The sequence below is a fragment of the Phaethon aethereus genome (genome assembly GCF_964289735.1).
Source record: "Phaethon aethereus genome assembly, chromosome: 2".
In the NCBI taxonomy this organism is placed as follows: domain Eukaryota; kingdom Metazoa; phylum Chordata; class Aves; order Phaethontiformes; family Phaethontidae; genus Phaethon; species Phaethon aethereus.
Window position 1 is genome coordinate 9884649 of NC_138582.1, and position 144179 is coordinate 10028827.

At 39.8% G+C, this 144179-nt stretch overlaps 2 protein-coding genes across 3 annotated transcripts in view; one reads left to right on the forward strand and one right to left on the reverse strand.

The window, feature by feature from the left end:
- The window catches only part of OC90 (otoconin 90), a gene marked incomplete at its 3' end in the record, with an annotated part of 18385 nt that extends 18311 nt beyond the window's left edge, over positions 1-74 (forward strand). The window contains exon 10 of the mRNA XM_082015062.1: positions 1-74. This exon is cut by the window's left edge and continues 237 nt beyond it. Within this exon, the coding sequence (XP_081871188.1) occupies positions 1-74 (74 nt within the window).
- An 11658-nt stretch (positions 75-11732) lies between these two features.
- On the reverse strand, positions 11733-76201 carry EFR3A (EFR3 homolog A; the record flags this gene model as incomplete). 2 transcript variants are annotated; one of them, XM_082015188.1, is made up of 23 exons in its annotated part: positions 11733-11838; positions 12999-13048; positions 13665-13768; positions 14839-14887; positions 18543-18631; positions 23805-23932; positions 25111-25178; positions 25699-25830; positions 27020-27181; positions 29887-29962; positions 30401-30573; positions 32471-32522; positions 34972-35086; positions 40633-40797; positions 42392-42527; positions 43427-43505; positions 49279-49416; positions 55857-56006; positions 59691-59812; positions 68417-68567; positions 70293-70420; positions 72191-72267; positions 76111-76201. In XM_082015188.1, 23 exons carry the CDS (start codon positions 76199-76201, stop codon positions 11733-11735), a joined length of 2541 nt encoding a protein of 846 aa, XP_081871314.1. The 2 variants fall into 2 exon arrangements, with proteins under 2 accessions (XP_081871314.1, XP_081871315.1); XM_082015189.1 differs by lacking the exon at positions 76111-76201 and adding an exon at positions 21689-21739 and having other exon boundaries at positions 72191-72262.
- Positions 76202-144179: the final 67978 nt, after the last annotated feature.

The window sequence follows — 144179 nt, forward strand, 5'->3', positions numbered from 1 at the left end:
TATTAAGAAGAGCAAAGAGGGAGACACGCCGTCCCATTGGTAACTCCAGAACTGTGCAACATGAAGGCAGATAACCAACCACCACCATGCACTTGAGAAATGGCATGGAGACTTTCACAGTCAGCCATTGCGTACCTTACTCTTTCTTGTCACTCTACATGCTGCCTTACACTTTTTAGCACACAATGACATAATCGTAGACTAGTTATTAAATGTTAGGCTGTAAAACGCCTTACTGTAGTGAAGTCGGCATGATGGACCATCTATTTAGGTCAGATATTACCTTAAATAGTTACTTGACAGTATTCTGTATAATTTCATTTGATTTCTACGTAAAAACTGTTCTGATCAATGACTGATTTTTGTTAACTGTGTAGTTGGTTCAGGCCAGATCTTGCTGATGGTGGCTAAGCATTTCAGGTTTTTAATTAAAACAATCTGCAACTACTCCAACTCCTTTTGCAAACATTCTTCTTTTACTGAGCTTAGTATGAAACGTCCAAAAGAAAAGGTAGGGTAATTACATGAAAATTAGTTCCTTCTTCCCTTCTTATCTAATTGCAATTTTCAACCAACAGAGTTTCTGGTGGTCAATCAGATCATGACAGTAATAGACACTTGATGATCTTAAAGGTCTTTTCCAACCTTAATGATCCTGTGATTCTATGATTCTATATTCCTTGCCCCAAAGCTGTGTGCTATGTATGGTTATATCCAGTTTTGAGAGATTTCAGGATGCTGAAGGGAATAAATTAAAGGTTCTGTTTTTTCCTGGAATCAACTAAAACTGATGTATTCTAAAGTACATAATGTAAAGCTGGAATAATGCTTTTTGCTTTTTACTGGACGCAAGTTTGTTTGCTTTTTATTTCTAAAGTCACCACTCATAATGTTCACCAGTTATCAGACAATAGCAGTATAAAAGGATATGTACTTCCTTTTACTTGATAAGGTGCTAATTTAGACTATGCTTTGATCATAAAATATTGCCACAAGAAATAAAATTACTAGAACACGACTACTTAATTACAAAGCTAAACAGCAAAAAACCCCCAACTAGGGTCAGAATCACTAGCAACCTTGTTTACTTTGATACAAAAGATGCACACAAAGATATAATCTTTAAGTGACTTTCTTGTTAGATTTCAGTTGTATAGCACACAACAGTGCAAATACACAGTTTAATCCCAGGAGATGACCTGCATAAAATGGCATATAACATTTTATTCAGTGGGATTACTGGTATTTCCATACTTTCACTGAGCATGTATTTGCAAAATCAAACCCAGGTACTTACTCTGTGAAGGTTTGACTTCTTGATCAAAAGCAACCATATAATTTTCACAGAATCACAGAATCACAGAATCACTAGGTTGGAAAGGACCTTTAAGATCATCAAGTCCAATCACCAACCCAATACCACCATGTCCACTAAACCATGTCCTGAAGCGCCACATCCACACGTTTTTTGAACACTTCCAGGGATGGCGACTCCACCACCTCCCTGGGCAGCCTGTTCCAATGCCTGACCACCCTCTCAGTGAAGAAATTTTTCCTAATATCCAATCTAAACCTCCCCTGGCGCAACTTGAGGCCATTTCCTCTTGTCCTATCACTAGTTACTTGGGAGAAGAGACCAACACCCTCATCGCCACAACCCCCTTTCAGGTAGTTGTAGAGAGCGATAAGGTCTTCCCTCAGCCTCCTCTTCTCCAGACTAAACAACCCCAGTTCCCTCAGCCGTTCCTCATAAGACATGTGCTCCAGACCCATCAGCAGCTTCGTTGCCCTTCTCTGGACACGCTCCAGCACCTCAACATCCTTCTTGTAGTGAGGGGCCCAAAACTGAACACAAGATTCAAGGTGCGGCCTCACCAGTGCCGAGTACAGGGGCACAATCACTTCCCTACTCCTGCTGGCCACACTATTCCTGATACAGGCCAGGACGCTGTTGGCCTTCTTGGCCACCTGGGCACACTGCCGGCTCATATTCAGCCGGCTGTCAACCAGCACCCCCAGGTCCCTTTCCGCCGGGCTGCTCTCCAGCCACTCCTCCCCAAGCCTGTAGCATTGCATGGGGTTGTTGTGGCCAAAGTGCAGGACCCTGCACTTGGCCTTATTAAACCTCATACAGTTGGCCTCTGCCCATCGATCCAGCCTGTCCAGATCCCTCTGCAGAGCCCTCCTACCCTCCAGCAGATCAACACTCCCACTCAGCTTGGTGTCATCTGCAAACTTACTGAGGGAGCACTCAATTCCCTCATCCAGATCATCTATAAAGATATTGAACAAGACTGGTCCCAGAACCGAGCCCTGGGGAACACCACTCGTGACCGGCCGCCAGCCGGATTTAACGCCATTCACCACAACTCTCTGGGCTCGGCCATCCAGCCAGTTCCTCACCCAGCGAAGAGTAAACCCGTCTAAGCCTCAAGCCGCCAGTTTCTCCAGGAGAATGCTGTGGGAGACGCTGTCAAAGGCTTTACTAAAGTCCAGGTAGACAACGTCCACAGCCTTTCCCTCATCCACTAGGCGGGTCACCTGGTCATAGAAGGAGATCAGGTTGGTCAAGCAGGACCTGCCTTTCATGACCCCATGCTGGCTGGGCCTGATCCTTTGGCTGTTCTGCAGATGCCCTGTGAGCACTCTCAAAACCAACCGCTCCATAATCTTCCCTGGAACAGAGGTCAGGCTGACAGGCCTGTAGTTCCCAGGATCCTCCTTCCGGCCTTTCTTGTAGACGGGTGTCACATTGGCAAGCCTCCAGTCTTCTGGGACCTCCCCTGTTAACCAGGACTGCTGATAAATGATGGAGAGTGGCTTGGCAAGCTCCTCCACCAGCTCTCTCAGTACTCTCAGGTGAATCCCATCAGGCCTCATAGACTTGTGGGTGTCCAGGTGATTTAGCATGTCCTTGACTGCTTCCTCCTGGATTATGAGGAGTACATTGTGCTCTCCATCCCCGTCTTCCAGCTCAGGGGGCTGAATATCCTGTGGATACCTGGAGTGGCTATTAAAGACTGAGGCGAAGAAGGCATTAAGTACCTCAGCCTTGTCCTCGTCCTTGGAGACAATGTTCCCCGCCATATCCAGTAGGGGATGGAGATTCTCCTTGCCTCTCTTTTTGTTGTTAATATATTTGTAAAAACATTTTTTATTATCCTTTACGACTGTGGCCAGACTGAGCTCTAGCTGGGCTTTTGCCTTTCTAATTTTGTCCCTGCTTGACCTAACGAGATCTTTGTACTCTTCGTGAGTTGCCTGGCCCTTCTTCCAGAGGTGATAAACTCTCCTCTTTTCCCTGAGTCCCAGCAAAATCTCCCTGTTCAATTTTGATTGACCATTCATCTGTTGATCTGCCATAACTGACTTTCTGCTGTGTTTGCATCACTCATGAGATCTTTTCAAGATTAAATTAGTGATTGCCACTCTTTTATTCATATTGGTGTTCCTTTGTCTTACTATCTTCAACTGCATCCTTGATCCCAGTGCCATATTTCACTCCCTAGGAAGCAGTACCAGCACCTCACTGTCAATTAGCCCCGCTAGCTTGTAAGCAAAGACCCTCTTCTCCCTTTGAGAAAGGTTAAACCCATCTGAAGCCAGCAAGCCTGATGCCATGTAGGCCATCCCGTTATCAAAAATCCCGAAATTGTCGTGGTGGCACCAACTACAGAGCCATGCATAGACTGGGCACGTCTGTTTCTTCCTATGTCGCTGCCCACAACTGGGAGAAGGCAGGAAAAAGCAACCTGTGCTCCAGATTCCCTCACCAACCATCCCAAGGCCGTGACGGCTCTTTTGATCACCCTTGGACTATGTTGCAACTTCATCGCCACCCCCATGGAAGAGCAGTAGTGGGTAATAAAGGGCTCCACCAGGCTTGGAAGCATCCTAGTGATGTCCTTAGCCCGGACCTCAGGGAGGCAGCAGACTTCCCTAAGAGGACGGTCTGTCCGGCATATTGGACCTTCTGTTCCCCTCAGAAGGGAGTTGCCTACAACTACAACCTGCTTTTTCTTCCTCATGGGAGTGGTTGTTATGTGGGGGGTAGGCCTTTTTGACCTTGGCAACACCTCTGGTGTATCTGGACTGTCATCCACGTCATCCATGGACTGGCCTTCCACATCCAGAGCCTCGTACCTGTTGTACAGAGACACCTGGGGAGGGGAGGTGGGCAAGGAGGGGGTTCGTCTGCCACCCCGAGCATGGACCTGCCTCCATTCACTCCTTCCCTTTAAGTTACTGCCTTCAGCCTGTTAGGGGGAGGAGGCAGGACCCCCTTCATCTTGTTTTTTTCTGGTGCCTGTGCCTGTTGCTTTCTCAGGGAGGGCAGAGCATGGCTTCACAAGTCCATCTTTCTCCAACTCCTGATGCTCCTTAACATTTCTACCTCTCTGCCCCTAGGCTGAGCAGATGGTCCACCTGGTCACTCCTCACCAGCTGCTCTTGCTGCTGCCATCCGTTACCAGTGGGAGGCTCTGGCACTCCCTGCAGCCTGAGGGCTGGGTGGCTGCGTGTTTCGTGGGAGTTTTGCCTGGGCTGCCACATCAGTTCTGGTGAGTGCAGAGGACATGGCTTTCTGCAGGGTGTACACCATAGCCAAGCTCCTCCTGAAAGGGTGAAGACCACCAATTGAACCATCCTTTCGAGCTGGTAGGGTGATGACATCCTTCCTGCGTGCCCTTCTGCGCTGGCTGATGCGCCACACCCTGTTTCCCACTCCTTTGGCAGCACTCTTGGTCGCTCAGACTCCCCGGGCTGCTTTTCACAGGTGTGCAGATGGCCACGGGTGCTCTGGTGATGCCCAGGCCTTGTCAGAGTCTGCTACAAGAGCCGCTGGCTCCTGGTGGTGTTTCCCAGCCTCAGTAAACCCCCTGTGCACCAAAATCTGCCGCTCCGCTGTGGGTCAGTGCGGCTCTCCAAATTGGAGAGATGGATTTGATGGGTGGACTGTTCAGTGGAGGAGGAATTGGTTGGATGGTCGCATCCAGAGGGTAGTGGTCAATGGCTCAATGTCCAGGTGGAGGCCTGTGATGACTGCTGTCCCTCAGGGGTGCATATTGGGACCAATCCCTTCATCAACGACACACAGGGGGATCAAGTGCACCCTCAGCAAGTTTGCAGATGACACCAAGCTGAGTGGTGCGGTTGACACACCTGAGGGACGGGATGCCATCCAGAGGGACCTGGACAAGCTCGCGGACTAGGGCTGTGTGAACCTCATGGGCAACCCCCAGTATCAGTACCGGCTGGGTGATGAAGGGATGGAGAGCAGCCCTGACGAGAAGGACTTTGGGATACTGATGGGTAAAAAGCTGGACATGAGTGAGCAATGGGTGCTCACAGCCCAGAAGGCCAAGCATATCCTGGGCTGCATCCAAAGCAGCGTGGCCAGCAGGGCAAGGGAGGAGATTCTGCCCCTCTACTCTGCTCTGGTGAGACCCCACCTGGAGTCCTGCGTCCAGCTCTGAAGCCCTCAGCATAGGAAAGACACAGACCTTTTGGAGCCGATCCAGAGGAGGCCACGAAAATGACCAGAGGGGTGGAACAGCTCTGCTGTGAGGAAAGGCTGAAAGAGTTGGGGGTGTTCAGCCTGGAGAAGAGAAGGCTCTGGGGACACCTTATTGCAGCCTTCCTGTACTTAAAGGGGGCTTCTCAGAAAGATGGGGAGAGACTTTTTAGCAGGGCCTGTTCTGATAGGACAAGGGGTCATGGTTTTAAACTAAAGGAGGGTAGATTCAGACTAGATATAAGGAAGACATTTTTGACAATGAGGGTGGTGAAACACTGGCACTGGTTGCCCAGAGAGGTGGTAGATGCCCCATCCCTGGAAGCATTCAGGGTCAGGTTGGACGGGGCTCTGAGCAATCTGATCCAGTTGAAGATGACCCTGCTCACTGCAGGGGGATGGACTAGATGACCTTTAAAAGTCCCTTCCAACTCAAAACATTCCATGACTCACTAATGCGCCTTAGAACAAAAAACATTGCTATAAACTTTCTTGCGATTTAGTTGCTCTGAAAGGTCTGGATTTCTTCTCTATAATCTTGTTCTACAGCATTGAATGTTGTGACAAAAGTATTCCTTAGAGATCAATGACTGTATCCCAATGCTGGACACAGGAACATTACACGTCTCTTCCAGGTCATGAAGCAGTTAACTAAATCCTATCACTTGATCTTGTGCAAACTGAACGTTGTGAGAACAGCAGGTGAAAATGCCAGTGAATGCCTGTGGATGAACAGTTAATATTCTATAAACCACTGGCTGGTGGTATTCCCCCTTCAGCATTTTTCCTACATTAAAAGTGCAAAGGATTAAAGCAGTGCAGAAAAAAACCAGAAAACCACCAGAAAAACCAAAATCAAAAACTGACCCAAAAAGTATTTAGCCAGATGAATCCCACTGCCTAGAGTGGCTACGCTATTAGCACTAGTGAAAAAAACAGAACATAAAGACTTTCTTTAAGGGAAGGCAGAGACGATAGCTGAGTGATGTGAGACATTTTACCTGCCAACAAGATTTTAATTAACCTTGATATCCCCCTGCCTTATGCCAGATAGCAAGAGGGCATTTCAGTACTTAAGCAAAATGCTACAAATCTGCAAAATGCCCAGTTTTGTCCAGTGCTGAGGATGAGATCTGCATTACACTGATACGTTTACTTGTTTCAGAATTGGAACTTTTATCAGCCTTTTATCACAGTGATGAAAAACTGTTTTATATTTCACAGCAGTTATAAATAAAAATGATAATGAAAAGGTCAGATAGCTAATTAGCTGAAATGGGGAAAATTGGCCTTTAAACAAGCGAATTAAGTGCATTGCTGCGTAATAACAACACAAGCTCATTTCCCTGATTGATGATAGCAGTGCCGCTGCTCTGAAGGCTGCATTTAAAATACAGGCTTAAGATAAAAAAAAATCCCTTTCTGCTAATTATTAGAAATAGTATTACACTCATGGTTACGCAAATAACATGCATATATTCACTCAGAGATACGCTGAATTTTCTGGCTGCAGAGATAGAGATCGATCATTTGTATCGATGAAGTAACAGAGAAATTACAAGATAAATAAGCTGTTATTCAGGCAATGTTGTCATTACTTCCTTCGGGCTTTGTACCAGTATATCACATTTCAGGAAGAATCTAACACCAAAGCTGTTCCGTAGAGTAATTACTAATATATGAATTGTGTTGATAAAGAGAAGTCTTAAATATCTAGCTATGATTAGCTGTATTTATTCATTCTCAGAGACAGTGCTAAAATAATAAAACAATAAGCAGAATAAGATAGACATTTAGCACAGCTTTCTTATTTCTTCTCCCATTCTCACAGTAGCTTTACACTGTATTTTTCAAAGATTTGGGGTGTAGCTGGCCAAAACCTAGTTGTTTCCTGAAAGTGAACAACTAATCTCTTAATTACTAATCTAAAAAGATTTCCTACTTCATTAGACACTGATTTACTTTAACTTTTTAAGCACTTATCCTTTGCCTGTGAGCTGATAAAGTATTAAAGATTTGGGAATATGATTTCGTAAACAACTTGACATAATTTAGGAAGACATGAACTCTGAACACCAGATTCAGATGAACTGGTCATCTTGAGCACAGTATCGTTAAAACTGAGCAATGAATGAGTTGTCTTTCAAATAAAGGCAACACTGTGAAGAAGCAAAAAACTTCCAGACAGAAACTCCCCTGGCAGCCAGAAAGCAGCTCTTAACAGGTCACTTTTGTTTTGTCTTACAACTGCAGTGGCTGCCACTTACAACCCTCCTTGTCTGGTCTCATGCGGTAGGGTGACAGAATCTCTTATTCACCTCTCCACCTTCTCTTTAGATACAATTTAAAATAACGTCCCAAGTGTGGCTATTTTCTCCCCAGATTTTTTTGAGGTATCCCTTGTCAAAATCCTGCTCAGACCAACCTGAGCAACAAAAAAAGCTGATGACCACACATCTTAATAGCAGGTTCTGAGACCCATGAGAAGTCAGAGATTATAGAAAGACGACATCTACCCTCTAAAATTTCCTAAATATACACGAAGTTTTAAGATCTGCAAAAATTAGGACCTGAGGAGCAAGGGAAAAAAAGGCAACATAATCCTCTAGGTATCAGGATACATTTCTTGTGGGCTAGAGAAGGTCACAACTTCCTCAAAATAGAAGAAAAGAATTCTTCTTCCTACTTCTCTCAGGGTGTACTATGAAAACCATTTAAATAAATGAATGCTACCAAAAACAAGAGGCATTTTGTATTGTTGCATTCTGAATTTTGGTGGTCATGGTAATAGTAATGGTTTAATCATAAATAAAAGTAGTAGTTTAATAATGCTGCAATGCTATAACATTTGCAATAAAAAAAAAAGGTCTGTAAAATTAGGTCTATTTTAAATGCCAAAAAAGTTATCATAGAATCATAGAATCTTTGGGTTGGAAGGGACCTCCAAAGGTCATCTAGTCCAACCCCCCTGCAATGAGCAGGGACATCTTCAACTAGATCAGGTTGCTCAGAGCCCCGTCCAACCTGACCCTGAATGTTTCCAGGGATGGGGCATCTACCACCTCTCTGGGCAACCTGTGCCAGTGTTTCACCACCGTCATCATGAAAATTTTTTCCTTATCTAGTCTAACTCCACCCTCTTTTCCTTTAAAACCATGACCCCTTGTCCTGTTGCAACAGGCCCTGCTAAAAAGTCTGTCCTCATCTTTCTTATAAGCCCCCTTTAAGTACTGAAAGGCTATCATTGACATTTTAATTGTGAGCAATAAAAATTAACAGACATCTTAGAAAAGATTAATTTTCAATTTTGGTTTATTTTATTGCTTAAATATAGATTGCACAGTGTGTTCTTACATTTACTGAAACTGGTTCATTAAGTACAGTACAGAATATGTGACCATCAGAACAATGCACAAATCAGCCCTACTCTGATTTTGGACAACAGGCTATTTCTATCTTTTCAAATTACCAAGGATTCAGTTTATTTTAAAGTGACCCACTACCAAAAGGTCTCATTTTTTTAAATGACACAATGAGAAAGAGAACCCAAAGCAAAAGCTGGAATACATTTAAACAGCTGGATAGCAGTTTATAAACATGGTGACAGTACTCAGTGTGTTGCAGATAACACAGGGCCAGTATGCATATGGAGCTTTCAAGTTCTGCAACTCATGTCAAGAACATAAAGAGGTAAGTGAAACAAAGCAGCTTTATACTGTACAACAGCATCCTTAATTCATTTGGTTTCATTCATTAGCTACATATCACAATAGCTACCAAAACAACACATTTTACAGTCATTCCCATCTCAGAGCTGCCCAGAAAGGCCAGAGTGAACCAATTATCAACTTACTGTCTCCCTGAATTTCAAGAAAGGAAGAAATTAAATACCATGTGAACACACAGAGTGTTACAAACTCTTCATTCCCTGCACAATACCTGCATAACACCTGCATTTCCCAAACAAAGCTCACTTGAACATTGAAAACATGGAAACTTATCATTAGCATAAACGAAAAATACTTCATCAACAGAACAGAAAATGAAATGCTGAATCTGGTTATTTTCACATGCAGCATTCATGCAACAGAATTCAACCACGGAAACAATCCTGTATTTACAGCACAGTCTCCATACTGCAAGAGTGCAAACAAATACATTCTTTATTTCTTAGACTCTTTATGTTCTTTTTGTATAAAAGTGCACAGTGTTATTCTTAAAAAAATGACAGAATGGATAAGTGTTTTACATTGTATGCCTACGTTAGATTTACTATTTAAAAAATAACACTCTTTATACAGGCCAAAACACTGTTATGTCTTACCTTAAAAAAAAAAAAAAGTGAAAACTAAATCTAGAGTCCTATTTATGTGTAGACTGTGGTCTGATCAGGCTGATACGCTGCAGCAGTAAAAATCACAACGGAATGCTGTAGATAAGGGGCTGTTTCGTCATCCACTAACAGCTGTGATTGCACTGTTAAACTGAAAAGAAGGTCTCAATTACCTTTTGAGTTTTGTAAACGCTTTCCGAAAGTCTCAGCATGTTATCTCATAGGTTTAAGTAGCTGATATTTCTCTGATGTTACCTCACACATCAGGCTTTTAAAAGTAGTCCAGGGGAATCCTGGTCTACAGTTCAAAAAACTTCAAAATCTGTTTTACCGTGGGTTTGCAAATGCTCAAAACAGTCAGCAAATTAGCTGGCCTGATAACCATTCAAATCTCACAATTACGCAATCATAGATTAATTTAGGTTGGGACTTCTGAAGGTCATCTAAACCAAGCTCCTGCTCAAAGCAGGGCTAACTGAAGTTAGATCACTTTGTTCATGGCCTGATCACTGTTTATCTAAACTGCTGGCTAACTTAATGTCTTACATGTATTATAGAGATATTATTATTTGAGAACGTTCATTCATGTTTATGCTGCTTCAGTCAGATTGAGATAGATTAAGGGAGTTCAAAGTTGCTATTCATAGAATCAGTGAAAGCTGTTTTTTCCTTTTGCCTGCAGAATTTAGTGAGTCATAAAGACAGCATTGACAATTATTCATCAAAAGCTAAGTGATTTACTGTATCAGTTTTACTTTATTTACATTTGAATAGTATAGTCAGATACATAAACCTATGAAAGTTACCACATTTTCCTTATTTCTAGAAAGGTTTGAGAAATGAAACAAAAACGAACAGAGAGATGCATCTCTAAAAATGCTTTTGCTTGAAAACATACATAATAAATTCTTGGTCTTTAAACGGTTTCATCCAGTTTTCTTTCAATTTCTAAAATGTCATTAAAAAGCTGTAATAAACTACTGAGAAATACCTCATAGAATATATTTGTAATTTCTATGCTTATCATTTAAAATGCCCTCAGTTTATTTTCTGCTATACTAAATATATCTCTCATGTATTTATACTAAAGCAGACAGTAAAATACTACTGCATTTTCAGAAGTACAGTCTGTAAACCATACACCTTAAGACATGAAAAATATTGCACAGCTCAGTGCTTCAAGAGGAGATTTCTCCTCTCTTATGCAAAGCAGTTAACTTTTAGCAAGAAACACAGGACATATACTGGGTGTATATATCTAAAAAGCATGTTATGTGACGAATCAAAAATACTTGACAAGTGTCCATTAATTCATTTACTGTACTTGAACAGGTGTAAAGTATTGTTTTTTTCCATATATTCCAAATTAAACTATGACTAGCTATGACAGCATGAACAAAAGGGAGCTAAGGTAGTGCTCCACTGGTCACATTTATTAAGATGAAGCAAGCCAAAAGCATTCTATTTAGATATATAATTGAGGTGGAGAGGAAGAAAAAAACCAAACAACAACAACAAAGAAAAAAAGAAACAGTTTTAACAGGTTCTTCAGTTACAATGCCTCAAATTAAAGGAATTTACAGAAATTCCTAGAGTAACTGAAATATTCATCTATAGGGAAAGACAAGTTTTAAATCTGACTTTTACATGTACTCAGATATGAAAATGAAGAATCATGTTATATGAAAAACCTAACTTCAAATACATTACAGAAGAAAACAACTCAGGACAGTCTCATGAGTTTGGCTAGGGTAATCTGTATTTGGCTCATGTCCATCACTAAATTAAAGTTAGTTTAGATGAAATAAACAATAAAATTTGAAAACTCATCTTGTTCTTTCTATTGTACTCTACTCTAAATAATGTCCAGCAGACTTCAGAAGACACTTAATACACACAAAGATCTGGAAACTTCATCTCATAGACTGGAACAGATTGGTAATGAGCATGTCCAGCAGTAATGGTCATCGTTCCTGAGGGGCTAGGTGGAGGACTGTGTGAGAAGAACAATCAAAATATATAATTTATAATTATATGGTTTACTTGCTTTTTTATAGCTTTATACATTAACAGCTGAGAAACAAGAGTAAACTACCCCCGTGCCCCAAACCCATCAGTGTTTTATCCTATTCCTGAAATTCTAATGAAATTGTCATGCCTTTAGCTTTTTTTGCACTCTGGCTTAAAACTATTTTCTTACCCATGAGTACTATTTATACTGCACAACACATGTACACAAGTCCCTATAGTAGTGCCACGTACTATTTTGACTGTTCAATATCTCAATACTTTCTCAGACAGATACAGAAATGGGAAAACAGTATTCTTCAATACTACTGATATACATAGAAATAATACAAGAATAGAAGTATACTATGAGATGGTTTCTGGATATTATCCACTATCTAATAAAAAAATCCAAAATAATAACAAGAAAATCAAAATGACTGTTTTAGATGAAGACTCCTCTTTTTCATTGTACTGGTTTTGGCTGAGATAGAGTTAATTTTCTTTAGGGTAGCTTGTATGGTGCTGTGTTTTGGATTTGTGACCAAAACAATGTTGATAAACAGGGATGTTTTCATTATTGCTGAGCAGTGCTTACACAAAGTCAAGACCTTTTCTGTTTCTCACTGGGGGTGGGCAAGAAATTGGGAGGGGACACAGCCGGGACAGATGACCCCAACTGACCAAAAGGATATTCCATACCATATGATGTCACGCTCAGCAAAAACAGCTTTAGGGAAGAAGGAGGAAGGAGGGGATATTTGTGACGGCATTTGTCTTCCCAAGTAAGCATTATCCGTAACGGAGCCCTGCTTTCCTGGAGATGGCTGAATACCTGCATGCCCATGGGAAGTGGTGAACGAATTCCTTGTTTTGCTTTGCTTGTGCACACAGCTTTTGCTTTCCCTACAAAATGGTCTTTATCTTAGCCCATGAGTTTTCTCACTTTTACCCTCCCAATTCTCTTCCCCATTCCACTGCGGGGGAGTGAGCGAGTGGCTGTGTGGGGCTTAAATGCCTATCAGGGCCAAACCACAACGTTCAGTTGTCAATTATTTTCTACCTATGACACGATCACCTGAAAGTAGACACAATTGTTTTATAACTCAGGTTTCATTCTCATATTCTTCTTGCATAAAGCCTTACCGAATGGTGAGTTCCAGTATCTGTGCAAGTCTATCATGAAGCAAGTTTGCCTAGGAAAAAAAATTATACTTTCATTATTAACTATTATATATTGAACCAAGCTAAAATGAATGTGCCAGGCCATAGTCAGTGAGCATGCTCTATGCCACCACATGGTGAATCTATTCCTGTGTCAATGTCTTTTCTTACTGCTGCAAGGACTCAGAGGCCTGAAGGGGTATGTGAGAGTGAGTGAGCCTGGCTTGGAGTGCAAGGAATTATATAGCAAACTTTGCTGTTGCAGATAGGACTTTAACAAACCTGAAATATATTTAGGTATTCAAAATATATAATGGGGTAAATGCTGCTCCAGTTATCCCAGGATGAAATAGGAATGGATTGTGAATCTAGACTTCAAAGACAGTGAGGAAAACATTAAGATGAAAGAGCGTATGAGATTTCCATTCTTTTTCAAATGGTCTGGGAACAATCAAAGGCACACTTTAAATAACTGGAATTTCCCAACATTGATAATAGTGGAGATAATAGCTGAAGACAAAGAACTGAACTTCTTTAGATGTAACAGCAGCAGTGACAAGATAACATAAATCACCTTTAGCCAGCACATCCCCGTTAATGCTTATAACTACTATCTTCAATGCTGTAAAACATTTTTCAGAAACTCACTTTGGTTTCACATTGTGCTGCTATTTCTTCAAATGGCGCTTTTTGGAACTTTTCAATCACGAGACGCCTTTTTTCTTTTTCCTGTTCTTCAAGTCCATTGTTATCTTAAAAAAAAAAAAAAAACACAAATGTAATCTTTGTATTTCAAGTATAAGTGATATAAACCTTCAAACGTGCACTGCAGAAGCAAACAAGCACTGTATTTGAAATGTTGCAAGCATACTCAAAAAAAGCTGCCATCTGTCATCGCTTCTAAAGCAAAATGCAGATACAAGTTCAGGGAGGGTTTGAGGACCCCAGTTTTGCCCCTTTCTTACTATGTGCTTTTAATTATGAGTACATCCAGGCTTCCTTTTGCTTTATTATCTGGACTCAAGATTGCACTGGTCACTCACTGCACACAAGTTCAGCTTCAAGAAAAAAGAAGGGAGTATCCTCCCTCCCAGTATCATGCAGACAGGTAGGCAGAATTTTCTATTAGAATTTGTGAAAAGCGAGTTCAACTTTCCAGCACCTAAAGAATCTAAGTATCTCAGTGATTAGGAAGGTTTGGGAAACTGTCAGACTGAATTATTGTTTAAAATGTCAGTGTTGAGTGTTTAAAACATCAATGCCTACTCCCTATTTTTGACAGGATTTTGGTGGACTTGACAGCATTAATTAGTAATTACTTATAGTGATATGAAATAAGCAAAGTGGATAATTCTGCGTTCTGGTAGCTGGATCACTTGACAGAAAAAATATTCTTTTAAAAAACTGAGTGTTTTTGAAGTCCACAATGTGTACTTTACAATCTATTTTCTGAATGCATTGAAGCCCTGAAAATCTTAATATGTAAAAAACATTTAAGCTGCTTTATAAACGATCACTCAATGGAACCTGAAAATCTCATGTAATTTATAGCTTGGACTATAAGGGCAAATTTAATAGACAACAGGCATTTCCAGATGCTTTTCATTCAGTCACATTAGCTTCAGAAAATTAATTCACTAAAATTATCAAGATATCATTTCAGAAATTTAGAAATTACTAACTGAAATTTTAAATAAATTTACTAGCTGAAGAGAAGCAAAAGTAATATTTTAATTATGGTATTCTGGCAACACCTTTTTCTCTAGCAATTCCACAGTAATCTAAAACTGTGCTGTACAAACACAATTGTAGTAAGTCTTACCAATTGCTTTCTTCAAAGCTTCAAAGGTAATTTCTTCAGTATTATCAACCTAAACACAAAGAAACAAACCCCCTTAAACCTCCCATAAAACAAGCTTCTAAAAAATAAGGAATGTGATAAAACAGAAGGCCAAAATGTCTACAGAACTTTTCTGCCTTAATAGCTTTATGGAGTTTCTGTGACAGCTGACAGATCACTAATTCACGTTTTTAAGCCACTGCAATTAGTGAGGAAATTTTTATCAAATGAGATCAAAGAAAACTTTCCGAAGACGCACTATGGCAACAATACTTTGGAAAGGGGCTTGAATTTTGGCAGAACACTCCTTTGGGTCAGGAATATGTTGTGGCGTTTCTATACTGTTAAGCCTCGGTTCCGGTTCTTAGTCAGCTGTTGCGAATAACAGCAACTGCTTCCCGAGACTAGTTGAGCTACCAGCAATGTGATACTAAAACAAGAGATGGTAGTGGCGGGTAGAGTGGAAAACGGTTATTGCTTTAGACTAACTTCGTACCAGTATGGGCTCCAAATAATTTGGTGCTTACGTCATAAACACTGGAGCTCAAGGGCCCTTCGTAACAAGCTATGTCTGATGCACTGAGAAAATGTGCTCATTTAGCAATATGAATACCCATTTGCTGCTGCAGATGTACTTCACTAGGAATTGCTTGGGGCTGCAAAATTACTGAATTACTGAAGACACATGAACATTAATTACTCTGAAGAGTTCCAGCTCAGGGATCTTTGTGTTTCAATTCTTTATAGACCTACAGTTTCTGTATCAGTAGGTATATTTACAGTGAAACTACTGTGATAACATTAGGGGAGAACGCTTAGGTGGCAGAACAGTGTTTCTTGGCTTGGATTGCCTTACTTTAATCCTTCTAAACGAATTACATGTAAACAGGCACCGCTTTTGTTTTTCCTTATGAATATTAATTGTTTAGAATGGTCTCATACGATTTAAAATAGAAGATCTGTAAGGTAGCAAAAAGTTATTTCACCCATTTCATAAGATCCCGAATTCTTTCAGTTTTTTAATTCATTGACTTGATGTCCTGTAAATGGAAAAGCCAGAAGAAGTAGCTGTTTCCTTTTTACATCAGTGTTATTTCAGGAGATGGAGCTGTAAATGACACTTTTCTAACAGATTTTACTACATTAGCATTGTATTCTCTACCTCTGAATATATAAAAAGTTAATAAATAAACAGCAAAAAAATCTTTATGTCAAATATTTGTGGATATGGCTAGAGATAAGAAATATTCAGGTTTTTAAATAATCACCTTTTATAGGATTCATATTTGGTAAATATTACTTGTTTATGGCAGCCTTTCAGATTTCTAATTAACATCCATAGTAGCTGCTGCTATTAGCAGCATTATATTTGGTTATTCACAGAATCACAGAAACACTAGCTACTTTTACAAGTGCTTTCACCTTATAAATTGAGGTAACTATGGAATAAACCATCTTCCTGAACAGGATTCTCTAACAGACTTGAGACAACAAAAAACTTTGATTGTGCCGACAAAAGAATAGCATTTGTATTGTATACAACAATAGATATTTTATGGATAAACAGTCTTCCACCTCAGACAGTGTAGAAATGATAACCATACATCATTAATCCTAAAACTTAATTAAGCAGTTTATTCTCTCAATCATAAAGACTTATGCTCACTTATTTTTTTTTCAGTTTAATTCTGCTGATGGTTATGGATTATGTTATAGTACTTGCTAATCTACATAGCAAGAGAACCTTAATAAGAGACTTAATATCCTTGTGGAGCTTTTTCTTTTTTTCCTCCTCTTGAGTTATATCCAGTGTATCATATTATGTTGCAGGTGGCCAAAACCACACATTATAAGGGAACAAGAATTAGCAAAAATTACAGAGCACCATGACTGAAGGGAGAGGCTGCCCAGGGAAGTGGTTGAGTCACCAACCCTGGAGGTATTTAAAAGACATGTAGACGTGGCACTTGGGGACATAGTTTAATGGTGGACTTGACAGTCCTAGGTTAATGGTTGGGCTCGATGATCTTAAGGGTCTTTTCCAACCTAAATGATTCTATGATTATCTTATTGAAGGAGCATAATACTGGAGCCTCACCGTGACAGAGAAGTTCATTCTGGTCTATCTACCAGTTTTTCAGTTGTTCACAATTTAGGTATCAAGGTGTAGTCAGCAAAATGGAAAATACTGTTTTCCCCTTTGCATTGTAAACAAACATTGTAAAGCAACTAAAGGAGGAATAATTTTTCACGTGTTTCTGATTAATAAAATTCTTGTTTTTAAGAGAGACAAACAGTAATTCATTATCCAAGACACTGTACCACATTAAACTGAGATTAAATACAAAGGCTTTTATCTACAACTGCTATATCCTCTTCAAAAAATGTCTATATATCAATGCTTAACATAACAATGCTTACCATAGTCATTTGAAATCTGAAATGGAAACTTCTCTCGTTTAATTTTACTTTCAAAAGAGATGCTCAATCATGTATAATGACATATAATACATGATTTTAAAACAGGATACGAATGGCAAACACCCTAATTCCTATTAAGAGCATTTACTTCCTTCAGAAAGCTAAAGATTGTGACAATCTGGCTTACTTTTCAAACACTTGTTTCTTCTTTCTCCTAAACTTTTATCTATCTTATCTGTATCCTTGCCAAAGCACAACAGCAAGAAGTGAACACAAAATATCATGAGGTATCATTAGCACAAAGCAGAAAGGAATAATAACAATGATGCAAAGCATAAATCACTTATGTCACTAAGATCTAAAATGAGGCTTGCTCCTTTGCAATAGCTTAATATTGCATTTTTGACTAACATTCAGCTTGACAGTGTCCACATATTCTGTTTCATGTCCCTAGCCGGTTGCCACTTGAAAAAGCTAAAGGTAGGATTCATTTACGGGTACAAATCCCTCAATTTCAACAGCTAATCTCAATCACAGTGAGCAGAGATCCGGTTAATAAAAATTAGCTGAACCTTGAAAAAGATTCAGTAGAAACAGAAATTTATTTTAAGAAATACTTCAAATGAAGTGTCAAAAGATGTGGGATAATTTTAATTAGAATGTCTTCCTAAGGGTTAATTAGCATCAGCTGCTGTACCCTACATATGAACTTTTTGTTGCTACCTTATCTTTCCCATGTCTTTAAAGCACAGTGTGTTAAACTCTTCTGGAAGCGAAAAGTGACACTCTAACACTATGGTGTAAGTAGCCTGCCCAGCCTTTACTTGCCCCTCTGAAAGACAGCAGGTTTCTCACTAGTCTTATATCTGTCAGACCCATGTTGATGAACAAGACTCTCAGATACTTCAAATGACGCAGGGATACAGATGCAGGAACTTATCTGATCCCTCAAAATGGAAAGAAAATATTTTAGAATATTTACTCATAAAATATTAGTTGTTCAGCATATTTATCTATTGCTATCCCATATTCTGCAGTACTGTCTCTAAAAACTATAGTGACAAAAGACTTTACATTTTTATACAGCACGACCAGTGTCAGTGTCTTTTGACAACACATTTCTACAAATATAGGAGTTAAAGAAAAATCAAAACCCCAAAGCATTTATCACTGCTAGAACAATTAGATATAAGACTTTCTGGGAAAACTTCATTTGCATTCCTCCCCCGAAGATGCTGCTTTAAAATATCCTGTGATTTTCATACCTTATCCTCTGTGTTGTTGCCAGGCAGAATATCCACCTGAATAGATACAGTGTCCACAATGCTCTTCCTCCTGGAGAGTCTGTCCTCATCTAGAAGAAAAACAACTTACCTCACTTTTTGTACAACAGTTAAAACATGATCAATCAAATTTCTACACATCAGATGCAGATTTGTTTCTACATGCCTATTTACCCCAAGATCATCTAGTTTATCATCTAGTTATTTGAATTGTTGTGAAAAATGATGAGTTACTGCTCTAAATTATTAAATGTGAAGGAAAATAACCATTTTACTGTCTCTTCCACCTCTCATCCCAGATCTTGCTATCCTTCCCTTAAAAGGCCAGAATTTTAAAAAATTAGATGAGATCTTATTCAAATGCATAATAAATAACATATATATAAAATATATAACATATATATATAATAAATAACATAGTAACATGATGATATATTGCTGCACAGTAATTTACAAAAGCCTGAACTTATTTTTTTGGTTGTGAAATGGAAATGTTAAGGTCTTAATCTGAAGGTATTCTGAAACAGAAAAGGGCTTCTTGGAAGATGACTCATTGACAGAATAACGATTTCTCACTGGAAATTAGCAATCCTTCCTTATTCTTGTTGATACAAGTACCATACTCAGAGAGTCTAAAAATCTACCAGGTGAAAAAAATTCTCTCCATTTCTGACTTCCTACAAATATTTCAGTAAGTCTAGCTGGCCTAAAAATTTGTCATACGTTGACCCACTGTACTAATACTAAAAGGAGCACCACAATTTCGTTAATGCATAAGCAGATTATGATCAAATGATCCTTCGAGTTGATGGATTTTCCTTTTGTGACTGCATTCCTCAGACAATACACCAATAATCTTTTCTCATTTTTGACATTTACAATTAAGAAAAAACAGTAAAAATGCATTTACAGAGGTGTCATGAAGATCCTCTGACAAATGGAGACTTGACTGGCCTGATTTCTGTGTATCTTATTTAGAAAATCATCAATTGCCATATCACATTTTAGATTTTAGCTGAGATGAAGCCATTTGGACCTGGCCATTATTATGATGACTTGCACTGCACGTAGTTAGAAGCACCTACAGGCACTTGATACTAAGATAAGGAGAACGACTGTAAAACTCTCCTATCACAAGGTAATTTATGCTGGTTCTTCTGCAACCTTTGTTTAAATCATTTCTAGCAAAGCACTTCTGCAGTGCAAATATTGAGCATGAACAAACAGAATTCATTCCAGCACAGCTGAACATACTCAGCTTTTAAAAAACCAAGAAGAATCAGAAGTCATATAAATAAAATGGCATTTGAAGATCAAGAGGCAGTGAAAGAACAAGATTAGTGAAAAACACCTGAATTCTAGCTATCTTTGCCAGGTTCTTGGAGGCCCTGAGCATTTGAAGTGGCATTTTGAAGGATTTACTGAATTTTTAAATCCCTGACGGCTCACTGGTACATGACCCAGTACACAGAGTCTGAGGAAAGCACCTTAGCCCTCAAGAGTAAACACAAGACAAAACTACATCTTTGCTGCCATCTTGCTGCTCTCTCTATAATTGACAGGCAAACACCAAAAGATAAATTTTTGGGACTACTTTTGATAGAATTAATTTTTATAATGGATGCCTCACTATACTTCTCTAATAAAAATGCTCATTCTTCTCTAATTTCAACATTATGTGAGTAAAAAATTGTGAAAATGGCAATTTTTTCTGTTATATGATATAAAGCTTGTTCTCCACGCACACGAAGGAGCCCAGAGGCACAAGGGCAATGGTGGAGCCTCAATACCCACAGCCCCAGCCCCTGCCAGGGTTGTCCTGGGAGTCTTGGCCCCATGGTCCAAGGGTGGCACCCACCCCATGGAGCAGTGGGAGCAGCTCTCTGGGTCATCTCACTGTGCAAGGCAGGGTCAAGTGCCTGGGGCATGGGACACTTTGTGGGATGGAGGGGAGCAGCCTCTTGGGATTGCACAAGGCTTAGTATGGGATGTTTAGGGGAGGAAGCAAGGGTGGGGAAAGGGAGGATTGACATGGTTTGGGGAGGAGCAAGCAAGAAAAAGAGAGGGATACGGGGTTAAAAGCATCAGTCCCACGTAAACCAGTGGCTGATCAGTACCCGCATCTGGCCATGCCCTGAGCCTCATCAGTGCAGCCTGTCCCGGCTTCTCATTAAATCCCATTTCTCTTTTCCTGGGTGAGGGACTCTTTATTATTTATGCAGGCTTGTGTACGGGGGTCTGAGCGCAGCAACTGGAGTCAGACCATGGGTCAGAGGACCTGTGTGTCTGGCGCGAGCAAAGGTGCACAGCATCAGTGCGTGATCAAGAGGGAATATCGGACTGGATCAGTAGGTGAGTAGGTCAAGTGGTCTAGGAGCTGGAGGTGTCCGTGTGTGTCTGGCTTGCTTTGTGTCTCTGAGGAGGAGGCACCTGGAGGGACCGGGAGGCCCAGGCCAACCATCAGAAAGTCCATGGAACCTTGGGGGTTGACCAAGAGCCATGTGTACACACGCGTGTGCATTACTGTGCACAAGGGGGATCTGTACCAGCAGCTAGACTGGGACTGTGGGCCTTGAGGACTCACATGCCAGCAACTGGGGAGACTGGGAACCAGGAGGCAGCTGGTGGGTAGGCAGTGTCTAAGCCTAGCTACTGGCAGGATGCACACAGAACATATGCACGTATACATGTCCCACTAATGGACCTTTATCCTGAACAGCCAGCAAGTAAGAGGAATCATCTTACTGTTCTGTGAACAGCTGTGAGCTTCTTCCAACTTTCTACCAAGTTCTTGTAATTCCACTCAAAGAGGTAATTAGTACTGTCACAAGAATGATACCTATAGCCCTACTACCTGCTCAGGAAAAGAAAATAGGAAGCAAATATACCACAGATTTCCAAATCAAGAGTAAACACAAAGGCAAACATTGCAGCAGCTAACATTGCTACAGGTATATCAAGGAGATAAACAAAAAAAAGCTGAAGGAAACACTAAGTACAACACAAACACGATTTCTGGCCTAAAGGTCTAAAGGCCTTCTAAAAGCGTACTGGTTTTTTGAGTGTGCACATCCTACACACACATCACAGCTAGCAGGAGAGCAGGCTGACCTACAACTCATTTTTACCTTTTGTATTGTGTCTGCATTTATGAGGTTTTTTGCCTGATGGAAATAGAGCTAAATTAAAAAAAAAATTATGTACGTATAGACAAAAAATTACTAAATGTACATTTAAATTATCATCTTCCCTCCTACCCAAATAAGTAAGGCAACAAAGTACAAAAAGTTGCAAATATGAATGTCTTGCAAACTGATGAGAAGTACCAAAAACTGAAACAGAGACAGTATGAAGGTTTTGTGTCTATAAATCGTTGTTAAGCACTACATCATTAATATTCAGAAATACTAGAAATAATTAGGATAAAGTCTTGACTGGCATTTTGGGTTCAACCATAGCTTTCACAGGAATATACAAAAAATTGATCCATCTTTTACTAAAATTATTGATATAATTTGAAACATTATATTCTAGCATTATAATTTAGTAGTAGCAATCAAACATTTCAGTCAATAAAAAAATTTTAGAATTCCAAAATATTCACTTTGGTCCTGATTTAGTTAAACGAAAACCTTGGAAGCTCAACATCTCACAGGATCAGAGATTAATGATCCTAATCAGATATGACAGCAGACATGAAACCAGTGGTGGTTACTGCTCTTTGCAAAAGATTACAACACAAAAAAACCCCACCCATCTAATTCACATAGTCTAAGATCTAGCATTAAATATGGCTGTTTCTCATCATCTGAAGAAGCAGTTAATTACATACTTGCAGCTAAACTCACTTAACCTTATCAGAACTTACATTTCTTCCTGTGTAGGAATGCATTTTTATGAAAGTACCCAAGAAAACCCTAGCAAGGTTATTTGGGTATAAATACATCTCTTTTTCTAGAAGACGCTTAATATAGATTTCCAACCGGGCTATCTTTCTCATTCCATTCTCATTCACTCACTGAAAGACAGTAAGAATTGAAAACGTAACATTTCCTTACTTGCTACCTACTTCTTCTGCCAATACTAAAATATGATGTTAACTAGTTTTTTGGATGCCAGAAGAAATAATCTGTCAAGTATAGCAACATTTTCCTTTTTAGAAGATGACAACCAGCATCAGAAAACAGAGATTACAGCTGTGTCTCAGAGCATGTCATTAGTTTGCCTGCTAGCATAGGGGACAAAACCACATCTGCTGTTCTGAAGAACTCATTCCCTCCCATAGCAGCTATCCAAAAAACACTTACGCAAGGGCAGGCAGCAATGTCTCTGAATCGTACTGCAAGTGTGACAGATCTGGCATTCACTGTCCGTATGTACTACGTTTCTTTCTATGCATGAGCTACAAAACATGGGAATCATATTTTCCTGCTAGGAACTTTTATTTCTCAAAAAAGTCATGCTTCAGACTGGGATGTCCCATAGCCTATTCAAATAATAACCCGTTATGTACAGCCACAAAACATGCACAGTCGGTAAAACAAATACTTAAAATTTTTTTTTGCAGTAAGTTGCTCAATTGGCTGTTGGAAATATATTAAAAGTGGAAAATGCACAAATGTCATATATTCATGCATGCTGGGTGGCACAAACTCTCACAAATCTTCCTCGGGCATATTTTATTTTCATTGTATTATCTGACACTAAACTATCATAGGTATCTAATGGAGGAAAACATAACATTCTTGATTAAATTAGCATCTGCTCGTTGAAAATTTGACTAAGGCAAATAAGTCAGCATGAGGCCAGATGGCAAAAGGATGGGATATATTCCATCCAGTGTTTACATAAAAGGGATAAAGTATGCTAACTTGTGTAATCCTTCCTCACCTGGTAATTCAAATTAATACAGAAAAACATTAATAATCACCACTATCTTCTAGGTATTCTTTCAAAAATGAAGACTTCATTACAAAGAGTTGAAGTGGGTTCAAGAACTTTCTGTGTCACCTCCTTAATTTAAGGGGGAAAAAAAATCTTAAAGGACACCAAGTTGAAATTTCTTAGCAATAATACAGTAGCTAGTGAGAAAAAAACAAAACAAAACTTCTTGAGAAAACAAAATTATACTATGATTAAATTCCGTTGCCAAGTAGTCACATTACATTTCATTGGCACAAAACATATCAAGAAAGCATTCTTAATAACTGGTACTTAGTAGTTTTGCCACTAATCACCACTTACCTGTTACCTGGGGTACATATGGAACTGACAATCTTTCCACACTGTATCCACTGCCTCCTAATGATTCTGCAATCTTGTTTGTCAGGAAAAATAAATTTTTTTCATGCTTCTCTAAGGATTTTGGAAGACTGTCAAAATATATATTTGAAGTTATTATCTATCAACAGAGATTTTTTCATTAAATAAAATATTTTGCCAATGTCTGCAAGCAACCAAAATTGGTCAATGGTGATTTGATAGAAACAAAACTTGCTCAGTTTTTTGGAATGAATATGCACCCCAAAATGAGTCCACTGAATACCTCTGCAATATTGTAAATTACCTTAACACTTCTTGGATATCTGAAATATGTTCCTCACCTATTCTGCCACATCTTGAGAGAATGTGGTTTCTGTTAAATAGAAAAAACTGCAGATAAACAGTATTTGCCATTTGCCAGCAATGTGCCCTCATGGCAAAAGAGGCTAAGGGTATCCTGGGCTGCATCAGTTCTGCCCACAGGCGAGGCGGGTGCTCCTTCCCCTCTACTCAGCACTGGTAAGGCCACACCTGGAGTACTGTGTCAAGTGCTGGGCTGCCCAGGACAGGAGAGACGTAAGAGTCCAACAAAGGGCTACTAACATGGATTAAGGGACTGGAACATCTCTCCAATGAAGAAAGATTGAGAGAGCTGGGACAGTTCAATACAGAGAAAAGAAGGTGGATCTTATCAATGTGCACAACTACCTTAAGGGAGGGAGGGTGGAAAGACAATAGGGCCAGGCTCTTTTCAGTGGTGCCCAGTAACAGGACCAGAAGCAATGGGCACTAACTGAAACACAGAAGGTTCTGTTTGAACATCACAAAACACTTTTTTACTGTGAGGGTGACCAAGCACTGGCACAGGTTGCCCAGAGAGGTTGTGGAGTCTCCATCCTTGGAGATATTCCAAAGCCATCTGGATGTGGGTCTGGACAGTGTGCTCTAGGTGACCCAGCTTGAGCAGGGGGGTTGGAACAGATGATCTCCAGAGGTCCCATTCAACCTCACCCATTCTGTGATTCAGTGAAAACTCATTTTTCTGTTTTAGCACTTATACCAAGCATCATACTGTGCAGATCTAAGTGCCTCTGACTACAATACAAAAAGTCTGAAAACCACATTTTTTTCAGATATGCATATATGCTTGGTTTTCTTCTGCCTATCCTGTACACTATTAAACTTCTAAATTATTTTTCCCATATGCAACTTATTTCAATTATGTGTGATTTTTAATAGTAAAATAGGTACTTCACTGTTCATTAATTCACATTCTATATCTACTTACTTGCATTTGTCTTTGAAAATTGTTTCTGGTAGAAAGTAAGACGCTTCCAGACTTCTAGTTTCGATGACCTGAAAAAAAACAAGACAAGTAGTACAAATGGAATAGTTCCATAGCTATTTTCTCCAACGGCTAAATTGATTAAAGAGGTTCTACTGTAGCAGATTACCAATCCTCCACTAACATCCACTCCAGCACAAATGAGACCTTTAGAATTTTTTTTAACCAGAGAAAGAGATTGTGGCATTCACCCTTTAGACTAAAAATCTGTTTCCCATGGTCTTGTGCATGTCAGTACTGTTTTACCAAAGCCAGTGAGGCTGTAAAGTCTTATACCAGATGGAGATTTAGCCCATTATATAAGGTACCATAAACAAAATAAAAATGCTATACCTTGAGAGAAGAATATTCTGTGCATGATTTATGAGTCATCAAGTAATGCAATGACAGACCAAAGACAACGAGCAAGGTTGGTGGACACAAATACAGGAGATCAACACCACAAGCAATTACTTGACAGAAGTTATTTACCCACTTTACAGTAGACTGTGTATTGTTCTAAATGACTTAAATTGCTTAATTGTGTGTTACCTTGCTGACATGCTGGCAAAAGGCAGGAACTGCAATCATCTGGCTCAGAAAGTTTAGATATGCTGCAACCAATGCCATGACACCACAACGATTAAACATTGGCAGATTATCCTCATTGATGATGGCAATGTCCTGAAACATAAAGGATAGCATTATACAGTTAACAGGCTATTCCAAATATATGGAAGTCAAAATTATTATCAGTAACACTAGCTGGTTATGATGATGACTATCTGGCATTACTTAGCATTTAATAGCTCGCATCTTAAAATTCAAGTCTTTTAGCTCACTCCTGAATTAGGTATATATTGATCTGAAATTAGCCTGAAGGATTCAACCTCTATGAAGAGAAATAAGTCTACTCAACTCAGACTTCTGTTTCCCAGAAAGAGAGTACAGGTTAGTGACTGGTAGTCTCTTGTCCTTACCACTTGCTGATCCTAACTATTTTTCAGGAAAACTAGAAACAGTAGTTTAATAATAAAAATCACTCTTGTGACCACAGCTACAGCACCATAAATGGAATTATTTAATGCTTATTAGCATTTCTATGTTTATTTACATGTATTATTTTAGTTTTAATAAAACACTAATGACATTTTCATCACGTAAGGATCTGGTTCAGTGACATTTTAAAATTAAGGATGCACTCTGCATTTCAGAGGTTTCATGATGCACGTGCACATTAGGGAATAAGGCTAATGATGGAGAGTGAACTGGGAATACAAGACACAATTTCACTAAATTTCCAGGGCACATGCTAGCACTATTTTTTTTGAATGCTTACATTTCAACACAGGTAAACCTACTGAGGACTGTATGCAACTAGGAAATAATGTTTGATCCTGTAGAGAAAATCTTAAGGAATAAAGCCTATCAACACACTGAAAGAATTTTACTCTTAAGGTAAGATTAAATAGCCTAGTTTGACAAATATTTCCAAACAACCAATTAACCACAAGCTTTCTTCCAAAGTGAGGAGAGTCCATATATTTTATACAGAACATTGATGCAAGATCACAGGTTGTAAGAATACTTTGTCAATCTGCTAAAGAATGTATCAGTGATTCTAGGGAATGTTTCAACAAATTTCCACATCTGCAGTATTTCCTGAAAAGAACATGCTGTAGAAGTTCGCAACAAATCTGATTAGTTGAAGCTTCCCTATTAATGTGTTAGGTATAAAGTGCGCTTCCTTAATGGATCTATGGATGTGATTTCCAATTTGAAGATCAAAATGCAAACATGAGAAGTTATCCACATCTCCAATTACAAATATAAATTGTCAATCAATGAACTCAACACTGATTCAGATTCATACCTGCAAAGCAATAGCTAATCGAATGAGGTCAATTACCACTTCTTCATTGGCTAGTTCAATTGTGGTAAGAGCTAGAGATGTAAACAGCAGTTCAAAATTTTTTTGTACGTTGTCTTCTTCTTTACAGCCCAAGTAGATGTGTCTGTACAACTGCTGGCCATGCTATAAAAGACAAAAAAAGGGAAAATTAAAATCACAGAATAATTTAGGTTATAAAGGATATTTTAAGGTACTCTAGTCCAACTCCCTACTCCAAGCAGGGTCAACTTTGATGTTAGATGATTTTAGATGGAGAATTAAAAAAAAAAAAGATAAAATACATGTATACGCATACATACACAAACAAGTACATGATTAATCAGGGAGCCCACTGGTTTACTACCATAACAGCAGCTTCTTTATAAACACAGTACTGTTCTGTTTTCTGTAGAAGAGTACAGATAGGGAAGATAAGAGAATTGCACATGAATGCTGCACTGTCTGTCAGACATTGGCATTTATTTCCTATTGAAATACATTTTAAAAAATTGCCCATTACAAAAGGAGAAAATAAAAAGTTCTTAAAACATTCTCAAGAACGTTCAAGTAGCTGAGGAACTTCAAGGGTTATCCTTGTGAAGACATCAAATTTGTTCATTAAGCAAGTCTCCCTGAATAGCAAATGAGAAAAAATTCTTCTAGAGGGTGTTTCAGAAGATGACTAGGGCTCATTTCCCAGTGTGCATAGGGAGGCTCTAGTGAAGAACGTAGGTTATCTAATGGAAGACCCCCAACTTCAAAAGTGACTTTCCTTTCCTCGTAACAGTGCTTAACCAAATCTTTGTAAAGAAACTATTATTTCAACACAAAAATAGGAAGACACAGAAAGGGAGGCTAAGAAGCAGGTTTTGCATGCAACACATGACTCAGTACCACCCCAGCATTCTTAGTCTGTAGAGGATACAGGTCTGTATGAGCTGACACAATTAAATTTCAAGATCTAAGGACTGATGCTTTACCTCTGGAAGTACTAGTTCAGCTTTAGAAGGAGAAAGAAAACTCATTTTTAACATCTGTTTTTCAAGCAGGACATATTTACTTAAGAAATAATAAAGATGTTGTTGGTCTTTTTAATATTCCTAAAATCAAATATATAGTTGTTCAAATATATGCTTTATTTAGAAAAGAGGGAAACAGAACTATTAGCAGAGCACAGAAGCTACTATGAAATAAGCACAGTAAAGGTTAGCTGTTTAAAGACACAGTATGTTTGGAAAATAAAAGTAACGGAATTATCCCACTGATAAAGAATTGCACTTAGATATGAAAATAGAATATTATGTGTATTTTCTTGACACCTTTCTAGAAGATTGCAAAATGCAAGAAGTTCAACATTTCCCTTTAAAGAAAGGATAGAAACAAACCTCCTGGCTTTGAGAGGGTGGACTGACAGGAAAAGAGCTTTGTGCCTATGTCTGATTTAATTCCACCTAATTTTAGGTACTGAAATTCCTAAGTATGATACACAATTGCCTTTAGATCCCCATCTAACATCAAACAAGCCTCGTTGGTCACTCAGATCTTAATGGATTTCTGGAGGTGCTTCACCCCTCTCCTTTGATAATGCAGGGAATCTAGGAAGAGAAAGCTGCCAACATACACATCCAATCTAGGTGAGTAACATTAAGTTTATGATAAGCACCTAAAACAATATCACATAGATAATTATTGAATGACTTCATTCCTCAGGGTTAAGACATTTTTTTAGAAGACTGCATAATCTTTTCTTGACCTGATAAGAGTCTGTTTTCCTGCTCTCTTTTTCAGATGAGAGTTAACAATTCAAATATTTAGTTTGACAATTAAGATTTTAATCTAGCAAAATCAGTAAATACAATTTATCCAAACTGTTTTAAATCCTAGAGATTAAATTGATGAATTAAAATTTAATTCACTTTTTACAAAGATACATTACTAATAATTGTCAATGTTGGAGTACTCTTTATTTATTATTTCAGTATTAATCCAAACAGGTGTAAATATACCGCAAGGAATATCAGCTGTATTAACTTAGCAAGCACATTTATCTTACAGTGTTACTTGAAAGCCACACAACTCTATTTTGCATATTGTTATATATGTACTGTTTTTGTCACCATACAAGGTAAACTGCAATTCTTCTCATTTTTATAATTAGAATATGAAATTAAGTCTCCACTCTGAAGACACCAATATTTTTATTTCACAGCTAATAGGAAACAAATAAAAAAAAAGTATGGAATAGCTGTGAGAAATGAATATATTTTCTCAGGCAGATAACAGTGATAAACATTCTAAAGCCTTCTTGAGCTGACTTCAGTAATTTTTATTTTTTGTTTCCAAACATATATATTTTGTGTATATACATATACAGATATACACAGATAAGTTATAATCAGGAATGACAGAGCACACTAATAACTATATGCAGTTTCCCCACATAGAAAATAAGCTGTTTATTGTGAAGAAGGAATTTCACTCCACATAAGCATCATCTAAAAAAAAAAATATTTTTTTTTGTTAGAACCAAACATACTCCAAAATCAACCGGTGCAATGTCCTATTAAAATCAATCTTGTAAGGAAGTGCATTTTTCAGAATCATGGTTTAGATATACAGTGTTCTAATTTCATGCATGCAAGGATTTTCACTGAAGACATAAATGAAAATTTTATGCCATGGAACCACCTCTCAAGTATCGAGAGCACCTCAACATTGAAATCACTGTAATTTAAATTAAAATCACTCAATACTGATCTCTGCAGCTTGTTGCAAAAACACATTTGTAAAACAAAAGCAAAGCAACTGGTTCAGTTACCTTAGAAAAGTTATTTTTTTTCATCTATTACCTTTTTCATGAAGCTCACATCTTGCCTTGAAATTTTGTCTCGTTTTATCTTTAGGTCAGAAACATCTGGTATTATTCTACAAAGGAAACAAAAATGTCATTTTAGCACAAAGAAGTTGAAAGAGAAGAGGATGTGAAATATATGAACTATTCAAACAAATCTTGAAGCAATTTCCATTTTAACTATATCCATGTTTAATAACAACATTCAAATTTCAGTTGAAGAGAGAGAACTATGAACAGAATTACAACAACCACATATATTTTTTCTCTACATAAAATACTGTATTCTGTCTTCCACAGTTAAACTAGCAGATATTTGGAATGGTCATTTAGGGTATCATGCACTTACCTGTAAAACTCTTGCCATCAATAAATGATACAAAGCACTGTGCATTTATCAAAATAGTACATTAACATTCCATATTAAGAAAATTTTTTTTAAATCAACAGTACTTATCATTCAAATATTGAACTAGAATTTCAAGTAGGTCAAAACAAACAAAGAGAATTACCGAATCCCTCTGAGCTTTGCTCTGTTGTCATGTCGATCAATAAGATTATGCAGTATTTCCAAGACCAGCTGCCTTAGCTCAGAGTCTTCCATAAGTGAAGGAGACAATAATGGGTCCAGAAATGGGGGAGGAAGTGCATTAGTTATCGTTGTTGCTTTGTATCCTGAAGTCACCTGTTCATTGTTGGAAATAAAATTAATGTGTATCATTATTGCCTTATAAGAATTACTTGCAGCTGTCACTCACTTTCTGGTGGGCTTGCTTTGGCATCTGAAAGGTGGACTCAAATGGAATTATTGCACTAGTTTTGAAAATTCCTACATTCACTATGAATTTGGAAGGGCTTTAGTACTCATGTTCAAATCAACTCCCTCACCTGTTTTAAAGTGGTATTTCTTAGCACCCTTCCTCTGCCAACATACCCAAAAGAAAAAACAAAGGTATAATTTATGACATTTTTTTGAAACATGGCCTTTGGGTGCTTTGCTGCCTGCCAGGGTTAAACCACAACATGGAGCAAGCACTATTCCTACAACATAACTGAACAGGTTGAAAAGAAACTGGTTGTCAGAGGAGTGTGAGGGCATATGAAGGTATCTAATAAATCATTTTGAAAATGGAAAATTACTAACACTACAAGAAGTAAGGCTGTGAATAGAAGTTCATACTACTTTTAATGATGTGCCAGATTTTAACTGCCTATACAACATTAAGTTGTCTGCCTGTGTTATCTGCAACAGATTGTGTCATGAAGTATTACTTTTTTGCAAAGAACATATGATGTACAATGCTCAGTTCAGTACACAGAACAAGGAGGGTTCACCAGTTCGTAGTTTGTTATTATGTGTGCAGACTACACCATATATACCACAACAAAAGCTTTGCTCTGAATACAAATTTCTTCCCACATTTTTTCCACAATACTTATTAATGTCTGAGTAATTCATTAAGCATGAAAGCATTCACTTTCACATCTTTGTGCCATAATGGGATTTTACCTCCATAGTCCAAAAGAGGACCAAAACCAAAATTTAGTGTCAAAAATTTTAATTCATTCCACATGCACAATTTGAATCCCTTAAAACATACTTATAGGCTATGCAGCACCCCAAATAATTAGAACAATTCTCACTGACTTCAATGGAAATTTTTAAAACTGGTGAGATGAATATTATCAGGAACAATTTAGGCATAGCTGAGTTTATCTTTAATGAAAATAATGTGCAAAATGACCCCGAGGTCCTTTCTAACAACACTTAAACTGCAACTGTGAATGCTCAGCTCTTCTGCAAGTCAGAATCTATAATTTCATATTCTGACAAAGAACAGTTTAACTGATTTGTCTAACAGCACACACAAATTTCTTATCAAAGCAGGGATAGAAACTCATTTTCCAGGAAGGCATCTACTCCTTCAGTAATGAAATAATTCTTTATGTTATTCCCCTACTTCAGGCACTAAATAGTTTTCAGCTTCTGCAACAAAATAGGCCAGGATTCTACAGTCAAAAGCCTCCTTTACTACCCACTTCTGATTCTGAAATAAATCAGGATATATTGCCAGAAATACTCTTTGAAAGTTTACAGTTAAAAATGTATTTGTGATAAAACGGTTAATTATACCTTACGAGAAACTTCAGGAATACTAGGGAGGAATTAACAACGGTGCCTGACGGTCTAAGGGCTTGGAGATAGACATCCATTCCTAGCGTTAAAAATATTAGCCATTCTCCTAACTACAGCTTTTCTGGTGTCAGAGACAAAAGTGATTTCACTTTCATGTTGCTAGCACTGCTGGCAGAACTAGTCAACTCAACCTACTCTACAGTATTCTTTTGTATCTGCAGATAGTCACTGATATTCACTAAAGTGTGCTAAGAGAGGGAGGAATAGTTCTTGAGCTGCTGTTGATGTAAGTTGGGAAAATGCTGTCACAATTTTACCCAGCAGAACTGCAGATCTATGCAATATGAAGGTTTGTTTCATTTCATAATACTTATATGTAAAAATGTATACATAAAGTGAAACATTGTATGCTTATAACATAATATACTGAACATAAAGGGCTTACCATCAGTAAAGATCTCAATAACATGATTTGAATCCTCCTAGTTCCCAAATCTCTACAATTCAAAAAGGTGAAAATTAGTTTCTTTGCATATATTCAAAATATTATTCTACTTGAGACATCATTCTAACAACTGCATTTTTGACAAGTGAATACAGAGGTCTTTGAAGGGGTGCTGGATGGCCACAAATAAGGGGCTAATATCTCCAAAAGAGATGCAATAACTAAATGTTTTTGAAAGGGACATTTATAGGAATGCTTAAAAAACAAAGCACGTACAATTGAAAAAACGGTAAATGATACATGTGAAGCAGATTACGTATAGATACTGTATTAGAAATGTCCAACTGCTACATGCCTGACAATTTTCACAAGCATCAGCACTCAGAATTTCTTCTGAATTAAAATGTAATTGACTCTTAAGAAACCAGCACACTTGTTGTTTAAGTCAGACCCCAAAACTTTGAGACTGAAAAAAGTTATCTGCAAAATCAGCAAGAAAAACTGAAAGAACCCTCAGTTTCCAGGTCACAGGAAGGTATACCACTTAACCTGTTCTTCATCTGTTCTCATTTTCCATCTGCTGGTACTAAAAGAAGTTAAAAAAAACCTGTTCGTATATAGTCACATGTGCAATGTTCTTTGCAAGACCTTACAACATAAAAGTGCACTTGGAATGAATTGCTCCATTCAAAGAGATTCCTTCAAGAAAGTAAAAAAAGGTACAAAATGTTTGTGCTGGTTTTGGCTGGGACAGAGTTAATTTTCTTCATAGTAGCTAGTATGGGGCTGTGTTTTGGATTTGTGCTGACAACACTGTTGATAACACAGGGATGTTTTCATTATTGCTGAGCAGTGCTTACACAGAGTCAAGGCCTTTTCTGTTCCTCACACCACCCCATCAGCAAGCTGGGGGTGCACAAGAATTTGGGAGGGGACACAGCTGGGACAGCTGACCCCAAGTGACCAAAGGGGTATTCCATATCATATGACATCATGCCCAGCACGTAAAGCTGGGGGAAGAAGGAGGAGGGGGGCAGGATGTGATGGCTTTTGTCTTCCCAAGCAGCCGTTACATGTGATGGAGCTCTGCTCTCCTGGAGATGGACGAACTGCCGATGGGGAGTGGTGAATGAATTCCTCATTTTGCTTTGCTTGTGTGTGCGGCTTTTGCTTTACCTGTTAAATTGTCTTTATCTCAGCTCATGAGTTTTCTCACTTTTACTCTTCCAATTCTCTCCCCCATCCTGCCACGGGGGGAGTGAGCGAGTGCTGTTTAGATCTTAGTTGCCAGCTGGGGTTAAACCACGACACTCTTTTGTGTCCACCAAATAGCGTAAGGAAAGAGTAAGCCTCTTCACAAAGGTTGGCCCCTACATAACATTGGAAACTTTCACATTCACGGGCTACAATCCTGGCTATATCCAGCTGGCAGTATCATTCAAATGTCTTGTGTAGCAGAGACCAAATTTTCAGGTAAGTAATAGAAGACTCTATCAGCAGTCAGAAAGCTTGCTTTATTCAGAATGACATATGCACATCATATTGACATACTACTCAGTCCCATGTTTACAAAGAATACCATAAAGGAAAACTGTAATTTAAAGAAACAAACAAAAACACGGCAACACCAACTGGTAATCCAAGCACAGAATTCTAAATGGATCCGTATTTCAAATACCTTCTTAATGAGTGCTGAGTGACACAGACACATTTCTGTCTTCCATGGAATAGTGTCCCATACTGCAGGGACACAATACTATATGAAAACTACCAAGAAGCCAGGAGAATGACGACGACTTCCTACTGATGCTAGCTGGTGATCAGACCTATGTGGTACAAAGTATCCATGTATACCTGGAAAGAATAGCTGCAACCTTTTTGTGACCTTCTCCATACTAAGGAAGAGCAGTCTTTAAACATAATTATTCACATTAGAGGGGAAAATCAGGGTATGGCAGCTTTTTAATTATGGGTTTATTACAGGAGTCTGCCCACCTATAGCTTTTTCCTATTTGTAAATAAATAGGGAAAATCTAAACCAAAACAAATTCACTGGAATTTCTGCAGTTTGTATTTTAATCTGAAGTCAGTTTGTACGTAATGAACAAAAACCAAAATCACACTTGTAAATTATGCAGTTATCTGAAAAAATGTATTCATAGTTCAATTTCCCTCATTCACAAAACACACATAAAAGAAGTTATGGAATTAACCACCATTAAATAGATTATTTCAGAAACGTTTGTACAGATGTGGAGAGAAGACATGTTTTAGTACAAAATAAGTTGCATTCCAGTCAGATATTTTCTATCAGTAATGTGTTTGGAGATCTATTTCATACTGCTGACACTGTGCTTGATTCTGCATGGCCTATAATATAGCTCCTAATGAGTGAGAATTTGCATTTCATGTTTCTTAATTTTTTTTTTTAGTTTTTAATTTACCAGAATTCTTAAAACTAAGTTTTTAATTGGAAATTTAAAAATGTAGGATATACAAACCCAAGGTGACTGGTATCCAGTGATTGTGAAGTTGTCCCCAAAACAGGAACTTTTCCCATAATGAACATCATAATCTCTGATCTCTGGTAATCTGGGAGATTGCTTCCAAAAAATCCTAAATAAAAATGGAATGAAATCACAGGAGGAAAGTGATATAGGGCCCTTCTCTTTATAAGAAAATCCTTATAAAGACAAGAAATACATTTACAAAGTCAAAATAGATGAAGACTAAAACTATGATTTGTTTTAGGGCATAACACTCTCATGATCATTTCTGCTAAACAGTTTGAGTCTTTTCATGACACTCATTTTCTTCTTTGAATCGTAAAACTTTCTAATTTAATTTTCCTTTAAATTTATCATTTAAAATTAAAATATGTGACATCTGTTAATTTTTAACTAATGAGGGAGGAATTTGAAGTGTTTCTCATGGAAATGGAAAGTGTTGTTACTTTCATCTGTTCTTAAATCACCACTAAATCTTACAGGTATGCGAACAGAAATCTCACAGATACACAAGTATTATATGACTATTACTTTACTTAGAGGCTGTGGAGGCAAGCAGCACCGGTGCCAGCATGATCTGCAGTGGAGCGCTCCAGCACAGTGTACAGGGGGGTTTCCTGAGCCAGGAGAACATCAGGGGAGTGAAGAGACCTGCCAGGACCCTTCAGCAACCTGGGCAGAGCCACGAGCAACACTGGCCAAGCCCACATATCTATAAAAGCAGCCCCTAGGGAGCGCAGAGACCAGGGTGTGGTATGGCCGTTGGTATGCAGGAAGGGCACTGAAACTCTGCTGGCTCGACCAGGGAGCAATGGTACCCACCTGGCACAAGACCCCATCATTCTCTAAGCTCTGCACCTGCCGTGATTGCTGCAGCTTCACAGAGAACGCTCTGGCAGGACCACGCTGCCAGCCCGGTGCCGGGCTGCCGGCTGCGCCCTGCTCTCATGCCACGGCCGGACGCAGCAGCGAGCGCAGCTGCGGGAGGTGCGCCCACGAAGAGGAGCTCCTCTGCTCAGGGGCAGAGCTCCGGGAGGAGGAGAGCAGGCTGGGGAGCACCAGGGAGTGCGAGGGAGAGACAGACTACAGGGACTGCACCCGCCTTCCCTGGGACAGGCCTGTCAGGCAGACAGGACACAGGGTACGGAGGAGTCCCTGTCCTCTCTCTGCCTGACTGAACATAGTGACCTAAGGGATGGGGGCAATGGCGACAAGTTCCTGCCCGGCACAGCAGGTGCATCTCCTCCATGACCACCCCACCTTCCCAGCTGCCCTGGCGTAATGGGTACAAGGGTCTGCAAGTGGAACAAAACAACAATGAGGACGATAGTTGATCTAGCCTGGAGGTGTCACCGAGGTTAAGTCAGCATACACTCTGCATCAAAACTGCTTCCATAGAGAAAAACAGACAAGTCACTGTCATAGGAGACTCCCTTCTGAAGGTAACAGAAGGCCCAATCTGCAGACTGGACCCTCCTCTTAGGGAAGTCTGCTGCCTCCCTATGGCCCAGGTTAATCATATGAAGAGAAAGCTTCCTACCCTGGTACAGCCCTCAGATTATTATCCATTACTGATTTTTCAGGCAGACAGAGATAAAGTTGCAACAAGACAACCAAGGACAATCAAGAGAGACTTCAGGGCTTTGGAATGTGGTTAAGGGATCAGGAGCACAAGTAGTGTTTTCCTCTATCCTTCCAGTTGCAGGGAATGATAAGGAACGAAACACAAAGATCCAGCAGATCAATATCTGGCTCCAAGCCTGGTGTCCCCGGCAGAACTTTGGGTGTTTTGATCATGGGTCAGTTTACATGACACCAAGCCTGCTGGCAATACATGGGGTTCACTTTTCTCAAAGAGGGTAAAGGGTCTTTGCACAGAGTTCACAGGGATCATTGAAAGAGCTTTAAAGTAGATCTGAAGGGGGAAAGGGATAAAACTGGGCTTGCTAGAGATAAGCCTGAGGGCAGCACGCCAGTGTTTGAGGAACAGTGTGCTAGCGAGGTCCTTCAGTCTGCTTCACAATGTGCTGAGTACACTGGAGCGCATTTGAACTGTCTCTACATTAACGTGCGCAGCATGAGGAATAAGCACGAGGAGCTAGAAGCTTTGGTCAAGTCCCAGAGCTACATCATCATTGGCATAAGTGAAACCTAGTGGGGTGAGTCTTGCAAGTGGTGTGCCATGATGGATGGTTATAGGCTCTTCAGGAGGGATAGGCAGGGCAGGCGAGGCACGGGGGTGGTGTTGTATGTAAGGGAGGGGTTGGACTGTATGGCACTTAGAGCTGGTGGTGACATGGCTGAGAGCCTTTGGGTAAGGATGAAGCAGAAAGCAAATAAAGCAGATGTTCTTGGGGGAGTCTATTATCAACCACCTAGCCAGGATGACAATACCGATGAATTATTCTACCAGAAAGTCAGGGAATCTCTAGATCACTGATGCCCTTTGTCCTTATGGGTGATTTTAACATCCCAGACATCAACGGGGAGTATCATACAGCAGACACAAACAGGTCCAGGAAATTTCTGAAGCACACTGAAGGTAACTTTTGATGCAGGTACTAAGGGAGTGGACTAGAAAAGGTGCCTTTCTAGATTTGTTGTTTGTAAGCAGAGCGGGACTGTGGGCTGTCTTGGTCACAGTGACTATGAGGTAGTCGAGTTTCAAATCGCTGGTGATAGGAGAAAAATTGCCAGCAAAACTTCAAGCCTGGATATGGGGAGAGATTTTGGGCTGCTGAAGGAGGTATTCAAACTGCTTTTGAAGGTATTGGGGTCCATAAATGCTGATCACTTTTTAACAGCCATCTCTTAAAAGTGCAGGAGCAGGGAATTACAAAGTGTTGGAAGTCAAGCAAGTGGGGCAGAAGGCCGGCTTCGCTGAGCAGGTATCTTCTAGAACTTAGGTGGAAAAGGAAAGTGTACGGACATTGGAAGCAAGGACAGGTGACACAGGAGAACTACAGATAATTCATGCAGCCAAAACTTGATTACAGTTCAAGCTGGCCAGTTCTGTGAAGGATAACAAAAAGGGCTTTTTTAAAGATGTTAATACCAAAAGGAGGATCAGAGATAACATTGGTCCATTACTTGATGAGGCCGGTCACCTCACAAATAGGGACACAGACAAAGCAGAGACATTTAATGCCTTCTCCGCCTCTGTCTTCAACACTTATGATGGGCCCTGGGACCCCTGGAGCCCTATGTCAGACAACCGTGACTCGGGGGATGATAAACTCCCAGCTGACTCTGAACTTGTACGAGACCTACTGCTCCATCTGCATGTGCGTAAATCTATGGGGCCTGATGGGATTCATCCCAGAGTACGGTACTGAAAGAGCTGGCCACTGTGGGACCTCTCTCCATTATTTTTCAACAGTCTTGGGAGTTTGGAGAAGTACCAGTCAACAGGAAGCTGGCAAATGTTGTCCCAATTTTCAAGAAAGGTAAGAAGGAAGACACTGGTAATTACAGGCCTGTCAGTCTCAGCTCAGTGCCTGGTAAAATCATGAAGAAGGTTATTCTGGGAGTTACTGAAAAACACTTGAGAGAACACAATCATTGGTCATAGCCAGCATGGGTTCATGAGAGGAAATTCCTGCTTAATTTCCTTTTATGACATGGTCACCCATCTAGCTGACCAAGGGAAGCCAGTTGATATGGCAGTTTTTTGATTTTAGCAAAGCTTTTGATACTGTCTCTCACAGTATCCTTCTGGACAAGATGTCCAGCACACAGCTAGACAAGTCCATAACTGGGCCAGCAATGGACTGACTGGTTGGGCTCAAAGAGTTATAGTAAATGGGGTGACATCAGGCTGGCAGCCAGTCACCAGTGCAGTTCCCCAGGGCTCAATTTTAGGGCCAGTGCTCTTTAATATTTTTATAAATGATCTGGATGCAAGAGTCGAACACACATTAAGTAAGTCTGCCAAAGATTCTAAACTAGAAGGAGCTGTGGTCTCCCTGAAGGGTAGAGAGGCCTTCCAGAGAGATCTGGATAGACTACAGCACTGGGCAATCACGAACTCTATGAAATTTAACAAGAGCAAGTGCCAACTCCCAACCTGGGACAGGTTAATCCTGGTTATACATACAAACTGGGGGACAAGAGGCTGGAGAGCAGCCCTGTGGAAAGAGATCTGGGGCTTTGGGTTGATGAAAGTTGAATATGAGTCCACAGTGTGGCCTGGCAGCCAAAAGCCCAACTATGTCCTGGAGTGACATCAAGCACTGCACAGCTAGGTCAAGAGAGGTGATTATACGACTCTACACTGCACTGGTGCAGCCCCACCTCGAGTACTGTGTGCGGTTTTGGGTGCCTCAATATAAGAATGACATCAAACTATTAGAGTGTGTCCAGAGGAGGGCGACCAAGATGGTGAAAGGCCTCAAGGGCTAGGCTTACGAGGAGCAGATGAGGTCACTTGTTCAGCTTGGAGAAGAGAAGGCTGAGGGATGACCTCATCACAGTCTACAAGTTCCTTGATCAGTGGGGCAGCGCAAGGGGCGGTGCTTGATCTCTCTCTGGTGACCAGCGATAGGACACGAGGAAATGGAAAGAAGCTGCGTCAGGGCAAGTTCAGGTTGGACATTAGGAAAAGGTTCTTCACTGAGATGGTGGTCAGTCACTGGGACAGGTTCCCAAGGGAAGTGGTCATAGCACCAAGCCTGTCAAAAGTTCACGGAGCATCTGGACGACACTCTTAGTCATACTGTTGTTTTCGGTAGTCTTGTGAGGAACAAGGAGTTGGACTCGATGATCTTTATGGGTCTGTCCCAACTTGAGATATTCTATTCTGTTGCTGTGCAATAGTATAAATGTAACTTTGCTAGAAAGAAGCTTTACTTTAAAGAGTTCCATTGAGGGTTTTGGGGGATTTTTGGGGCGGGGAGGGTGGGAGTGTTTTTAACATTTTAACTTGGAGCTTTACTCTAAAGGTAAGAAATAATCTACTACATATTTGCTACTGCTCCAGAAAGCTTAAAGGCATAAGCAAAGGTATAGATTAGTGAGCAACATTTAATTTACGTTCCCCCTTGTTAAGTAAAGAAATACACATCATAAATGCACTGCAACATATATCTCTACCATAAAGATAAAATCTGAAAAAAGAGGAGAAGCTATTTTAATAAACCAATTACAGAAATAGTTACGCTCATTTTCAGCATTGTGCTTAAAAGTACATCAGTTAAGCCGTGATAGCACAACCGGCCATTAGGTGTCACTCTTGCCACTATGTTTAACATTGGTTTCTACAAATTTTCAAGTAGTACCTACTAAAATTTATTACCGTATATGATTGCTTGCAATATGATTTTCATAAAAGCACTAATATTAGTTCTGTACCAAAGGTACAGAATGATGTCTATATTTGAAGGGCCATATAATAATATAACCAACAAATTTATTGTAAGTCCACCAGCATTTTTAATTTTTATTGAGCTTCTTGGCTACCTTCTCAGTTAACAATTAAAAGAACAGTCTTGCAAAAGTCAAATACGTAACGTAAGCCTGAGATTTAGAAGCAAGTACAATCAGAGATACCACACGACATTCTTCCTTTTTGATTCGAGCTGGTTTAATACCGTCTCGTTGAGGAAAGGGGAGAAGGGAAGGAATTTTAAGTGAGCCTATGCTACTGTCATTACTCACCAATTGTTTGAATAATAGCATTCTGGACAATCCTCTCATCACTCTCCTTGGAGCTTATGCTGAAAGTTGCACTTCCGGCTGAACTGCGCCTATCACCCAGCTCAAAGTCAACACTGATGCGCAAGTGCTTCAACAAGGTATTAAAAACCTCCAGAACTGTTGGGCCTGGAAACAACACATAACAATGATTGTACCTGTCAAGGGAAAGATGCCTTAAGAAAACGAAAGCTAACCTTTCCAATCCCTTTTCAGGAGAAAACAGATTAAGCTGAAAAGAATAAGCGAAATACACTGTTTGAAGGATATGGCCTAAGGATAAACTTTTGAAATGTGCCTACACCCTGATATTTTAGAAATTATTTTGGAATCAGAAAATGCAGTCAGGTATATATGTGTAATCCATCACTATCAAGTTGTATGGGGTCTGGCTGGGATGGAGTTAACTTTCTTCTTAGCAGCCCAGGCGGTGCTGTGCTTTGGATCTGTGACTAAAATAATGTTGACAACCCAGCAGTGTTTCAGCTGTTGCTGAACAGTGCTAGCAAGTGCCAAGGCTTCTCCTTTTCCCCCACTCTGTCCCTACAGAGAATAGGCTGGGGTGTGCAAGAAGCTGGGAGGAGACACAGCTGACCCAAACTCACCAAAGGGATATTCTATGCCATGTAATGTCATGTTCAGTAATAAAAGCTCAAGGAAAGGAGGAGGAAGGGCAGGACATTTGTTCATATGACATTTGTCTTCCCAAGTAACCATTAATATATGCTGAGGCCCTGCTTTCTGAGAAGCAGCTGAACATCTGCCTGTCAGCGGGAAGTACTGAATAAAACCCTTTGCTTTCCTTGTGCATGCAGCTTTTGCTTCACCTATTAAAGTGTCTTTATTTTGACCCATGAGACTTCTCACCTTCTTTCTACCTTCTCCCTGTCCTGTGGGGAAAGGGGAGTGAGCAAATGACTGTTGGCTAGAGTCAACCCATCACACAAGTTTTACATAGAAAATATGAGCAGTTGCTGGAATTAACCATCTATACAGTGGGTTAAACCACAGGTACTTGCGCCTGAATTTCAGTTATTTCAAAACCTGCTACTAAAATCCAGTTCTATATATACTGGATCAAACAATGAGCTCCTTTCATAATATGGTAAAAGACTTCATAAGTCAGTGCATGCAAGTGAGTCTTATATAAAGAGAAAGGACAGTCTCAGGCTCAAGGTAATGAAGCAAAGTAATAATGTTTCAGCAGCAGACCAAAGCAAAAGAACAGCAGAAGACACTTGTGTACACATCTTCATAACTACTCTTATTTCAAGGAACTACACTAGCTTAAATGGCATAATTCACCTTATTTCATATGCTTCATTGTTACCAAGGTAGAATTTCTTAAAGATCGTTCTACTCGACTCCCATATTAATGCTCATCTCACAGTAGCTGTATCACACAGTCCTCTTGACTTTTTGTAGTCACACACAGTTCTATCAGACTTTGTGACTTCTTACCAAGCAGAAATTCCTGCCTTTCACAAGGCTGTAAAAATACATCTACTCATTTTTCAATGCAAAGAACTATAAAACAAACAACCACGTATGTATACGTAATTGTAAACTAAGATTTCATGCATTTTATCAGCACAAAGAAGAAAAAAGGAATACAAAACTTCCTCAAAATATATGCTTTCATTCAGTCTGAGAACAAAGCAAAAATGAGCACCACCCTTCAAATCTATCCTTGACCCAGTGCCATTAATTTAAGAAGACTTGCCTATTGATCCTTTAGCTGCTATTGCAACTGCTTCCAAAAGAACCTGAATAATGCCGGCACGGACTCGTGGTGAGTCCCTTTTGCGAACATCAAGGTGTCCAAGAATTTCTTGTATTACATGATGGGAATATTGTGCCTATTAAAAAACAAGCAAACAGAAATAAGCTTCATCTGTGACTTTAATAAACTCCTACACCATTCAATTATAGATGTTCCCATTCTGCAACATTCTTACTCACAAATGTATCTAAATTTCAATCAATTCACAATTAAATATGCATTATAAAAACTACCATGGCAGACGAAGCCACACAGGTCCATCCAGCACAGTATACAAAAGCTTACGGTATTAAAATATCCAGGAACATCTAGAAGAACAGAGTAAGCGTGAAGTGGTACTTCATTCAGCTAACTGGAGTCCAACGACTTCAGCTGGTCTTACAAAGAAGTGATACAAACACTGAGAAAAATCTGTTTCTTCCACAATCTTGGAATTTTATGACTTTATCTTTTGGGTGTTTGTGCTTGACGTATCCAAGAATCAGATTTTGATCACGTTTCCAACAGACAATAGAGGTTGCCCACTAGTAAAAATCAATTAGCACAACACAGTGCCATGTGAAGTTGGTTTCTTGGGTTGTAAAAGCAGTACAGCTGTATTGGCACAGAGACATGACCATCTTCGAGAGATTTATTTATCAAGCACAGTGTCAGATCAGTATGGCTATCCTGGTGCTTGTTCTGGAGCTTGCTCAGGGACCTCTGCACTACCTTCCATCAAGAATCATTTAGTATCTTTTATCTTCTGCAAGTGTACATTAATAAAAAGTAAATCAGATAACCTCTGATCATAAATTACGATTAGGTTATTATTTGAAAAGTTTAAAGAATACGGCTAAGGTGTTATGGAAAGGGATCTTCTGGATTCTTTGACTTCACCTATTGTCTGTCATTATCATGGTGAGGTGAGCATTTAACCCTGTCTCGTGCTCAAAATGTGTATGCAAGGAAAACAAACCCTAGAGAAAATCCCACCTGTATAGAGTACATGATGATTTTGAAGCAGGAAACAGCAAATTCATTGGGATCCCATAGTCTATGATGGTCTAAATGCCTGTAACCAAAAAAATAAGGGACCTGAAACAATGATATTCCAAAAATATAATAAATGGCACTTTACAGTTTTCTCAAAATTGACCACAAAGGGATTATTTCCTTATATAAAGCTTCTAAACAATGACTTATTAACTAGGTGAGAAAACTAGAACTTTAGAAAAGCATTGCTTGCCAATGTGATGCCCGTCTACAAGAAAGGCCGGAAGGAGGATCCTGGGAACTACAGGCCTGTCAGCCTGACCTCTGTTCCAGGGAAGATTATGGAGCGGTTGGTTTTGAGAGTGCTCACAGGGCATCTGCAGAACAGCCAAAGGATCAGGCCCAGCCAGCATGGGGTCATGAAAGGCAGGTCCTGCTTGACCAACCTGATCTCCTTCTATGACCAGGTGACCCGCCTAGTGGATGAGGGAAAGGCAGTGGACGTTGTCTACCTGGACTTTAGTAAAGCCTTTGACAGCGTCTCCCACAGCATTCTCCTGGAGAAACTGGCGGCTCGTGGCTTAGACGGGTTTACTCTTCGCTGGGTGAGGAACTGGCTGGATGGCCGAGCCCAGAGAGTTGTGGTGAATGGCGTTAAATCCGGCTGGCGGCCGGTCACGAGTGGTGTTCCCCAGGGCTCGGTTCTGGGACCAGTCTTGTTCAATATCTTTATAGATGATCTGGATGAGGGAATTGAGTGCTCCCTCAGTAAGTTTGCAGATGACACCAAGCTGAGTGGGAGTGTTGATCTGCTGGAGGGTAGGAGGGCTCTGCAGAGGGATCTGGACAGGCTGGATCGATGGGCAGAGGTCAACTGTATGAGGTTTAATAAGGCCAAGTGCTGGGTCCTGCACTTTGGTCACAACAACCCCATGCAATGCTACAGGCTTGGGGAGGAGTGGCTGGAGAGCAGCCCGGCGGAAAGGGACCTGGGGGTGCTGGTTGACAGCCGGCTGAATATGAGCCGGCAGTGTGCCCAGGTGGCCAAGAAGGCCAACAGCGTCCTGGCCTGTATCAGGAATAGTGTGGCCAGCAGGAGTAGGGAAGTGATTGTGCCCCTGTACTCGGCACTGGTGAGGCCGCGCCTTGAATCCTGTGTTCAGTTTTGGGCCCCTCACTACAAGAAGGATGTTGAGGTGCTGGAGCGTGTCCAGAGAAGGGCAACGAAGCTGGTGAGGGGTCTGGAGCACAAGTCTTATGAGGAGCGGCTGAGGGAACTGGGGTTGTTTAGTCTGGAGAAGAGGAGGCTGAGGGGAGACCTTATCGCTCTCTACAACTACCTGAAAGGGGGTTGTGGCGATGAGGGTGTTGGTCTCTTCTCCCAAGTAACTAGTGATAGGACAAGAGGAAATGGCCTCAAGTTGCGCCAGGGGAGGTTTAGATTGGATATTAGGAAAAATTTCTTCACTGAGAGGGTGGTCAGGCATTGGAACAGGCTGCCCAGGGAGGTGGTGGAGTCACCATCCCTGGAAGTGTTCAAAAAACGTGTGGATGTGGCGCTTCAGGACATGGTTTAGGGGACATGGTGGTTCTGGATTAATGGTTGGACTTGATGATCTTAAAGGTCCTTTCCAACCTAGTGATTCTGTGATTCTGTGATTCATTTGTTTTCATGGTTAAGATGTGATCACGGAACATTTGGCCATAACAGAAATTCCTGATCATCTAGTTTCAGGAATTTAAGGAACCTACTCATACCAAAGAAAAGACAGTTAAGAACTTACTGTTTCCATACAAACTGCATGCTTAAAAATGGCTGTGACATTATATGCTTATTTACGTGAAAGAGACAAGCTGAACAGGATGGTTATAATACCTTGACAAACTTCTACTCTAAATAAGATAAAGAATTTGTTTTGAATCAAGAGTTGCAAGGTAATTATGGGTGAACGTTACATCTAGAATAGAGATTCTAAGAACTATTTTAATTTTCACAGTGGTTTCATTAATAATATAAACAGAAAACAAAAAAGAGCCACTCTTTGTGTATATACTCCTTTATCACTCTGAAGCATTTCAACACTTCATAGAATCATAGCATAGTTTGGGCTTCACTTTCTGCAAGAAATATCAAAACAGAATCAGAACAATAAATGCATCAGTTTCTCTTTAAATAGGATAGGAACCACTGATGAAAAACTTTGTCAGCTTCAAGCAAAGACAAGAAATTCTGCTTAAGACTATTTTAGATCCTTGTTTCACTACGCTGAAAGCTATGAATAGAGGACACATCAAATTTCCCAAAAAAGGCAATATGAGTACCTGGAAAAGCATGACAAAAATAAATGCATTTTTAAGTCTAGAAGATTGAAACAACTAATTTGGGATGCCTTTTAATTGGAAAGATTCAGGTAAAAGAAAAACGAAAACAACACAAAAAACCAAAACAAACCCCGAAACACACAAAAAAAACCTTACAGAAACCGAATTCAGGTAGGGTTTCTAAATAGGTATCTTAGCTACAGAATCACTACTGCTCTGCCCTTTTTCAAGAAGATAGTAAACATATAAAGATGCTTCAAATAACAAACTTGAAAGCATACAGGTGAAGGAAGTCAGTACTCTGAACACAGAAGGACCAACTGGATGCTTCAGCTTACTTTGCCTAGAATCTAGAGTTCTGAATTAACTCACTGGCCAGCTGCTACCAGCCTAGTGACATTGTTGGGTCCACACGTCTCCTTCAAGGTTGATTAAACCAGCTGGCATAAAGTTACCCTCTCCTGTCCCCTGAATTATCTTGCAGTCCATTGCAGAGTTTTAAAAAAAAAAAAAAAAAAAAAAAAAAAAAAAAAAGTACTGTCATTTTGACACATTAGACACATTACATACTTTTAATAGAAATCCCTACAGGAAAGAATTTCAGGAATCTTAACGGTGTCTGTCAAGATAACAGTGTATTTGCATTACTAAATATTAGAGGACTACCTGTTGGGGATAGCTGCCTTTTGTGTGCACATTCCAAACACATAGGTACATTTAGTCCTGCCTTGGGGTAGAAAGACAAACAAAATTACCTCTTTAAATCCTTCAAGCCTTAGTGGCTCAAAATATCTTTATTCATGTCGCCTTTCCCCCTAATATCATTCCAATACAGTCCATCATTGCTTGTACATGACAGCTTATTTTAGCGAACCTATTGTCGTCTTTGTTTCATCAAATACAGAATCATACTCTCCACTATCTTCTCCTGACTAGAACTGATTCTTTAATCTTTCAGGGTAGCATGCATTCTCTGTTACCCTTGACAGTTCCTCTTTATCTGCCCCAAAGATCCATTCAGGCAGATTATGGTCAACTACATCTTCTATCAAGTTTTTTTTTAAAAAAAACCTTTCCTCTCCAAACAAGACATACAGTTTTCTTTTTCCAGAAAGGCAAAGTATTAGCTGCTTCAGGTAGCTGAACTGATGGGAAGACAGCAGGGGGAAGTTGATAGCCTAGGTTAATGTTTTGTTTAATAGCTCAATAGGCAGCATACTTTTTATACTGGAATTTTCCTCCTAAGAAAAGGAGTATGAGAGTATTAGATTACTGTAGGTGATATATTTTACTTGTCATAATACAGGCAGTGTATTCAATGTAGTTTTGTTTTTGTAAAAGACGGTAAATGGTATTTTCAGCATGGTGCATTTAGTTTAGTTAAAATCAAGTCACATCTTGCCTATATTTTCTGAATTACATTTCTTTTAATAAAGAGTATCTAAGTAAGATTGCAAAACACTTTGTTGCTGGATTAGCAAATGCCAAACTCGGACTTCCATTAAGATTTGCTGCATGTAAGTAGCAAATGTGCACATTTAGGTTTCTCAAATTTAAAGCAACAGCAGAACCAATGGTGCAAATTACTACTTTATGGAGTGAAACCACTAACGGTCCCTGAATTCACTTGCATTGTCACACATGTACATTCCTTACAGTACAAAATGATAAACTGACACTGAAGATTAGGAAGCAGAACTGAGGAATGTATAGGAATATATAAAATAATGTTCTTATGCATCACGTTTACTGAAAGAATATCAAACACTAGCCTTTTCATATTCAAAACACTTGCACAGATGATGTAATAACTCAAAAGAATGGAAAGACAGATGAATAGGGTGTAACTTGTTATACTTGTGAAGTTGTTTATATTCACTAGATTTCTGTATCCCTGTGGATCAGCCTAATCTATTCACCATTGCAAATTCATGCTAAGTAAGTCTAAATAGCTTGTGACAGTTGACAGAAAATACAAAATTCTTCCTATCATATTAATACAAAATTTTTGACTTTCATTAAGCAGTTTGCCAGATTGATCTGTCAGATTTCATTAAAAATGAGAATTTGAGAGTTTCTAGCTACTCCATGCAGACACTTTTAACCATGGAGATTTTCTGCCAAAGGCAAGGAGAATTAAGGTCAATCCAAACTCAAGCACTAACGCCAGTCTAGGGAATCAGGAATTATTTGTGGGAAACTTCCCTGATACTGAAATGATTCAGAAGACTGAAGTAACTGTACATGCTGATGAAGTTTTGAGATAAGCCCTTAAAAGAAACTCAAAAGTGGTAAGAAACCAGCTGCAATATAGTTCCAAATAGTCCATCCAGACTGTTTAGTACCCAAACATTCATTCTAGTGGCAGGTATTTTGGAGGAATGCAATTTTTAAATGTAGGAAAGGACGAAAATTTTTTAATAAAACACTCAACCTTGCAACAGTTAAATTCTTACCAGACTGGTATAATAGGTACACATGGAAAGTAAGACAATAGAACGGTTCTTAGCATTTAATGCTTTTGGGTGAAAAACAAGAGGCTATAGAAGTTTTCTGCCCTCAATACCTACCCTATCTTCTTTTTGCATTTCTGTTCTTACTTAACAATAGTAACTTGAAAATGGCTTTCGGTAGGCTTGAAGGTCTTTCAGTGTATGAATGGAATACTTAGTCTTTGTGGGAAGAACCAGGCCATCTAAGAGAAGATACCCCCATAACAGGTGGGTATCTTGAAATTCTACAACAAGGAGCAAGCAGCTCTCCTCATCACCAGGAAAAGCCAGGGTTTGAACGCAGTCACCTAGTCTAGAACTTCCTGCAAAGATTTCTCCTAAGAACATGCCTACTTTGTAGACACTAGCAGAGGTGAAAGAAGGAGATTTAAGTTATTTCAATGCTTGCAGCTTTTTTCCCATCATATTTTTTATGGAAACAACTGGGGCAATGCAGAGAACTGTAAAACACTGGACTGAACAGTTAATACATCAGCTATAATTTGTACTGTCTGCATTTGTGCACAATGTGCATACTGTGTGCACATCTGCCATCCACTACTAAATGAGCTGTTAAAGATACTCTTTACAGAGTATCAAAACACCTCTTGGAGGAAAACTGCAAGAAAGCAGAAATCTTAACTCTATGTATTAATCTGGGCACAGTATTCCTTTGTGCTACTTGTATTTTACTTGGCTTGTCCCTTTACTGACTGCAACAGTCATCTATGGGACATTAATGTTTTGAATAAACAGTTTCACATTCAAAAGAAAGGCCAGCTGAGGCAACAACCCATCCAAATCATTATATTGCACGTCTAAAATCAGTAAAATGGGACCCACATTTCTCCATAACCATCTTGAAGTTAACAGATAGGCAACAAAGAGGTGAGATTAAAAGAAGAATTTTTTGAAGAAACACAAATAACTGTTAGTAGAATCCTTTGGGTTTAAAGGAGGAATGAATTTAATGCAACATAATCAGAGGATGAAACAAAAAAAAAATCTCTTAAGACCTTCCATGAATTTTCAACTTACGCGAAAACTGGTCTGACAGCATTATTCATATTTCCATAGGTTGCTCGTCCTAGTAGTTCCCTGAAACAATTCTCAGCCAGCAAAGCAGGATTTTCCTCTTTCTCTCTTCCTGTAGGAGAGGATGGAGGGCCTATTCTGCTGAAATAAGACAAAAATACACTGATTTTACTACTGATTAATACTCATCTTCCTTACTGTGGCTCTACCATGCTCATGAGCCACACTCCTAATCTACGCAAGAATTGTATCTCAAATATGCATCAAACCAGAATTCTTAATAAAGTATTTTATTCCTTTATAGCAGGACTATAGATCTTCATCCAGTCACTATGTAATGACTACTGTATTAGTGAATATGCATGTGGCAAAAACAATGGCCACTAATACTGATTTGACTTGTTAACCACTGCATTTTGACAGACTATTACCCATTACTAACAATGAATGAAGGCCACGAAACCATACGAAAAGTTTGGCAGAATCTTAGTCATGTTGTTCAGACTAATGATCTCATTCACCTGCCCACTACTGAATCCACATTGTGTGGGTGACTGTTAAACAGAACTCCAATACTTCTGCAGAAGCAGATGGCTTATAAGTTGAAAAAAGTCTGACTGAATTAATTGGAACATTATCACCCACACAGTTACCTCTAACTAGACAGTGTACAAGTTAGTCACCTTCCAACTGTCCCCGAACATTACTATGGAGAGGTCGGTACAGGGTGTCCCTGCCCAGGCACGGGGCAGCTGGGGCTGCCGGGCGGCCGCTGGGAGGAGCGGCCGGGGCTGCCCGGTGCCGGACACAGCCGGTCCCAGCCGGCTCCAAGGGCCCCAGCGCAGGACACAGCTGAGCCCCGCAGCCAAGCCGGGGGCGCCGGGGGGAAAACAGGGCTCAGGAAGGGCCCCAGGCGGCACCGGCAGAGGAGGAGGGAGCCCAGGAGGCGGCAGCAGCAGAGGGAGCCCGAGGCCGGAGGAGGAGGAGGGCGGGAGGGGCTGCAGGCCCGGAGCAGGGATCCCCCGCAGCCCCGGAGAGAGCCCGCGGGAGCAGAGACCCCCCCGCAGCCCGGGGAGGGCCCCAGGCCGCAGCAGGGGGATATTTCCTGTAGGAGCTGCGGCCGTGGGGAGCCCGGGCGGGAGCAGGTTGTCCCTGAAGGGCTGCAGCCCGGGGAAGGGCCCGCGCTGGAGCAGGGAGACCTGTGAGGAGGGAGGAGCGGCCGAGAGGGGCTGTGAGGGGCTGACCGCAACCCCCGCGCCCACCCCTGCGCCCCTCGGGGGGAGGGGGGTCGGGAGTGAAGGGGTGCAGCTGGGAGTGGGGAAAAGTTGGGGAGGGGGAAGGTGTTCTAGTTTTTGTCTTCGTTTCTCACCATCCAGCTTTATGTTTATTGGTAAAAATTAAATTTTGTCAGGTCGAGTCTGTTTTGCCTGCAGTGGTAAGTGGTGAGTGATCTCCCTGTCTTCATCTTGACCCATGAGCTGCTTCATCCTATTTTCTCCCTGTCCTGTTGGAGGGGAGGGTAGTGAAAGAACAGCTGGGTGGGAGTTTGGCTTTTAGCCACGGCTAACCCACCACAAGGACTGAAAATATAAGCATCATGTCTGTTACAATATCTGCATCAGTACATACAAACCTCTAATTTCTAACCTTATTAAAATACAACATTTTCTCAAGTTGTTTTTTGCCATGTATTTTTTTTCCTCTGGGATACCACTGGGCAACTGGACTCCCATATTTATCACATAGTATGTTACTAATAACATACTATTAGGGGAAAAAAAACACAAATGACTTTCACATTTGGAAATACATTTTTAGATGCATATATTGACGTTAATTTTCCCAGGCTATATTTATAAAGGTAGTCCTTCTTGAAGGAAGATTCTTTTTACTTTCAGAGTAAAAGCATTACTCTGAAAAAAAAACATAGCAGCTGATTTCTTCAGTGGAAAAATACTGATACTGATTTCAAAATACCATTGAAAATAATAACAACAAAAAAACAGACTGTCAAACTTTGCATCAGATATATACACCAGGAAGAGTGTTAAACTGGCTAAGTTGTGCTGAGAAATTTGTCCTTTAACAATAAGCCTACAGTTACTTCAGTCATAGAAATGTACTAGTGATAGTAAAGAACAATAATAATGATGGCACTATGGGAGGGAGAGGAGAAAAAGCAATAGGTGGGGGGAGAATTTATTACTACCACAGCTACTATTTCTTCAGGTGCTAAAATATGCCATAAAAATAATTGTTTTTTAATCTAAGAGGGAATTAAAACTCAGCATTTAAATATCAACTTCTTTTTGTATGGAAATTTTAACTTATGACTTAAATCTTGCAGTGCAAAGCAAGGCTTTAATGTACTTCTGCTTTGAAATGTACTTCTGAATTTAAGTGCTTCACACATCATTCCATTAAGCCGTTACTGGTATTTCATTTAAATTGAGCAGTTGAGAGGTGAGAGACTGAGGAAGACAGAAAGAAAACAGTTCCACCTAAGGTGCAATATTGCTTATTGAAAAGTACTGTATGTATAGGTGGCAAGTATTTTTTTTTTTTTTTTTCACAAAACACATTATGGAAACTTGAGTAAGGATTCATTCACCTACATTAACATCATGCAACAATGCATTAGGAGATTTATTTTAGACTGCAGAAATCAGTACACTAAAACCTTAATCATACCTTCAGTTCTGCAGTGCAAGCTTGTGCATTAAATATGTTTAAATGTGTTCACTAAGAGCATCAGCTTCAGTTAATATTCACTCTTCAGCATCATAAAACCACAGCTTTAGAGCATTATAAAAAGTCAAATACTTTTTGACTTTTGAAATGCCAGAAGTTAAATGACATTAACGTCATAGTTGTAATACCTTCTGATAGCGAAAGATCTTCTAGTGTGTCAAAACCACTGCATTCTGAAAGTTGCAATATAAAAATCTTGTTGCCTCTGGTAACATCAGTGTTTCAGAAGTTACCATAACATTGCTGGCTTGTCAGATTTTAATAATAAAAAAGCCCCCCACACCCTGTTCGGTAAGTAAGGAGAAATAGTTTTACAAACATGCAATGATTAGAATTTTAGAAGTCATGACAATTTGTATATATCCACCATGAGTACCACTAAACTACAGCTTTATCCAACTCCTGCGCCCCTCAATCTCCCTGTTTTTTTTCCCCGCACTGCCTAGACTCTGATCTAGACCGGGGAGCACCCTTCTCGGCGCAGAGAAGGTACAAACGGCAGTGCCAGGGCTGTTGCTCCCATGGCTGTTTTCACACAGATTCCCGAGAGCACAGCAGCATTACAAATTGGGGTGGGGGGAGAGGGGAAAAGCAAGCAGGCTGCAGAGCATACACACAGAGATAGTCTCTCTGGAAGAATTCTAGTTGAAATGTAGTAAAAATAAGTTATCTTTTAAGTGTTTGTATATGCAATCCTACAGAAGGTGACTTGCTTGGAGGCTGATGTTAGAATAGGTTAAAGGAATAAACTGCAATCCAGTTGTCTTAGTCAAAAATGTTAGTCTTAGCATCAGAACGTTCAAAATTATCTCCTGTTGTCTGTAGGAATTACGTTTTTATTTTGAACTTAACAGCACCTACCTTTAAGTATTTCTCACTAAGTGTACCTTAGCATTATCAGATGAAACAATGAATATAAAACTACTCTTTTTAGTTTTAAAGGAAAGCTTTGCACAGCCTCTCAAGTTTCTAAATCCAAATGAGCAACCCATACTCATTTTGTTTCACTGACATGGTTTTTAAACAAAGATCAGAAAAACTCTGACAAATCCAACTGCAACACTTAAAAAAACCCCCAAGCTATTATTCCTCTGTATCCAGACTTTCTTTACTGTCACACACCCAGAGGAGTGACACATGAAATGCATTTTGCAATGAAATGGGCAAGAACAACTCCCTTTGTTCTACCAGCTTTCTTGCGGGTAATCTCCATCAGAAAAGGTGGCAAAAAGGAACTGGAAGGAGTGACGTTTTGAAGTACAGCCGTTTCCATAGCAAACATCTAATCACAGGCTTAAACTGTCTCAGAACAATTCAACGTTTCATGCATGAGACTTCTTTAATACAACAAAACCAGGATTGGCCAAAAAATACAACGCAACATGTGAAGTAAGACTTGACCACTACTTTTGAGCAGAGTAGCTACAGGAATGTTTTGACTATGATTCCCTCACCCTGAGAAAGAAATATATTCTAATCTACCTCTAAAACAGAATATATACAAACATTACAGATACATTAGAAGGATTTGAAGTCAAGTCTACAATGAGTCCTTGAGTCTCCTTCTGCCTTAAGTAAGTCCAGCACGTTTAGCTTTGCGGTTATTATGAAGAGTATGTTACAAACTGAGTGAATTTCCAATTTCATACATCCCTTCTCCATTTTAGAGATGCACGTAAACTGACATACATGATTGACTCTTCTGAATTTTCTTCCAGAAAACTTGAAGGAGGAGGGGAGAGTTTCAGGCACTGCCTTACACTATACTGAAGTATGCATGGCAATTATTTTGTAATACAGGATTGTAGTGAAGTACAACTGAGGAAAAAACCCCCAATTTTTAGAATATGTTACACTTGCAAATTTGTCTGATAGTCATGTAACTAGAGTGTGCATTCAAACAAGCAAACAATGATGTCCACAATTTTTTAAAAATGTTGTTTAAATATTAAATTCTTATCTCGAAGAAGTGTCTCATGTGACGTGTACTCAGAAGAATCTTGAATTAAGCTGTTAAGGTTCCACAAGTAAAAATTACAGTGATCTTTAAGGTAAGCTTTACCGATGTATACTTCAGCTTTAACCAGGAATATTTATTTTCTGTGGACTTAAGTTGGGGTTATTTTCTAGAACTTCTGCTCTTTTTCAAATAATACTTTGATTCCATCTGCCAGAACAATATGCTGCTTACTCCTACTCTTCAAGATGCCTCTGTTTGTGCTCCACAAATATGAAGTCACATATAAAACAAGATGAGAAATTCTCTGTAACATCATTTAAGGCCAGCAGATCAACAATTTATAAATATTGTTTTGAGCTTTTCTGTCATATGTGCATCATACAGGACCCTACTTGCCACTTGGAAAATCATTAGTCTTTTTTAATGTTGAATATGCATTACAGAAAAAGTTTCAAGCAGCCGGTTCAGATATTTAATTAACAGTTGCTTTTTGACAGATTTGTTTTTCTACCACCACTATTGCATTGCTCAATAAATGATAAAAATTAGTCCTGCAGAACACATAAACTGATCTGCTTTATGTGGTTGATCCAAATCCTATTTGAGTCAGTTTTTCCATCTGTAGTTAGTTTAATTTTGCTATATAAAGGAAAGTATATGCTTGAGGGCACTGGAAAGAGTAACAAAGGAAAGGGCCCACCTGCATCTAGAAGCCCTGTAAGAGCAAGAAAAAGGCTAACTAGGCTCTCCTAGTTCAAACAACAGCTTCAGAAATCTTTGTCTCCTATTCAGATCACTTCTCAGATGTAAAATCCAAGTGCGTATTTCTGTACATACTGTGTAGGTCCTCAGTTATGTGCAGTAAATAGATAAAGCATGGACAGATAGACAACTGATTTTAGTCATTTAGTCTGAAAATTTGCTATAGAGACGGGTACTGGCAATTAAAAATAAGAGAAGAAAAATAAGGCTGAGGAATGGAAAAAAAAAATCCACCAAAAAACACCACCAATAACAAAAAAAAAACCCTGACAGATTTAGCAAGCTGAGGGTCATGTGAACGCATGACAGGGGTGTTGTAGGAAAGGTGCTGAGCCTACCTACCAAGCTAGTTTTGAAGCAGCTAGGGTTGGACATGCAACAAACGTTTAAGCTTGTTTGCACAGCTGAAATTGGTTTTATGGATATTTCCCAGTGTTAGCAATAAACACTTTTTACACCTATGTAGTGTTTAGCCACAAATACAGACATGGACCAAAAAAGGTCACTCTTCAATTGTAAGGTGACTGGCATATCCTCAACATCAATTATCACAGAGTTCTTTTTGAAGGCACACCTGGCAGGTAATATGCCTAGGAGCCATTAAAAGCAAAAAAAAAAAAAAAAAAAAGAGAGAGAGAAGTGTGTCTACATATAAATAAATTTTAAATCCTCACTTTAAGTGCTGTTGCAGACAGAACAGACGGATGTTACTAATGGCTGAATGGGAATTAAACCCTCAATTTTTAACAAGTGTAACTAGTAAAATCATCTGAGTCACCTAAAAGCCTGTGCTTTCTGATCCTTGTATCTGACAATACAAAACACAGAGTTTACAATTTTTAAGAAGTCTAAACATGGTTATACAATTTCTGAAGAACTTTTTAGCCCAATAGAATCTAGAACAAGTGAAATGAAGGCAGTTGAAAAGGCTTTAAGACAAGAAACATGAAGAGCAGTTAAGCAGAGCTGTGCTGTTTCAAGGATACTGTAGAGAGACGCAGCTAGTAAATGTCCGTAGTTATTTCCACTAAAAGAAAGAGGTATCCATCATAAAAACTAAGCCTAAAGATTGCTTAAAAAACATGCCAGTGACCAGGGATAAAAATACCTGTCAATATCTTCTATTTTCTGCATATTAAACAGCAGTGATGGTACTATCTTGTCCATGTGCTGAGGTTCCCATATAGTTGCTCGAAGTTCATCATTAACTGTTTTTCGAACCACTCCCTGAATGCCTCTGATTCCAGCAATTCGGATCCTAAGGAAGGAAAAAAGGAATTACTAAAAAGGAGAAACACAGCACCTCCCAGTATGGCTGTTTACCTGTTAGGCAGTAGTAATTACGTAATGTGGAATTCCATTAGATTCTTAAAAACGGTAACGTGGAAATTTGGCCAATTCATTAGGGTTGCCTCTATTGCCTTTAAATGCCTTTGTAGCTCATAAGCAAGCTGACAAAACAAACAACTGAGCAGAAGATGATCTGTAAGGATAATGCTGACACTGATCAATGAATACTCAAACTGTGTATATCACATCGAAAAGAAAGTCACATGGGTAACTCTACAAACCACCCATCAGTTGGACCTGTGCATAATCTCAACCTATTCCAGTGTTGAAGAAAAATGTTGTGACGTTATCACAGCAAAGCTGAAGCAATAGCTACCAGAGACATGTGATCATGTCCTTAAAAGTTGCAATTAAAGCTGTGGACTGATTGTAACAAAAATTTAAAGATTTGTGCAAGATTCACAAGATGGAAAGCAAAGGATAATTCTGTCAACTTAAGCCTGATGCACAAAAGGAACCACCACTTCACCCTAAAATCGTTTGAACCAAATTAAGTGAGAACCGATCAACAACAACAATAAAACAATAAAAAGGAAAAATTAATATAATTTCTAAAAAAGACTTCATCTAGCTGTTAGCTATTTTGTTTTGTTGAACAAACATAGTTTGCAGGAGAATCTGTACAATTAAATGTATGGCAAAATATTCTGTTTTGAAGCAGTAATAGCAAATCAGTCACTATAATAAATGGTAGGAATAAATTTTATTCCTAGCAATAAAATTTAGGTAGGAAAACAAGTAGAAGAAAGGGTGACACAGCGATCAAGTGAAATAAACACAAGCTTTACTAAAACATGAACTTATTTCTATTACAATCCATCCCTCATTTTAAAAATCTTAATTTCAGCATGGACAACACATCATTAGCCTTTGTTCAGTCAAATTCACTGCATTAAAACATCTGCTAAATGAATTACAGAGCTAACAACTCTGTAATTCATTTTTTTGTTTAGATTTCTATTTGTAAATACTTCAATCCGTAGTCCCCTGTTTCTCAGATAGTTTTGAACAAAGCCATGTGCATTGAATATGGATCCGACACCATTCTGGACCTTTCAAGACAGTTTTAATAAGGTTACATACAAAACAGGGAAGAAGAGGGATGCACAAACAGCTAAAAAAGCACTTGCTATTGCTATACTACAACTGTAGTGGAGTATCCAATATTAAGTTTCCAATATTAAGGATACAAGATTGACATTTAAGACACAGAGCTTCCAAAATTCCATCACTGAAGCTTTTTTTCCTTTTTTGCTTTCTAATTACTAGTTCATAAGTTAACGAAGTTTTGCTGATACTGTGGCTTTAGATACATTAAATACAAGCACTAACCTCCCCTGCTGAAAGGGAGCTCTCACCAGGTGAGATTCAGTTTCAGACTCAGAAGCCTACATAACTTGTCTATGTGTGTAGATGATGTTCAAGCTCCCATTCAAGCCAGTCAGTTCAGTGGAACCTCATGCTATGCAGATGACATGCAGTGACTCCACATGTCTGGTTTAGGATGAGCTGAATTACTCCCTAGCCCTTATCAACACTATTGCCTACTTGTGATATCTACGTTTAGAATACTAATCTGTAGTCATACCTCATCTGTTTTCTTGAATTACCTCTGTACCTACAGCAAATCTGGTATGCCAACTCCAAGAATGATTGCTGTTCATAAAGATCTCTTTCAAAAGACATACATTCAAACAGTCTAGGATGATGTGGATAAAGTCATATTGCTATACATTTGGTTAACCTGAGTTAAAAAATTGATCCTCATGGGGAAAAAAGGGCACACTTTTGTATATTGGAGTGCCACTAGCACTGATCTCATGTTCTTACTATTGTACAGGAGGTTGAAAAATGAGGGTGAACTACTGAGGAGGGTGCAGCATCAAACTTCACCACATACAGGAAAGGGTTCATTCCTCTAAAGAAGGCTCAGATACGTATTAAATCAGAGATTACATTTAAATCAAGGTCATGTACAGTCTTATGTCACTAGGATGAAATTCTTCCCTGTCTAAGGGTACATCAACATTGGAAACTGAAGCACAGATAACAGTGAGGGCTGACAATTTGAAGAGCAAAAGATTAGCACAGTTCTCTTACTTCTACAGCAATCACATCTTTGAGGTATTTTACTTTGGGGTATCCTTATGAGTAGTAGATCATACTTGATAGATGAATCAGGGATGTACCAAACTCTTAATTCATTCCATGTTCTAATTCATTACTAGTATTACTTCTCATCTGCAAGGGGCAATGAAGTCAAAAGTAGTACTAAAAATCCTGACCTGAGCTTCATATCCTAACCTCTTATGAAATGTTTTATGGTAAATAGTTTAACATTTCTGGTTTAGTTTCACTAAGCCTAAAAATGCAAAATCTCAAGATGCTCATTAAAACATTTATGAATACTATTTGTACCTGACAGAAGCCTAAGTTACGAGGTAGTTGCATGGTACACTGGCTTCACGAGTGACACCTGCTTAAGAAGTTTCCATCCCCTTTGCCCTTTGGTCCCCAAGTACAATTCAGTTCGTCCCCAAACAATTCATGGGTTCATCCTGTAAAACCATTCACTGGAATAATCTTCCTAAAGGGAAAGGGGGTGGGGGCAGGGGGAAAAGTACAGGTGAAGCAGGAAGATTTAATCCTAACCCTTTCAGAGACAAAGTTTACAGCAGAACCCTACACACAGCAGTAGGGCAAAAAATAAGATGGCAGCAAATTACAAAAAATGAGGAGTGAACCAGAAGACTAAGGAAGGAATTAATTTTTTCTTTTATTTTTTTTCTCCTAAGAGATGTACACAGTATTCATCCTTTTTGAAAATACAGTTTACAGATTTTTGAAACTGCAAACTTTAAGAAAAATCCTTGTGCATTGCAGCTCAGCTAACATAACAGCAGTACACCCAAAGGGCTGAATAAATGTTCAGCACATGGATTGTTCATAGTTGGCTAAACAATTTAATGCATGGAAATAGAAAGATGTGTACAACAAAGATGCAAATAACAATCTGAAAAGCTTCACGTTTTCTAAAATGTTCTGGAGTTAAATACTGATTAACAATTCATATAATGAACACGTTGCTGGAGGGAGCTGAAGTAAAAAAAAAATTGTGGCGCTTACATAATAATGTAAAAATTTCTAATACTAATTCATGAAGGATTTCAGTTTCACACATAGTATCATACTGCAGACACCTAAGAAAATTTAATTTTAATGAGTAATTCTCAAATAGCAGACTCAAAATATGCTTTTGCTATTCACATAAGTAGCCTCATTAATTTCTCAAATGAGTTATGCAACTCGCAGACATTTACAGTAATAAGTAGTGCCTTTCTGGAGAGAATACATGCAATCTAGCAGGCATTACTCAGGTAAAATTCCACTTAAATATTCCAGGAGTTTTAGCTACCTAAGATTTGCAATATTCAGTGCTATTTAAAAAGTCAGACTTTCACTTTCTTCCTATGGAATGAACTATTCCACTAAATACCATAATAAAAACTGTATTACAGACTATATATTATTTAGAATATATATATAGACATGGTAAGACAGTTTTCTGTAATACATACAGAATGGCACTTACTCTGTTTGTATTTCTGGATCGTGGTCACATGAATGACACATGGCACTGAATCGAGACACAAAGAAGTCATAGCGTCTGTGATATGAAGGTGTGTCTTCCTCAATGTTGGCAAATTTGACAAACTGGAAATGAAATACATTTAAAAAGCTTTTGATACCAATTTCCCAAAAGAGAATAATGAATACAAGGCTTCATTTGAGAAGTAACATAAAACATTGCATTAGGAAAGAATTCAGATTTGGCAATACTTAAATATTTAACTTCAGAGAAGAAAAAGTTAAATTCTCTTTCAGAGACGAAAAAGTTTCCTTTTTAAAGCCTTTCCACTAAAACTTCATTTAGATCATTATGAAAGGGTGCAACTGCATGGAATACAATATATTATGCAATATGGCAACATCTAACACTTGAATAGTGTCATCACTTCATAGAATCATAGAATATGATTCATAGGTTGGAAAAGAGCTTTAAGATCATCTAGTCCAGCTGTAAACCTAACACTGTCAAGTCCACCACTAAACCATGTCCCTAAGTGCTGTATTTACACGTCTTTTAAATACCTCCAGGGATGGTGACTCAACCACTTCCCTGGACAGCCTGCTCCAATGTTTGACACCCCTTTCAGTCAAGAAATTTTTCCTTATATCCAATCTATGATGCAACTTGAAGCCATTTCCTCTCGTCCCATTGCTTGTTACTTTAGAAAAGCCACCAACACCCACCTCGCTACAACATGCTTTCAGGTAGTTGTCCAAGCAATCACATGGTACACTGTCACTGGCAGGTTAACTAGCAACATCCTGAATTACCAAATTCAAGGGAAATAAACTTGAGGCATCCTGTCAATTCTGTCTATCTTTACAAAAGGGAAAAAGGAGGAGTCAGGGAATTTAACCCAGGCAACTTTAATCCCATTCACAGAAAGATACTCTGAAAGAAAAAAATCCCATTTGCAAACATCTACAAAGTGACGAAGAAGTAAGTCAGTCAACATGGATATGTCAAGAACAAATCACATCAACCCAGCCTAAATTATTCCTATGACAAGGAAATAGATTTTGTGAATCCAGATGAAGCAGCATCTGTCACATCTTAAGTTCAGTGATGCTGGTGACAAAAAAAATACACAGAATTCTCAAAGAGAAGCTAGAGAAACACTGTCAAAAGAACATTCCCTGTAAGATAGATGCAAAAGGCTTTGGAAAAAATACAGAAACGCTTGTAAATCATCAAACTACAATAATGCATTGAGTGAACTCCTGAAGAGGCCTGTCTGGAGTAGAGTAGTATTTGAGTTTCACTAGAGACTTAGATGACAGAGTGAGTTCATCAGATTTGCAAAGAACACTAAGCTGGCCAGAGCCGTAGGCACACTTGATGCCTAGTTCTTGACAAACTGGAAATAGGACCTGAAAAATCAAGGAAGCAATTTTACCATTTTAAGACAGCTGGAGAAACACGAGCCAGACACAGCTGAATGCAGAAAAGAAACTTAAGATCTGTAATAAGCTGCACATTTGACAAAAGTCAATACTGTTATACTGGCATGAAAAAGAAAACAATATATTGTGATACATCCATTATTACCCATGACACCTATGAAGAAATTTTTGCCATCTAATTGGCATTAACAAGCCCTGAGATGAAGTACTGCAACCAGCTGAAGCATCATAGCTGAAGATGGTGATTAACTGATACAGTCCTTCAATTATTCAAGGGATGAACAAAGCTTTAAAAAAACACCTGTTAAAAATGACTGAAAGACATTAAATTATCTAGTCTAGATACTAGTCTTACAATGTACAGAAGACAGCAATAAAACGAAAAGAAAGAAATGGTTTTCTTTGTCCAATGGTAAAAGGAAGAGCAATAATGGGCTTACGCTGAAGCATAGGCTACCTAAGTTAGACGTTAAAAAAAGGTCCTTTCTAAAGCCAGCAGACTGCCTAAAGACATTTTGGATTCTCCATCACTGACAGTTTTAAGAACAGACTGGAGAGGGAAAAAAAAAGGGAAAGAAAAGGTTGTCAGGAGAGGTTTAATGTAGTGCTGGTTCTGCCCTGAAGCAGAAAGATGTCCCATTAAGATCCCTCCACCTTTTCCCATGCCAGTATTCTTCGTACAAATTGCTAAGCACGGGCCGAGCCATTTCTTGTATACCTACCCAAGATGCAGAACCTGCTTTTATCAGCACATCACCTACATACACCTAGAAAAGCCCAAAGCACTTTAGCATCATCTACAGCATAAAGATTTGTGGAGGTTTTGAGGTAGTTTTCAAGCTGAAAGTAAAAGCTCTCTATTTCAGGAAAAAAAAAAAAAAAAAACACAACCATTTTTTCTTCTTTGTTTTTAGTCTTTTTTCTGTTTTATCTAAAACGCTTATCTCTTTCAACTGCACTACCAGTTCACTCACCGAAAGCTACAGATGCAGCTGAAAATGATACAGTTTGTAAAACTATATCCCCAGCCATTACTGAAAACAGAGCAAAATTGTATAATACTAGTTCATTTTACATGTCCTTCTGTAGAGAGTATCCTATATAGTCAGGTAATAACAGAGTGACACACAGTCAAAAAACAATTTTGTATAGTGTACTGCCACAGTTCGAAAGAGAATCCACAAACAGCAACCATACTTTTTTTTCAATACAGTGAGTTATAAAAATGATTATTTCCTTCCCAATAGACCCTGGAAAATGCTTTAAATGTCTTATGTCTCACTGGTTTGTTTCATGGAATTGTTAATTACAAAACAGAAATAGATTTTCTGAAGTTTTTTGAAGACAGGAACCTAATTAGTCCTTACAATTTAATAAAGAATAAAGTCCAGGGGAAAAAAAAAAATCAGTACAATCTTAGTGTGATCTTAGTATTTTCCAGACATTCAAGTGTTCAAGTCTACAACTGACTGACCCAGCAAACTTCCATAAAAGCATGTAAAAGAATGGAAGCAAAAAGTTTAAAGAACACAAAACACTATGGGAGTGGCCATGAGAATATTAACTCACCTAGCATTTAATATTAGCATATTAATATTATTTAAAATACAAAATGATTTTATTGAGAGGATCTTCCAACATGGAAACTTAATAAAACTCTAATAGCTGTTTCGCTAGAGGAAAGATTTATTGTACCAAGAAATTGCTCTATAAGAATAAATGACGAATTTAGGCCGAGAAAGTATCAGGGGCTCATTCTCTCGCTCTGGACATTTCTCCTACATCATGATGTAGCTTTGCACAGGGAAGCAAGTACCCAGAAGTTATACCTCTCAAAACGGCATGCACAGTAATATGTCCAGAAACGGTAAAATCTTTTTATTTCCTCATGTGTATAACAAAAAAATTTCACCCACTGAACATAAAGCATTTCTGAAGCATATTCCAGCATTAGCATTCAGATGACTGAACATTTAGGCCACAGGAAAGGTAACTGTGGTAACACTGTTTTGAGTTGCACTGTCATTCAGTAAAGTATACAATTCCATTTCATTATAGAAATTGTAAGTTTTTACAGTACACATTATACTGTCTCCTTGCTTAGCAGTGGTGATCTTAAGCTGTTATTCTTGTTAAGTAAAGAATAGTTTACTCCTAAGCACCTAAGATATTTTCAAGCATACTTCAAATACAAAAATTATTCAACCTAAAATAGGACAAAACTCTTATGAAAGTCCAAGCACTTGCCTGAGATATATTTACAAAGCTTTTACAGATGTAAACACGTCATTCAGTCATAGTAAATGCTTGCAGTCACCCACTGGTAATATATGGAAGTTTCACCAGTACAAGCATCTTCTATATTTGTACAATACAGAGGGTACAAAAAGGAACTTACATTGGCAATACCTTATTTCCATTGATTTTGAAACCAATAAAATTCAATCAGTATAAAAACATACAAATCTATCACAAAATAAAGAAGGAACATATTATCTATTCAGAAGATGTTTGTTCCAGACTGAGTCAAGAAAGTTGGATCCTACTACCAGGGAGAGAGAGACCGTGCGAGTCCTCTAAGTAAATCATGCAAGTTCTCAACTTAAATTCCTAAGGACGTAATTTCACACACATATATTTATGCTGTCTTGTCACTCTTATGTAGCCAGTACAGTACAGAAAAATCCTAACCTTTAATTCACCCTAGATTTCTTTAAAGGTCAGGTTTGTGCAGCAATTCAAGAACAGACAAGCAGCATGCATCGCATTTAAATTTAAGTTATGTCATTTAAAGTATCACCTTGTAAAAAGTGTAGGCTGGATCTAAGCAGTATTTTTTTTTAATATTTGAGCTCCGCAGCCTGTCTCCTACCGCCTGCAATTTCCTCATGTTTCAGATGGCAGAGAAGGGCTGCCGATGCTGATGGTTAACATCTTTTATAGACAAAGCTACTATATTTCATTGTTAGGAAACTATCAGATACATAGGAAGACATGGTATCTTATAAACATAAGACTTTCATAAACTACACAATACAGTGTTAATGAGAAGCGTGTGAATGTTTGTATGTACTTCACCAAACAAATGCAGAAAGGACAAATACTTCAACTTTCCTAAATAGAAAAGTTTCAAACACATTTTATATATTAACTTCACACACAGTATTAAAATGATCACAATAAATAATAACAAGATAAGTTTCTAGCAATAGAAAGTGGTGATTCAGGTTAGTTATTAATAGTTAAGGTCACCTGACACTACGCAGGTTGGCTTACTGGGCCACATTAGTGTGGCTACAAAACTGCAGGACCAGAGAGCGCGAGCATGAGGTGGGGGAAGCAATATTTAACCGTGAATAACCCCAAAAGTTCTGCCTAAAGCGACTTATCCAGCATTGCTCAAATTCTAGTAGATGCAGACATAGAATTTAGAAGGTAATAATCTATAGGATGAGAAAGAGTGCTTTATGTAGTTCTGTCTCTCTGTACCTTTAACTCCTATAAAAAAAGACAGGGCAGGGATCCTAGAGATGAGGTACTTCTTTGAATATTAAATCACTACTAGCACATAGTTCTGTATTGGTACATGGAATAAAAGAAGCATCTTTTAACAAAGTTAAATTTCCATCACATACTTCCAGATAAGCATGCTGCAGACAAGCAAGACAAACGAGTACTTTACCTGACATACTTTAATTTCACAGTCTTGACATTTTATACTATTTTTACATATACATACACTTAAATTCTGCCAAAACCAACTGCTTTTATAAGCCAACACCAACAGATACAAAGATCTTGTTGTTATATCAGGCACAAACGATGACAACTAGCAATAGCAGTCACCTTCTCATGCCCAGGAAGCCCAACATTGTCACTGATAGTATCGTTATTTCACTGCTCCTAAGAAGAAATTGCCTTTCTAAAATGAAGCACCCTATCAACTAAAGAAAGCATGTGTGGTAAATAATGTAAAATGTGGTAGTACTGGGTTCTACATGTATCTGCTATTTTTCAGATGAAAAAACAATGTTTTACTATCAAAATACAAAGAAGAATTCATCCCATCAAATTAGCTTAAAATGTGTTGTATTCAACTGAGTTTTATCAACATAGTTTAAGATGGAAGTTTTACTAAATTACACACCCCGGTGGTTTTGACCAGCTGCTCACTAAAGGAATTTTCTGGACCCTCTCTAATAAAAATTGTCAGGAAATTAAAAATATTTTTTTAAATGATCTCTTATCCCAAAAAATTTTGACCGCAAGTTCAAAGATTTTAAAGCTGTTCACCCCTAGACAGACAGAACGAGTAATCCTAGTAATATAACCACTGTGGGTCTAAGCAATACACTTAATTATTTGTACATGAAGGACAGAGATGTTTTAAATGATACTTGATTACTGACATGCTGCAAAATGGTTTGAGAAAGAAATGTAGTATTGCTGTAAGTTTCTAAGTAAAAGCTTATCACAGTCAGCCTCCAGATTCTGTAGCACTTCAGACAAAGTAATCTCACTTTTCCCTACCACATTTTTTCAGTTTCCTCACCAGCATAAGCTATCCTAGCACGTGGTTAATAAAAATATCTTCTTCCATGATAGAAAAAGACATTTTGAACTTCATAGACACTGCCAATTTGAAATCTGTTCTTAAAAAAAATTCAACATATCCACTATCGAACCTCACCTGTTTTCAAGTATCTGCCCATATAAGTAGATTTACAGTTATATTATAAAAAAAAAAATCATTGCTGCTGTAGAAAATAAGCTAACATAATTTACAAGTGCAACATATAAAAAGTTATAGGAATTAATTATATGTAATCTGAAGATCAGGCATAAAAGTACATAAATGAAAACCAAACAATTGTTCTTCTAAAACAGTAAACTTCAGGTTTGCTTTTTAGAAGTAAATCAACTTAAAAAATTAAATCTAACTTCCAAAAATAATGTAAGAAGTTAAACAGCTGAAAGAAACTTTTCATTTTTTTCTAAGATAGAGCATCAAGTAGAGTAAGTTCTGCATCCAAAATCAGGTTTTTGGAAGTCAGGGAACAAATCTTAGAAGGCAGTGGGAGCTTCCAGATGTTTCCAGGACTTTAAACTACTCAGAGTCATTCAGTACACAGATTTGTTTCATTTCAAACCCTGACTTCTAAGCAATCACAAGACTCCCCACAGCTGAAGCAAAATCTGCTTGTAAGGCTAGGAAAAAACTACAATTCAAGACAGACAGTTGAATCCTACCTGAAAGACGTTATTGCCTTTGTATCCCAGGGAAGCTTTTAAAGTCAGCTTTGTGATGGAAAATAATCAAGATCTACTTATAGCCACAATCATACTCCGTATCTTTTTAAGTGTAAGCAGACTATACATTTGTATTGGCCTGAAGTTGAGTTTAACCTAAAAATATTACGAAACCTTTTCCAAAGTTTGCCTGACTTTTCACAGGTTTAAAGACATTTACTTCATATGCAATTTATTCTTCTCTTCCAGAGAATACCAGTTTCCACTCCAAAGTGGTACATTAGAATAACTAAAGCACATGAAAAATTATTCAGTCACCCTACCATCTCTACTATTTTTGGTGGGGTTTTTTTGTTTATTTATTTATTTCCTTTGGGAGGATAGCAAAAACTAAAAAAGGCTAAACATAATGGTAAACTTTCTCCATGTTTGACAAAATTTATTTAAGAACACAGTAGGTCAGTGACCTTGGTAACAGACAAGCTGCCAGTGCCAATACATTTTGACCCTCTTGAGTCAACACAAGATGACTCTATCTATAATTTTCTCTCCACTGCCTTTAGAAGGCACCTAGGGAAATTAACATAATTAGGCTAATATTAGCCGTTGGAATACTGTTGAAGAGCCATATAGATTCCCTCTACTCGCAGAATTTGACATCTTATTTAGGAAAATGTAATTTTGTTTTTTTACTGAATTTTACAACAGACAAACACAAATGATCTCCTAATTTAGGAAGTCCATTAATCTGCTTTGCTCATAAAAGACTTCATTAGGAACTAACAGGGATATCAAACGGATTACCATAAGGTGGAGTTCTCTTCAGTAACATTCATTTGGAAGTGACGTGTGTCTTGTAAAAATCAATGTGGAAGGTGGCAGTAACTGTTTGCCAGCAAGGAATTTAAACAACTGGAAAGCAATGTACATCTTGCCATCTGGCATCCCAGGAAACGAGTTCCAAAGCTGTTTCCCCAAGAGGTCTTGCCCAGGCATTATCAGACAAACAAATCAAAAGAAGCTGGTAGTCTGGATCAAAGATATTTAAATAAATAAATAAATAGATAAATAAACAAATAAATAAATCATCACCCTCAGTAAAGCCACCGTTAGTTTGGGGCATGAGGGGACACTCCTTCCCTAAAACAGAGCAAGAACTCTGCATTCCACCATACTAAGAAATTCTACTGCGGAGTAGCATCACTCTACTACACCTTCCTGTTTCCCTGAACTGCAACTCCATTTAATTCCATCAACTGGGAATCATGCCCAAAGGAAAGCTCAAAAGTTTTACAGAATCAACAAAGAACCTCCACACTGCTAACAATGGCAATCTACATGAAATGCAAGCGTTACTTTACTCATGTAAAAGCGGTTACTCTAAGTGAAAATAGTATACATCACAATCCTGGAATGAGATCTGGGAAATACAATGGCTGGAAGGGAAGTACAACAGAACCATAACACTGATTGCACCCATCCCTATTTGGAATTGGGTCTCCAAATCTTCATTTTGACACATTCAGTTATGCCCTTCAAGCCTGGATCTGAATCCTGAAAAACTTAAGCTAGTAAGATGGTGAGGTTGGAATACAGAAGGCGTTTGCCTCCTGGCTACTTTTCAGCTAACAGGAATCCTTCTGTGTAGGGTCAGTGCTGTGGAGAAGGATATTATTTCCTCCTTCTCACACCATCGCTCTCATTGCCGGAGAGCAAGAAAACACTGTCTTACATATACAATGACTCCAGGAGGTCTGTTTAAAGATTCAAATCTGAACTCACAGAACAGCTGTCTTGTTCCTTCCAAAAGAAGTTATTTCTGCAGAGGATAAGCCCAGCCATCAAAAGAAATTTAGAGACTGAAACGAAACAGGTTTTCTGCCTCCAGCTGGTATCTGCTCTGTGTTTAGGCCCTGCCACATACAGAATTTCTCAATTCATGTTAACTGGCAGATATTTTGTGACTTCTGAAACTACTTTCTCATAGCAAATAAGCAGAGATTAATGCTGACTTGATTTAGTATCTTTACTCACAGAATTAGTTCCAAGAACTTGCAGCTTTGGTTCACCTGATTCCAGAAGCTTGGCCACCATGTGAAGGAAACTTTCCACAAATGGTTTAATGCTTTGAGAATGGCAAGCCATTAGAAGTTGATCCAATGCCTCCATGGCAATTAAAACATACCTGAAAATTAATTAGAGCGACTCACATAAAGATGTGCTACATTTATCATTACCTGAATTAGTTCAGTTTAGGTCCTTATTAATACAAAAATTAGAAAAGAAAGAATGGAAGGCATATATTTCCCATTGTCTGAAAATGGAAGTTATTGGTATTTCCTACATTCTTTTTTTGGGGGTGGGGTGGGCAGGGAGGGTGGCAAAGGGGCAATTGGGTGTTTTTAGAAGGAATGTCATAATACTTGGTAACAGAGTAAATATAGTTCAGGTTTCTTTCCTAATACATTTTATTTTCAATTATAAATCCCAGCTTTCTAGTCTACACATCCTCTGTCTATCCAAATCCCAGTATGGAAAGCCAGCAACTTATCCATGCTCCTGCACAGACACATGCTAAGTAAGTGAAAAAGAGTAAAGAAAAGCAGTGAACAAAATTAATTACCCTAAAGAATGGCTATTTAGCCATTTTTTAAAGTTATAAAAATGGCTTTTGATATCATGAAGGCCAAAAATGATGGCCTGAGATGGGTTTTGCCTTTTTTTTCCAACTCCTGCCACTTCTTAGGCTCAGTGTTTTCCTACTCCATTTCCACATTTTTTAAAATCTTCTCCCTTTTTGGACTCCATGTTCTTTAAAATTCCTAGCTCAAACAGAACTTAGAATATGACAAGAGTTTTAAAGTTCCCATTTAAATAAAATTTAGCCAAAAGGGCTGAAAAGAAAGATATCCCCACTTCCCAATACCCTGAATGACGTTCAAGGGTGTATTGGGTTTACATGGCAAGGTTTTCGCAGCACGGGGGCCGCAGGGGTGGCTTCTGTGAGGAGACAACAGCAGCTGCCCCCATGTCAGAGCCAGCTCCAGCCAGCTCCAAGACGGACCCACCACTTCCCAAAGCTGAGCCCCTTATCAACACTGGTAGCACCCATGGAGGACTACAGGGCAGCAGATATCCACACTGCAGACCACAGAGGGCCCACACTGGAGCAGGTGGATATGCCCTTAAGGAAGCTGCAGCCCATGGAAAGGCCTCACTGGAGCAGGCTCCTGCCGGGAGCCGCGGTCCTGTGGAAAGGAGCCCACGCAGGCGCAGCTTTTCTGGCAAGACCTGTGACCTATGGGGTACCCACACTGGAGCAGTCTGTTCCTGAAGGACTGCACCCCATGGAAAGGACCCATGCTGGTGCAGTTCTGGAAGGACTGTCTCCCATGGGAGGGACCCAGCACTGGAGCAAAGGAAGAGCACAAGGAGGAAGCAGCGCCAGAGCCAAGATGTTATGAGCTGACCACAACCCCCATTTCCATCCTCATGCACTGCTCGTGGGGGAGGAGGTAGAGGAGTCAGGAGTGAAGTTAAGCCTCGGAAGAAGTGGGGCTGAAGGGAAGGTGGTTTTATCTTTGTTTTTATTTCTTACTACCCTATGCTGTTATCAATTGGCAATAAATTAAATTCAGCTTCCCCAAGTTGAGTCTTTTTTGCCCATGATGGTAATTGCTGCGTGATCTCCTTGTCCTTATCTCAATCCATGAGCTTTTCATCTTATTTTCTCCCCTGTCAGGCTGAGGAGGAGTGAGAGAGTGGCTGGGTGGGCACCTGCAGCCAGACAAGGTTAACTCACTACAAAGAGACTTGGGTCTGTTTTGCTTCCTAAACTTGATCAGAACGAACATGATGAAATGCAGCTACAGTTAGCATCTAGTTTTAACATTATGACTTATTTCCTTACCCATAGCGATGTCTGACAACATCTCTGCTCAGTCTCTCTGCTAGATAAGCACCAATTCGATCCAGCTTTTCTGGTGCAGAAACTGCATAGAATGTCAGCTTCTCCATATCAGCTTTAACAAGACCATCCTAAAAAAAGATATACAGAATATAAAATACAAAAGTTCACTGAAAGTGTAAATTTTTTGAATTGTTTTTCCTTCTGTCTACTCAACATTTAAAGATCTGAGCCATACAGATGGGAATAAGCTATGGAAAAAAAGTAACTTTTGAGCAAAATTGTGAATAGCTTGCCTGCAAAAATCAGCAACATAAAAAATTAAGGAAAATATTTTTTTAAAGAAATGAAGCAACTATCTTCCCTCATCTTTTTTTACAGGGAACAGGTATTCCAAAAGAAGGTATTTCGTGAGATCTGTCATCAGTTCTAAGACACACTTTTTCCCTACTGGTACAATATAATTTTTTTCTTTTCCCACTCCCCCCAAAAAAGTATATTTGATGCATAATTTTGATGCTATATAGAAAAAAGACTGTAGTTTATACTTTTATTTCTTCAGTGTCACATCTTGGACAAGGCTGACATATAGGGACCCTGAAGATGTGTTGTTAGAACAAGACCAAAAATTAACATAGTAGTTCAAACGTGAATTGTGATATGGATCTCCTCAGGTGAGGTTATAATTGTAACTATCAGGTAAAAAGAATAAGGCTTTGTGTCTTTTATTTTTTTCCTAGAAGTTCACAAAAACATTACCTTTTTCAAATAAATTACTTTAAAGCTTTTAACACACTCATTATTAATTTATGCATTTTATCAAGCAAGTTTTCTTATATTTTAGAAAAGGCCTGTAACTCAGTGAAACATCATGGACTTGCTTGTGTGTTGCACTGAGCCAATGAATATTAACAAAAGCAGAGACTAAGGAGTGCCACCTCAGAGCTACAGAGCGAGATTAAAGCTGTAAGACTACAACTGTAGCAATTCCAGGTGTTTCCACATCTGTATCAAACCATTAGATTAAAACAAATAAATCTACAAAACCATATTGTTCCATGCTTTCAACATACTGTATACATAAGAAACATTTTCTTTTAAGCCAGTAACATACGCTTATATAGTAACTAGCACTCAGTAACAATATACGTTAAAGAAAAGCCCACGTACTTTATAAACGTTATACAAATGCTGACTATTCTGCTTACTTCTACTATAATAAAAGATTATAAAATCTGGTAACACATTTAAAAAAAATACAGCAGCAGAAATACAAGCTCTCAATTAGTCTGAAACATCACCTGATTATGTATAGATATAGGCATTACTGAATGATAACACAGAAGTTACTTATTTTCACAGAGAGTAAAACCTGGGCTGTAATATAGCTCCAAGATAGTTCAAGTGAAATGAAAATGCTGTATACAAATAACTGGAGAAACTAAAAAACAACAAAAATAAAACACCTCTTTGGATCACAACAGTCTACCAGAGCTATAAAAACTTACACAGTCAGTATGTCAAGAGTTAGAAAATTAAAATCTTGTAGAAAACCAGAAAATGTTCACACCTGCAAACACAGCAAAACAAGTGTTTGTGGTTCAAAGCAGTTAAGTGCTACCTCTGCTGCAGAACAGTCTGTTTAATTAAATCTGTTTCTCTAAATGTAACATACTAATTTTACTCTTCAATATGCACAGCCCTGCCTTGAAAAGGGAATTAGACAAGATGATCTGTAGAGATCCCTTTACAGCTAAATTATTATGCTAAACTCTATTAAAGCTATGAAGCGTTAAAGCAGAATTTACAGTAAGATGTGAAAATACACAAGAAAAAATAAAATTAAAAACCCCACATATTTTCAAATGCCAATCCCTTAAAATATTAAAGTCATGACTCACTTTTGGATCTTCAGGAAATATGTTATCTACCAGACGCTTGTAGCGAGGTCGCAAAGCAGCACAGCAACAGCACACTCCTGCAGAGAGATTTACCCAACAGAATTTAGAATTGAGTTTTAGGAGCTCCCATATTTTCAATGTAAGTGAGTAGCTGACAGGCAAGGAGGAAAAAAATACAGTGAATTCAGCTGCTTATTACTATCAGCAATAAAGTAAAATTAAGGTAATTAAAAATTAGAAGAAGTCAAATAAGCAAAACTACTATTATAATGTAATACTTAAGAAAATATACAAGCAGGTTGAGTATTAGAATGCACCTATCACCCAGACACACATTCAAACATAAAGAAAAATCAAGACATTTCAAAATTTAGTAGCATTTAAAACAAGGCTACTGAATTTGCGGTTTTATCTTCATTCTGAATGAACATTTCAAAACATAACCAAACATGCATTCCTCTACATAAAGTCAACTATGAAACCTTCTGTTTTACAGGCAACCACATAAAGCAATATAAAGCACAACACAGACAACAAGCTCTCCCATCATTATCCCACTATTTTACTGGGCATCGAACAAAAGTCAGTCACTTGAAGTGACGGAAGGTATTTTTCTTATCTCGTTTCTACTCTACTACTATTACAGTACACATATAAAGGTAATCAGAACAGTACATGTAACTTGCAATTTTATCACTTTAAAGAGAGTCATACTGCCTGCTCTAACAAGATAGAAACCTACAAAGCCTGGTTTGTTTTTTCTAATATTCAGGACTACTAGAAATTTGGAATACCTCCAGTTTACCTGAAGTAAAAACACAGCACACAAAAGACTGAAAAAATATTGAATAGTTTGGCTTGGAAGGGACCTTTAAAGGTCATCTATTCCAACACCCCTGCAGTAAGCCGGGACATCTTCAACTTGATCAAGTTGCTCAAAGCCCCGTCCAACCTCACCTTGAATGCTTCCATTCAGGGAAATGCCCCAGGGATGGGGCATCTACCACCTCTCTGGGCAACCTGGGCCACTGTTTCACCACCCTCACTGTGAAAAATTTCTTCCTTATATCTAGTCTGAATCTACCCTCTTTCAGTTTAAAACCATGACCCCTTGTCCTATCGCAACAGGCCCTGCTAAAAAGTCTCTCCCCATCTTTCTGAGAAGACCCCTTTAAGTACTGGAAGGCTGCAAGAAGGTCTCGCCAGAGCCTTCTCTTCTCCAGGCTGAACAACCCCAACCCTCTAAGCCTGCCCTCACAGCAGAGCTGTTCCACTTCTCTGAGCTTTTTGGTGGCCTCCTCTGGACCTGCTCCAACAGGTCCATGTCTTTCCTGTGCTGAGGGCTCCAGAACTGGACGCAGGACTCCAGGTGGGGTCTCGCCAGAGTAGAGTAGAGGGGCAGAATCCCCTCCCTCGCCCTGCTGGCCACGCTGCTTTGGATGCAGCCCAGGAGACAGCTGGCCGCCTGGGCTGCAACTGCCCATTGCTGGCTCATGTCCAGCTTTTCATCCACCAGTACCCCCAAGTCCTTCTCGGCAGGGCTGCTCTCAGTCCCTTCATCCCTCAGCCTGTACTGGAGGTTGCCCTGACCCAGGTGCAGGACCCTGCACTTGGTCTTGTTGAACCTCATGAGGTTCACATGCGGCCCTTGCTCCAGTTTGTCCAGGTCCCTCTGGATGGCATCCCCTCCCTCAGGCACGTCAACCGCACCACTCAGCTTGATGTCATCTGCAAACTTGCTGAGGGTGCACTCGATCCCACTGGCTACGTTACTGATGAAGATATTAACGAGTACTGGTCCCAGTATGGACCCCACTCATCACCAATCTCTATCTGGACATTGAGCCGTAGACCACTACCCTCTGGATGTGACCGTCCAACAGTGCACCCATCAAATCCATCTCTCTCCTATTTAGAGAGAAGGATGTTGTGCCAGACCATGTCAAAGGCCTTACAGAATTCCAGATAGATGACATCCGTAGCTCTTCCCTTGTCCACTGATGTGATCACACCATCATAGAAGGCCACTAGGTTGGTCCGGCAGGACTTGCCCTTGGTGAAGCCAAGATATCTGATATATATCTGTCCAGCTGTCTTATCAGTGAAGATTCATTCCCAAGGAATTTTAATATTTTGACAAACCATGTTTTAAATGTTTCAGTGGACATATTATAAGACTAACTCCCTGGTCTGGCCTTACATTAACATTAAAGCAGTTCTCCATCTGGCTCAACACTCTTTGTATTTGTGTCTTCCTACTTGATTTTCTACCTCATGGACCACTAATATTGGTCCAGAGTAAACAATATGATTTGATTACTACCAAGTATAACAAAATATTCTTATAATAACTGTAGTAAAATATTTTGCAACACCTAAAACATAAGAAGAACAGAAAATATTTTAAAATATTGCATGTAAGACAGAGGGAGTTAAAAATATTTTTAGAGTTAGTTTCTCCCTCTTTAGGTGACAGGAGAAGAAAATCCTTACAAAGAACCACAATTTAAATCCTCAGACAGTGTTTTAGAACCATGGTAATAACATAAATTTAACATAAAACCTGGATACAGTTACTCCTTTGAGAAGGATAAAAAATATCAGATAACAGTACCAGCTCATTCAGACAGCCTTACCAGATGGTTTCAGTTAATGGAAAAACAGTAGTGTTCACTGCTCTTCAAATTTATGGCACACAGTGAATTTTGACATTAAAAAAAGGCCTAACAATATATTACAGAAGACATATTACAGTATATTACAGAAGATTTGAAAATCTCTTCTCTAGATCCTGGATTTTCAGTAGTATATTTACATTGCTATATATTTAATTATATCACAGTTTACATGAGGAAAAAAACCACCTACCTTATCAAACAATTCTCTACCATCAAAATATAAGCTAAAATTGGTATGAATCTTAATGCCATTAAAAGAGTTTTCTAAATTAAACAGAAAATTCAAGTATTAGAAAGCTAGAGTTAATCTAACAAAGCTTTCAGCCTCCAAAGATACTTTGAGTAATGAAATTTAAGCAGAACACTCTCAGAAAAAAAATTGACAGGCTTGCCAAAGAACACAGAAAAAAAGAAAACCAAAGCAAAAAGCAAAACAATTGACAGTCATGAGACACACTTTGTGGGAAAATTATTTATCATTGCTCTGTGTTTTGGTATAACCAGGGAAGATTAACAAAAACATAGGAATAGATGCAAGAAGACATGTATGAATATAAAACAACACACTATAATCAAGTCTTAACATATATTAAAAATAGATTGAACTTTTAAAAAAAATCACACAAAATCTAGGAACATTTCATTATGTAGACAAGAAAAGATTAATGTTTTAAAAGATGGAGAGAAGCTGAGCAATTCAAAATTTATTCTCTAATTCTTGGATAAAAATTCAGCCCAGATAAAAGTTCATCCAAATAAACAGATTCGTTTCACACAAATAAGCTGTTTTGTAGGTCTACAGAAACAGTCACTAAGCCCGGTAAAAAGAACCTGTTCCATTTTTATGCAGGTTTACCGCCGAAAACTCCTATGACAATTCCTTTTCCATGTCAGGCAAAATTTGCATTTTAATGGTCTCCGCCTTGAAGACATCTTTATGTTATTTTATACAAGTAAATACGAAGGTTAAAGTGGTATCTACAGAGAAGTTCATACTGTTACACGATAGTCAACACAAAAGGTTTAAACAATACTTATTATTTACTTCTCCAGTAGTGGCATTTTCCAGGTTTAAACATGCATGTTCTCTTCTGCTAAAGGAATCTTGTAATCTGCATTTTACATGTTAAGACTGTACATATTTCTCAGCTGTACAGGTACTTCTTTTTACACACATTTATTCTACACAATAGCAGTAAGAAGAAACAGTCCACGTTATCAGAAAATGGTAATTTCACCTACCCAAACACATACATGGTCTCGGTTCAAAAGCAGAATTATAACCATAGCCTTTTTCTTGCTCAACAGTTGGAACTTGAACATACTGCCTCATCCTGGATACGACTTCACTCCACGAGTCTTCTCTCCTCTATCAGAAATTTGCGCTCTCACACTAGCATAGAAGCAGTTACTTCACGCAAGGGCTCTGCACTACTGTAAGCTTATCTGATTAGCTCTGTGACATCTACGTAAAGCCACTAAACGCATAAAAAACTTCAGTATCAAATTCTGTTAACAAGGCCAGGCACAAGAACAGAGAAAAGAATAAAAAATACATCATCAATGTGAGATTCACAGCTCATCAAATTACACTGCACAGAGCCCGTTTCATTACTTCAACTTCCCCAGAACATGTAGTTCATTATTTCTGTGACTAGAAGCAAAAAATTAGTATGGTTTCTGACAAAACTGTGTTCAGTCAGCTGCTACATATCACTGTAGAGTGATAAGTATTTTAGCAAAACTTACTCACTTGATCCTGCTGAATAATGGCCAGAAAAAAAAATTTAAGGCAGAATGCTGACCAGAAAGACTTTTTAAACAGAAGTGTTTATCTCTAAGATTAGAGAAGCACTTTAAAAATTAATAGGTTAATGAAATTAAGATTAGCTCTAATAATACTTCAGAAATTGAGAATTTATGTCCTTAACATCCTTACAAACATTATGATGTATCAGGCAGGAAATAAATTTTGAGTTAAGCAATTCTGAAGTTACTTTCTGGCTTCCCATTACTGCTCATCATGTTATGGTTTTACTTCCTACATTACATCCAGTTGGGTAACACAAATACAGGATTTTCATATAGGTATTTTTATAAACCCTGGGAAACATAAGGTACTGTTTTTAATAAAATCACAACTAATGATTTCGACTAAATAACAATTCCATACCAATTCTAGTCTTAAGAGACTACTGCTAATAAACTAGTGTTTACTGCAAATAAATTCAGAGAAAACACTGAGCTGCACAGAAACTGTCACCACATAGTTTACTAAAGAACCTCTATGCTGTGAATTAGAAAAATACACATTACAAGAAAGTTTTATTTCAAATGAGTATGTCTGAATATTCACTGTTACATTTAACTCATACAAAATTACAGAAAAACAAAACCTTCAAGGTGGCTTTAAACATAAAACACCAAGTTCCGCCCATTAAGTTTAGAACTGCCAGATTATTTTCCTCTTTATTAAAACCCAGAAAAACACAAAACAAATGGATTCTATTATTTATCAGATGCTAGAATTTCTTTCAAAAATTTTTAATGCTGCCTAATACTGTTCTCTACTGTTTGCAGAACATTAACAACCTGAACCAACATTGCCTGTTCACTCAAGGAATATTTTTATTATGTCCCAAGCTTGGATGTAGTCATCGATACCTCTATTGTCTGTCTTCCAAGATCTATTAAAAAACAATCCTATTCTATAAAAAAATAGTATAATTCACATAAAAAATTGAATCTACAGATAAATGTGTGTTTTGCTACTATCAAGAAAGAAAATGAGTAATATTAAAATTATATTTGGTTATTCAATGTACTTAAATATATCTATGGAAAAATTAAGTACTTTGTTTCTATACATTAATCTTCCATTTAACTTCTTTTCCTATATCTGAGATGAGAAATATAAACAAAAAGAAATTTGTTTCAAATATCCAGCAGAAAGTGCATAAAATAACACTTCAACCACTATACCAACTGTAGGTCGTTACTTTTGAACTATTAAAGCCAGCTGATGCATTTAATTCAGAACTAAAACTATTTTCAAGGGCATTCCCCTTCCACTATTAAAAACAGATGAAATATTTTAGAACAAGGAAATTATTCTGGCCATATAAGGGAGTTAATTAAAAATATTCTTCAACCTGCTATAAAAAGAACTGCTGTAAGGACGTGCTCATCAGCCATTGCAATGTCCCTGTGATGCACTCCCAGAGAGAACAGAGGACTCCTCATTTAGACAGTATGAAGTCCCATCCCCCAGATAAGCCTCTCCTCCACCTCTCACCTTTGTGCTATTTGACTTTTAAACAGCTGGTTTCTAGCCTCTCTCCACCAAAACACAGAAAAGAAAATGTCCAACATGCAGATGACATTTCTGTCTTGAGAACACCATATTCATCTTGTTATGAACTTCTGACACCCATGACAGCAAAATCTCAGTAACAGCCACTGTGGAAAATTTCATCCACTACCTACGTTTGGCAATTTTACATTTATTTTTAAAAATATTTCGGTGCTCAGTAAATCTGAAACAAGTGGGGGAAAAAACAACCTTTCTCCCAATAAATTATTCTTACACCAGAGTTGTAAAGCTAATTAAAAAGCTAGTTCTGGTGCGATATGACTTCAAGGTGTGTTCTTCTACACTTGAAACAACATGGAGAGATGCACAGCATGCTACAGTGAAAAGCATGCAAAAAATAATCTGAATATAAGCTTTTTGTGAAAACAAGAAATGACAATGCATGTCAAGCTACTAGTAAGAAGTAGGGGAAAAAAACCCTCAACCTAGTCAAATAAGGCTTACACTAAGTTTCTTCAATGAAGTATTCTTTTCAGAACCATTAGCAATTAAAACAAATCCCCAGGGAAGATATTATCTTTGGGAAGGTGCCTTTTAACGACTTTTAATCCATTAAAAGGAAGTTTTCCATTACATCAAGCTCTCCGGTTGCATCCTTTTTCACAAGTTCCACCGCCCGCAGTGTTTCCATACTGTCTCTTCTTTCTCCCACCTGTGTTGTTTTCACATAGTAACTTTGTTTTACTTGCTCATTTCTGTTCTCTTCAACACCACCTCCTCCTCCTTTCCTACTCTGAGATAGTACCAGCACTCTCTATTTTTAATACAGTATTAAGTATATCTAAAATTAATCTGGTTCCAGGGAAAGAAGCTCTACAGCTTATTATGAATTTTGCTTCTTAGTTTTGTCCTTATCTACCTACTAAGTTGGCCATAACAAGGTCATTTACTTCTCATCAGTAAAGCAATACAAAAAGGAAATTTTGTCACTGACCTCAGAAGACGCCCAGAAAGACACAGCTACATAAAACGCCTTGAGCCCTCCCCATCACAGCTGGCACCGATAACCTGTTCACAGCAAAAAAACTGGGTAAAGTCTAACTTTCACTTCTGCTTTCAGTATCACATTCACAGTCAGGAAATGAGTTCTAGGTGATAAACCCAGAGGAGGAAAAGAAAGATGCTTCGTGTCATGATACTCCTGTTTCTAAACAAATACTGATTTCATAGCAAGGTGTTTCATAAATCAGTGAAAAATGGGACATAAGCAAACTACCGGACTAAAGGAGAAGGGGAAGGAAAAGGAGGCTCATAACACTTTGTGTAATCTCTGAAGCACACAAACTGGCATTATTCCTCCATCCAGACAAGCAGTAGAGCATGAAGTAGATTCAAAACAAACACTGACAAAATACCCACAGTACTTAGAGGCTTCATCCAGTAACACTGATCCAGCAGGACACCCTTTAACTACTATTTAATTTGGAATAAAGAAGTAAAGAAGGACTGAGATTATCACAGCACCCTTCTTCTACTCTCACTACTTCAGACCAATACTGGGATCTGTGTCTCCCTGCCCAAACGCCTGGATCCCCCCAAGGCCAGGGGGTACAGGAGAACAGAGTCTCCCCAGCACACTGATGACCCTGGTATACAAGTAAGCTCCCAGTACCAGCCAGACTATCCTGTTCAAATCATAGAATCATCAAATAGTTTGGGTTGGAAGAGGCCTTTAAAGGTCATCTAGTCCAACCTCCCTGAAGTGAACAGGGACATCTTCAGCTAGATCAGATGGCTCAGAGCCCCGTCCAACTTGATCTTGAATGGATCCAGGGATGGGGCATCTACCACCTCTCTGGGGAACCTGGGCCACTGTTTCACCATTCTCATTGTGAAAAATGTCTTCCTTATATCTAGTCTAAATCTACCCTCTTTTAGTTTAAAACCATGACCCCTTGTCCTGTTGCAACAGGCCCTGCTAAAAAGTCTGTCCTCATCTTTCTTAGAAGCCCCCTTTAAGTACTGAAAAGTTGCAAGAAGGCCTCCCCCAAGCCTTCTCTTCTCCAAACTGAACAACCCCAACCCTCTAAGCCCTTCTAAACAGTAGAGCTGTTCCAACCCTCTGATCATTTTGGTAGCCCTTCTCCGGACACGCTCCAACAGGTCCATGTCTTTCCTGTGCTGAGGGCTCCAGAGCTGGACACAGGACTCCAGGGGGTCTCACCAGAGTGGAGCAGAAGGGAAGAATCATCTCCCTTGACCTGCTGGCCACGCTGCTTTGGATGCAGCCCAAGATACTTAGACTATCTCCAAGATGGCTGGGGTCGATAAAAAACATTTCTTGAGAGGTGCCAGGGCCATAACTATTCCAAAAGGGCCACTGACTCCCTCTGGGGCCTTCAAACCGTACTTCTGGTCAGTAGGTTGGCCAGGTACAGGTAAATATATACATATGTGTATATATATATACTTGGCTAAATGCTTCATTAAGCGTTGGTGACTGCTACTTAAGCCTGGGCTACAGAATCCCTCCCAGATGCTCAAGCTAGTCATACCTTTTCTTCTCAGTTCTAGCTTCAGACAGCAAGGCAGACAGCTGACAGGGACTTTCTCCGTGCCACTCTCCCCACGCCCAGTTTTAGTTTTAAAAGGTCTAAACTAGATTTTCCACACTCCCTTTCTCATTGCATTTCCTCATATATTACCGGACACAACCCTCTTCCCCAGCAAGGAAGAAAGTTATTTCGTTGTTTCAACACTTGCTGCTCATTTCTGTTTTGCTACAGGAATTCACATAAATTAAGGCATTGCCTTTAAAGCAACACCCCTCGTATTTTGAGGATGAGAAGGGAAGAAGAGGACATCAACAGGAAACAGGACAAGAGCGTGGGTCTGGATACAACTCTAGGCAGAACATTAGGACATGGTATGTTGATTCTCTATTAAGTAGGGGCTAAAGCAAAGTCAACCACTTAGCAGTGATACTGCAAATCACACAAGCTCTCACCGTAAATGTGTTAAAGTTACAATTTATGGTACATTTAAAATCTAAAATAAAGGCTTATGGCAGTAGCACATATGGCTTTCTTAGCATCAATGGTCACTGAAACACCATGAACAGTTCTGCCTTTCAGCAGATGTCTTGATTCCAAGGTCAGAGCTACAAAACTGGAATGGCTCCTGACACATGAGAAAGTTGCCAAAATGTCAAAGATCTACCTTGCTGAAATCTGTATTACACAGTAATGTTTTTGAAGCTGTGGCTTCCCTACACCAAGCAACAGATGGAACAGTGTTAAACACTCCCTACTTTTAGAAGGTCATGAAGATTTTGTCAATACTATACATTTGCACTATCTGGAAAGCTTGAAAGATGGCACTGGTAAACTTTGATCATCACCTGCTCTACAGATGACAAGCTCACTTCAAACCAATGAGTAACTGGTCAGCAAGTGGCCTGGGTTGCAAGGCTTCTCAGGATGATAAACACCTGAAACTCTGTACACTGAAAGATCTGAATGTATAGAAGCTTTGAAGTTTCCCGACTACTGCTATTTTTCCCATTTTCTTAAGACAATGCAGCTTGTTTTCTTGACCAAGTCCATGGAGGAGGAACACAGCTGCAGTGGTAAGAACTCTCAGAATCTTACGCTGTTCCCCATGCTTTTCCTCAGAGAAAAGGATGCTCAGAACAGTTGTGTCACTTCTTTATCACAGGCATCATACGACTTCAGTATCTAGGCTGGGAAGATTAAATTCTCTGCTCCTGCCCAGTGGTCCCTTGGAGCACACGTTGCCCAAATGCACAGTGCTGAAAAAGATCAGGGAGTAGGTACCACCGTGTCACTTGAATGGCATGAAGAAAAATAAGGCATGAGAAGCTTTCTGCAAGTGAAAACAGCATGTGCATCATGATTAAAAGTCCTGATGATGAGGAAGCAAAGGTTGACGGGCCTTCTTTCTGGAAGCCTCAAAGTTAATGCAGTGGGAAGGTTTAGCTTAGGGAACTAGATTTTAACTAGTTCCGAGTAAACCACAGAACTGTATATTGGACATGTAAGAGTGTGTTGTTATATATCCGTTTTTTCTATTAAAACAACCCGAATGCCAACATAAGCATGGCCAGAGCTTCAAAAACAAGTTTCATCCTCAAACACAGTCAGCTATAGACTTCGGTACATGTACACAAATTTTGAAAAACATTCCCTAATTAAAAAGAAAACTTTTTGTATACAAGTAGTTCAATACCACATTACATAAATTTGATTTCCCCCACACACATTGTACATAGACAGCAACATAAGAAAGAGAATGGGTGAAAACTTTTCTATGAATCTAGAACCATACTGTGGTAGCTACATGGAGAAAACTGAGTGCACCAATTCTTCTGAGGCACATACACAAGGTTCAAAACATGATAAAACATCTGTTCCTGTTCAATAACAAGGTGTTTAAATTGTATTGACATTATTGAAAAATAAAATGCTAACTAAAAATGTTGTAATGTTACTTTGAAAAACAGAGTCACTGCAGATATATAAGCTTACGAACTCAAATTCTCAATGAAGTCTCACCACTCTTCAATTAAGTACCCTGTTTGTGTCCATACCTACCCATTTGATTTTCCCCAAAAGTATTTACAAAATGGGATATTGTAGTTTGGACATGTGGATATATGTATACATTAAAACATTAAAATAATTCAGAATCAAAAATTTGAAAAAATTTCTTTACATATTATCAAGAACAGGTCCCTGGAGCTGCCCATACACTCCATTTTACACACTTTCTTTTCTCTGCAGACGCTTTACCTAGTTTGTCCTGCCCTCATAGAAGAGCAGCTTTGTGCTACAACAAACAAGCAAGCAGAAGTTTAAGTAACAACTTTTCAATATTAACAGTTTTAAAAACAGACATGAAAGACAGAAGTTACACTAAAAGAAACTCCTTCTAAGTTAACCTGAATTATAAAATATCCTCATGGTTGTTATCCTTCCCATTAGTTCTAAGAAGTGCTCCAGCTTGGATTCAGGTTTCTCAGAATAATTGAAAAGCTGCTGAATTGTCTTCTCCTCTTCAAAACAGTGAGATTTAGTGGTAGAACAGATGCCTATCTAGAACCATGTATCCCAGCTAATTAAAAAGCGGTTTCCCCTTCCGCGTACACAAGGAACATTCATGCAGCTGATTGCTCTTCTGCACATCTTCAGTACCTAAAGGCTATGTCCCTTTACTACTGCCACTCTGTTTCTCACCAAACTAAACTGTGTAGGAGAAGGTCAGCCTAGGAGACAGACAGCTTTATATTTACACACAAAGAAGTAGTTATATATACACACATATTGTTAATCAGCATGTCTTAAGTGTCTCAGCTTTCTGCAGAACCAGACAGAACATCTGAGGGCACACAGGCTCGTTGGTTTCTACAGCAATCCAAGCATTCTTTCCCACAACCAGTACTTCTCACCATGCTGCAATTCCAACATCAGATTCAATTTGCAAAAATAACATTCTGTCAGTTCTGAAGAACTTTAAGCTCATGGCTAAACTGATGTCAACAGATCACAAACTCATTTAAAAAAAAAAAAACACATGCATATAGAGAAAGTCTTGGATACAGCTTGCACTGCATTTATTACAAGAGAACTCTGCTAGCTAAATCATTTCAGACAGATCAATTATAATTTAATACCTATTCACAGTTGATTACCTGTGAAGTTCAAAAATAGGGTATCAGCATCTTAAGGTTCTTTTCAAATCATTAAACAGTTATGTTCCAGTTTAATGAAAATAGGAGTATCTGTTTTAATTGCATAAATTATTCTGTATTTGTTAGAACTACAGAAGGAGACCAACAAAATATCTGTGAAGATTTATCTTCACATATTTCCTTGCATATTAACAGCTTTACAAAAGTATCAGGAAGGAGTACTGACTTGGTATAATGATATAGCTAAGTGTTAGGTTGAAATTCCTTACTCATTCTCTCACTAAGGAATGAGTAAGCATTCTCAAGCCACAATTAAAGACTCAGGGTGCCCATTTCAAGCCAAAGAACAGATCTTAATCAGCAAAATACTGTCACAGGTCCAAGTACAATTTAGAATCACATTGTGCTCTTCTTGAAAAATGAAAGGACCGAGACCTTTAACAGATCTCAAGCTGGACATGAAATGGAAGGCTGAGTTATACTGGCGCCAACCATTTTTAAAATCTTGTGGTCTAGAATTCTACTCAGATTTTATGTGGTATAAATCTATTTTTTAAAAAGCCGTGGAATTTAAAAAGAACTAAAAATGTTTATTTTGAAATCAAATATGTATCTTTTCTCACATAGTTGTTGGGGATTTTGCACATCTTTACAGAAGATTAATTCTTACTGCCATGTTTCGAGTTTAGAAAAATATTTAAAAGAAGCCAAAGCTCTTAAACACAAAATACCAGTACTTCAGTAGCGTTCACTTCATAAGCTCAGTTATTTGCACATACAAATTATCAAAGGCTAGACAGTTCTTTACCTACAATGAAACCTTTTTGCCCTGAATTAAAAGCATGCAAGTCAGATTACTGCAATATTCACTCTACATAAATGCATTTACTGATTTAAACTTCTGTTTAAGAAAACAGCAAATACTCCATAAATAGTTTCAACGTTTTATATGCTTTTTATATTTTGTACTTAGGCAAATTAAGAAGTTTCTTGGTTTACAAATGACTTGCTAGTCTTAAGATTCTTAAATATACCTGTGCAAGACAAGGATTCTACAATTGTTTTAACTTTTGAAATTTAAACAATTATGACATGTTCCTTATGTTAGAAAATTTCATACTGACCTCTACACAGGTACCAAAAGGCTTATATTCTTTGAGACAGATGAGTTACCAGTAAGAGTTATAGATCATTGCCTTGAACACATCGGCTAGAAACAGAACTTGCTAGTATATTACATAGACACAAACTCCAGAACAGGAAATCAAGAACAACTCTGGCTGTTCAGCTAAGCACCTTCAAAACAGCAAAATCTGGAACTGTTTACCTTTGGACATGATTGAGAGCAAAAATCTACAAGTTAGTAGATGAGGAAGAGTCTCGGTCACCTACCTTCCCCAACTTTCTACTCATTCCTAATTCCTGGATGAATTAATCATGGATAATGTAACTTTCTAGAAATGAAAGCCAAAAGTCATGTACACAGCTAAATTCCATCTTCAGCAATTCACAAGGTACCTGATTCCCTAGAGATCCACTGGGAATCCTAGTGGTCAATGATGGGAAAGAAAGTCCATACACCATGTAAAGGAAAGGCCAAAGTATTTTTAAAAGCAACTTACCCTGGTCTTTCCACAGAGACATGCATTCAATCACACAGTGGAAAACTTATCCCCCCTCCCAAAAATCGATTTTTCTTTGTTGTCATGCATAAAAAAATAGGACACTTGCATGCATAATCAGCATGAGCCTTCTTACCCTTCCGTCCCATGATTGAGAAATCAATAGCAAACAATGCTGCACATGAAGGTTAATCGACTGATAGGAAAACCAGTTTCAAAGCGATCTCTGTAAATAATGATAGCCATATTTTAATAAAACCTGAAAAAAATATTAAGCTACATTTTAACACTTGGTGAACTGTCCATGTATAGTTGAAAAGCACATAAAGGCTTTGATGGGGACAGAATTAAGTTCGTCTCTAAGGCATTTTATTTCCTACGTTATATGAGATGTCCCTGCTCACTGCAGGGAGGTCAGACTAGGTGACCTTTAAAGATCCCTTCCAACCCAAAGATTCTATGATGCTACATGCCCAGATTGCGCATACATAAGTAACAACAGCTGAATAAATAAATTCTTCAGGTTTTGACAAGGAATGGATGAAACAAAATTGTTCATTTCTTGGCTATGCTGAAGTGTGTTCCAAAACAAATGGAAGGAATAAAAGGAGGAAAAATGTTAATAATGTTACAAGATACTATTTACAATGTGTTAATACGAGTGATTTTCACTTTCTGTGGAACTGCACTTAAACATTAACTTTCCCAAACGGGGTTAGGGTGATGCATACAGAGAGAGAATTAACAGCTAACAGAAAACAACAAAATGAACACTTGTTCAAAATTAACAAGTCTTAAAGAAATCCATGCAGATTCATTAAAGAATGTGGAAAAAAACATCCTACTGGCACACAAAGTTGCTTAGGGTATTGTAAGTGAAATAAACAGATGCAGAAAGAGCTACAGTTTTCCAGGTACAAGTTCCTGTGTTTTTTTCCTTAGCTTAATCAAAGTATACATTTAGAGAAGGTACTACTTTTTCTTTTGAGTGTAGAAAAGACAGTTACCTAAAAATCAGCTGGAAAAAATCTGTATCTAAGTGTTTACATTCTGAAAGCATTTATTGTATATTATTATGTAAAGAATCCATTATATATTTTGTGACCAAAGTATTGTAATAGTTACAGATATTCTGAAATACGGGGGGGGGGTTATATTTTTTTATATTTTGCTTTACTGTCCTAGGTCTAGCAAATGGCAAACTGCCAAAAGAAGCCCAAGGCATGACATACCCTTGGCAGCTGTTTTTGAAGTTCCGGTGTTGGTTAGGTTAGTAGTTCAAAGATGGACTTGCTACAGGGCTGCTTGTGTTTCTCATCCTCTAAGGTACTAGCATCAAGCAGCAGACAAAGATTTGAGATATTCCCCCATGTAACTCTTCTGTAATAGCCAAAATACAAAAATGTTATAGGATTATAATGTATTTATTTTAACACCAAGTAGTCAACAATACTGTCAGAAAACTAACAGGGCTTCTACTGCCTATAAAATAAATTAAAGCAGTTATAAAAAATGATTCATTAAGTCGAAGGTCCCATTTAGGGTTTTAAAGTATCAAGAGTACATGACAAATACTGTGACAAAAAAAAGTATGTTAGAAAGAGCAGGGAAATTTATTAATTAGAACTATGGCTTAATTTTCACTAAAAATATTAGAGTGCTTAGCCCATGAAATATTTATATAGACAGATTTAGGAATGCACCTCCAGCCACCGTGGGTATTTCACAGGAAAATCAATCTTCTCATTAACAATCTTGTTATAACTTACTTATTATACACAGAATAAAACACAGAATCGCAAGATACAAATAAATGAATTTCCTAAAATTGTTGTCAAACCCAAAATGAGACTATCTGCCTCTTAATGCGTTAAGAACACTAAATATGAGTTAAGAATTCCTTCATTTCAAATTCCATTTCAAGTGCTGTTTTCCTTCCTACACTTGGCAAGGAAGCTCTATTCAAAACAAAAATTATAACTTTAGAAGTTTGTTGGTTTTTTTGTTTTGGTTTATTTAAAGACCATGAAACAACTTAACCAAAAGCAGTAACATCCAAGAAGAAAAAAAAAAGACAATCACTGTTCAATTGGTCTATTTTCTATTTACTTTCATCTCACAGGAACTAGGGAAGCCACCAGTACACACCAACTGCAGACTAGCTGTCTCCACAAAGACAAGTGGCAAAAAGCCACATGGCGTTTGGAAAGCTGAGGAAAAAGTTTAGTGAGAAGCAATCAGTCCATTGAGCATACTTGGAGAAGCATTCTAAAGTTATCAAAACAGTCACTTCACTGGAACCAAGAACAGGCCAAATCACGGAAGATTTTCCACATAACTGATACATGTATCTCTTGAATCAGTGGTCTCTTTCTAGCTGGCAAATATTTTACAGAATAAGAGATGTTCATATTATTCACAGCTGTAATTCAAGGGGAGAATGTGGGAAAACTACATTTGTCAAAATCCTTATTTTTATTTGCATGTTACAGTCAGTCAAGAAAGGACCTGCTAACCAGCAGCTAAAATGAGTTTAACGTATCATTATTAACAAAAACTTCAAAAGCAAAGATGTAATTAAGTATGTTAATGGCATAAGTAAGAACAAGAGAAAAGAATAAGAAAAAAAAATCACACACTTAGCTACCACAAGTAAAATACATCCTTATAGTTAACAGGTGTCCTCACCTGTATCAGACACAATTTTTCCAGTCCAAGCAATTCCATTTTAGTATAAAATCTGCCTAAGTTAAATATTTAATTGAAGTCAGGGAACACAGCCAGCAAGTAGGTTAGCTGTTTCTGAAAAAAACTCATCACCTACCAAACTGTGTTTCAAGTATCTGATTAAGTGTGAATATCTGGAACAAAATGTCCAAAAAGAAAAGAGTCCTAAAGAGATGTTTTGATATATGTTTTAGCTATGCTTTTTTCCTTAACAGAAGCATTTGTATCAATTTCAAACATTTCAATCCAAATGCAGCCATCAAAAAAACCTACCAAAACCACCCATGTTCCATAACAGAACTATTTTAAATGAAATTATCTGCACAAATTATTGAATAGGGAAATTGAGAGCACACTTGTGACAGATGAAAAACACATACTGCTGGTGCCGCAAAGGCTATCTGGTTACAAGTTCTTTGGTTTTGCTTTTAAATAAAGGGACCAATTAATCTTTTAATCTGCGGTTTGTTTGTGATAAGGCACAGCTGAATCAGTTAATAAAATAGCTGTGGCTCAAATCAATCTACTCCTACTGTATTATAATAGCAATGAGGAGACAGGCTTGCCTTCTCATCATTTCAGAACTTTCATTTCAACTTCAGATGAAGACACCATGTTTGTAAGCATATCTTGCATCAATGCCCATGTTATTTGCATGAGAGAAACGACACATAAAGTTATAGCTACAAAGAATATAGGGAAAAGCAATGCTTTGGCAAGGTTGCTACAAGTGCTGCAGCAATGTTACAGCATTACACCTCCACTACAGACTAGATGTCAACATAAATGCCATGCCATGGCTAGTTAAAACCAAGCACTTACACATCTTAAGAGAGCAGATTGAAAAATTTCTATTTATGGGTTGTGACTGTATTGAGACTAAAAGCTCAACATTATTTCATTAGGGACTCAATGCAGCACTATATCCCCATATTCTTACATGAGATCACTGAACATCAACAGAAAATTTGAGAATCCAATACGCAACAACCAACTAGCGTAGAGACGAGCACACATGCCTGAGATGAGGTTAAGTGAGAAGTGAGTTACCTTTAGTTAACTGCCTATGTTCATCTCTCTCCCTTGCAATACTACATCCCAGTTATGGCTACATGCCTGGTTTTTGGACAGTTTCTATTGAGGTAGATAAAAAGTATATTGTCCTGTGAGTGTTTCATTACAGTAACTTCAAGACTGACTTCTAAATTGTCTCTAGGAACAGCTAAATTCCACAGAAAGATTAACAAAGTCTCCTTGCCCAGTCTTTTCGCAACACTAGTATCTTGGCCTTGTCTGACCTTCCAAACGACCACTTTTAGACCTAGACATTCCCTAACTACTGTACTGCAAAAAAAGAGATAAAAATATTACCAGGAACTGATGTAGAGGAAAAGGAAAGCAAGCAGGACAACACTGGAAGAGGGAGTTGGTCAGTATGACCCAAGAACTCCATCAAACTTTCCTTTTAACTAGATATTATTACTCTACTTTGTTTATAAAGAACTTGTTCTAGCATGACAGAAAATATTTCGCTCTAACAGCCTTTTCCACATTTTATTCTAAAAGATGCTCAACAGACTTCTTGATGTGTGGAATGAGAGAACTCCATGTGGAGGCAAAAAAAAAAAAATCCAAGCCTTTACAAACAACTGAGCTTTTCAGATTTCATGGACAAGTACTTTAAAGTTTCAAAACAACACTAAATACTAGCAACCTATTTTGTTAATATGCTCTGAAAAGAATCCTGTGGAATCTCTGAAGGGGCCTAAATTAGCAGGCAGCAGCTTTCCCTTTCACATGCAACAAAGCTGCAGTCTTGAAGGCTGTATGCACACTGATAAGATGTACCACTAGCCACAAAGTGATGCTTACTTGCATTACTACCTAATCACAGTTTTTCATCATGACAATTTTGGAAGAAAAATATCAAGGAAGTACTGTTATTTCACAAGAACTGCAATACACACATTTCTGTCAGGTTACCCTCCCTTCACACACACACTTAAACTTATCTAATATACACAGAAGAGAAATAAATGGCTGTGTAGTTCCGAATGTCTCACTACAGATAAATATTGCCACCAATTGTTTTGGCCACCTTTAAGTTCCATCTGACTATGTAGCAATGCAGGCTCTACAAGTGTTAGGGTAAGTAGTGGTAAGTAGTGTTAACAAAGACCCCAAATATAACCACACCTGGTTTAAGAAGAAAAAAAAAAATCTTGCTTTCCCAGTTTAATTGTTAAAAAAACCTCACGCACTCCTTCACAGCAAAAGTGAGTATCATGGTAAGAGGCCTGAATAGTACTAAACACTGCAACTGAAACACAGCCGCCGTTCATCCTATTACAAAAGTTGAACCACGGTACAGCTGGAACAATTCCTGCCAGCTTCTTCTCATGTAAATATACAACACAACACATACATATTTGCCACTATTTTGTTATAAAAACTCATGTCCATGAAGAGGAATAATTTCAACTATTTACCACAAAAGCAGAAAACACCTAAATACTTACAGTAAGGTATTCTACATGACAGTGGTTCAAACAACACAACACTTCGAAGTATTTTTGCAGTTAGGGAACAGTCATTTGTAGAAGTGTGACCATGTAACACAAAAAGTATAATCACTTTAAGACATTTTTAAGTACCCAGTAGTCACAGCTTACAAGAAATCTTAAGTCACTGCAAAAAAAAAAAAAGCTCAAACATTTCCTCATGAAATTAAACATTTCTGAAACTCACTACAAATCTATAATTAAAGAGGACTCAATATGAATGGTACCGTAACTTTATGAAGCCTGCTTTATTCAAACACTAAGGTTAGTAATTTTATTAGAGACCACGCAGGATTTTTCTAAATAGAAAATGTAAAAAAAAAAAAAAATTACTTGTAATTAATATTATTATAACACTTTTCATAATTTGAGCCTTTGTGTTAGTGAAGTTTGCTACCCTTCAAGGTAAATAATAATTTGATTCTTAGAAACATCTGCCTCAAAATCTCATTTAACTTTGAATGTTAAAAATAAGTCTTATCACTTTATATCCTAAATAGTAATTATAGCTTCTATAAACAATAGTTGTAATTTTCCAAAGCTAGGATTATAGCTATATCAGAATTTATTTTTATTTTCTGAATAGAACTATTACAGAACATATTTTAAATCACAAAATTCATCAATGTTAAACTGTGAACTTGTTATTTAAAAGGCAAATGCAGAGCTCATACTAAGTTCACTTGAAAAATATACAGAGATTTACAAAGGCAGAAGACAGATAATATCGACATCTTAAATATCTTCAAAATGATGACAAGTATCATAATTTGTTATTTTTTTCCATTTTAATTTTGATAGAATTTTTAATCTCCAAGGAAAAAATCATAATAGTAAACACCTCTAAATACTGTTTTAACATACTTGAGGGAACAATACTTACTGCCAGGCATTGTTAACCAGGAATCTGTCTTCAATTTTGCAAAAATATAATCAGCTATAAAGAAAACAAAAAATTAAGTCAATACAATAGCTTTAGACAATTTACATCCAAATATACGTAGAAACTTGTGCAGAATGAGACAAAACCACATTCTTCAGCTCCCATATCAAAGAGGCTGTTACCACAGAAACCCAGATATCATTTTATCTGAACAGACTATATGTAGGTTTTTCCAGTTCTTGAAATTTAGTCATTATGTTCTTGCATTTGATGCCCGAACAAACATTTTTCTCCTCATTTATTGGGATGGCCTTTCCAACTGCCACTGTTTAGGACACTAAATGGCGTATAGCCTTACAGGATACTTCCACTTCAAATGTAAATCACAACATTTCTCTGTTAAAATGCCTGTGAAAGGTTTCTGTTCTATACGAAGAAAAATGATGCTGAAAAATCTGTGTGCCACTTTCCAGGACATTTTTCTGCCAGTATCAGAAAATATAGATTTTAGATCAGAGAGCAAACTACTAAAAACAGTAGGTCCTCTAATGATTTTTGATGCAATTAGATAATTTTATACAATTAACTCAACCAAAGTTACAACAATCTATTCTTTGGATAAAAATAGCCTGATCTACCATCTAATTAATTAATATTAAAATGCAAATCATTTGAAGACTTTTCTATATGAAATCAGTTTTAACTGCCAAATGCAACCTCTCTGCAAATGTACCTTTTCACTAATATGAAAAAACCTCAGTTAAAGAGATTGAGTGCTGCTGTTTTCAAAGATAAATAAATAAATAAATAAATAAATAAATAAAATTCAGCTAATAGTTGTTTATATATGTACATGAAGAAACTGTAATTCTACACACTGACAATGTGACAGTATATTTTTATTTGGTCACAAAATATGTTTTAATGATCACACACTAAAGCAACTTTCACAGTTGCTAAAAATAAAGTTTCAAAGGTTCCAATCTGCTAGTAGGAACTATGATTATAAACAGTGCTTTGAAGTAATTTATTTAAAATACACCATCCTGTTAGAAAGCTGTATGTCCCTCTCCAAGGACGGAGTTAGAAGCCGCGTAATTTTATAAAAGGAAACACGCGCTGTGGATTGTCATGTTCAACAGACACATGGAAAAGTGAAATTTCTAATTTAGAGGGTAGTTAAGAACTTAGCTGAGAGATTACAGAAAACAGATTTACAGACGTACTGGAACATAAAAACGCAAAGAGCCTGATGAGAGGTTCAAGGGAGTCAAGTACCAGAGAGTCAGAGCATTTTACTGACCAACACTAGCAATCAGGAATGTAATAAATTTTGCTAGAATGTTATCACTGCTGCTGCTAGCAAAGTCAACTAACTTTAGAAGATATTAACGCAGAAAAGTTGTATAAGCAACTAAAGTGTTCAAACTGAAGATTTTGGGGTTTGTTTTTAAGGAGTTCACTGGATTTCTAATCATTTCATGATCTCTAACAGGACCAAAAATTCAATATGGAGGTGGCCTGGTTTCTACACGCAGAACAGAATACACAATTTCCTCTGCATAAAGTGCTCAATCACAGGCTTGTTATGCCTAGGGTAAAATTTAGTCCACAGATGCTATTTGTAGAACTAAAATAAAATGAGAAGCTTCCCACCATGAGTCTGCTCTGCTGTTTGTCACTGAATTAAATTTTACATATCAAGGCAGGGGGAGGGGGAAATCAAGAAAAAAAAAAAAACTCCAGAATTTGATGAACTAAAACTCGGCTACAATTAAAAAAAGACACATGGCAAACCATTAGATATAATTTAGTTTTTCTAAATTGACTAAAAACACTTACACATTCCATGTCATTCTGTGATACTTGACAGCTGCCCAGAAGCAAGTTAAGGATGTTATGTACCCATACAATATCTCCTGCACCAAAGCACCTGACTCCTGGATTTTAAAGAGGTAAATAAGAGTCATGTCTACTTTTCTGCAGAGGACTAAAAGCTATTTTGTTTTCCTAAGGATATAATAGTAATTCTAAACACAATTATAATCAAAGTACAATGCTAGTGAGTGCACCTTAAAAGGCAGATCAACATTTGTATTACATTGAAGGGTCATTTTTCTTTACAAAAAACTTTCCGCTCAGTTTTAAGGAGACCCTATACAATTTGGCTAGGATAAGGAAATCCAAGGTCAATTTATTGTTCTATCAGATTCAAGCAGCACTAACATAGGAATAAAAATACACTTTGTTCTCCTTATTGCTTCTGATCATCTTCTTCCTCCAGCTATAAGCCTAAATGTGGTTTTTTTGTCATAATTTCAAATAACCTGGGATCTGAAATTAAAGAATAAAGCAAAACCTGTTTCTTATTATCTCAAGATAATAAATGGCACTGAAAGCCAAAGAGAAGAACAGACACATTTTTTTCCTTTTTCTGCCTTAAAACAACAGAACTCTGCAAAAGATCTAAAATGGAAAAATGTATATATCCTTGCGCTATAGGTAAAGAAATAGAAGTTAGCATACCTAAGGTTTTATGTTTTATTTCAATAAGTCTACCATTATGCTATACTGTTAGGTAAGACTACAAATTATGAACTTCATTTTGAGTATTCAAAATGAAATTGCCAGCTGGGCACCTATCCATTCCTCCAAATTAAACCAAAGAAGAGTACAGATTTAAGCACCTCTGCCAATCAGGCAACCCAGGCTGAATATTAAAAATACACTGTGCATTAAAATTTTGCATCACTTGGTTCCCCATTCATACTCCTATTTGAAAAATTAATCAGTGCCTTTAATTTTGAAGGTAGGAAAATGGCCAGTGCAGTGCAAGATTAATGTCACGTGCTCATTCCTAAATACAGACAGTTAGGCTCCAACTACAATTCCCAGAATCCAAAAAATGCAATGTAAGGTGGATTTACATAGCGGAGTGGAACTCTGTGCAAGTACTTGACTTTATTTTGAATTAGCTTTCCCGGGTAGAGAAGCAATGCCATGCATGACCCTGGCTGTATTAATAAGCCTACCCTGTTCTCTCACGCAAGAGAGTTGATCTAAAGAGGCACATCTAAAAGGACATTTGTCCTGCCTCACCTTAGAGAATTCTAGGAGCAGATGGTTTTAGGACAAAAAAACCTTGCACATCAAATAAGTTTTACTCAGCAACTCCTGCCACCATCTCAAAGGCTAGTTTAACCTAATATCCATTTCACTGGCAAAATTAAAAGCAACATTCTTATGCCTAGGTACACACGTTGCCAGTGGTAGATTAAAAATCCATCAGATAAGTGCTTTTTGCTCTATTACAACTACAGAAAGTAAGATTTACTTAAAAAAAATAAATCTTCAAAGTTGTTTAAAAACAACACAGTCATTTTATAAGAATTAATTCATTAGAGTTAGGCTGGGCAGTTAAAAGTCACTGATACCAACCAAAGCTGTTTCTAACCTGTACATTTTACTATTTAGATTTCATAATTAGAAGTGCAATCCCCTTTCATTATACTTGAAATTCAGCTGCCAAGTCTGATTAATATTCTAATACCTCCTTCCACCTGCATGTAAAATAAAATGTTTATTCTTTTCTCCTGCACAAGTTTGGACCAGATGTATAGAGAAGTTAATGTTCATTATTAACTACAAATATTTTCATAACATGATGTCAAACTTAAATATTTAATTTTAAAAGAGTTGCTTAGTTACAAACCATATTCTAATTCACATTTTTGTGAGCTTTTTCCCGAATCAGAAATTAATCTCATTCTAGCAGCATTTTTTTAGACAAATATTAAAAGTCTTATTAAAAGGCTTAAATAAAACTTGTGCATAAGCCTTTACATGTATCAGGGCACTACAATCCATATTTTAACCCCAAACCACCAATTTCTCAGAGAAATTTTACGACATGTTTAAGAGCATCCATAAACTGAGTCTTCAAGCAAGATGCCCTGAATACTAAAGTTACTCAAGAAAAAATTTCAAATTATTTTGACTACCCTACAAAGGCTTCAGGAAGTAGAAAATTCCATATATCTTCCCAAAGCCTTGGCTGTTACTCTGGTTTTAGCTTACCTACTCGATTTGCTCAGCAAATACCTGATGTAGCTTAACAAAGTATAACATCTGGGCTAGTGAACTTGATTTTGACATAGGAATTAAAACTCTGGTTCTAAGTTACAGGCTCTTCCACAAGTTCTCCAACAGAGTACAGAGAGCTCGATCCACACTAGGATCTTTTTTCTTCCTGGTGTATATATATATATATTCCTAGTATATGCTCAGTGTACCACGGGACACCTCCCTAGATGAATTCAGCTTAACGAAAGAGAAGTTGTACTATAATCAGTTCTGAGCAACAGGATTTGTGAACGTACACCTCAATTATCTAAAGTATGGCTCTGTGCTGCACAATTAATTTTAAAGTAAAAGATGAATCTCACAATGCAGTCCTTTTGTAAATTTGCATTGTGTTCGGTTAATGCTTAGCCAAGACCCCGCTGCGTTACGGTCCATTTGAAGAAAACCAGCTCAGGGAAATCCCAAAGCCACAGTCCTCCACCGCTTCGCTGCTTCCAGACTGATGCCTCAGGGATGTCTGACCGCATCAGACACTTCTGATAGCGAGGTTTTGACTTATGGTCGCCTCGTGGAGGCCTCCTACCTCCGGAGGAGCGTCATGCAGGCACCACTCAACGGTGGCAGCATCTCAAGCCCTCTCCTGACAGAGGGCTCCCGATCGCTACTACGAGCCTTCCCTGACCCCTTCTGTGGTGAGCAGCCCGCCCGAACGGACGGACGGCCTGCCCGCCGGGAACAGCGCCCACAGGGGCACGGCGGGCCGGCTGCGCTGCTGACAGCGTGCGGGGCGCCGGGTTACGGGCTGAGGGGATGTACTGCGGCTTCTTCTCCCGCCTCCCAGAGGGGTCCCGCCACGGCAGGTCGGGCCGAGCTCCCGTCGCCCCTCCGCAGCCTCTCCTCAGCGCCCGCCCATCTCGCGCGGCCTCCTCGCTCCCGAACGCGGAAAGCGGGGAAGGAAGCGGAAGAACGGGAAAAGGAGATAGCGCTGAAGGTGAAGACAACGAAAGGAACCTCTTCCTGGCTGCCCCAGACTCACCTCAGCCACCTCTCCGACTCGTTTTAGCAGCCGCCATCTTCCCCCCACCCCCCCACCATTGAGTTGGCTGTGGCGCAATGCACGCCGGGAGCTGTAGTTCTTTGAGGCCGGGTTCTGTGCCCTTTCTCCGCCCATCCCAACCCACACACAAGCAATAGCAGAGGGGTGCCGGCGGAAGAAGGATCACCCCTAACACGGTTTGGCGGCCCTAGGGCAAGTGGCCCCCTAGGCGGGGCAGAGCGTGGTCGGGGAGGGCGAAGGGCTCTGCGGGAGACACAATTCCCGGCACCCTTTGCGGCGCAGGCTCGCCGGCCCCTGGAGGCAGAGGGGCGGGGGCAGCTCGCCCCGCCCTTCGTGCCCCGCCCGCGCCTGGCGGGAGCCTTCCCACTCTCCGTGGGTCAGGTTCCCGGCGCCACCCCGCTTTGGGGCGGTGGCGGCCGTGACAGGACAGCGGGGGGTTGTGACAGGACAGCGGGCAGCCATGGTGGCAGCGGCCTCCCCGCGCTGCCGGGCGGGGGTCGCGGCTCCGGAAGGCCCGGGCACCCGGTCTGGTTGCCCGGATGAGGGGAAGCCCTGGCGGAGAGGCGCTGTCTGAGGGAGCTTTGGCTGCGCTGCTTCTAAAACTTTCATGTTCCTGTGGTGGCGGCTCTGGCGGGTGATGTGTGTGAGGAAAGGCAGTGCTGTCGATGAAGGACGGTCGGATGCAGAGAGGGAAAAGGGGTTGCATTCTTGAGACAGTGCAGAGTCAAAAGTTGGACCCTAAAACTGTCTTGGCATAAGGTCTTTGGCCTGACTGTGAGTTTCTGCCATTATTAGCCAGAACTGGACAGTGGGAAGGGGCCGCAGTTGTGCTCTGCTCCAGTTACCCAGGCACCGAAGGAAGGGGCCTGGCTGGACGAGCTGCGCTTGGTGGCTGAGCTGGGGCCTGTGTTCCATGGTTGTGAATAACCCCCACGGAAATCACGTGAAACAGCTACCGATCCAAGGCGACATAATCTTTTAATCCGTTCTTGAAATAATACTACCAGCTTCAAAATCTGATGTATTTGCTGCCTGATTTTTCTATACAGGCATGGGGAAATGTGAAAAGTTTGTTTTCTGTTGTATATCATTCCTTCTGAAGGAAGATGTGCCAGTCCAACTACCAAGTTAGGTGGATGAGTCCGAGGTATTATCCACATTTGAGTCTTCTATATTTCACTGACTTCAGGTCTCCTTATGTTACATCTGGTGAAAAAATACCATTTCATTTTCTTATGTTTTTTGAATCTATTTTACTCCCTTTCACCAATAGTAGAGGCAGGATCAGTGTTTCTGACTTGTGTTCCTTGAAAATAATCCCTAAAAATGTGAAACTAGGGAGGTGAGATGTTTCCATGTGTCCCGGTTTTCAGCCGTATCCAAAACATATGTTAATTTTAGAAAATTGGCAAGGCTATCACATGTGGGTACAACTGGGGGAGTTAAAAGAATAAACTGAAGTCCTTCTTATCTGTTTATATGATTTCTGAAATGCAGCTTATGGTTTTGAACTCTTGGGGGCAAACATAATCAGAATAATAACAAAAAGTGAACAGCCTGCCTTCCATAGATATGCATATTGAGTCACTGCCTGTAAAGCATAACCTGTTGGGATTAGAGTGGAATTTATTAATGTTTCAGCCAACAACAGTCAGCACTGGGATACTCCGTATAGCTACATTTGTCCTTCAAGTATAGCTGGTGATAAAAGCCTTCTTAGTTCTTCTCTGAAATGTAGAAGAAAGTTTTAATATATTTTTCATCATCCAAAAATGTAAGTGAATTATCATGGTCTCAACTCATCATGCCAGATGCAGCTTCAAGTTCAAAGATCATTCTTCTGACAATCAGATATAGGCAGCTTGCTCTCTTTATTGAAGTGTTTCATTCAAGCTATTTGTCTCCTTTTTCTATTAGCTGTGCATAAGGGTGTGCAGGATCCAACATACTCGTCATGCCATATGGTTTCAGGAAAATGCTGGCAAATACTGCAGCTACTAGTTCGTACTAGTTGTCTGAATGAGACAAGCAGCAAGCCAGGTTGGTGTTCACTCAGCCACTACTCACAGATTTAAATGTAACACTGTTGAATTATATGTTCTGATTTCTTGTATTTTTCTTTTGGTTTAAGAGACACTAAAACAATTTAAAACCAAAGTTGCAGTTGTCCAACGTTACAGCTCCTGTGTCTGTGATGAATACCTTTTATTCTCAAGATAAGGGTTTTAAAAATGTTTTCCTCCATTTTTATTGCAGTACAAACATCTGTGAATATGGAGTAGCTTACAAATCTCAAATCATAGAATACAGTGTTGGGATTGAGGTTTGTTTGAAGAGAGCCTATACGTTTTAATGCAGGCCTTTTTTATGACATTATTACATAAACCATATGGTATCTTATATTCAATAACAGTTGGTAAAACCCTTAGCATAATTGTAGTGCTGTTGTTTAAAACAACTGTTTTCCTAATTCAATTTCAAAACAGAGCAAACAGCTGTAGTCTATGAATATGTATGTCTTGATCTCTATGAGCTTCCTTATGTGTTACGTAACACATAGCAAATTTAGTTGTAGAATACTAGAATTTTTCAATTTAGAGTGAAAAATTTAGACATGAGTATCCAGCCACCTTTCTTTCCAACAAATTTTTCAGTTGCTGTCAATGAAAGATGGACCTGATACTTTGACAACATCTAGGGTGACAATCAAGCTACCCTGTAAGATTAAGAAAAAGTTTATGTACACACATATGAAATTGCTGCATGGCTAATTTGCAGCCAAACTGTCTGGTTTTACTTCCCCTCATCCCAAGCCCATCTAAGTGGACTGGCCAATTTTTCTTGAACATCTCCTAGATCTTCTGGATTCTGATCCACACATGCACGAAACTCTGTGTCCCATGTGACCTGCCTTTTTGAAAAGTGATAATCATTACATAGGCATAGCTTTTAGAGCTTTCACTCTAGAAGTATCTAAAGTGTGAGACAGAAACCTCCTGTTCTGTGGCCAATAATAAAATGTGAATTGCATTAGTAATTTGGCAGTAGCAGTTCTATGTTTTCCAATTGGATTACTAATACACATAAAAGTACCATCAAATGTTCAATGTCTCCAGCAACAAGTACCTTAGTTTGTAATGCTAGTGAAGGTTCAAAAGAGTAGCAGGCATGTTAATTAGCCATAGATGGTATAAGAGTTTGAGCTCTTTTCAAGGAGTTTTAAAAAAAAAAGAAAAAAAAGTAAAAAATCCCAAAGGAATTAATGTACCTCAACAACAGTATAATGCAGGAATGGCAGAAAGTTAATGTTACTTTTATACCTGTGTAAGAAAGATAGTTAAGTTTAAAATGTTGTAGGCAGAGCGAGATAGATAAGGAAGTGTACAGTACTCATCAACAGAAATGTTGGACTGGTGAGTAATTTATAGCTGCTGACCACCACGTTGTAAGAATCCATTATAGCAGTTAATTTTGGCTTTCAATAGTGAGAAAATTGTACTTTTCATAGCAATGACTCTATGGCTTACTCAGCTGCCAGTAAAGCAAGCCATTCACAAGCATTTCATTGAAATATTTTTATAATCAGTTGCCAATTAAACAATCATTTTGTTAATATTTATTTGGTGGCGTATTTTTCCAACATCCTATGTATATGGTTGATTCTATAAATGGGTGGCAATTGCAATATTTTATGAGCATACAAATGTAGTTGATGATAGAAGATGTTTCTACCAAGCATAGTTAGACTGCAGAGATCAGATCCTCAGGGCCTGTGTTAAGACATTTACTCTGTTGTTGTTCATTCTGGCAGGAGGCACAGTGGATTCAAACTGACAATATTAACCAGCCCTGAAAGCAGGGCAGAGAGCTTCTGCCAATTCAGCCCCCCAAACCATCCAGGAGTTCTGGTATATATGTTTTATTTTCCCCAGTCTCTTCTCAAGCAAGAGTTCTCAGTGACAGCTGTGCTCACTAGGAAGACAGCTGTCAGAGGGACAGCAAAAATAGATTGGAATGATTACATTTTTTTAGAAATCCTCAGAAAGTGCTGAGCAGCCACTGTCAGAAAAGTTACTGTCTCAGAGCAAGAATCTTAAAATTGCATCCAAAATCCTGAAACACTTTTCAAAACTGTGGCCTTATATAGTTGGAGAATAAATTCCACATCAAAATCACAAGATGTTAATATTACAGAATCCTCACGTGTGTAAGCAAAGTTCTTATACATACACACATGTATGCATTTGAAGACAAATAATAGTTTACAATATAAATGATTCACAGATGCTTTATTCTTAAGTCATTAATTACCCTAAAGTCAAAGAGATTTTACAACAAGTTTATTCAAAAAGACAAGGAGACATCTTATTCCATTGGATTCCATACTTTTCATCCCTCCTTCTGGCATCAAGAGTGTCTATGGTTATAATTTTTCTGGCATATTGGAGCAATTTTGATAGATTTTATTTTTAGGGTTGATAGGGTTTCTATAAAGTAAATAGGTTTATAATACCATATTTAAAGGACGTCTGTGTTATTAAAATTTAACTTACTTGTCCAGCTGGGGGCAGAAGGGGAATGAAGTACAGAACTTTCACCAGTACAGAGTGGGTGGAAATACGGTGTCTCAAACAATGTATGTGAAACTCAGATTTCCTGAAATGTTGTTTGTAAAGAGAGCTGGCAGTGTGTATGGGTCCCAGGGGATCACACTACAGTTTTTCATACTCCAAATCAGTGAAATTATGTATTAGCCAAGTTCCCAATCCATTCCACTGAGCTGCCAATGTACCTCAGCATATTCTATATACCTTCATTTGAAACATTCTCTTCCCTCTGCTATATAATAGGAGAGTAATGTAAAATTTTTGATTACCATAAGATCCAAAAATAGAATCTAATTATTCTCTTCTATTTTCAGTCTCAGCTAGATTTTTTTTTTTTTTGCGAATCAATTAAAACCTTCTAGAAAAGAATGAATGTGCTCCACTTTTGCTGCAAAGAATATTTATTCTGTGTCATTTAAAGTACCGATTAAAAATAATGCACATTATGTTCCAGGCAATTTATTGTTGTTTCTTTTTCCTTGGTTTCTAAGGCTTTTGCAGTCACATGGCCTCAAGTTGCGCCAGGGGAGGTTTAGACTGGATATTAGGAAAAATTTCTTCACTGAGAGAGTGGTCAGGCATTGGAACAGGCTGCCCAGGGAGGTGGTGGAGTCGCCATCTCTGGAAGTGTTCAAAAAACGTGTGGATGTGGTGCTTCAGGACATGGTTTAGGGAACATGGTGGCGCTGGATTAATGGTTGGACTTGATGATCTTGAAGGTCCTTTCCAACCTAGTGATTCTGTGATTCTGTGATTCTGAATCACGCTTCCTCCTTTACATTGGGCAGTCCCTAATAGCTTGGGAATCAACAGGCCAATTTCAGCCACAGATAGACGCCAGTAGAAGTCTCACAGGTAAAACAACTGTGGCGGTTTTGTGAAAATCAGTAAAAGGTTGGGCAAAGCGAACTGAATTAGTGACCTCGCTGAGAGAAAAAAGCATCGCATGAACTCAAGAGCTTTTGATGGTGCTGTGCATACAAGCTACAGATAACAACCAGCAACAGTCAGCACAGACACAATACCAAGTCAGGCCTGACATATACTTCCTTCTTCCCAGATGGCAGTGAGGGAATGGGGGGACTACTAAAAGTATTAGGGGATCAATGAGGTCATGATGAAAATAGGAGAGGCGTTAGGATTGTTGCAGTGGAGGCACAGGCACACGCGACGCAAACCCATGGGAAATCGGGTTTCGCTAGTTCCACTGATCACAGAAAAAAAAAATTACTTACATTTTTCCTGTTAATACCTTTTGGAGAAAGACACGTCACATCCATTCAAATAACCAAGTAAGTTTCTGAAAGACCTGTGGGTGAGAGTCTCCACTGAGAAAAAAAAGATTTAATTTCCTATCAGGGTGGGCCAGATTCTCAGTTTGTGTGAACTGACAGGATTAATCTGAAATTAATTGAGTTGTGCTGACTTAATGCCAATGGGCCTACTGTTTTAGGATGTTAAAAATACTTCCAAGCAAACACAGAAGGTAAACAACACATTTAGGCAGGAATATGTTTAGGGAAAATGAGTGTAAAATTACAAAGCTGTTACATTGTAATAGGAAATGGTAGGGAGGTAAAATTTTAACTATTTTAAGATCTAGTATCAAAACTAAGTAGGATATTTGTCCCTTTGTACCCCAGATCATTTCTCTGTTTTCTTTATCCTGTTACAGGAAATAGTGTCAGTTTGGCAAGAAGACCTGTTCTGGGATAAAAGCCTGAAGCAGGGATACAAAGAGGAGACTGGGACTGTGAGGAGTTGTCAGTGGCATGGTGAAACATGGAGCGGCATTAGGAGACAAGAGCCTGGGAATCACTCTTGGCTGAAATGCACAGGGTCATGTATGCTCACGACAGCATCTCCTCTCCTGTGCTGGGAACAGACTCCAGGACTTGGGAATCCCACCACCCCTCTGCTGTTAACTGATCTTTGTAAGGCGTGCTGATTAACTGGAAATACTGGGTTTAGAGGTAGCTAACAAATGACTTGGATCGACTCACATAATTTCATTTCTTTCAAAAAATAAATTCAACCCCCCACCGACTGGAGGCAAGTCCAGAACTTTTGGTTCAGCTGGTTTATGATGTTTTAACCCTTTCTGTCTTTTTAGGTCAATTTTGAAATAATGCTATGTGGAGCAGGTCCCCCAGTAGATTTCGTTTTGAAAATAACAATTCAGATGCAACATTTTTTTCTATTTTTTCCAGTCATAATTATTTGGCACGTATGTCAGATTAGCATTTTTCTGCAAATTTACAATGTGCGAAATACATTAAATCACCAAGCTGTATTTAAGAAATGCCAGGAGGTGGCGTGTGCCTACTTAATTTGCTCCCTCAAATTCAAGCACAGAGTTTTGCACTGCATGTACCTGATCATATGCATTTGCTTCTACTTGGACTTCTGCCACGTTTTAGGTACATGCCAGTGTTTAGTGTTTACCAGATGAAGAACTATCCTCTAATTTGTTTGCTTATCACTGTTCAATCTGTGTCCTGGTGGAGCATTTGTTACCTGTTCAGATTTTGCTTTTGAGACTTAATTTCCTTGTGGACTGTTAGTGCTCAGCGATACTTATCTGAGCTCCTCACAAAATGTAATGTGTTAATTTGCTTTATACAGCACCTTTTTGAGATGAGTAGATAAGTCACTTTTATGGTTTGAACTGAGGCACAGACAGATTAAGGTTTGGGATACAGAGTTTGCAATGCAGAAAACTTGTTTTTTTCTTGAGTATTTGTCTAGAAGAGCAATTGCTACCGATATACAAAATGGCCCCTTGCAGAAGCAGTCACTGCCAATACGTACCCACTCACTTCCAGTATCTCCAGTGGTTTCTCACTGCCGTCCTGTCTCTTAGGTCTAAAGTCCATCTTTTCTCTTCTTAATCCCTCTGCAGCAACATGTGTGGAGAGGAGTGGATGTTTGTTGCTTCTTTCCTGGAAAAAGCAAACAAATGTAACTAGTTGCCAAGGGCAAGATAGGGTTTGTGGGTGATGGGAGCGGTGGGGAGTCCCGTAGTCCAGAGGAACTAAAGCAAGAGGAGGGAGATGGTGAGAGAGGAGAAGGGTAGGTGGAGGCAAAGACCCTGTGCCCTTCTCTATCTAAGAGTCTTCCAGAGCCATGCTGGCATCACTCAATATCCTTCATCAAAAGCCCACCCAAATTCATCTGCTTGCCGCACAACCAGCCCCTAAACCATGGGGTCTTCCCAGCCCTTGCATGTATTTCTCTTTCTTTTTTTCAGTCATCTCCTACCAGCTTTCCTCTTAGCTATTTGCTGCTCACATTGCCACTGCCACCCAGCTGAATTTTGCCTACAGAGATGAAAAGCTGAATAAAAGCCACCATCACCAAAGACATACCTTAGAGAGTATTTCCCAACTTTAGCATCATTAATTTTTCCTTCCCCTTCCCTTCCCTTCCCTTCCCTTCCCTTCCCTTCCCTTCCCTTCCCTTCCCTTCCCTTCCCTTCCCTTCCCTTCCCTTCCCTTCCCTTCCCTTCCCTTCCCTTCCCTTCCCTTCCCTTCCCTTCCCTTCCCTTCCCTTCCCTTCCCTTCCCTTCCCTTCCCTTCCCTTCCCTTCCCTTCCCTTCCCTTCCCTTCCCTTCCCTTCCCTTCCCTTCCCTTCCCTTCCCTTCCCTTCCCTCCCCTCCCCTCCCCTCCCCTCCCCTCCCCTCCCCTCCCCTCCCCTCCCCTCCCCTCCCCTTCTCCTTAGTTATGCCAATATGCCAAGTTCATAAATAGAAAACTGTGATAAAGTTGTTGCTTTATCTGGTTTGTGTTGGATTCAGCAGCTTGGGAAGAGGTCATGCCTTGATGTTACATCTGTGACTATCAAAATCTGAAACTAGTTTCAGATTTGCTCTTAAGTATGCCGGCTGGTCCTGCGTGCTTACAGCCTGATTCTGTAAGCCTATTCTGTAAGTAAGTCCTTCATTAAGGATTCACATGAGGCGTCACACTGAATACAGAATTCCTTATAGCCAAAACTGATCAGAAAGGTGGCGGCCAGTAAGGCCAGCATTTCCAAAGCTAGATTACTGCTGTCAGTAAAGTACCTGATGCTGTCTATCATTCATATTCTTTTTCTTTAGGCACTAGAATTTACTAATTTTGCCCGAAGTGATCTAGAACTTGCGCAGCCAAGTGCTATGTCTTGCCATGTACTTAATCCCCTGAACCTTATCTCTGCTCTCTGGGAGCAGGTGGGATTCTGAAATTCATCTGACTTTTCCAAGCTAATCAGGATGCCCAATGGTAGAGTGAAGGACTGAGCATGTATTTAAATAGTATGCAATCTGACTTAAAAAAACGCAAAACACACAGAAAATGTAAAGATAACGCAATGTTAAAATGCAGCTTTTCAACATTGGTGACTTCTAAAACCACTTCAAGAAGTGCCATTCCAAAAATCACCGATGAGGTCGATTTCTGACATGGCCTTGCCTTATGGAAGTTCACAGAAGTAAGCAAGATTGTAGAGATGCGAATTAACAAAATTTAGCTCAGAGTTGTTCATCTACTGTGACTGCTATGTAGAAAGTATCTATTTCTTGACCATATTCTGTCCTTTATTTTGGTACGGTTTTGACAGAAGAACAGATGGGACATTCATACTGTGTTTAGCACATCTGAGGAAACTCTTTAACGTTTTAAATAGAAAAATATCTATAGCCCTTTCTAACCAATCCTGTCTCTACTGAATAGGTAATTACTGAGATTAAACAAGCGTCTCTAAATTGCTTATGTATTCCAATTGCTTCTATTTTCTGCTGGCTTTATGAATGTCCTTCTAAAGAAAGCATGAAAGATATATTTGCTTTATTTCTTTGAAATAGCCTGCAGAAGAAATTATTTTATTTCAGCAATAACAAGTTGTTGTTTCTGAGGAAGAAAAACTTTATTTTGCAATACTTGAACTGGTTTCTACTTCAAGCAAGAGAGCTTGCATGTATTTTTAATCTTCTAAATTCAAATCTTCATAGTATTGAAGAAGATAAAACAAAGAAAAAATTCTAGTTATGTTAAAATAATAATGTGACTCCCTTTTCCCAGCCAAAAGTCATTGATGAAAGTTGTTGCTGTGCCTGATCCTTAAACCTAGTTCCAGACTCATGCAGCAGTAACAGCAGTTAATTTTTTTTACTCCTTAATATCGAAGTGTTGGAGATGCTCTTTGCATAATCTAAGACTGTAAATAAGAATAAATCATGATCCTGCTAAAAGATATTCCTGACTTTAGCAGAACAACAATTTCATTCACAAGTTGCTGCAGCGCAAATGTGAACAGAACTAGGCACAGGCCTTAAGTTTGCTAATTTCTGTTTCTTACTGAGTTTTCCAAGAGGAAGTCGTTCATTTTCTTCATGGTGTTTCACTCATGAACCACAAAAAAGATGCAAAAATACTATGCAGTATTGGTAGTACTCATGGATAAATTGAGAGTACCTTATTTAATGCCTTTTATCCAAAGCAGCTGGGCAGATTCCACAAATACAGATTCTGCAAGATTCTCTTCCCAAATACTTGCCTTCTAATCATTCCTAGGGTGCCTTGCACATGGTTATATAGTTATTTAAATTGTAAATGGGTCAGTGTGTAAAAGGTAGTTGCATCATGCTTTTAATATAGCTCAACCTTTTGTTGCCATGTTTAGAAATTATCATGGTGGTTTTGCACACAGGACGAAAAAAGAGGAACAACTGATGGCTTCCTTTACAGAGTATTGTTTACGACCTGCTGGTGTATGGAGAGGAAAGCAAATAGCTGTAGCAATTGGAAGCACCATTCCTTGTTTCTCAAATGAATGGGTACTGAATGCAGATTTTTAATATTTTTTTAATTATAGATTTTAATCTACATGTAACGTTTTGAATCTTCAGAAGAACAGAACCAAGTAAGTAAAAACCACTACTTTTATGTCAAAGGACTCCTAGAAGTAGTATATCCTACTGTAACTATTGCAATATCATGTAGTTTTTTTACTTTTAATTTATGGAAGGATAACTGGGTTATGTTAATAGCGGTCATCAATTTGCTCCCACTAAAATGGTTTTGTTGTTCAGATAATTGCATAGAATTGGCTTACGAAAATGGTGCCTAACTGGGAAATCTTTTACTGTGTGTGTATTTTTACTACAGGTGTGCAGTGTTTTGTATGCATCATTAGAAGTGTGGTTCCAAGACAAAATAGACTTTAATACCAAACATACGATGTGGCAAAAGTCTGTGAAGAAAAATGCAGGTCATCTGGAGCTAAAGGTTTTTCTTCAGGACCTTATTAAAATCGTTCATGTTATGAAAAGGCTGTTTAAAATGCTGCTGTGGCATCAAGATACAGGAGCGGGATTCTAATTTACCACATAATCACTCCCTTGGTGATTATGCCTAATAAAGCCAAAGTGAGATGCATCTGATTTCTCATTTTGTTTTCCTTTTTACAAATACTAATCAAATCTTCAGAACTTCAGATCAGTTCTGTAGACAGATCTGTCAGATTCACCTCTTTCCCTCCCTCCCTCATTTCTTCCTTCCTTCCCTTTTGTGTGTATCAGGATAGCTTCTCCAGTACCTGTGATGACATCCACTCTGCAACTGGAAAATAATTTCATCATATGTTGCATCAATGTGACTAACTGTGGATGACAGTACTATCTCCTTATGTTTTTTGAAAACAGAAAAGTTGATTTTACAAGGAATAAGGCTTGACAGAATGGAAGTTCTGTCTTGCACTCATCTGGCCTTTCATGTTATGGTTAATGGATCTTGTTAGCTATATTCTAGTGTAAAAGGAGAAAATTGCTAATAGGAAATGTTTCTCACATGTTTCTCACTAATACTAAAATTTGCTTTGCTTATAATATGCAAATTAAAAAAAATCAGTCATTTAAAACAAACCACAACTATCAGCATGTGTACTGGAGAGAAACCCATGGCTACAACCAAAAAATACTGTGCCATGATGTAATTCATACTCATTTCAGTCATTTTCTGATTGTCTTCAGAAGTCTTGCAACTATAGATACACTTGCAAATAAATCAGTCCCGGTTTAGCCTCTACAGGCATAGGATTAAGTTGTTGGTCGTTACCGCTCCTAGTTGATCTGCCTAACCCACAAGATTTATTAACATAGCATTTAAGTTTAAGCCATCTTTGGTGTGATTTACAATGGCAATACTATTATCTCCAAATGCAGGAGCTAATTTTGGGTAGTGTTCAGAGAATTCATTCCTTTGAACGTCTGATCTGACTTCTGCCAGGGAATCTCATCAAGTTCTGATCCCACACAAGCAGGCTGTGGTCTCAGGTACCATCCTTCTACAGCCTCGGCATTGCTCTCTTTCTATTTACAAAATCTGGAGAGAGAATGGTCACTAGTTTACAACTGGTACTTGTGTACCCGATCTTTAAGTGAAAGGCAACTGTGTGAAACACACTTTTATTGTATTAACAATAAAATGGTTAATGGCAAGATTAAATACAAACTACGTACATTGTTTCAGTATTGTATACAACGCAAAAGACTAACCCGTCCTGCGTCTTCTCCTTATACATTTGGACAGATGTTTGTCATTCATTACAAAGTTCTGATGTCACTTTCATGTTGCATCTACTTATTATTGGCTCAGAAGATACTTCAATATTCCTTATATTCTTGTACACTCTTTCAATGGGTAGCTAGAAAGCATTGCTGTCACATAATCAAAGCCATCTTGAAGGAAAGGCTTTGTCTCCTTATTTGACCTTTTTAGAGGATCAGGTTTGCATAATCCTCTCTTTCCTCACAGCTATAGTGCTGTACTTGAATGAGAGACTTACTGCTTCCTACCTCATCAGTCCTATTCCAGAGAGAAGTGGTCCATAAAATTGTACCTTTCCACTTGGCTTGCAATAGATTATCTTTTTGCTCTCTTGCATAAGTCAAAACTTCTTAATGCAACAGGAGGAATAAAAATAAATGAAGGAACAATTTTTTCCAGACACTCTGTATAGTAACAAGAAGCAACTTTGCCTACAAGTCAGAATCATGAGAGTCAATAATCTGTATTTGAAGCAAGCTGAAAATGAGGAAAAAACAACTGTTGTTTGACAATTATCTTGACTTCATCCTTAATTTTACTTGCTGTCACAGAAGACTGAGAAACTGAAAGATTCCATCAGCCTCTCACCTTCAGCCTCTCAGGCTTGTTTTAGGGTGTTTCAAAATGGCTCTCCAAAGCAGGTTGGAATGGTAGGTATTCATGGTTTCTTCATATGAGATTGCTTTTATTCTCCCTTAGCATTCATTAGGAATGGATTTATGTGATTGCATGTTTGACTTGAGCTTCAAGAATATTTGCCCAGAACTCTCCTTGCCTTTGAAATGCTCAACAGGTGAAATTCTAATCAGAATAGCTTGAAAAGGTGCTTTCTTCAATTCTGAGAATAGATGACCATGATATTAGTAATGAAACTGTAGCTGGGTGAAGTTATGGCAGGGACAAGAAAGGGGACAGGGGACGAGATAAAGGTTGGTGGAGGACCTCAGGACTTGGAAGAATTTATCAGTGCTGTTCTCTCAGTGTTATCTCAGCCCCAGCATCTCGTCCCATCTATGTCCCCAGTTGTGACAGCCATCTGGAAAGGTAATCTACTTACACCCCCATCCCATGCCTTGCTGAGGAAGAATACTCGACAGATCAGGAGACTCCCATCGGAAATGAAAGTCTGAGCTGAGCAGTCATACTGTTTCGTTGATGTCATGGTCGATTTCCTATGTGGCTGTCAGTCTAGTGAGGAAAGAACTGAGACCAGTAACTGATGTCACTAAGGCTGCTATGTTGTGACTTTGAATTCAAAACAATGAACAGCTCAAAAATGCCACTTATTACACAGCTTTCACCCTAACATATGAAATCCCCCTAAGGTTCAAGCTGAGTCAGCATAGTGAGGGATGTGCTAACAAATGCTGTATTATAGAATTGCATGTTTATAAAATCTATTGTTATACACCCATTGTTACATCTGCGGAAGTGAATGGGACATTTGAATATAAATAAGTGGTACATGATTCCTCATTTCAATGTTACATGAAGTATAGTTCACAGCTCAATGTTACATGAAGTATTCTGGCACTGCAGAAATCCCCTTATTCTGGTAAATTCTGTCTCAGGAGAGGACCCAAGTAAGATGAAGCTGGGATGAGGGGAACATAAAGGATGAAGGGAACGTTAGTACCATTCTTTTATCACCCATTTCCACTGATCCTGCAGAAGCCTCTCTCTATCTCCATCAGCAGGTTTCAGGCACCAGGGACTCTGCAAGGCCATTCTCCACAGTACTTTTTCCAACCCTCCAGGGACTCCCATTTGATGGGAGTAAGGCAAGTGCAGGAAGGGGCAGACAGGAGGCTGCGCCCACAAGCTGTGAGGTACATTTAGAACTTGGAGACAAAAAGCAGGAAAGAGTCGCTGGTCTTTGGATATTTGCATTTCACAGAATGATTCCTTAGTGTTTTGCCGACAAGGAAGAAAACTGACATTTCAGAAATGCTTAAGGGATAACACTAGCTCTCTCCCTGATGTAGATTCTGCCTTTGGTAGGGCTGACCCCATTCTGTTCTTCCTTTAGCAAGACAGTATTTCACTAGAATAACAATATAGTTCAGTTCATACACAATGTCCCTTGCCATTGCTAAGATTCAGAATATAATTCAGTTATAAATATAGCTATTAATTTCAGGATCTGTAGGGATATGCTGAGACACTGATACCTAGGTCCTACATGACTTTACGATGTATCTTACACAGTCAGATTGCAGAAATATTTATATATATTCTCCAGTGCTGATTAATAAATGTATCTGCAAGAAATAAAGTTTATATCAGACATTACAAGGCAGATATCCTGCTGGGTGTCTGTTATAGACCACCCAACCAGGACGAAGGTGATGGATGACAGAGGCAGATGAAGCGTTCTACAAGCAACTGGCAGAACTCTCACAAGCATGAGTCCTTGTTCTTGTCGGGGACTTCAAATTACCGGACATCTGCTGGAAGTATAACACAGCAGAGAGGAAACAGTCTAGGAGGTTCCTGGAGTGTGTGGAGGATAACTTCCTGATACAGCTGGTGAGTGAGCCCACCAGGGGAGGTGCATTGCTGGACCTGCTGTTTTATGAACACAGAAGGACTGGTGGGAGATGTGGTGGTCGGAGGCCGTCTTGGGCTTAGCGACCACGACATGATAGAATTCTCAATTCTTGGTGAAGTAAGGAGGGGGGTCAGCAAAACTACTACCATGGACTTCCAGAGGGCAGACTTCAGCCTGTTCAGGTCACTGGTTGAGAGAGTCCCTTGGGAGACCATCCTGAAGGGCAAAAGGGTCCAGGAAAGCTGGACAGTCTTCAAGAAGGAAATCTTAAAGGCACAGGAGCAAGTGGTCCCCATGTGCCGTAAGAAGAGCTGGCGGGGAAGACTACCGTCCTGGCTGAACAGGGAGATTTTGCTGGGACTCCGGGAAAAGAGGAGAGTTTATCACCTTTCGAAGAAGGGGCAGGCAACTCACGAAGAGTACAAGGATCTCGTTAGGTCAAGCAGGGACAAAGTTAGAAAGGCAAAAGCCCCGCTAGAACTCAATGTGGCTATGGTCATAAGGGACAACAAAAAAATATATTTACCAACTTATTAACAACAAAAAGAGAGCCAAGGAGAATCTCCATCCCTTACTGGATGTGAGGGGGGAACATTGTCACCAAGGATGAGGAAAAGGTTGAGGTACTTAATGCCTTCTTTGCCTTAGCCTTTAATAGCCAGTCCAGGTATCCACAGGGTATACAGCCCCCTAAGCTGGAAGACAGGGATGGAGGGCAGAATAAACTCCCCACAATCCAGGAGGAAGCAGTTAAGGACCTGCTATGCCACCTGGAAACCCACAAGTCTATGGGGCCTAACGGGATCCACCCAAGAGTACTGAGGGAGCTGGCAGAGGAGCTTGCCAAGCCACTCTCCATCATTTATCAGCAGTCCTGGTTAACAGGGGAGGTCCCAGATGACCGGAGGCTTGCCAATGTGATGCCCATCTACAAGAAAGGCCGGAAGGAGGATCCTGGGAACTACAGGCCTGTCAGCCTGACCTCCGTACCCAGAAAGACCATGGAGTGGCTGGTCTTGAGAGTGCTCACAGGGCATCTGCAGGACAACCAAGGGATCAGGCCCAGCCAGCATGGGCTCATGAAAGGCAGGTCCTGCTTGACCAACTTCTAGGTCCTTCTATGACCAGGTGACCCGTCCAGTGGATGAGGGAAAGGCTGTGGACGTTGTCTACCTGGACTTTAGTAAAGCCTTTGACAGCGTCTCCCACAGCATTCTCCTGGAGAAACTGGCAGCTCGAGGCTTAGACGGGTTTACTCTTTGCTGAGTGAGGAACTGGCTGGATGGCCGAGCCCAGAGAGTTGCGGTGAAAAGAGTCAAATCCAGTTGGCGGCCGGTCACAAGTGGTGTTCCCCAGGGCTTGGTTCTGGGGCCGGTCTTGTTCAATATCTTTATTGATGATCTGGATGAAGGAATCGAGTGCTCCCTCAGCAAGTTTGCAGATGACACCAACTTGGCTGGGAGTGTTGATCTGCTGGAGGGTAGGAGGGCTCTGCAGAGGGATCTGGACAGGCTGGATCGATGGACTGAGGTCAACTGTATGAGGTTTAATAAGGCCATGCCGGGTCCTGCACTTGGGTCAGAACAACCCCATGCAATGCTACAGGGGAGGAGTGGCTGGAGAGCTGCCCGGCAGAAAGGGACCTGGGGGTGCTGGTTGATAGCCAGATGAACATGAGCCAGCAGTGCGCCCAGGTGGCCAAGAAGGCCAACAGCATCCTGGCCTGTATCGGAAAGAGTGTGGCCAGCAGGAGTAGGGAAGTGATTGTGCCCCTGTACTCGGCACTGGTGAGGCCGCACCTCGAATCCTGTGTTCAGTTTTGGGCCCCTCACTACAAGAAGGGCATTGAGGTGCTGGAGGATGTCCAGAGAAGGGCAATGAACCTGGTGATGGGTCTGGAGAATAAGTCATATGGGGGGGAGCAGCTGAGGGCCCTCGGGTTGTTCAGTCTGGAGAAGAGGAGGCTGAGGGGAGACCTTATCACTCCCTACAACTACCTGAAAGGGGGTTGTGGTGAGGTGGGTTTTGGTCTCTTCTCCCAACTAACTAGTGATAGGATGAGAGGAAATGGCCTCAAGTTGCACCAAGGGAGGCTTAGACTGGATATTAGGAAAAAATTCTTTATGGAGAGACTGATCAAGCAGTGGAACAGGCTGCCCAGGGAAGTGGTAGTGTCACCATCACTGGAAGTGTTCAAAAAACATGTAGAAGTGGCACTTTGAGACATGGTTTAGTGGGCATGGTGGTGTTAGATTGGTGGTTGGACTTGATGATCTTAAAGGTCTTTTCCAACCTTAATGATTCTGTGATTCTGTTGCAAATTTACCTCTCTTGTTGGCTGGCATGCTGCTTTACCTCCAATGGAATACATTAATAAACCAATTAAAGTACTTTTTGAAATAGTATGCTAATGAAATCATAATCACATCTATAAATCTCCTGAGTATACAGTCATCTTAAAGTAGGCACAGAGGACAAACATTATATGCATGTTCTTTGGAGATTAATCTGATCTGAAAATAATTCATATGAAACCAAATCAGCTACATGTTAAGTCAGCTTCTTTCTGTAGATGATCTGCAGTCCATTCCATTTAACTTCATACACTGTTGGCAAGTTTATCTCGTCTCTCAGTATTTGATTAAGAAGAACCAGGGTGAAGGAAGCATTTTGATCCTTATTTTCCTTTTGGCAAGTTCAGTGCATTGTAAGTCCTCCTGCCAGGGGCAGTCAGTAGACGTTCAGTTTTATTAAACTCTTGGGCTTTGATCTAAATGTTGAACAATCCCCGTGATTTAGAGTATATCCCTGCATTTGGGCAGGAAAATGGGGACAAGTACCTTTGGTATTCCAGTGGCTGTCCCTGCCCAGGCATGGGCAGCGGGGGCTGCCGGGCGGCCGCTGGGAGGAGCGGCCGGGGCTGCCCGGTGCCGGACACAGCCGGTCCCAGCCGGTCCCAGCCGGCTCCAAGGGCCCCAGCGCAGGACACAGCTGAGCCCCGCAGCCAAGCCGGGGGCGCCGGGGGGAAAACAGGACTCGGAAAGGGCCCAAGGCGGCACCGGCAGAGGAGGAGGGAGCCCAGGAGGCGGCAGCAGCAGAGGGAGCCCGAGGCCGGAGGAGGAGGAGGGCGGGAGGGGCTGCAGGCCCGGAGCAGGGATCCCCCGCAGCCCTGGAGAGAGCCCGCGGGAGCAGAGACCCCCCCGCAGCCCGGGGAGGGCCCCAGGCCGCAGCAGGGGGATATTTCCTGCAGGAGCTGCGGCCGTGGGGAGCCCGGGCGGGAGCAGGTTGTCCCTGAAGGGCTGCAGCCCGGGGAAGGGCCCGCGCTGGAGCAGGGAGACCTGTGAGGAGGGAGGAGCGGCCGAGAGGGGCTGTGAGGGGCTGACCGCAACCCCCGTGCCCACCCCTGCGCCCTTCGGGGGGAGAGGGGTCGGGAGTGAAGGGGTGCAGCTGGGAGTGGGGAAAAGTTGGGGAGGGGGAAGGTGTTCTAGTTTTTGTCTTCGTTTCTCACCATCCAGCTTTATGTTTATTGGTAAAAATTAAATTTTGTCAGGTCGAGTCTGTTTTGCCTGCAGTGGTAAGTGGTGAGTGATCTCCCTGTCTTCATCTTGACCCATGAGCTGCTTCATCCTGTTTTGTTCCTCTGTCCTCCTAAGAAGGGGGAGTGAGCGTGTGGCTAGGTGGGAATCTGACGGCCAGTCAAGGTCAACACACCATAGGTGCTAACAGCTGAAAAGGAAGATGTATTGCTCAGTAACGTGTGAAGAAGAACATCATCCAGACAACTGAAACTTTGCGTGGGAAAGAGAAAAGCAAATATTGCACATGCTGCTTCTGACTGTGTTAACTTCTGAAAATAAGAGAAAGAAACGTGACTTCTGGTGAGTCTTTCATAAAAAAAATAGGTAAACCCATTTCAGTGGGACTTTATTTGAAGTACTCACATAATTTTTTTCTGGGAGATTCATATCCTGTTGTTGAGAAAAAATGTGAAATAACTTCTGTGTTAAACACCATAAACAGTTATGTTGTAGCTCTCCATAAAACAACCCTGGTATCATGCTGTGCAGTATTTTGTAATACAGGAGACTGCATAGAGAGCAGGTCACTGGCATAGATCCTGACTGGTACAGGCAAGCAACTTGATATATGCACTGGTAGAAAATTATCACAAAATCACAGAATCACTGAGGTTGGCAGGAACCTCTTGAGATCATCTAATCCAACCTTCCTGCTCGAAGCAGGGTCAATTAAAGCATGTTGCTCAGGACTGTGTCCATTCAGGTTTTGCATATTTCCAAGGATGAAGACTCTACAATGTCTTGGGGAAACCTACTCCACAGTTTGACCACCATCACAGAAAAAAAGGTTTTTTTTACATTTAAAAGAAAACTTCCTATAATTTCAATTTTTGTCCATTGCTTCTCATATTGTCACTGGACAGCACTGAGAAGACTCTGGTTCTGACTTTCATCTCCTCATCAGGTATTGGCACACATTCATAATATCCCCCTGAGGCTTTTCTGCTCCAGGATGAAGTTCCAGCACTCTTGGCCTCTCCTCATATGGCAGATGCTCCAGTCCCTTAATCATCTTTGTGGCTTTTTGCTGGACTCACCTCAGTGTCTCTTTTGACTGGAGAGATGAGAACTGGGCCTGGGTCATCAGATGTGTCTCACAAGGGCTGAGTAGAAGGAAAGGATCATCTGCCTTGACCAGCCTTAGCAAATCGCTTTGTAATGCAGCCCAGGAGGCTGCTGACCTTATTTGACATAGGGGCTTATTTCTGAGTCATGGTCAACTTGGAGTTCACCAGGATCTCCAGGGCCTTTCCTGCCAAGCCACTTACAAGTCAGTTGGCTACCAGCTTGTACTGGTGCATGGGGTTATTCCTCCCCAGGTGCAGGACTTTCCATTTTCCTTTCTTCATGAGATTTCTGTCAGCCTGTTTCTGCAGCCTGTTGAGGTCCCTCTGAGTAGCAGCACACATATCTCGTGTGCCAGCCTCTCCAGTTTTGTATCATCTGCAAACTTGCTGAGGGAGCTGTTCCTCTTATCATCTAGATCATCAATGGAGGTGTTAAACAGTGTTGGTCCTTGGGTACACCCCTGGTGACTTGCCTCCAGCTAGACTTCGTGCTGCTGCTGACGGCTCTGAGCCCAGCAGCTCAGCCAGTTTTCATTCCACCTCACTGTCCATTATCTAGTCAATATTTCACCAGTTTGTCAATGAAGAGACAATGTTAAAAGCTTTGCTGAAGTAAAGATAAATAATATCTACTGCTTTCACCTTGCCCACCAAGCTTGTCATTTTGTCACAGACAAAAGGTGTCAGAGGTCACCTTGAATTTATAACCACAACTGATGTGAAGTACAAGTAAAAATCAGCTGGTGCACACTTTATACTGCACAAATCTGTCTCTGAGAGTGGATATGAATTCTGCCAGCAGCCATAGGGCAAAAAGTATTTTAATTCTCTTGTAAAGAAGTCAATGGTTTGATTGTAACAACCGTGTTGTAGATGGATAGCACTTGCTTCCCACTCCTCTTTCCTAACAAGTACAGAGGATCAAATAAAACTTAACTCTAAAATGAACATACAGCACCACCTCTTGATGGAATCGCTTTCTGCAATGTGATCTTTTCAAAGCTCCTCCTGGCTTCTCCCCTCCCCCTTGATAAATGTAATGAGAATTTGGGACAGGTGGCACAGCATTTTGGTATTATGAATCTGTAAAAGTACAATTCTTCTGCCATCTCTGCAGAATCAATCTGCCCACACAAGTCCTGTAAATTGTTGCCATTTACAACCCTCAGGTTAGACCTATCCACTCCGTGCATACTCCAGATATGCCAAGACATCTGTTATGGTTTAACCCCAGCCAGCAACTAAGCCCCATGCAGCCACTCGCTCACTCTCTGCCAGGTGGGATGGGGGAGAGAATCAGAAGAGTAAAAGTGAGAAGACTCATGAGTTGAAGTAAAGACAGTTTAATAGATAAAGCAAAAGCTGCGCACACAAGCAGAGCAAAACAAGGAATCCATTCCCCACTCCATGGGCAGGCAGGTGTCCAGCCATCTCCAGGAAAGCAGGGCTCCATCACACGTAACGGTTACTTGGGAAGGCAAACGCCATCACTCCAAACGCCCTCCCGCTTCCTCCCTCCTCCCCACAGCTTTTATTGCTCAGCACGATGTCATACGGTATGGGATGTCTCTTTGGTCAGTTGGGATCAGCTGTCCCAGCTGTGTCCCCTCGCAACTTCTTGCCCACCCCCAGTGATGTAAGAAGCAGAAAAGGTCCTGATGTTGTGTAAGCACTGCTCAGCAATAACGAAAACATCCCTGTGTTATCAACACTGTTTTGGTCACACATCCAAAACAGGGAACCGTATGAGCTGTAACTCTGTCCCAGCCAAAATCAATACAACATCTTAAATGAAAATAAGATTGGGCAACTGAGTCAGTTCCTCTGTTGAGAGGTAAGAACCCACATTTAGATGCTTTAACAAGGAGGTAGATGTAGCAGGGGTAGGAATCTCTTAAATTTGTCCTGCTACCATCAAAAATGTAATGTGTGGCAGCCTTGTATGGAACCATATTTTTTATATAATTCATTCATACTGATGATGTTAGCCCACTTTATTGTTATATGATTTTTTTTTTCCTTGAATTTCACTATTTTGGTATAAAAATTGATCCTTGTTTTGGGCTGGACTTTTCCTCAACAGACATTAAAGGAGTAAAAACTCCTCTCAATAAATAGAGCCTTTGTCAAAGAACCCTTAAAGTCTGTTAGCATCTAAAAAGTAAAAAAACCCAACATAGATCCATGGCAATTTGGGCACCTACAAATATAAATGACATAAAAAGCCTAGGAACATTCAGAAGTTTATAGAGGCTCTTTATAGAATCTCTTATAACTGTTGTCTATTTTTGTGTAATTTTGTCAAGGACTAGTTCTTTTTCAGCAGCAAAATTTAACAGGTATCACAAACTGACTGGCATAAATAGGTATTTTCAGGCAATTTACTGCTCTCACAAACTTTCAAATTAGTTAGCCATCTTGGACAAAAGAAGAAAAAAAACCAATGATGAGGCAGTATCTATAAATAATCCAAAATATGCAGATTCAGAAGAAAATTGATTAATGTATGGCTCATTTCTTTCACAAAGGAACATGAACTCAGACCTTGGAGGACCTGATGCTTAAACTAATCAACCTGCTGGCTGACTAGATCCTCATAATAGCATTATTTTTCTGAGAAAGTCCTACCAGCAACAGATTTTTTTAGAGTACAGAATTCTGTGCTGACTTTCATTTAAGGAACAGAATAAAAGAATATTTTCTGTCAGTACAGAGCCTGCTGTGGGGAAAACATAAACGCATGCTTTTGGTTAGTGTGAAATCTATGGTATAGTCATAATTTTATTGTTACCAAAACATATGACACTGAAGGAATTCAAAATTCTTTGCATGTTATCCATCACATTACGGTCTTGTGCAGATAACATAATAAAGTGCCACAGGCTGATTTATGCTTTAAAGGTAAACAGTGGTTTAGAGTATATGTACCAAATTTTTGGTCATTGTCTCAGAAAAATAAATCACTTTGTCATTTTTATTTTGTAGGCTATTAAAAAATGTGATGGCTAATTAGAATGAAAAAATGTAGCTTCATTATTCATTGACTTGAGCTGCATAACAACACACTATCAAAAGGATAGAGAGAATAAAAGATGCATTAAATGAGTAACACCAAACTTGAAAATTTCTAAAAAGTGCACATAAATAATTAATCTCAGAGAGGAATATAAAAAATTAAAAGGAACTTGAATCTTGTGAACATGTGCGGTCCTTATGCAATCAGAACTCCCACAGAAACAAGAAGTTTGCCAATGAAAGAAGAGAAGACTTCAGGGCTTAGAAGATGAGATCAGCTGGAGGAAGAATGAGCATTTTATTGAAAATGATCCAATCTGAAAAACTGTTGCTTGAATTGAAGCAGTAGTCTAATCCTTCCTAATAGACATGATTATTTTCTAATCCTTTTTTTGCCACCTTATCCTTTGAAACAAATACAAGAACAGTGGTTTACAAGGGAAGATGATGCCATAAGAACTTGCTATTTTTACACCTATAAGTTTGTTTGACTTTTAAAATGGATCCACGCCCATAACTTTAACTATAATCTTTGTTTTGTTTGCATAAATCAAAGAGATGGGATAGAAGTAAGAACTGTTTAGTGACTTTTCTTGCTCTGCTCAACTCCAGGGAATGGAGAAATGCACAGCTGTCCAAAGGTGATGGGCTGTGAGTGTTTTGTGGGGCAGCTAACTGCAGGCAGCTTATGTGCTCGAGAGACAACACAGACCCCTACTACTCACTCACATCTAGCTATTCTTCTCCCTTTCTCTTCTAGTACATATTTCTACACTTGAATTACATGCATCTTCCATTTTCCCAGAACAGCTCCAGCAAGTGCAGCAGAAGACAAAAGTCAACTGAAGGAAGAAAGCTTAAAGTGCTGAAGATAAACCTAGTTAGCAGAGAGTGAGGACTACAAGACCTGTGATGCTCCCCATCAAGAGCTTGAAACAGAGAAATCTCTCTGTCAACTTCCCGCAACTGTTGAAGGCTTCGGCTCCTCTTGAATCCCCTGCCACTGCTGTACTCTTCCTCAGTCTCAGAGAAAAAAATAGTGTTTTTTCTGTTTATTTACAGACTTGAAAATTTCCTGGTGGCCCTCTTGCTGAAAGTCCCATGCCAGGAAGGATTCTGTCAGCTCTTCTCTCTCCCTTGTTTTCCCTCAGGTGAGGCAAATACCATCCTCTGGAGAAACCAGGTCTAAATCAGTCCCTAGAAAACACTGAAATGAATGAATTATTTTAAAAAACCCAAACACTCTCATGCATACATAGGACTGTATTAGTAGAAAGTACAGTTTTTAATTGTATCATACATGTTTATTGCCTTAACTAAAAAAAATTTCCTGATCATGTGTGGTTGTTGCAGACCTACGTGCTCACCTTTACCGACAGTTTGATGAGATGAGCAGGAAAATGGGGTGTAACTAATGCATAACAAGTTCATGCTCAGATGTGCATACAGGAGAAACAATTCTTACTCCTGTAGCCACATTTTAGTTAGGCTCCTGTGCCCCTTGTTTTTCTCTTGGACCTTTTTCAGTGTGCTTTCCATTTGTTTGCCGTGGGGGTAGATGAGCACATGCTCACTGACTCTTCAGAAATCCTCCAGATGTAATTTACTGAAGGAGGAGCAATTGGATGTACAAAAGAAAGCTGAGTGAAGATCAGTTTAAGTAAAGATCGCAAGCATTTTTAAGGAGGAATACTAAAAATATTGCCCTTTATTGTTTTCGGTGGTAACACGGAAATCTTTATCATTTTAAATATCAGTAGAAGAGCCACCTAGTTATCGTCTCGTAAAACATGCTGTTCTTCATTATTGCTTGAGTTTTTAGAAAACCTGTAAAGACTTTTGTGTCTGGAAGTTCAAAATAAATTAATTTGTAGTGAGTGTCAGCAGTCTTAGGCAAAATGAAGCTTTCAGGGAGGTATAACGGCAGAGAACATAATGGTATTTAAATTACTGGGCCATAAAGGATGGAACTATCAGCATGTGAACAAAAAACATAACCCATGAAGAAAAATCCCAGAGCAAAGTACAGTTATTTCATCCCATTAAGGGATTCAACTTCTTTTCTAATTTTTGAAACAGATGGTATGACAAGATTGGCAAGGCTATACAGCATGAGCATAATCTAACTCATTCAAAGCTGAGCTGAAAATAACAAAATGAAACTCAGCGTGGGAAAAGACTCAAGCTAACACATGCATGGGGAAAGAAATTCAAAACAAAGAGATGCAAACAGAAGGGGAAACGTGGAAAGCAAGTGTACTAAAGGAGGCCAAGAAAAGATGATGTCCACTTAACCAGGAGAGGGGTTTTAGCTATGCAGACTTTAATTATACAAACTGGAACATGCCTTCTATGCTTAGCTAATAGATCAGTGATTACATGGCTTTTAATGATGAGAAGTCACTGGAGCTTGAGTTTCTATGCCTTTTCTAAAATTTTCCATACCTTCCTGACCTCCTTCATGGCAGACATGGTGCACCATATTTTATGGTTCAGAAAATTTGCAAAACTTGTTGTCAGAGTTGCAGATTGCTCTTTTTCCTCAGCCCCCTGGGAAGATCTGATTCAGCTCCATAGTGCCACCTTCTGAAACACCAGCACTGAGTGCTGCATATTTGGATATTTGTCATGAACAAATAAATATTCACCAGGTCCAGCTGTGTGCAGCAAGATCAGACAAAGTGACAGAACCATCCTTCCCTGACCAATGTTTGGGGAGGGGATCTGTGTCTTCCCTGATTCCTTTTTCATATTTATAGCAATACTTAAGCACTTACCATACATTACATTTCCACAAAACATTCCATTATAACTGGTTATGTATAATAGTTCAACATACCGTTTATTTTTTTTCTTGTGGGTGGACAATTAAATTAACTCATTCAGAGATTTGATGGCTGTGAGCAATTCCAATTCACAAGTTTCAGAACTTGTAGTTTTTGCCCTTTTATTGTTTGCTTCTGTAACACCTTCAATATTTTTCATAGTGGACTCTTTCTTCTGACTACTAATGAATAGGTTCAAAAATATCCTGTGTTTAATTATCTCTTAAAAATAATCAGAGGGTTACTTCATGTAATGTTTCATTTGCCCTGGATGTCTCCATTTTTTCTTTTGAATCAATAGTCTTTTGCTCTATTAGCTGAAAGTTAACAGGGATTATTTGGAAATAAAAACCAAACTGATCCAGGTTTTCATTAAAATAAGTTCAATGAAATCAATTCAGAAACACTGGTAAATGCTTCAGAGTGCAAAGCGGTTTCCTGATAGGTTAGGAAAGAATCCTGACTCCTGTTCCTCTTCCAAGCCACTTTGTACACAATTAACTCAAGTGCTTTCCTTGCTTTCTTCTGCAATCTGTGTCTCATCTTACTTGATCTGTGTAAAATGTTCATAATAAAAGTTGAAAAAGCAGGATTTTTTTCAAGTTGGTTTTCATTTCACCAAATAGTGACACCTGGTCCAGTACAGAAAGAGAAAAATACAGCCATTTCATGAAATTCTGTGCTTTGTTTCCTTACAGACTGGCTAGATATCTAGCCCTAGGCACCTCCAGTGCCTAGCAAAAATTACAGTTGAAAGGATAAACAAGTAGTAGGATAGTCATAATGGATTTTTGTATCATGCAGTTCTATGCATTTAACTCTTATTTCCTTAAGCTAAGAAGCTTCTTTCAGTAGGGTTGCTACAGAAGATCTGGAGACACACAGTTACATCCAAAAGGGTGCTTCAGAACATGTAAACTACATTAACTTTTTTATCTGACTTTTTCTTTGGGAAAGCCTCTTCCTGCTTACTGACTACCTCTGCTACCTCAGCCTGGAGAAGGTCCCTGTTGTAGAAAACATGACCCCTGGTCTCAGTAACAGCTTACGGGCTTATCTCCCAGTAAGGCAGGTGGTTATATACTTTCATTTCCTTCTCCTCAGTCCTTCTTACGGTCCATTATGTTGCTCTTTTGAACATCTTTTCCTGCCCACTTAGCTTTTCCTCGTAAAATCTTTTGAAAGCTCAGCAGTACATACGTTTACCTTGTAGAAATCATATCAGTCAAAAAAAAAATTTTATAATAATCTTATTAAATTCATGACATTCATTCTGTCATGAGCTTCATTTTGAGACCAGACACAGTATATCCAATGATTAAATGAAGAAAAGGTGCTTAAGCCAAGCAGCCCCAGCCCATGGGCACTGTCAGTTTTTAGGAGACTTGTTGTGGACATTTAGTAATTTTAATTTTTTTCATTTTGAAAGAAAGATTCTAAACATACCTAGTAAATAATACGAGTGAAAATTATTTCCCTGTGTAATTCATAATATAGGAATAACAGTGATTTTCCTAAGCCAGGTTTTATATTTTCCATTAACATAGCAGTTGCCAAGAAAAAATTTTGCATTAGGTTTGTAAAAAATCATTGCATGAGCAACAGATATTTGAGATTTCCTGAATAACGTCTCACGTTCCCAATTAAAAGTAGCCTTTTGCAGAAAGTATCTTTTTGTGACTTGATTTTAAGTCATTACAGTGAGTCATTAAAATATAGTTTCTGAAAACTCCCTAAGGCAAATGAAATGTCATACAGACGGATCATCATCCATAAGGCACTGCTTTGCAATTAATATGACTTTTATAACACAACTCTGGTTTTGTTTTGGGTTTTTTTTAGCTGACAATGTGTCCTGAACTTCATTTCTTTTATAGCATTACAGGCAGCTTTGAACTGCTGGGAATCAGTTTGGGTATGTACAGAGAGGGATGATCATGGGGGAACATCCTGTCGTTGCCTCTCAGTAGGTAAATACTGCGTGACTGCACTTGTAAATGCAAAGATTCACCATGGGACTTTGTGTATACAAATGTAAGAAACTGTTTGCATTGTGAATTTAACAAACTGTAGCGTATGTAACACGCTGGCTGACTGCACAGATCCTTGATGAGATAAATGGCCTGTGCTGAGGGGAAGGGCCTGGGCAAAGACATCACAAGGTTGCGATGGTGTAAACACATGGACTGGATGATCTTAAAGGTCTTTTCCAACCTTAATGATTCTGTGTGATTCTGTAATAGAGAGTGGTGAGAAAGATCAGGTTCAATATTACCCAACACTTGAGGGAACTTTGGTCCTGCTGCATCCCACTCAGGAATATGCTCTTCTACCCTCCTAGAAAGGCTGGAGCCTTTCATTCTCCCCGGTTCATGCTTTTAAATACTCATTATATCCCTGGACACAGATCTAGGTTAGTGTCCCGACCACAGCCACAGCGGAGTATTTCATATAGTGCAAAGTATAAGAAGGTCAAACTGAAATCCTGCTAAATGAGAGTATTAGGAGTATTTGCTACAGCTAAACATAGCATTTGCCTGACAAATCCAAAACTGTTCAAATCCCTATATCATGCAGATCGTTTTATTAAGAAAAAAGAGATGGGTTTGGTTTTCCAAATTGACATATTTTCCTGATCTGTTTATTCTGCTAATAAACTGTGATATCAAGATGGGGAATTCATCAAGGATGAATCAAGCAGTCGGCGCTGAGGATGGGACCTCCAGATGCTCTGACCTGCCCTCTGGGAATGCTGCTCTCCCCACTGCCTCCGTAGCCAGCCTGGGGAAATCAGCCTGCTGGTGCAGGGCTCAAAGCAGGCAGGGTAGCAGGCTGCATGCAGACTTCCCTTGCTACAGGTTCATGCCACCGTGGGGCTGGGATCCCCAAGGAACTAAATCATGCCACTAATTGGGGAAATAATGCATTGCTGCCTTGCTCAAGCACGCATAATCTCCTCTCACGTCCATCGCTGGGCTGTCTGAAGCACTGCTAGCACTATTACTCCTCTGCTTGCAGAGAGGGGCTTGTTTCTGGCAGGTGTGCTTGGCTGACTAAGAAGTAAGTTGCCTGAATTTTTTACTCCGGCTACTTTGAAAATCTGTATGTTGTGACACCATTACCAAGCAGTGATGCAATACCCTCAGTAAACACGATGGTGTCAGGACAGAAGGGATTTCACATCATGGTGGCTGGACTGAAGTAGTCTGCTTTCCCCTTCTTGCTAGCTGCATGGCTGCTTTCTTCCTCCTCCCTCCTTCCTTCTCTCTCCCCAACTCTCTTTCCTTCCCTCCTTTCCCTTATGAAAGGATAAATATTCCCTCTCCAGTTCTTTTTAAATGAATAGGAGGTATTGCATCTCCCAGTTCCATTTAGTTCTTTGGCTCTAATCTAACCAAAACACACCCAAGGAGGGTTTTATCATGCTCTGTAGATCTTTACGTGACTTTAGGGACTAATAATGAATATTCAGCAGCTCAATTATATACTGTGGAAACAGAGACGGATAACCCAGGGGAAGGAGAAAGAAAAGGCCTAATAGAAAGAAAGGGATAACTTGAAGATAAAATGTGATGGAACCATGAACCACAGAAATACAAATGTCTGTTCCAGATTGCAGAGGCTGTGGAGGAGAAAGCTTTTCCCTGTAAAAGATAAAACACTGTGTGCAGAAGAGTTGCTGAGGTCAGGAGAAAATATTCCTGCTGTCATAGTTATGGCCCTCAGATTAAACGATACCTTTACTCGACAGTTGTCCCATTAAGATGGAGAGGTCCAGCTGCTGACCTGCTGCCTAGATCTGGCTCATCCATTCAACCCAGAGCAGCAGTGTAGGCGGCAAGAGCTTCCCTGATCCCTGAGTGCTTCCGTTCAAGCCCCGGGTGTCCCTGTGCAGAGCACGTCGTGAGCGGGTCCTGCCTCTGCTGCCCGGGGAGGGTGACACAAGGAGCAGGCATCTGCTTCCACAGACAGTGGAGCCTCGTCTAGCTGAAATGGCTGGTGCTGTCAGAGCCATGTAACCTGCAAGGAAAAGGAAAATACCCTCCCACAAACATGCCCCCCCAAATAACATATTTGACCCACTTTTCAAATTTGTCGAGCTAGATTAAATGGATTGTCCATAATGAAACCAGCAACATGAGTAAAAAGCTTCCCAGCTGAAAAACAGGTCTGTTATTTCCCTTTCAGTGCTCTTTCCTGTTCCGTAAGGTGCCGGATTTTAATTCTATTTCCTTAACACATTAATAACAGGACACAGCCTCAGGTAATTGCTCTTTGCTCCTGGAAATTAAACTGGAAGTATTTGAGCCTCCTGTGCCTGTGAAGGGTTTACTTGCTGGGTCATGGGGGACTGCAGTGAAATTACTTTGCAGGATTTTCTTCCTTGGTTTGGAATTTGTGAACGATCAGCAAGTGGTGTTCTGCCATTAATCAGGAGCTGTACTTTATCTGAATTATTTAGATGAAAGACCCAAATCTGGGCTAGATTTCTCTTAAGCAAAAACTATAAAGGTAAAAGCTGCTTTCAGATTGAAATACGATGTTTCATGGTTGGGACTGAACCTGAGGGGCCTTACAACGCACGTTCCCCAATCAGCTACACATCTGGGGAGCATCCCCTGTAGAGCCTCGCTGAATTTAGGAATTAAAAAGTAGAATCCATTTACTCAAATCCCAACGCAAAGCAATTTGGACTTTGATTTCTGGTAGCATCTTTTGGCTGATTTATGCTATGATTAAAATTTTTGTTGCTGATGATGCATTATGCATGCAATATCTGATGAAGTAAGATCGCAGTAAAATCTAAAAATACAGCCATTCAAGTATCCTTAAAAGAAAACCTGACATGAATACTAGCTCACACATCAATGAAACTGAGCTGCAAAGGCACACTCCTCTTATCTGTACTTCATGCAGAATTTAAAGGATAGACAGATCTCTGTGGTGCACATTTCTACCATCTAGACCTCAGAGGTGATTTGATTTAATTTAGTTTAATTTAATGAGACAAGAAGACTGGCAAGGTGTACACTGAGTTCTTCCATACAGCAGAGGTTGAGTTTTGCCCATTTTGCCCTACCCAGTTAATGTTCTGCAGTTGGCTGGTTGTGACTGCTCAGCAGACCAGTGGGTGCCACCACAAGTCAGGGGTAGCATTTCAAAACAGTTTTTATTTTCTCTCAAGTAAAAGAACGAAACAACTCAACCTTACTGACATCAACAGAGGAAAACATCTTTCTTTCAAACAAAGCTGCCACAGCCTAAGCATCTGAGCACAATATACTCCTCATAATCCAGGAGGAAGCAGTCAAGGACATGTTAAACCACCTGGACACCCACAAGTCTATGAGGCCTGATGGGATCCACCCGAGAGTACTGAGAGAGCTGGCAGAGGAGCTTGCCAAGCCACTCTCCATCATTTATCAGCAGTCCTGGTTAACAGGGGATGTCCCAGAAGACTGGAGGCTTGCCAATGTGACGCCCGTCTACAAGAAAGGCCGGAAGGAGGATCCTGGGAACTACAGGCCTGTCAGCCTGACCTCTGTACCGGGGAAGATTATGGAGCGGTTGGTCTTGAGAGTGCTCACAGGGCATGTGCAGGACAACCAAGGGCTCAGGCCCAGCCAGCATGGGTTCATGAAAGGCAGGTCCTGCTTGACCAACCTGATCTCCTTCTATGACCAGGTGACCCACCTAGTGGATGAGGGAAAGGCTGTGGATATTGTCTACCTGGACTTTAGTAAAGCCTTTGACAGCGTCTCCCACAGCATTCTCCTGGAGAAACTGGCGGCTCGTGGCTTGGACAGGTTTACTCTTTGCTGAGTGAGGAACTGGCTGGATGGCCGAGCCCAGAGAGTTGTGGTGAACGGCGTTAAATCCGGCTGGCGGCCGGTCACAAGCGGTGTTCCCCAGGGCTCGGTTCTGGGGCCGGTCTTGTTCAATATCTTTATAGATGATCTGGATGAGGGGATCAAGTGCTCCCTCAGTAAGTTTGCAGATGACACCAAGTTGGGTGGGAGTGTTGATGTGCTGGAGGGTAGGAGGGCTCTGCAGAGGGATCTGGACAGGCTGGATCGATGGGCCGAGGTCAACTGTATGAGTTTTAATAAGGCCAAGTGCCGGGTCCTGCACTTCGGCCACAACAACCCCATGCAACGCTACAGGCTTGGGGAGGAGCGGCTGGAGAGCAGCCCGGCGGAAAGGGACCTGGGGGTGCTAGTTGACAGCTGGCTGAATATGAGCTGGCAGTGTGCCCAGGTGGCCAAGAAGGCCAACAGCGTCCTGGCCTGTATCAGAAACAGTGTGGCCAGCAGGAGTAGGGAAGTGATTGTGCCCCTGTACTCGGCACTGGTGAGGCTGCACCTTGAATCCTGTGTTCAGTTTTGGGCCCCTCACTACAAGAAGGGCATTGAGGTGCTGGAGCGTGTCCAGAGAAGGGCAACGAAGCTGGTGAGGGGTCTGGAGCACAAGTCTTATGAGGAGCGGCTGAGGGAACTGGGGTTGTTTAGTCTGGAGAAGAGGAGGGGAACTTATCGCTCTCTACAACTACCTGAAAGGGGATTGTGACGACGAGGGTGTTGGCCTCTTCTCTCAAGAAACTAGTGATAGGACGAGAGGAAATGGCCTCAAGTTGCGCCAGGGGAGGTTTAGATTGGATATTAGGAAAAATTTCTTCACTGAGAGGGTGGTCAGGCATTGGAACAGGCTGCCCAGGGAGGTGGTGGAGTCGCCATCTCTGGAAGTGTTCAAAAAACGTGTGGATGTGGCACTTCAGGACATGGTTTAGGGGACATGGTGGTGCTGGATTAATGGTTGGACTTGATGATCTTGAAGGTCCTTTCCAACCTAGTGATTCTGTGATTCTATGATTCTGTGATCTGCTCTCTGCCTGAATCATTTATTCTCTCCTTGATTTGAAAATGTGCTCGGGAGGGTTCAGGGCTTAAAGCTGATTCCTATGACTTGCCTGTTGGTGTCCTGACACTGTAAAATAGAAGGACTGGCTGCCTTCTTGAGTCATTGTGAACCCTAAACCCTGTTGCAGTGTCCCCTTCCCCTGGAATGGACACCTCTGAGGATGGGGACATCATTCAGCCTCCTCCAGGGTAAGGTAATGAGTGAGTGTTTGGTCAGCTAAACAGAGCCGTACTCATGTTTTAATCTGTATATGCACTGAGTGAACATGTCTCTGTGGGTAAGATACAGTTATCCAGCACACGATAGGGGATCCGTTCATCCTCGGGCAGCACATCACTCCAATTTTGCCGCCTTCACGTAGATTGAAAGGAGAAGCAGCAGGCAAAGAGGTCCTAAAAAGTTATGATAAGGGATTCCTCCAGTTTATGCACGGAAGAATACAATGAAAGGTACAGAAAACATGAATGACAACTAGAGAAATAGGGCTTGTTTGGAAAGAGAAGAGTGATGGAAACAGCAGTGTGACTTCTTGACTGTTCCCCTCCCAGAGCCCAAGTGATCTTCAAAGCTTCTCCAGCATCTGTTTTAATGTTCACCTCCACGCTGACATTGCTTTCCTCTTCTCTGGAGTTAACCCTGAAGAATACAGATCTCCCTTTGAAGAATGCTTGGAGCAATTTATTATTTTGGTTTCAGTGTGATAGTAGATAGTATCTGCTGTCAGCACATGGGAATCAACACAGGGTTTGGTTTTGAACACAGCACTTATAAACTGACCTGTCTGTAGAGAGCCTGGAGTTGACCTTGCAAATATTGTGTACAGTATTGACGTCGGCTGGCTCCTTAGTGAAGGGATTTATTTGTTTTACCTCTGTATCTTCAGCAGTGGAAGATTCCGACAGAATATCAATGCAATGGGTTATTTGTCAGGCATTTCAAGACAGCCTTTCCCTGAAATCGAGATTTCATCACTTTGAGACTTGAGAAAAAAAAGCACTTTTTTGCTTTCCCCACTGCAGCACGTAGTGTCTCTATCTGGATCATCTGAGACACATTTGCAGTATTTGACTAAGCTTTCACTACTTCACGCATAGAAAAGATACGGGCTTTTGGTAAGTTTATGTAGAACATATATCTGAACGTTCAGGAAAAGAGATGACTTTAATTATTTCATTTGCAATTGCTACTTCTAGTCTGTTCTGTTTTGAATAACACAGATATGGTAGTTACTAACTGCAGCAGAGCCAGAGAAATCAACAGCGAGGTACACATCCTTGCAAGCAAAGCTACGTGCAACCTGTCTTCATGCCATGCTTGATTCTTACCCTTTAAAATTGATCAAATGAGGGCTCTGCGTTGTCTGCTAGCACCTCCACATTCAATATTATAAACAGTGTTTAATGCATGCCGATTTGCTTTCCCTGTGGTGAGTAACACTGACTATAGCAGCCTGTTACTTAATAGTATGTGACAGAATTGCTGCTTTGCTTGAATTGTGTGGATTTGTACTTTCAGAGCCGAAAGCTCAAGGTTTAATCCCAGTTAATGACAGTGCACTAGTGCCTGTGCACATGCATTATTTACATAGAAACAAAATTAAAACTTTGACAGAGGAGAATATTTTAAATAGGTTGTTTCTGTTTTCATGAAGCAGTGGGAAGCAATGAAGATGTAACTGAGAGAATAACACACTTAGATCCATCTTTGATACACCCAGAAGTGACAATGTAATTTTGCCAAAGTATTCTAGACCCATTCCTAACTAATGAGGTAGTAATTCATCTCCCCATCGAATAAGGTACTTCCACAATATGAAATTTTGGAAATTACATGAAAACCATACAACATAACTGCATCCTGAGAATTCTTTTTAAATTATTCAAATCTATAGAAAAGATAAATCCAGCAGCCAGAATGTCATTTATTTTTCTGTGAATCTGTCAATGTAATGTAAATCGTATGGAGTTGAGATTGCAGTAGGTTGGATCGCATGGTGGTTTTGTCCTAAATTTGTAAAAGTCAGATGAAAGCTCCTTTCTATCCACAAAAGCAGTTCTTTCCCTGATCTACATTCTTAAACATTGGAGGAAAATATTTCATTTAAGCCAGCCAAGACAAGAATATCAAATAACTATTGGGAAAATAAGTAGTTTTGGCTCCTGAAATGTTAATAGAAATGTGAATCCCTCTAGTATCAAACTCATATAAAATTTTCAATAGTTTTAGAAGTAAAACTTATGAGCATGCTTACTGAAAAGTCTAGTCTATTATTGTGAAGGTGAAAAAAAATTGTATTCACCCATGCTCACACACTCTGCAGGTTTGTTTTTATATTTGGACTTGGTTCTTAAAGTATAGCTGTTTACAAAGGTTTAAGGTGAAAACCAATTTCTGCTCCACTTCTTTCCCCATCCCTGCTGAAAATGGATTTTTCAAAACAAATATTTTTTTAAGATTGTCTGATTCAGGAAAGATGGCATTTCCACTCAGTTACATGAAACAAACTCTGCAGCTGTCCTCAAGAATATGGGAACCTAAAGATTACTCTTGAACATACCTGATTCTCACTACTACCCTATGTTCTGAATATGTTTCTCTTGTTTCTCCCCTTCTTCACTCCTTGGAAAAATCTTGGATTTATTTTGATATGAATAGATACAGTTCTGCAATTTCTAAAATAAAAGTTTTTGAATCCATTTTGATTTTACAGATTAAATCCTGAATTACCAAGGTCAGCCAGAATTTTGCTATACTTTAAAGACGCATCCTACAGCTCAGTAACCTAATGGCAGACATATGATGTATGGCCCAGTTCCACGTAAGGTGTTGCGCTTGTGCTCTGGCCTCATTCCACTTAAACGATCCTCATCATGAATACTCCACCAATTTTGTCTATCTGAGAAAAAAGGAGAGGCACAATTTGCTGTTAAAAGGCAAAATATCTGAACTATTGGTGAATGGATTCTGAGGCCAGCATCTCCCCAACAGAGGGCAGTGTCCTCTTTGACTCCTTCCGTTGAAGCCCAGTATCTGCACCCCTGAGGATCTCACCTCTGGCGGGAGGACATGCAGGAGAAGACAGTCCTCTTTTTTAGATAGTGGATTTCAGTCCATTGGAGGTTTAAACATAAAATCCAACACTTCATACCCCAACCTGCAAATCCCAGACAGTGACATCACAGAACCATGGCTTGCTATGGTCCTGGTTAGACTCTTTACCAAGCTTTTAGTTTTTGATGTAGCTCTAATAATATGTGAGATGCACAGAGAGAGTGGAAAACACTATCTTGCATTAGAGCCTGAAGGATTTAACTAAACACAGCCTGAAATTAGCCCGAGCCTGTGAGGTGTTTTAGCATTGCAGAAACACAGTTCTCCTGCTAGAACAGAATGACAGGGAACATTTTCAAAGTTCATCTGGCCAGAAGAGTGAAGATCACTTCGGTATGGACATATTTAGCTATTTCCAGTTCAGGAAAGCACCTGTGTATGTGATTACAGAAGACCAGGTGCTTGAGAGTTGCCCTAAATAGGGACAACGCTGCAGATCTAAGGTCTCTGTGGGCAACTGGGCTCCGACACAGTGCTTAGCTCAGTGTTTATGAACAAAAAAGCAATCAGATGTGACAAAGATTAACAAATTATGTCTATCATGAAAAAGGAGATAAATTCACCTTTTTTCAAATCATACTTCAGTTTTACCAGGTTCTCAGAAGAAGAATTACACTGGAGGGCAGAAGTCTGCTGCTGCTGGATCAACAAAGCCTTTCTCAGTTTGATAGCTGAATAATTAAGAAAGACAGTGCTTCCGTCAATCCTCTCTTAACCATGAATCGTTTCAGTGCTATATTTACAGCTTTTACATAATCTTAAAGGTTGCTTATGATATAATGAAGAAACCCAGCAGGTTGCCAGCTTAAATAATATTTCATGTCTATGTTAAAATGAGTTATCCTTCCCTATTCATTTATGTCCTTACAGTCCTGGGATTCGGGCAATCTTCATTTTGATTTATTTACAGTATTATAATAAATTTTGCTGCAGTATGGAGCAAAATTATTTTTTAAATAATGATGCAGATTGGATTATTACTCAAAAGTAGAACAAAAAATCAACAGATGTAGCAGATATATTTAAACTAATTACCAACACATCACAGCAGAAACAGGCACATGGCGCATGGATTCTTTTTCCTGTACCAACCATCTGATCCATGCCTGTGATCATTAATTTAGCACATGCCGAATTGTATTTTCAAATACATCTCAAAAAAATAATCAACACGTTTTGCAGTTTTCAGATTCCAATCATTCTGTTGTGGACACCCTTCATTTAAAGGCTATCTGGACCTTGATAGCCAACAGCATTACTTATCCTGCATCCAGCTCTGGAGCCCTCAGCACAAGAATGACACAGACCTGTTGGAGCGGTCCAGAGCAGGCCACAAAAAGGGGTGGAACACCTCTCCTGTGAGGACAGGCTGAGAGAGTTGGGGTTGTTCAGCCTGGAGAAGAGAAGGCTCTGGGGAGACCTTCTTGCAGCCTTCCAGTACTTCAAGGGGGCTTCTAAGAAAGATGGGGACAGACTTCTCAGCAGGGCCTGTAGCAATAGGACAAGGGTTAATGGTTTTAAACTAGAAGAGGGTAGATTCAGACTAGATATAAGGAAGAAAATTTTCACAATGAGGGTAGTGAAACACTGGCACAGGTTGCCCAGAGAGGTGGTAGATGCCCCACCCCTGGCAACACTCAAGGTCAGGCAGGACAGGGCTCTAAGCAACCTGATCAAGTTGAAGATGTCCCTGCTCATTGCAGGGGTGTAGGACTAGATGACCTTTAACGGTCCCTTCCAACCCAAAATATTCTATGAATCTATGATTCTTTGATCAATTAAACATCTAATGGCCCAGTTCTGCAGATACTGAAATTATTCCCTGATGGTTGCCTCTTGGCAGCTATCACTGCCTGTCCAGAGTGAAATTTATCAGCTCCCACAAACTGAACTCAAATTAAAGCTTTACAGTAAGAGGGAGGTGTGAGGGCAAAAAAGGGAAGGAGGGTCAGAGCACACCCTTGCCACTGGGTTTGGTGAGCAGTAGTTTATGAGTTGTCTTTGAAATCTCCTACTGGCTGCACTTCTAGCAAGTCCCCAGTAAAAGTAAAACAAATGCAGATTGAACTGGGCTTGCACAGCTAAAAGCTGTGCTAGAGCTTCAGTTTAAAATGTGTAATTCTGAAGAACTAGACAATAACAACTCCCAAACAGCATGAAAGAGAACAAGTATGAACAAATGCACTTCCGTGATCTGTCCACATTAGCGAGATGGCTCTCATGAATCAAGTCACTTGCATTAACAAGATGCTGCAGTTTGCAACCTTTGTTGCAAAAGAAACTGTCTCTCTTTCACAGGCAGAACTGCAACTTTTTACAGTTATTCAAGGTCCTTGAAGAGGAGGTTTCTGAGTCTTGCAGCTTTTTCTTTCATTAGCAACAATATTATCACGATGAGTGATATTAAACCTGCATGAAGAACAGCAGAAATATTTGAAACATTAACATTGGCAAGAAAGATAGCAAACCTGTTGCTGCCTAGTGCCTGTTCTACAGCCTGAAAATGTAGACTGAGTGGCTGTTGCTGAGGGAGACACTGACATTTACATAGAGAGGTTAGTAGTGTTGGGCAGGAAAGATGGACCTTTCTAGCAATAGTAGATGTTGTCCTGTCTCTAAAACTTCTCTGAGGCTCTAATCTTGGATCTCCAATGAAACCCAGCTCTTTGTTAGCTTCCTTTCTTTTGCGACCACTCAGCTTCTGAGATGGTGGTGAAAGAAGGGGACAAAATTTGAAATTGCAGAGACCAGTGAGATTTTCTAAAGGTTCCTAATGCAGCTGTAGTCAATGACATCACTGGTAGCTGAAAGGCAAAGTAAAATCCATATTAACCCAAACACATATGATTGATCTGTGTCTATCTGGTTTTTAATAGGTATATGACTGCAGTACTGTAGACCCCAGCAACTTGGACTTGTGTAACAAGTTGATCTTCATAAGGATGGAAGGAAAGAAGAAGTAATTATTCCTGCTTTATGTATGGAAAATGGAGATATATAAAGATTACATTGGAAATCTCAAAAAAAGCAGGGAATAAGAAACAGGTTACAAAAGGTTCAGGCTGTTGTACAGAGCTGGAGAGATCTTTACACTGGTAGTGTTTTATTGCCTGTCAGAAATGCGGCTTCTCCTCTTCCCACCTGACTCCTGCCCCAACAGACAGAACTGTGCATGCCAGCTTGGGTGGGCACTCTGGAGGGTGTTGAAAATGACAAGGAACTGTGTGTTTGCCAACAAAGCTGGGAATTAGTCCTCAATCAAAGAGCACCACAGTACAAAATACCTTAAGATCACCCATTACCTACCCTAACTCTTCCCTTGGTCGCCTTTGCGAGGCCATCTCATGACCTCATCCTTACAGAAGCACAAACCTCTGTTTCCCCAAACCCTCAGCTTCCCTTAGCCCCAGGGAGCTGCCATTTCCACAGTTCTCCTTCGTCTTAGGTCTTCTGCTTCCTCCTTCTGCTTGAGGTGAGCTTAGCAGAAGAGTCAGAGGAAGGAAGGGGACTGCATGAGGGGCACCCTGTCAGGTACCTCCACCTGGTACAAAATGTGATTGTTTCTGATAGACCCAAATGGTGCCTACAGCTAGGGTGGGCAGCCAGGCAGCACTGGTGAGGAGGAACTCTCTGTGTGGTCATTCATGCCTCTGAGAAAGGGCTGGATCTTGTTGGCTGCTCTTCAGGAACACTCACTGTCACAAATTCCTGTGCCTCAGACTGGCACGTAAGGCTGCTCTGTGCTCTGCAGGTCCACAGCCCACCTGCATCGGGTACCAAAGGGAGCGGGTTGCAGGAGTGGGTTATTGCAGCCCATCCACAGAGCTCGTCCTTCCCCTCCGCCTGAGACTGACCCAGCACCAACGCGCCGCAGGAGTGATCTCATTCAGCCCTTGCCTCCACAGGCTCTGTCATCCTCTGCCCCTATTAATAAAGACCAGATCGAGAACAGCGGGCAGGGAGGTGGGTGGTAGCTGGGAGGAAGATTAAGAAATAGCAGGCTGAGGTTGTAAGAACAGTAAGAGAGGCAAGTGTGAGGTCTTTGATATTTTAAAGTACAGTTCACAAGGAATCGTACAGAATCTTAGTTTCCCAGGCAGATGCAACACACCACATTCTTGTACAAATACTCTAGCCCTTCTGCAACCAAGAGATAATTTAGAAGGAAGGTATATTAAGTGTCCCAGCATTGCTTTCTTAATAGCTGTGAAAGCCTCTTTGCATGTTTTCAAAGAAGAGCTTCTTATATGGGAAAACTGAATAAGCTGTCTTTTGTTTTCAGGCGAGCTCTACAGAGGGGAGGCTGTGGAGGATCAAGCTGTGAGGCAAACAACAAACACCACCTCCACACGGCTAGGCTACAAACATGCTAATATGTTAGTATATCCATCCTCAAAATTCTGTGTTACCTGGTAGGATAAAGGCTACCATCCCCTCGCCTGTAGACTGCTTGGATGCGACAGCTAATAACTGCTAAGTATTTCAATACCAGAGTACACAGCTTTCCACTAACAGCCCTAAACATAAAAACCCCTTCGCTTCCCTTCCTTGCGTGCCCTGCAGACTGACTGTTGGCCAGGTCTCATCCCATTGCACAGTGGACTTTAGCTCCAGGCACCAAGAAATTGCTTCAGTTTTCAGAGAAATTATAACAGGAGAAGGAAAGTAATAACAAGCAGTAAAGGAAAGGTCTGAGGTAATAAGAGCATTGGGAAGCATTGACACAAATCAACTGTGCTCTTAACTCCCAGTCAACAGGTTTGGTGGCAATGCAGCAGCAGTTCAGCTAGTTTCTCATGGTAGCTGCTGCTTTAAGCCAAAGTGGGTTTTGAAGTAAGGCTGAGGTGCAGATAGCTTGACAGGCTTAAAACTTTTAAAATTATATTTATCTGACACAAGAAGGATGGCAGAAAGGAACTTGGGGCAGGGAGGAGGATTTAAATCAACAATACAGCCACCTAAAGTGCAAAGGAAGGAGCCAACCTAGCTGCTAACTGAGAAGAGGGACAGGTAGGGCAGAGGGAACTGGAGACCTTTTGAAGATTAGGAGGATAAACTGCGATGTGCTCTAGGGAAGAAGGACGTGAGAAGAATTGGCAGACCCAGAGTAGCAAAGCAGGATGGTAACTGCAGCAGTAATTAAACTTAAGGCAATACTGGAGATATCATAAGATATGGACAAAAAGTAGCAGGTCCACAGCAAATTATCAGCCATGCACAGCTCTCCACTTGCTGTTCCCACTCACACAATTCTTCACATTGCTGCCACCGGTGCTGCAACCAGAGCTGACAATGTCCTGCTGGTGCACTTAGACCCAGTAGAGTGTTTGCCCTAACTGCATCTGCTGCTGAAAGCCCGTTCTGAACAAAGTAAACCATCTCAAAATGCCGAGGCAGAACTGACTTTGTGTCCACTCATCTCTTCGTCCTGCACTTCTGGTTCGACACAAGGCTGTGTTTTTAGAAGCAGGCTGCAGACAGCTTCCGACCAGATTCTGCTAAGGTAAGTGGTGTGTCTAAAGTAAGAGTAAATAATTTAATAAAACTTCTTTCCAGAACTTGCCTAAAAAAGGCTCTATGGAATTGTTAGTTTAGCACTTAAGGGACTTTTTCTCCACACCTCTCCCCCTGCCAGCCTCTTAACAGTCTCCGATACCCTCATTTATTATTAGATAATTAAATTCTGACTTCACTGGGGCTTTTGGGGTTGGGTTTTTTTTGTTGGGTGGGGGGCTTGGGGCTTTTTGGGGGATTTGGTTTGGGTGTTTTTCTTCCTGGTGAGCACAGAGAGCAGTATGTTCTGTACAAAAGAAAAACAGATGCACTCCTTAACTATACCGGAGAAAGGAGAACCTCCCCCCGCAGCACTTCCTTGCTAAGGGAGCAGATAGCTGATGCTGGGAGGTAGTACTGCTGATTCATTTTCAGTGGTTTTTTACTGGTGTGACAGTTATGCAAGCAAGAATAAACTAAAAAAATGCTTGTTTTGCTGTTTACTCTTGGAGACTTTGCACATTGTGCTGTTTTTCTTGCTTATGTGGACTGCGATTCTACCATCTTCTCCCCAGTTTAAAGAACAAACTCCTTAAAGGTGCTCTGTGTAATGTGTTAAGTAACACTTTGTTTCAGGCAGGTGTCTTTGAGTCTGTCTACTTACTACTGGGTTTACTGAAAAAAGACTAATAGGCCCTTTCAGACCTTGAAACCACGTAATTTCAGCAGTGTAACTGAATGGCTTATCAGGAGGAAACTGTATAGTCGTTCTGGGAATGAGTAAAGGTCCCTCAGCCCATCAAGGTTTGTCCAGCCCTCGTACTCCACTTCCCCTAGGGCAACCTCTAATCTCTTTTCAGTGATCCCCATATTTTTTGTCTCAGCCACCTTGCTTTGGAAGCAATGTGCACATTTATGGGTCTGTTTACCAGCTCACACTGGAGCTTGTTTTCCTTTGTTTTATTTGTAGAAAGAAAAGCCCAGGCCAAAACCCTTGCTACAAAGCACACCCTGAGCTCTGAGGTTGATCTTCATCCTTCCTTTTACTGGCAGTTTTCAAACTCATGCAGAGTCATCAGATACCTCTCTTGCCTCCTTTTTTCAGTAAAAAAATTACACAATTCTTCTCTTTTCTTTTTCCTATATTGCTACATGGTATCCTCATGTATTGGAAATCTTATGGCACTGACACCTAAGCCAGTACCCAAGGTCAGAACTGGGTGTTGAACATGTACCACCACAGGGTAGATTTAAAAAAACCAAAACACTAGTACTGAGCTCTGAAGGAGTAAAATACTTCTTTTTTCTGGGATTTGCTATTGCCTCACATAGGTCATTTTACACTGAACTTTTTTGGTTAGATACTCTTTTCTTCTTTACCCTGTAGTAAAGAATGGGGGGACAGAGGATTTTCTTTTAGGGGGCAGATTTTCCTAGAAACACTTTAATTAAGAAACAAATAGAAACCAAAGTCTCGTTTTCTTGAATATGGCAGGTCTGCAGCGCATAGTCTGGTAAAACCCAGACCTCTTACAAGACATGGGAGCCCTGGCAGTCTCTGTCTCCCAGAGGCTTTATAAAGGTCTCCAATTGCCTCTTGCACCAAAACACATCCCATCTCATCTCCTTCAGGCCAAACAACTTGACTGGGGTCCAAGTTTTGTTCAGATTAAAATACTCACCTGAAAAGCTTCCTTCAGTTTAAAAAACTGTTAAAAGCTGCTTCTCCCATGACAGAGCATAATCCACAGTTAAGAAGTCACCAGACTGTATGGGGCAAACCCATGAAATCCCTGATCATATTTAGGATGAGGAATCTCCAGTTATATCAGAAGTCTTGCTGATTTTTTGTTTCGTTTGGGGTTTTTTAACACTGGTAAAAAAAGGGAATGAAAAAGCAGTGAAAAGAAAGATTTTTGGAATGCCACGTAACTATTACTGAGAACATTATCCTTACTTAATAGAACCATTCAGTGATGGAGTCATGCTATTTACCTTACCTTTTAGCATGATTGATAAAGAAAAAAAACAGTTGGTTTCACATTCCATACTGCAATGTCCAAGGGAAGTATAGAGGCAATTTCTCAGGCTGGAAGCCTCCAAAGCATGTTAACCAGGAGCTGGGAAGGAGGAGGGCTTAGCTCCATAGTGGCATGTCCCCTTCATAATGTGGTGTAGAGTGTGTGCCCCAGGTGATGTTCATGGGCAAGGCTACAACTTCCTTGCACACTTCTATCAACCCATTCTCTTTATGGTATCATAGGTTAGATCAAATGAAACTTCACTTAGAAGCTGAATGCAGCCCATGTGCATCACAGAAAGCCACTGCCAGATACCTACATTCAGGTACAGCATACCTGGCTGCCATGTTTAGCATGAATTCAAACCTTTTCCTGCTGTGAAGTTCTCACTCTGCGATGCAGAACAGTTGTGCACAGACCTGCTGCCCAAGCCGTTCAAGTACAACAAACTTCTCACTCTTTTTTCCTGTACTGTTGGAAAGGTTGGTTTGTTTACAGGCTCTCACTTCTGTTGGTGTCCATTCATGAATCACTCTGAACACTGCTGTTTTGTCCTGTGTCCATTCACACCCTTAGCCCTTGAGCTGCGGTAATTAGGGATGGTACTTTGTAGAGCATTGCTGTTTTCACCTTTTGCTTTGGAGTACTTGGAGGGAAGCTAATGGATAAAAACTGGCTATATAAAACTAGCAATATTTGTATAAACAGCTGTTTATACAAAAATGAGAACAGCAGAAATGTTGTCATTAGAAAAAGAAAAAGGTGGCAAATCATATTTTCCAAATTTGGATCACATTTGCACTGGATGTATCTACATGAAAAAGCATTGGACTTATATCAGCGAGTTTAATTGTGCCTCTACCATGGCCCAATATGTTTCTCTTTTGTCCTTTCTTGATTATTCCCTTGTTCAACATGATTGCTAGTTTTCAGTGCGCAGCACCGCAGTTGAGCTATTTGCATTCATTAACCTTTCAACCTGCATTTTGGATTTCAGTTTGACTTTTCAGCTTTGTTTTTCGTTTCTCTTTGTCTGCCAGATTCCTTCCCTCACCCCCCACCCCCCCTCCTCGTTCTTCCTGGACTAAAGAGAGTCAGAGACATACTTTGGCTAAAAGGAGTGCAAGTTTTAAAAAGTAATTCTCTGTGGAAATGAGCCCTCCAGATAAACCTCCTAGTGGTTTTTATTCATTTATTTCTTGGATGTTGTCAAGCAATTCTTTGCAGTGTTGCACCTTCCCTCAGGCCTTCCCTTTACAATGCTCTCATACTTTTCTTTTCCCACTGATCCCATATTTGACTACTGACTGCAGAAGAATACCACTGCAGTGTTCTTCAGAACAATACAAAATGATGCCTCTAATTGTAGTTTGGACCTAATCTTTCAGTCTTTTTTTCCTCCTCCAATAGTTCTATCAGCTCTATCTGTTCACTTCAAGAAAGTTCTTGCTGTCTACTCGAATGGCTCACATCAGTCATAGCTGCAGGGACATAATTGTCCTTGCCATCCTGTTTGACTTTGAATGTTTCATTGGCAATGAGGAAAATCCACAAAGATTGCCTTTGGACTTCATGCAGATACTTAATGATGCCCATGATCCCGGTCCTCCCAGTTGTACCCCTCTTCCTATTCACGTTGTACATTCAGGTTTTCTTCCTTCTGAAGTGTTTCTCACTTACGTTCAGATGAACTCTCAGTCATCTTTGTTGTAGCTGCTCTTCCGACAAAGGACTTGATGGAAATCTCAGCTCAGCAGAGGGGTTTTGACTCAGGCATTTAGGATAAATTTCTCTCAGAGCTGATAACAGGTAAGACATGAAGCAGCCACACTAGTTCTGGCAACTGAGCTAGTTCAGGGCACCTCTCCCTTAAAAGACGGTGTGCCATGAGGAAGTGCCATGGGCTAATCCCAAGTGATTAACTCCATTGAGCAAATCACCTCAGTCCTCTAAAAATTACCCCAGATGTCTGAGGCTTCTCCTTCTGTTTTGTATTGTTTTCCTGTGTCCCCTGATGTACAAAGTCAATGTGGTGAGACTGGATACTGGCGCCTGTGATGACTTCTCTCTGGGTTGTTCCTTACAGATGGGAAGGAGGAGGGTTTGGGTGGGCAAGAAGGGAGACGATTGGTCATGAGAGGATATCTGTTAAAATCTAGTTGTCACTCTGAAGAAAAAAACACCCAACAACCACCCACAAATGAACAAAAACCTGCAAAGAACCTCTGGAAACCTGAAGGAGGAGATGTGAAGATCATGCAGTAATGACCGATTGCAAGTTTTCAATCTGTAGAAATGCATTCATACTCTGTCTGTCATTTCTGCACTCGAATTTCACTCTGGCTGGTGCTGGCTGGCCTACAGTGGTTTAACTCTATTGCAGAAGCCCTTCCTTGATTCTCCTGAGCTCACATTTCACTTTTTCTTCCCTTCTGACAAATCGTGTCTCTTCCAGAAGAAAAGAGGGTCTTTTTCCTGCTGTCCTGTAGCAATCCTCTTATCACCTCTTGTGTGCCCTGTGCTGTTGAAGTCTGCATTTGCTGTGCTGCGTCATATCACTCACAAGTCAATGTTAGACTTACTCCTCTGAGCAAGATGCTACCCTTGGAGTAAAATTCAAGGCCAGAGCAAGTGTTAAGAGATGTATGTTAAACAGGGGTAGAAAAAATGGTAACTCTAGGTTATGTTTTCATAAAAAAGACTTTTTCAAATTGTCTTCAGTGGTGGTAACATCAGAGGGTATGTCCCTAGCTCCAGTACATCTGGATTACTGGATTAATTCGTGTTGCACACAGGATCACAGCAAAACTGAAAACTTTTTGGTGTACAGTAACAGGTAGTTTCTGTATCTGGAAAATCACCTCGTCCAGAAAATGACATGGCACAGGAATCAGAGCTGAGTAGTGTCCCTGTTGTTTCCTTTTTAGCAGTGAAGAACACGGAAATGAGGATGCTAAAGGTTCAAATGAGCCTCAGAAGTGCCAAATTTCTCACCCAGGAAGGAGGAAACCAATTTAAGATAATGAGACTGGAATAAATAGCTTTTCTTCCCCCCCGCCCTTTTTCTTTTTAATTTTGCAAGTGAAGAAACTTATTTTTAAATGGGTACTTAAATTCTCACCTAATCACACAGGTCTGGCACTTCAGAAAGAACGATTTCAGTAGCAGGAGGCTGAGGATAGGACTCTGGGTGTCATCACCACGATATGGTCAGACCATTGTGGTGCCCAGGGCCAGGACCAGAATTACAGGACAGAGCAGCCCTATCGCTGCGGTTTGAACATGGAACCATTCTGCCTCTTTGCTGCTTGGTTTTCTCTTACTCCTGGAGAAGATGGCACCTACTGCCTGGCTTTCAGCAGTTCTCAAAGCATGCTCTGGACCTCCTGAACTCTTCTCACCTTGAGAGTGTTTACTGTCTGCTAAGAGAAGATGTTGTAGGGAGATAAAAACTCTGAATAACCAAGGATAAAGGAGAAAATAAATCATATTTCAGACTTCTGTTATAGGTTGCTCAGAACAGGAACTGTGGCCTGTTATCCACAGCCCTGAGCACAGGATATTGCAGATGAGTTACTTTTGGATGTTTTTTTGGGTAAAATGAGCAAACTCCTCTCCCTGAGTTACTTTTTTTTTTTTTTTTTAGAGAGAGAATCACATTCTTTTTAAACTAAAATAAAATGTGCCTTTCTGCCTGAGGGTGTCAGCAGATATTTGGAATTGTCCTGGAAATAAAAGAGGCAGTGAGTCTGTTTAATAACATCCTGCACTTTCTGCAGTCTTCTGAAAGAACATTTCTGCACCAGCAAGCGTTTATCAGCTTCTTTAAAACATGTGGCTGGGAGACCTGAAGGAACATAAGGTTTCCTGAAGGCTTGTGCCACTTTGACCTGCATTTTCCAACTACCAGTGATCCCCACTTGACTTAAAATCCTTGCACACTAACTTTACTTATAGCTTGCACATGGGTTTTGTGGTAGTCTGCAGCAGCCCAAGTTGTATTTGAAATTTGGACTCTAGAGGTTATCTGTCTTTGGGTGCATTTGGCTTTGTAAAGCTTCTGTCCTGAAAGATGATGTGATGGCAGTGGCCAGACAGATCAAGGCTGAGCTTTGCAGGCTCACTGAGCTCCCACCACGAATTTGGAATATGTCCTTCTGTTCTCACCGTCATTTTTTGATGTGAACTGCTCCTGGTCACAGCTGGTGTATGGCTGTCACTTCGTGATCAGTGTGTAGCATTTACGAACTCTGTGACTACTATGGGACTTCTGGCTCACTTATTAAAGTAAAAAAGCCAGAACGTGCCCTTGTTCCTCATGTGGTGCGAATGATGACTGTGATAAACTGATACTCCTACATCAAAGTACAACTGAGAGCAAAAGCTTTAGTTTCCAAAGGGGATAGTAGTCCCAACAAGTCTGAGTAGTCAGGTAGCTCTTCTTGTAATTGAGCAGGGAACTACGCAACCTGCTCGACAGTACATTTTAGTACATGGATTACTCATCCTGAGGCTCCATTAAGACTTTGCTATGAGTCTTGCACAAAGGCAGCCATATCTCAGTGGGAAGCTGCTGGACCTCC